This window comes from Tachyglossus aculeatus, chromosome 16, assembly GCF_015852505.1.
Source record: "Tachyglossus aculeatus isolate mTacAcu1 chromosome 16, mTacAcu1.pri, whole genome shotgun sequence".
Taxonomy (NCBI): domain Eukaryota; kingdom Metazoa; phylum Chordata; class Mammalia; order Monotremata; family Tachyglossidae; genus Tachyglossus; species Tachyglossus aculeatus.
The window spans coordinates 49,909,444-50,048,980 of record NC_052081.1 but is presented as its reverse complement, the minus strand read 5'-3'; the positions used below and the strand labels follow the sequence as shown (position 1 = coordinate 50,048,980).

The 139,537-nt window shown below is 55.6% G+C and overlaps 7 protein-coding genes across 7 annotated transcripts; 3 read left to right on the top strand and 4 right to left on the bottom strand.

Moving 5' to 3' along the window:
- The first annotated feature begins 19,814 nt into the window (after positions 1-19,814).
- THEMIS2 (thymocyte selection associated family member 2) lies at positions 19,815-30,438 on the top strand. The gene is made up of 7 exons (XM_038758173.1): positions 19,815-19,908; positions 22,066-22,206; positions 26,808-27,224; positions 27,747-28,792; positions 28,957-29,188; positions 29,598-29,706; positions 30,020-30,438. The coding sequence occupies exons 1-6, from the start codon at positions 19,815-19,817 to the stop codon at positions 29,687-29,689; spliced, it is 2,022 nt and encodes a 673-aa protein (XP_038614101.1). The 3' UTR covers positions 29,690-29,706; positions 30,020-30,438.
- A 1,320-nt stretch (positions 30,439-31,758) lies between these two features.
- RPA2 (replication protein A2) lies at positions 31,759-39,066 on the bottom strand. The gene is made up of 9 exons (XM_038758059.1): positions 39,001-39,066; positions 37,747-37,853; positions 35,470-35,571; positions 35,238-35,351; positions 34,123-34,197; positions 33,696-33,812; positions 33,301-33,405; positions 33,115-33,209; positions 31,759-32,205 (listed from the first exon to the last, which is right to left on the bottom strand). Exons 1-9 carry the CDS (start codon positions 39,014-39,016, stop codon positions 32,121-32,123), a joined length of 816 nt encoding a protein of 271 aa, XP_038613987.1. The 5' UTR covers positions 39,017-39,066; the 3' UTR covers positions 31,759-32,120.
- A 3,591-nt stretch (positions 39,067-42,657) lies between these two features.
- Positions 42,658-52,938, top strand: SMPDL3B (sphingomyelin phosphodiesterase acid like 3B). The gene is made up of 8 exons (XM_038757980.1): positions 42,658-42,776; positions 47,753-47,966; positions 48,736-48,833; positions 50,262-50,405; positions 51,109-51,281; positions 51,412-51,592; positions 52,122-52,255; positions 52,450-52,938. Exons 1-8 carry the CDS (start codon positions 42,716-42,718, stop codon positions 52,807-52,809), a joined length of 1,365 nt encoding a protein of 454 aa, XP_038613908.1. The 5' UTR covers positions 42,658-42,715; the 3' UTR covers positions 52,810-52,938.
- A 2,354-nt stretch (positions 52,939-55,292) lies between these two features.
- XKR8 (XK related 8) lies at positions 55,293-61,237 on the top strand. Its single transcript, XM_038758659.1, is given in 5 exon segments — positions 55,293-55,333; positions 56,308-56,584; positions 56,586-56,806; positions 58,668-58,864; positions 60,219-61,237. Coding segments are annotated over 5 exon segments (1,407 nt in total). The 3' UTR covers positions 60,890-61,237.
- On the bottom strand, positions 61,232-79,929 carry EYA3 (EYA transcriptional coactivator and phosphatase 3). Its single transcript, XM_038758004.1, has 17 exons — positions 79,825-79,929; positions 71,136-71,244; positions 70,521-70,564; positions 69,342-69,421; positions 68,865-68,931; positions 68,455-68,597; positions 67,669-67,757; positions 67,365-67,551; positions 67,090-67,229; positions 66,560-66,643; positions 66,267-66,356; positions 65,645-65,703; positions 65,358-65,518; positions 65,046-65,160; positions 63,685-63,806; positions 63,010-63,110; positions 61,232-62,559 (listed from the first exon to the last, which is right to left on the bottom strand). Exons 2-17 carry the CDS (start codon positions 71,172-71,174, stop codon positions 62,479-62,481), a joined length of 1,602 nt encoding a protein of 533 aa, XP_038613932.1. The 5' UTR covers positions 71,175-71,244; positions 79,825-79,929; the 3' UTR covers positions 61,232-62,478.
- A 4,375-nt stretch (positions 79,930-84,304) lies between these two features.
- Positions 84,305-86,728, bottom strand: LOC119937941 (zymogen granule membrane protein 16-like). The gene is made up of 3 exons (XM_038757531.1): positions 86,668-86,728; positions 85,734-85,869; positions 84,305-84,628 (listed from the first exon to the last, which is right to left on the bottom strand). Exons 1-3 carry the CDS (start codon positions 86,726-86,728, stop codon positions 84,319-84,321), a joined length of 507 nt encoding a protein of 168 aa, XP_038613459.1. The 3' UTR covers positions 84,305-84,318.
- Positions 86,729-93,701: 6,973 nt separating this feature from the next.
- Positions 93,702-107,067, bottom strand: CTPS1 (CTP synthase 1). The gene is made up of 19 exons (XM_038757800.1): positions 106,979-107,067; positions 103,368-103,547; positions 102,757-102,927; positions 102,278-102,378; positions 101,890-102,006; positions 100,984-101,067; positions 100,414-100,494; positions 100,034-100,185; positions 99,524-99,656; positions 98,585-98,673; positions 98,186-98,280; positions 97,733-97,795; positions 97,178-97,221; positions 96,790-96,886; positions 96,479-96,534; positions 96,286-96,382; positions 95,967-96,111; positions 95,069-95,159; positions 93,702-94,338 (listed from the first exon to the last, which is right to left on the bottom strand). Exons 2-18 carry the CDS (start codon positions 103,531-103,533, stop codon positions 95,075-95,077), a joined length of 1,776 nt encoding a protein of 591 aa, XP_038613728.1. The 5' UTR covers positions 103,534-103,547; positions 106,979-107,067; the 3' UTR covers positions 93,702-94,338; positions 95,069-95,074.
- Positions 107,068-139,537: the final 32,470 nt, after the last annotated feature.

Genomic DNA, 139,537 nt, shown 5'->3' with positions numbered 1-139,537 from the left:
AAGTGGCGGGGCCGGGATTAGAAGCCACGACATCCGACTCCCAAGCCCGGGCTCTCTCCACCAAGCCACGCTGCTTCACTTGCCCTCAGGGCCTCAGTGTCCCCATCTGCACAATGTGCGGAACAGTTAGGACCCACTGCACCGGGCCCCGGATGCAAGGAGGGCTCAAAGCGACTTTACCAGCCTTGTTGGAACTTAAGAAATAAGAACATAGCCACCCACAGTCAAACACAGAACCAAGAATGGATGTTCCAAGTTCCACCCCAACCTCCCTGCCCTCTGAACAGCTCCTCCTCCCGCCCCAATTCCCCCAGTAGCAGCAGCAGTCGGGTTGCTGAAGGGAGGGACCAGTTGAACAGGGTTCAGGAGGAGATCGAATGCAGAGCTAAGGGGTCAGAGAGATCCAGCTTCCCCACTGGAAAACTCTCTAATCTGGTGAGAATCTGGGGTAATCAAGTCTGGCCCAGACAACTGTGGGGGAGACCATGGCTTCACCCACTGCTGGAACCCAGGGAGGCACCAGCCTCCCACCTCCCCCCAAGGAGCTGGGACCTATGTCTGGTCGATGGGACTTGGGGAGATGAGCAGACCCCTTGCCTGCCCACTCCATCCCACCAGCCCCATCCCTTCGCTGGCTCCCGTTCGGGGTCGCAGTGCAGACTCACCCAGCCGGACTCTGGGGCAGATCCTAGAAAGGAAGAGGAAGAGGAGGAAGGAGGGAGGAGGAGGAGGAGGAGGAGGAGGAGGAGGAGGAGGAGGAGGTCACTGCCTACCAGCTGAGCCTCCTCTCCACAGGTCGACTGCTGGAGGGATGGGTGAGAGGGCTTACGAGAACCAGATTTAAAAAGAACGCTCACGTACTCTAGGCCCCATTCCAGCAAAAATGGACAGGGTACGGGGAGGGGACAGTCAGAACTGCCCACGGGAGAGGAGGGGGTGCGAGGGGAGAGTAGAGATTCAGAGGGAAAGGAGCGAGGGTGGGAGGAAGCACCAGATAAGGGCTGGGCAGGTTTCTGAAGCAGAACCACAGCCAGGAAATCTAGGTCACTCAAGGATTACTGCCCAGCTGCCCACAGCCCCTTCCTCCGGCTGTCAGGGCAGGAGGATGAGCAGAATCTGAGCTGCCAGGGGTGGGGGGAGGGATAAGAGGCATGAAAAGACCCCCATGGCCAAGGGGGCAGCATGGAGCCTGGGTGAGGAAAGGCCCAAAGGCACAGGCGATGATCTGCCCAGGAAATCCAAGCTTCTACCATTGGAGCTGGAGGGATGCCGATTCAGAACAAACGGCAGGAAACACTTCTCCTAGCTGAAGATGAACTCGGGGATCATGCCCATGGAGAGCTGGGGAGCTGGAAACACCAGCAGGTCCACAGGGATTTGGCGAGTACCGTGGATGGGCTGGGCAGATGGGCTGGGGGCAAGTCAGGGGTAATAATAATAATAATGTTGGTATTTAAGTGCTTACTATGTGTCAAGCACAGTTCAAAGCGCTGGGGGGGATACAAGGTAATCAAGGTTGTCCCACGTGGGACTCACAGTCTTAGTCCCCATTTTACAGAATGGTCTGTGCTGGGACACTGGGAGGAAAAACCAGGGATGGAGAGGGGAGAGTCAGGGATGTTGGCTGGTCGACCTGAAACTATTAGGTTGGCTGACTAGGAGGGAAACTGGTATATGGTTGTCCTCATTGTTGTGGCACTTCTAACAGAGGCAGAGTCCACGCTGCATGAGGTAGAAGAGTGAGACGAGGGCAGGTTGGGGAAGAGCCCCCAGCCAATCCCTCTCCAGTGGGAGGACCGGGGGAGCATCCAGTTGCCTATGCTCATCGGGACACTGCCGGGCCAGGGAGAGGGTGGGAGGACACCCCTCCTCTACTTGGTCCGCCCCCAGCCAATCCCTCTCCAGTGGGAGGACCGGGGGAGCATCCCGTTGCCTATGCTCATCGGGACACTGCCAGGCCAGGGAGAGGGCGGGAGGACACCCTTCCTCTACTTGGTCCCCCGCCAGCCTCCCCTGGCCCCTGCAACCCTGAACTCTCTTTGGGAGCTCAGCTTGGCATGCTGGAGGCAGACTCCTCCTCTGCCATCCCACACCAAGCAAACCCACAACCAAAAACACCCATTACAAGTAGACCCAGGCACCATGTGTGGTCTGCTGCCCTCACCAGCTCAGCCAATCCCTTCCTCCAGTTGCCTCTGCCTCAGTCCGGTCACGGCCTCCCTCCCCCTCCCCAAGTCCCTCTTGCCCCCAGGCTCTCTGCTGCCTTCCCACGGTTCAGGTCCCACCCCCAGCACTCAACCCTGCTGGCTATTCCCCTATGGAATGTCACCTCCACCTGTCCTGCCCCCTGTATTCCCGACCCACACCCAGCTCACACAGGGAATGTCTCCCTTCTTCACCAGCTCCCGCTCCGGCGGGGTCCCACTGAGACCGAACCACCCACTCGCCACCGTGGGCAGGATGGGGATATGTGCTCAGACACGTAGAGACCCTGCTGCTTGCCCTGCTTCTAGCCTGGCCGCATGGCTGCCCAGGGCAGTCACCTCCCCCTCTCCACCCTGGTGTCCACACTCAGAGGTGGCCTGGTCCAAGGGGTTCTGACCCGGGCTGGTCCACCGGGTAGCTGGGGGACCCAGGCTCCTCTCTGCCACCAAACAAAACAGGCCTTCTTGTAGAGGCCCCACCCATGGTGTTTCCGAGCTAATTATGGTAATGAGGTCATTAAGGTTTGGACACCCTCCCGGGGAACAGCCTGGACAGGAAATTCTGCATCTCTTGCTGGTGTTGGAGAAGACACACCAGAGAATCCCACCGGAGAAGACTCCCACCGGCCAGAGTGAGGTACCACTGAGGACCACCCCTGTGGGACAACTTGAGCCCCCACAACAGTGAGCCCCTGTGGGACAACTTGATCACCTTGTAACCTCCCCCAGCGCTTAGAACAGTGCTTTGCACATAGTAAGCACTTAACAAATGCCATCATCATCACCACCATCCCCTGCCACTCACTCCTGGGGCAAACCAAGGACGCGCCCCCTCCCCCCCACAACCCACCTACTATAGTGCAACAAGCTTGTTGGTTCCCCATGAAAGCAGGTCCTGGCCTGGAGAAGTGGGTGAGATGCCCGCCCGCATGCCAAATGAATCTCAGAGTGGGGGGTAGGCAGAGTAAACCCGGAGTTGCTGTTCCCCGAGTCCCCCTATGTAACGAGGGGTGGGAAACATCTTCCAACATTGGTGGGGGTGAGCATGGAAACTGCAGTCAGAAACACCACCAGTTTCAGGGGGGTTTGGGCAGATCCGTTGCTGTGCCGGGCCCCGGGGGAGAAGTCAGGGACAAAAGCCTGCCCAACCTGACCCCAGGCTGGAGTTCAGCCCATCCCCGGCAATGAGACAAAAACTGTCAGTCATCCCAAGACACAATCCCCAATAGCTCCAGGCTCCTTCTCACCCAGAGGGGTTGGGCTCTGGTCTTTCTGAGCACAACTGGGGTCTGTCTGCACTATCATCATTATTATTATTATTAATAATAATAATAATAGTAGTAGTAGTGGTATTTGTTAAGTGTTTACTTTGTGCCAGGCAGTGTCCTAAGCACTGGAATAGATACAAGGTAATCAGGTTGAACCCATTCCTTGTATCTCAAGGGACTCACAGTCTTAATCCCCATTTTACAGGTGAGGTAACTGAGGCATAGAGAAGTTACGTGACTTACCCAAGGTCACACAGCAGACAAGTGGTGGAGCCGGGAATAGAGCCCAGGACCCCTCCAGAGCTGCTCTGTGTAACCAAATCCCCCCTACCCTCCCTGCCCCGGCAGCACAATCCCTGCAGGAGCCCGGAAAAGCAGGGAGATGAGGGAGAGTCCCCAGGGGTGAGAGGTAGCAGAGGAAGCAGCCTCCTCTCAATTCAGCCCTAAACCACAGGCGATCCAGCCACAGAGAGGAGTCCTGAGGCTCAGGATACCAAGACGACGGGTCCAAAACTCCAAAGGCATGACCAGGCAGGGCTCCACCACCACCCCCCCCCCCCCAAGCCCTGGCTAAGGGTCCATTGCAGCCCCTGGCCTGTGTCCTCTGACTTTCCCATCCCTGCAGTGAGCACAGTCTATGAACAGCAGTCGGCCAGTCGGGGGGCAACAGGCGAACAACCCTCTCCAGCCCCCACCCTCACGCCCATCACCGGCCCAAGACAAACCCAGGGGCCCGGATGTCAGGCGGGCTCATAGAGCCAGCATCACCGCTTGGCTGGTTTCTGGGCTCCAGTCCCCAGCGGGGGTGTGAAGGGACGGACTGGCCCCGGGCCCTGGCCAGCTGGCACAGGGGGATCGGACCGGTTCAGAGCAGCCGAGTGCCGTTGGTACTCACCGGTGCAGAGCGGGAGCCGGCAGCCATGAGACGAGGAGGCCCGGGAGCCGGACAATTGCCACATGAAAGAGAAGAAGGCACTGGGTGAGGTAGAGAGACAGCCCAGGACCCGGTTCCCCCGTGCTGGGCCAGGAGCAAAGAGCCCATGACCGCAGGACCCCAGGCCTCACCCTGTGGGCGACAGCCTCCAGCTTCAGTCTGGAACCCACCCCCAGGCTCTGCCCTGGGGCAGGGGGAGGGAGGAGTTGGGGCCCCCACCCGGGAGCACCAGCTGGGCCTTGCTGAGTCAGAGACTGTCTGTTCCTAGTGATGGGGGTGGGGCAGGGGGCCGTGTTTACATGTCCCCTCCGAGGCCCGGGTCAGGGGTACCTCCAGCTGGCTCCCTCCCTGCCCACCCCACCATTGGCCAGCCTCAGGTCTCGCAGGGTGGCAAGCCCCAGCTTTCTCCAGATCCCCAGGTCAGTCAGCAGGGGAGGGGCAGGCCAGTGCTGCCAAGGAAGCCAGGGCAGTGGCAGTGCTGCCAACCCCGGGACGGTGAGGGAAGCTGAACCTCTGATCAGAAAGGGAACAGCAGGGTGCCTGTTTGGCCAACTCTCACAGGTGTGTGTGTGTGTGTGTGTACACAGGTACATAGGTACACACACACACATAAACCCCTCCTCCCACGGGCCTCCAGGCCACTGGGTGGGGGGCCCAGGGGACCCTCAGCCCCTGGAGAACCTTTCCCACAAACTCCCCCCTCCAACCGTCTCGACCCCTTCTAGTCTGAGCCCGTTGTTGGGGCAGGACCGTCTCTAAAGGTTGCCGATTTGTACTTCCCAACCGCTTGGTAGAGTGCTCTGCACACAGTAAGTTCTTAATAAATACGATCGAATGAATGAATGAACTGGGGCAGTGGAGTGAGTGTCCCCAATCCATGTCCCCTCCTGCCCCCTCTACCTCCACAGCCTCACTAAGCTGCTGGTCATAATAATAATAATAATTTTGGTATTTGTTAAGCGCTTACTACGTGAAAAGCACTGTTCTAAGCGCTGGGGAGGATACAAAGTGATCCGGTTGTCCCATGTGGGGCTCACAATCTTAATCCCCATTTTACAGATGAGGTAACTGAGGCACAGAGAGGTTAAGTGCCTTGCCCAAAGTCACACAGCTGACAAGCGGGGGGCTGGGATTTGAGCCCATGCTCTTTCCACTGGGCCACGCTGCCTCTCTACCATCTACCACCCTTCCCGGCCCCCATCTCAAAGCTCCAGCCCCCTCTCACCCGCCGCTTCACTCCCCAACCCCCTGGCCCGGGCTTCGGGACTAAAGCCGACCCTCCCCACACCCCTTCTCTCCCTGCTTCGTTCATCATCATCAATCGTATTTATTGAGCGCTTACTATGTGCAGAGCACTGTACTAAGCGCTTGGGAAGTACAAATTGGCAACATATAGAGACAGTCCCTACCCAACAGTGGGCTCACAGTCTAAAAGGGGGAGACAGAGAACAAAACCAAACATACTAACAAAATAAAATCAATCAATCAATCAATCGTATTTATTGAGCACTTACTATGTGCAGAGCACTGTACTAAGCGCTTGGGAAGTACAAATTGGCAACACATAGAGACAGTCCCTACCCAACAGTGGGCTCACAGTCTAAAAGACTGTAAAATAAAATTTACATATTTTATAAAATATTCTATAAAATAAATAGAATAGATATGTACAAATAAAATAAATAGAGTAATAAATATGTACAAACATATACACATATATACAGGTGCTGCGGGGAAGGGAAGGAGGTAAGATGGGGGGGATGGAGAGGGGGACGAGGGGGAGAGGAAGGAAGGGGCTCAGTCTGGGAAGGCCTCCTGGAGGAGGTGAGCTCTCAGCAGGGCCTTGCTTCGTTGCCTTCCTCACCAAATCTCCTCCTGACAGCTTCCTCAGATCCCTCCCACTTCACCTCTCAGTGGGCTGACCGCCCCCCCCCGCAATACTCTGCTCCCTCAGTGGCCTCCTTTACTGAGTTCCAGGGAGATGGGGGTACACGGCAACCCCAAGACCCCCACCCTACTTCCCTCTGGCAGCTGTTGGGGGGGGGAGGATCCCTGCTCGGACCAAGCCCCTGGGGCCTCTCGGCATCAATCAATCAATCAATCAATCGTATTTATTGAGCGCTTACTATGTGCAGAGCACTGTACTAAGCGCTTGAGAAGTACAAATTGGCATCACATAGAGACAGTCCCTACCCAACAGTGGGCTCACAGTCTAAAAGGGGGAGACAGAGAACAGAACCAAACATACCAACAAAATAAAATAAGTAGGATAGAAATGTACAAGTAAAATAAATAAATAAATAAATAAATAAATAGAGTAATAAATATGTACAACCATATATACATATATACAGGTGCTGTGGGGAAGGGAAGGAGGTAAGATGGGGGGATGGAGAGGGGGACGAGGGGGAGAGGAAAGAGGGGGCACAGTCAGAGGCATCCAGAGACAGCAGCTGGGGGCTCCACAGGCCTAGTCCCAGCTCTAGCTCCTGCCCCCCTCTACAGAACTTGGGGCTCACCAGGGCCAACTCCAGCCTCACTGACACCCCCAAACCAAGCTAGATGCAGGAGTCCCCGCTCTCTCCGAGGACTGCCGGGAAGGGGTCTTGGGCCAACTTGGACTTCCCAAGCGCTTAGTCCAGTGCTCTGCACACAGTAAGCGCTCAATAAATACGACTGATTGATTGATTGGGGGGGCCTGTCTCTCTCCCCTGGCCCAACTGCGGATCTATCCAATCGATCAATCAATCGTATTTATTGAGCGCTTACTGTGTGCAGAGCACTGGACTAAGCGCTTGGGAAGGACAAATTGGCAACACATAGAGACAGTCCCTACCCGACAGTGGGCTCACCGTCTAAAAGGGGGAGACAGAGAACAGAACCAAACATACCAACAAAATAAAATAAATAGGATAGAAATGTACAAGTAAAATAAATAGAGTAATAAATATGTATCCAGCGATCTGCACCCCCTCACACTGAGATGGGGGGTGGGGGTCCCGGGCTCGCTCACCTGGGTGGGCCGGAGAGGTCCGGCCGCCTCGCTCGCTCCGACCGGGCCCGGGGCCTCCACCTGCACTGACGGGGCAACTCTGAGCAGCCGGTCCCGCCCCGGGCCCGGGCCCACGGAGCCTCCTGATTGGCCCAGGCCGCTGTCCGTCAAGGGGGCGGGCCCTGCGGGGCGGGGGCCGGGCCGCCGCAGCGGGGAGGGACGGGCAGGGGAGGGGAGGGGAGGGAAAGAGGGGAAGGGGCTTCCCCACCTCCCCCAGCCCCAGGCCGGGGGTCTCTCCATTGGCTCTCCCGCTCTCTGACCTACCGACACGTCACCCTGTCGGTGGCATCGGCCACGTGGGGTTGGCACGCCGTCTGTGTTGTGGGGGGGGACAGGCTAGGATGATGATGATGATGGCATTTATTACCTCCTTCCCTTCCCCAAAGCACCTGTATATATGTATATATGGTTGTACATAGTTATTACTCTATTTATTTATTTATTTTACTTGTACATTTCTATCCTAGTTATTTTATTTTGTTGGTATGTTTGGTTCTGTTCTCTGTCTCCCCCTTTTAGACTGTGAGCCCACTGTTGGGTAGGGACTGTCTCTATGTGATGCCAATTTGTACTTCCCAAGCGCTTAGTACAGTGCTCTGCACATAGTAAGCGCTCAATAAATACGATTGATTGATTGATTGATTGATTGATTAAGCGCTGGGGAGGTTACAAGGTGATCAGGTGGTCCCACGGGGGGGGGGCTCACAGTCTTCATCCCCCTTGTACAGATGAGGGAGCTGAGGCACGGAGAAGTCAAGTGCCTCCCTTCTCCTCAATCATTCAATCAGTGGTATTTGTTGAGCACTTACTGTGTGCGGAGCACTATTCTAAGCACTGAGAAGAGCGCAATACAACAATAAACAGACACATTCCCTGCCCACAACGAGCTTAAAGTCTAGAGGGGTAGACAGACACTAAAATAAATTTTAGACGGTGAGCCCGCTGTTGAGTAGGGACTGCCTCTATGTGTTGCCGACTTGTACTTCCCGAGCGCTTAGTCCAGTGCTCTGCACACAGTAAGCGCTCAATCAATACGATTGATTGATTGATTAAGTGACTTGCCCAAAGTCACCCAGCTGACAAGTGGCGGAGCCGGGATTTGAACTCCTGACCTCTGACTCCAAAGCCCGTCTTCTTTCCACTGAGCCGCACTGCTTCCCCAGTGACCAGAGCTGTTGCAGGGAATGATGGGGGGGGGGGGGGGGGATTCCAATCCCACCCAGGGGTCCCAATCAATCAATCAATCGTATTTATTGAGCGCTTACTTTGTGCAGGGCACTGTACTAAGCGCTTGGGAAGTATAAGTTGGCAACATATAGAGACAGTCCCTGCCCAACAGGGTCCCACTGCCTCCTCCAGGGATCCTGTCCTCCTCTCACACACCATCCCCCCCCACCGTTTTCCAACCAGAGCCGGGACCCGGTGTCCAGCTGCGGCAGTGACCCTCTGCCATGCTGGGCCTGGGCAGGGACTACCGAGGTGACCAGCATGTTTGTTTTGTTGTCTGTCTCCCCCTTCTAGACTGTGAGCCCGTTGTTGGGTAGGGACCGACTCTATATGTTGCCGGTTTGTACTTCCCAAAGCGCTCAGTCCAGTGCTCTGCACACAGTAAGTGCTCAATAAATTGAAGCAATTGAATGAATGAATGAAGTTAGAAGCCCTGGGTTGACAGTGACGGGCTGGGCCAGAAAAACTGCAGCAAGGCAAGGAGGCAGTGATAATTGGCTGTAGATTGGGCGGAGAGGGGAGGACCCTGGACCCCCCAATGGAACTGCCTGAACCCCAACAGCAAAATCAGGCACCTAAGAGTCGGGGAACAGGAACTGTGCCCTAGTGAAAGAAGCACAGGGATGGGAGTCAGGAGACCTAGGTTCTAACCCCAGCTCTACCACTTGCCTGCTGTGTGACCTTGGGCTAGTCATTTAACTTCTCTATGCCTCAGTTTCCTCATCAGCAAAATGGAAATTCCCCCTCCCCTTTAGAGTTTGAGCTCAATCGGTGACAGGATTTGATCACATTGCACCTACCCCAGTGCTTAGACAGTGCTTGGCAGGTAGTAAACACTTAATATCATTATTATTGTTGTTGTTATTTTTATCCCAGACCAGGGGCTCTGAGCAGAGGGCTGTTTTTTTGGTTGTGACCCTGAGCAGAGGTGGCAGAAAAGGTCCTGCATCAGGGGTGATGGATGGCATGGGGCAGGAGCAGAGGAGTGGGGATGCCAATTCACAGAGCAGGGCCCAGTCTGCATGCTTGCCAGGCTGGGTTGTCTCTGCTCCTCTGTGCCTCACACCATCACTACCATCGGCGCCATCACCACCAGCATCACTGCCACCATCACCATGGCCACCAACATCACCACCGCCATCACGGCCACAATCACTACCGCCGCCAACACTGTTCCAATGCCACCGCCGGCCACCAACTCCATAACCACCCTCATCATCACACCCTTTCCCATCCATGATTTCATTTCACCACTCCCTTCCCAGGTTTCTCCCCATCAACCACCCCAACAACTCTTCCTGTGTCCCCACCACCACCGCATACCCCTTCCCCCAACCTTCCCTGTAGGATGAGCAGCTGCAGTGTGCGCTCTCTCTGCCCTGCCAGCCACACTGGCAGTGACTCAGCACAACAGTTCTGATAAGTCCCCCTGGCCCCGAGGAGTGGGTACTGGGATAAATGGGTTGGGGGTGATGGGAGGTAGACAGGGGAGACTGGATGTAGGAATGTGCACGCATGTGACTCTAAGAGAGTGTACAAACTGTCAGTGTATGAGTTTGTATATCTCTGCTTCTAAGGTGTGTGCATTTTGTGTTTGTAAGGGGTGTGTGTATCCGTGTATTTGTGAGGGATATGTTTGTATCTCTGTGATTGTGAGGTGTGTGGATCTGTGTGTTAGCAAGGGTTGTGAGCTGTGTGTGGTTGTGAGAGGTGTGTAGGTCTGTATGTTTGTTAGGGTTGTTCACATCTGTTTTTGAGATGTGTGGATCTGTTTGTGAGGTGTGTGGGTTTGTGTGTTCGTTAAAGTTGGGTGTCAGTGAACCAATCAGTAGTATGTATTGAGCACTGAGTGCTGGTTCATCCCCAAATCCCCCCTCCTGCAGTTTTAGTTCTGAGCTGTGAGGCTTCTCCTCCCAGAATGGGAAGAGATTAATCCAAGGAGGTTTGCTGGAGGAGGAAGCCCAAAGGCACTGTTCGAAGGGGGTGAGGGGGAAGTGGCAGGAAAAGGGGTAGAAACACACATGCACACAGGTGTGCACATGTGCCCCCCCCCCCCCCCCACACACACACACATACATACACTGTGTTGGGCCCTATGGGGGCTCAAGGGGCAGGGGACAGAATCAGGAGGAGCGGGAGACTCGGTCCCTGGAGGTTGGGGATGGAGCTGGGGCCTGAGCTAAGGAGTCAGTCATTAGGCAGAGCCCAGGAGCAGATGTGAATGGTGATTGTGGGGGCATCAGGTAGGGCCCACTGCCCAGAGAATCAGGGCTCTGCTGCCCTAGTTCTGCTCCCTGAAGCCTGTTGAGGTGTCCCTCAAGGGCTGGTCTCCACTGCTCCCCTTGAGCTGGGCCAGTAGGGACCAGAAGGGGACAGAAGGGCCCAAGGAGGGGCCAGGGAAGGCCAGAAGGGCCAGGAGGGGCTAAAGCAGTCCAGGGAGAGGGCCATCCCAGCTTGGTGGAATGCACTTGGTAACACTTTCCCCTTCCTACCCCACCTGGAGTGAGGGATTACCAGTCAAAGGTGAACTGTGAGGTCAAACACAGGGGTAGCTGGGCCCCCCCCCCAAAGCCAGGCCTGCAGTTGCTGATAGGCCCTAGGGTGCTGGATCTGCTCTCTGGACAGACAGGACTCTCCCCATTGCCCTTATCTGAGCCTCCACCTCTGACTCCTCAGACACACCCAACTCCTGGAGCAGCAGATAGAGTATGGGGGGCGGGGGGGGAGGGCCGGGGATGGGGGGGTGTCGGGAGGTATCTTAGAAAGAGAGGGGTGAGGCACAGAGGCTGGAGCCTGGGGTGGAAGGGTGCAGCAGTGTCTTGACATAGAACCCGGGGCATGGCGGGGCAGGGTTGGGGTAGACGGGGCATAGACAGGACAGGTGAAAAGGGCTGGGAATTCCTCGTGGGTCCAGGGAGGGGAAAGGTCCTCAGACAGTTTGGCCTACAGGCCCTGAGAGGGAGGGGAGAAGGGGTGAGGTGGGGGGTGGGAGGAGGGCAGAGAAGGGTGTAGTCAGAGCTCAGATACACATCTGGGAATCTGGCCCAGGTTCTGCCCACTGCCACCCCTGGCCTCCCTGTGGGATGGGGGGATGGAGAGGCCTTGTGGGTCAGATCCACTGTCCATGAGGAAACAACCCCATTCCTCCCCTTTGTCTGCCGCCAGATGACTGAGCCCCAGTCCCTGAGGACTCCCAAGATGAGATCAGCGTGGTCTTCTCTTCACTTCCCTGTGCCTCAGTTTCCTATCTGCACAATGAGGACTCAACCTGTTCTGCCTCCTACTTATAGCTCCTACTTAGAGAAGCAGCGTGGCCCAGTGGAAAGAGCCCGGGCATTGGAGTCAGAGGTCATGGGTTCAAATCCCGGCTCCGCCAATTGTCAGCTGTGTGATTTTGGGCAAGTCACTTAACTTCTCTGGGCCTCAGTTACCTCATCTGTAAAATGGGGATTAAGACTGTGAGCCTCCAGTGGGACACCCTGATTACCTTGTAACCTCCCCATTGCACATAGTAAGTGCTTAATAAATGACACTATTATTATTATTATAGCCCCATGAGGAAGAGGGACTTGTGTCCAACCTGATGATCTTGTATAATAATAATGACATTTATTAAGCGCTTACTATGTGCAAAGCACTGTTCTAAGTGCTGGGGAGGTTACGAAGTGATCAGGTTGTCCCATGGGGGGCTCACAGTCTTAATCCCCATTTTACAGACGAGGGAACTGAGGCCCAGAGAAGTTAAGTGACTTGTCCTTAGAACAGTGCTTTGCACATAGTAAGCGCTTAATAAATGACATTATTATTATTATTATTATTATTATTGCCCAAAGTCACACAGCTGACAAGTGGGGAGGCGGGATTTGAACCCATGACCTCTGACTCCAAAGCCCGTGCCCTTTCCACTGAGCCAAGCTGCTGCTGCTTCTGCTTCTGCTGCCTCTCTTGAATGTACCAGAGCGCTTAATACTGTGTTTGGCGTATAGTAGAAGATTAACAAATACTATTATGATTATTACTAGACGGGAAGGGAGAAAGGTGATGAACAGATATTATTATTATTATTATTATTATTATTATTATTATTATTATTATTATTATTATTACTATTTGATGGGCGAGGAGAAAGGAGCCGTGTGTTAGTGCTGCCACCTAGTGGCTGCGGGGCGGCAACGAGGAAAACCTGGGGAATGAGGAAAGAAAGGAAAGATGGATAGGACACCTTTCTTTAATAATAATATAATAATAATGGCATTTATTAAGCGCTTACTATGTGCAAAGCACTGTTCTAAGCACTGGGAAGTTTACAAGGTGATAAGGTTGTCCCACAGGGGGCTCACAGTCTTAATCCCTGTCTTACAGATGAGGGAACTGGGGCACAGAGAAGTTAAGTGACTTGCCCAAAGTCACACAGCTGACAATGGGTGGAGCCGGGATTTGAACCCATGACTTCTGACTCCAAAGCCCGGGCTCTCCTTTCCTCATTCCCCAGGTTTTGCTCATACATCCAACGAAAGATGGATGGGACACGTTGGGGCCAAGGAGGGCGGGAGACAGAAGAGGGTGGGCGGAGAGGAGGAGGGTGGGGGAGACAGAAGGGGAAAGGCAGGCCTGGCCCGAGGCCGGACACAGACACTGGTCTGGACAGCCAGGACCCGATTGACGCTGAGGCCGGCGGATGCCCCAAGCTGAGTTGAACCCCATGACCCATCCCCAACCCTGCCTCCTTCAAGTCCTTCATTCCTCCCCCTCAATCAATTAATTGAGCACTTTCCATGTGCACAGCACTGTACTAAGCGATTGGGATAGTACCATATAACAACTGTAACAGACACACTCCCTGTCCACAATGAGCTTATAATAATAATAGTGATGGCATAATGGCATACTATAATATTATTATAAATGCCATTATTTATATATGTATATATGTACATATTTCTTACTCTATTTATTTTACTTGTACATATCTATTCTATTTATTTTATTTTGTTAATATGTTTGGTTTTGTTCTCTGTCTCCCCCTTCTAGACTGTGAGCCCACTGTTGGGTAGGGACCATCTCTATATGTTGCCAACTTGTACTTCCCAAGCGCTTAGTACAGTGCTCTGCACACAGTAAGTGCTCAATAAATACGATTGATTGATTATTATTATTTATGAAGCGCTTACTATGTGCAAAGCACTGTTCTAAGCACTGGGGAGGTTACAAGGTGATCAGGTTGTCTCATAGAGGGCTCACACTTTTAATCCCCATTTTCCAGATGAGGTAACTGAGGCACAGAGGAGTTAAGTGACTTGCCCAAAGTCACACAGCTGACAATTGGCAGAGTCGGGATTTGAACGCATGACCTCTGACTCCAAAGCCCGTGCTCTTTCCACTGAGCCATGCTGCCTCTCAGTCTAGAGGGGCAACAGTCTAGAGGGGCAAACAGACATCACTATAATTAAATAAATTACGGATATGTACACAAGTATTGTGGGTCTGAGGTGGGGGGAGATGAATAAAGGGAGCAAGTCAGGGCGACATAGAAGGGAGTGGAAGAAAAGGAAAAGAGGGCTTAATCTTCCCCCTGGGGCGTTGCCCTATCCAGAACTAAAGGAAGGGAGGGATGTCTATATGTGGGGAAAGTGAGGCAAGACAACCTGGGCCACAGGTGCTCTTGGGTCCCATTGGTTGACCTCAAGTTCCTCCCCTAATGGTGCCTCACCTAGGTGCTCAGTACAGAGCTCTGCAGGGGTGTAGCCTTAAATGGATGCTCGTGTGAGTGTATGTGTATGTGTATATGCATGTGTTTTCAGGTGTGGATTATGGATATGTGGAAGTTGGAGTGTAAAGTGTGTGCAATGCTTAAAGAGTGTGAGGGAAGAGCTTGTGAATGTGTAGGGGGATTGTGGGTGCCATAGTTTCGCTTGAATGAATGAATGAACGAGGTGGCACGGCGCCGCTCAGGCCTCTCTTACGAACCGCGTGTATTGCCGATTTTGGGGGGCGGCGGATAGATCCCCTCCCCATCAGGACTGTTTTCACCTTGGAAATTAAATGATAAAACTGGTTCTTTAAAGATACGCAAAGGTATATTGAATGCAAGGGAAATTTTCTTGCACAAACCCAGTCCTGCTGGCTCTTTCTGTGAGCTATACAATTAATTACGGCAATATGTTTTAGTCGCATGCCCCTTCCCTGCTGACCCCATCTCTCTTGCCCCGCTCGCCCCTCCCACCTGGCTCTCCTACCCTACTGCCACTGCCCTGCCCCTGCCGTGCCCGCGCTTCCCTTAAAGCCCTGTCCCCATCCAGGACCTGCCCAGAGCCCCATAGGTTGACAGGGCTGGCCAGGCCGGGGTGGGGGACGCTTGGGAAAATGGGGAAGAGTCAACCAGACCGGGCCCAGGTCTTCTCAGACTCCCCCAGTCTAGGCTAGGTCAGCCGCTGCCCTCTGACCCCAAACCCTGCCCCCACTGTGGAGCAACCCTGTGGCCTGGGTTTGGTAACACCACCGGGCTGGGGGAAGGCACGGCCTGTTCTGCCCACAGACCAGCCTGATGCAACCGCTCAGCCTGGCCCAGGGCCAAGTGGGGACTCTGGTCTCAGAGTGATCGACCGGTCACTGACATCATCACTAGCCCCGACTCAACCCTGGAGGCTGAGTGCACCGCATTGGGCGTCAACTGTGTGCACGATACTGTACTGGGCACCTGCTGTCTGCACAGCATTGTACTGGGCATCTGCTGCGTGCAGAGCACGACCCCAGGTGTTGGTTGGGTGTAGACCACGCTACCAGGTGTTTGCTTTGCAGAGTGCTGTACCCGGTGGTCTGATGTATGCACTTGGCCGAACTGGGTGCCTTCTGTATGCACAGCACTGACTGGTTGCTTGGGAGAGTACAATAAATATAACAGGCACAAGTCTGAAAGGGGAGACAGGCACAAAACCCAAATATACAATTGATAAAAGAATCAGGGCACACATTCAAATGATAAAACAGAAAAAAAAAACAATTTAAAAAACCCAAATAACCAGAAAATGGGTACGCACATGAGCATTTAAGAGGAGTGACATGGCCAGGGGGCTGGAGATCACTCAGGAAGACTTACTGGAGGAGGCGGCTTTTAGGAGACTTTGTAGATGAGGAGGACAGGCTTGATGGGAAGGGGAATTGAGGCCTGGGGCAGTGGGGAGGAGGTAATCGATGGTTGGAGCCAGGTGAGACCTCTCCACTTTCCCCTCCACTACCCACAGCCCTCCCAAGTTCACTTTCTCATTGTCCCTCTGAACTAATAATAATAATGACTGTGGTATTTGTTAGCACTCACTATGTGCCAAGCACTGTACTAAGCACTGAGATTGGTACAAGATAATCAGGTCAAAGCCCTTATCCTAAATGGACCTCACAGTCTAAAGCAGGGGGAGAACAGCTATTTGATCCCCATTTTATAGATAAAGAATCTGAGGCGTAGTTCATTCAATTGTACTAATTGAGCAGAACACTGAACTAAGAGCCTGGGAGAATATGGTATAACAATGAACAGGCACATCCCCTGCCCACAGTGAGGTTACTGTCTAGAGGTAGAGACAGACATCAGTATAAATAAATTACAGCTATGTACATAAGCGCCATGGGGCTGGGAGTGGGAGTGCTATGGGGCTGGGAGGTCAAAAGATTTGCCCAAGGTGGCAAATGTCAGAGCCGGGATTAATTAATCAAAGGGTCTTTCCATTAGGCCACATGTGGGTGGAAGCTGGAGAGGGGAAGTGAGGAAACTTCACGGGCAGGGGAGGTGGAACCATAGAGAAATGCGGAATGGAAACTAGACACCTCTCCAGAGTCTGTGCCATCTGCCTTCAGGCCCAATTCCCCGTTCTCCTCCACCTGTCCACCTGCCCCCTGGCTTGTCCCCAGTCCCAGAAGCCTAAGGACACTGAGGCTTTCCCCTCCTTTTCTTTGTTCCAAACACTGACCCTTGACCCCTCCAAACTCCACTAACCCCGGGGCTTGGTCCTAAGGGAACCCCACAGGTTTGGGTGTGAGGGTGCGTGTTTTGTGTCTGCCCCTGTTCAGCAGGGCGAGAGGCAGGGAATTCCTCTCCCGGTTCCATCCTGCCCCAACCCCTAGATCCCCCACGCTGCCCATCGGAAGCTGAGGACCCTGACCTCGAAGGTCTGGGGGCTCCTTGTAGTCAGGGAATATGTCTATCAACTTGGTTATCGTATACTCACCCAAGTGCTTAGTACAGTGCTCTGCATGCAGCAAGTGCTCAATAAATGCCAATGATTGATTGGTTGGTTGATTGAGGTCGGAGGTTGGAGGTCGGACAGGCCTTCCACCCTTCTGAGGCCTTCAGACTCCTGAGACCTCAGCCTTCTCTTCCTGGGCTCCCCTGGCTCAGCAGAAAGAGCGCTGGTTTGGGAATCAGAGGTCGTGGTTTCTAATCCCACCTCCGCTACTTGTCTGCTGTGTGACTTTGGGCAAGTCGTTTAAGTTCTCTTTGTCCCAGTTACCCCATCTGTAAAATGGGGATTAAGACTGTGAGCCCCACGTGAGACAACCTGATTACCTTGTATCTATCCCAGCGCTTAGAACAATGCTTGGCACATTGTGCTTAACAAATACCATTATTATTATTATTATTATTATTATTATTATTATCATTATCATTATTATTATTATCCACACCTGCTGTTCTGGGCTGGGTCCTTGAACTCACAGTCCACAGTCTGGGTCCATTTACCCCAACTGAGGTTCCAGAAGACCGAGAGGAGCCCTTCTTCCATGTTCTTCCCCTAGCTCCTACTCCCCTGCCCTCCCCAGGGAGGCTCTCCCACCCTGCTCTGGGCTCCCCTCCTCCCCTTTGCCTCATTCAAACCTCACTGAGGCCCCAACTCCTCCAGAAAGCCAAGCCAGATTAAAAAATTGCATGGCCCAGAGGGTAGAGCATGGGCTTGGGAGCCAAAAGGACTCGTGTTCTAATTCCTGCTCCTTCACTTGCCTGCAGCATGTGACCTTGGTCTTACCTTTTCAGTGCCTCAGTGACCTCATCTGTAAAATGGAGATTAAAATTGTGAGCCCTACGTGGGACAGGGACTATGTCTACCCCAGTGCTTGGTACAGTGCCTGGCACTTAGTAAGTGCTTAACAAATACCATTCAAAAATAAAAAAAATAAATAAGCCAGCTTTTTTCCAGTGTTCCCTAGAGATACCTCCAGAGAAGGCTCAGCTCCAGGGGCCTTTCCGTCAAGTACAGAACTGGCTCATTCAGTTGATGTGGCTTGGGCAACTGGTGCTGGGTGCGGTGTGGGTGTGTGGGTGTGGGCTTGTGGACTCTCCCATGTGCCCGCGGCTCGGTGTGCCCACTGCCCCGTGTGCCTGCCTCGGGATTCTGAGCCAGTCGGGGTCTGACCCCTGTCCTCCGGGGCAGTTAGTTGCCCCCGTCCGGCCCAGGCCAGAGCCACCCCTGCCTCTCGGGCCTTGATCAGTCCCGGGCCGGGCGCCCCACATCCCCTGCCGCCTCCATAACGCAGCCCAGGCTGACCCTCCGAGAGGGCATTAGGACCAGGGGGCTGCTGATTTGGCCCTGCCACTTGCCCGGCCTGCCCTAGTCAGAGGCGAGCATCCTCGGGGTGTGCGATGGCGGTCAGTGTTCACTGGGGAGCATGGAGGGGGCGGGGGGTGGAGGGCTTTTTGGGGGGAGGGTCTCGGCACCCACCCCCTCCCCCGAGCAGAGATGGGGGTGAGGTGGGCCAGATGGGGTGGGGGGGCCTCGCCGCCCATTCCTCGCGACCATCCCTCTGCTGCTAACCTCCTCACTGGGCCTCGTTCACGCCTGTCCCGCCGTCGACCCCTGGCCCACGTCCTACCTCTGGCCTGGAATATCCTCCCTCCACACATCCGCCAAACTAGCTCTCTTCCTTCCTTCAAAGCTCTACTGACAGCTCACCTCCTCCAGGAGGCCTTCCCAGACTGAGCCCCCCTTTTTTCCTCTCCTCCTTCTCCTCCTCCTCCCCTCCCCATTGTCCCCCCCACCCTTCCCCCTTCCCCTCCCCACAGCACTGGTGTCTATTTGTACATATTTATTACTCTGTTTATTTTATTAATGATGTGTATATAGCTATAATTCTCTTTATTCTGTTGGTATTGACACCTGTCTACTTGTTTTGTTTTGTTGTCTGTCTCCCCCTTCTAGACTGTGAGCCCGTTGACGGGTAGGGACCGTCTTTATATGTGGCCGATTTGTACTTCCCACGCGCTTCGGACATTCATTCATTCAATCGTACTTGTTGCACTGTTCTAAGCGCTTGGGAAGTACAAGTTGGCCACATATAGAGACGGCCCCTACCCAACAGCGGGCTCACAGTCTAGAAGGGGGAGACAGACAATAAAACAAAACATATTGACAAAACAAAATAAGTAGAATAGCAAATATGTACAAGTAAAATAGAGTAATAAATCTGTACAAACGTATACACAGGTGCTGTGGGGAGGGGAAGGAGGTAGGGCATGGGGGATGGGGAGAGGGAGGAGGGGGAGAGGAAGGAGAAGCAGTGTGGCTCAATGGAAAGAGCCCGGGCTTGGGAGTCAGAGGTCATGGGTTCAAATCCCGGCTCCGCCACTTGCCAGCTGTGTGACTGTGGGCAAGTCACTTAACTTCTCTGTGCCTCAGTTCCCTCATCTGTAAAATGGGGATTAAGACTGTGAGCACCCTGTGGGACAACCTGATCACCTTGTAACCTCCCCAGCGCTTAGAACAGTGCTTTGCACGTAGTAAGTGCTTAATAAATGCCATTATTATTATTATTATTATTAAGGAGGGGGCTCAGTCTGGGAAGGCCTCCTGGAGGAGGTGAGCTCTCAGTAGGGCTTTGAAGGGAGGAAGAGAGCTACACACACAGTAAGCACTCAGTAAATATGATTGAATAAATGAATGACTCCCGCCCCTGGGCCCCAGCTGGAGGCAGGATGGGCGTGTGGTTGGAGCAGGAAGGAGGGCGGTGGGCGGGCGGGGTCAGGGCTGCGGACCGACAGGCGGCTGCGGCTCAGTCCGGAGGCGGCGGGGAGGCGGGGAGCCGGGGTCCGGGGGACCCCAGAGTGCGGGGGCAAAGAGACAGGGCCCGGCCCGGCCCGCCCCGTCATGGAGCCCCTCTCCTTCCACAACTACATCTGCTCCCTGGACCCCGCCACCCTGCCGCGGGTGCTGAAGATCTGCTCGGGGGTCTATTTCCAGGGTGAGTGGCCCCCGGGCTGGGCTTCAGGGAGGGGGGACCGGGCAGGTGGGAGACCGGGTTCTGCCGCCTGATTCGAGGGCACCGAGGATGCTGCAGGGGACCGGAGGAGGACCTGAGAAGGACCTGAGAGTTGGGGTCGGGATGGGGAGAGGGAAGGAAGAGGAGGAGGAAAAGGAGAAGGAGGAGGCCACTGGGCCTTGGGTGTGACATTGAGGCTGAATTGAGGGAGGGAGGGACGGGCGCTCAGGGGATGGCAGTGTTGGGGTCTAAATGCCAGGCCAATGGCCCAGCTCTGGGGAGCCTGAGGAGGGGACACTGGGGAGAAGGATGAGGACAGTGAGCCCATTGTCTTTTAGGCTGTGAGCCCACTGTTGGGTAGGGACTGTCTCTATATGTTGCCAACTTGTACTTCCCAAGTGCTTTGTACAGTGCTCTGCACACAGTAAGCACTCAATAAATACGATTGATTGATTGACAGGACTGAGCAGTGGGGGCTGCAAGGATAGGAATAACCACCCTCTCCCCGGGCAGGGCAGAGGATTTGGATGGGGCAGGGGAGGGGGGCTGGGGAGGGGCACAAAGAGGGACCGGAGGGGGGCAGGACAGGAGGAATGGGGGCGCAAGGCTGCGTAACTGCGGAGGCTCCCCATTTCCCAGAAGAGGAATTGAAATCCCCAAGAGTCAGCAAGTGCCTGGAGTTGCCCAGCACGGCCCAACCCAGGGCTCCGGGATGGTTTAAACTGTCCGGCCCAGCGGGTGCCTGGCGGAATCGGGGAGGGGGCTGGGGGGCTGTGACAGGGGAGAGGTCAGGGGGCGTGGGAGGAGGAGGGGCTGAGCAGGGAGGGCTGAAGGAGCAGCAGGAGAGGGAGACCCAGGGGCAGCAGGGGCAGGACAACAGGCAGGGAGAGTTGGGAGCTGGGAATCTGGTGGGGGATGAGCCACAAACAAGCAGTCTCTCTCACTCACACACACACACACACTCACTCACTCAGTTTCAGGAGCGGGAGGTGAGACAACAGTTAAGCAGGGCAGCCAGACACTGTGATGCCCAGTGAGGAGCCCAGAAAAGCACTGTGGCCTAGTGGAAATAGTCACTGGCCTGGAAGTTAGAGGACGCGGGTTCTAGTCCTGGCTCTGCCACATGTCTGCTGTGTGACCTTGGGCGAGTCACTTTACTTCTTTGTGCCTCAGTTCCCTCATCTGCAAAATGGGGATTGAGACTATGAGCCCCATGTGGGACAGGGACTTGTGTACGACCTGATTACCTTTTATGGATCCCAAAGCTTAGAGCAGTGCTTGGCACATAGTAAGTGCTTAACAAATACCACAATTATTATTATTATTATGGTTAGGAGCCTGGACTGATGCCTGGTGAGGCATCCATGGGCACAGCCTCTCGCCTTTCCCAAGACTGGCAGAGATGGGGACTTGGGTAACTGTGCTCAACTGCTCTGCCTGACACCTCCTGCTGCTGCTGTCCTGGTCATGGCCCCCTTTCCTATACCCCCTCCTTGACTCTCCTCAGCTGCCCCATGCTGGAAGCTGAGTTAGGCCTGTTTTCCAACCTCCTGGTGAGGGGTAGGACCAGGAGCAGAAATGGGAGCTTGAAGTGACTGCCCTGTGAGCACTGGGACTGGTCCCTTCCATGTTGGGGGTGTGAAGAGTCAGTCAAAAGGAGTGTGGGCAGACAGAAAAGGGGGTGTGCAGAGGACTGATGAGGGAGCTGTGGTCCTCCGGGACTGGTCAGCAGGAGGTGCGGACTGCATCTGGACCCTCCCACCCATCTTCCCTGCAAAGGAATTGGTGACTTGGGCAGGATTCAATTCAATTCAATTTGGTTATATCTACTGAGCGCTTACTTCGTGCAAAGCACCCAGAAGGGGAGGGCGGACAGTCCGAGGGAAGTGACCGGCAAAAAGGAACCAAAACTGACCACAAGTGGACAGTTCTGGTGTGAACTGGCTCCCTCGACCCCTAGGACTTCTGCTTTGCTGACCCCAGTGTATCACTGGTCCCCAGGGCTCAGATGGGAACCCACTTGAGATTGGAGGAGCAAAGATTGGGCCAGGAGCCCCCTGTGAGGGAGAAGGGGTGGGTACCAGGGCCACGGCGGCCCGGATGGTGATGTTGCCCTTCCTCCCCTTCCCTCCATCCCAGGCTCCGTGTATGAGGTGGACGGTAACGAGTGCTGTCTGTCCACCGGGGACTTGATGAAGATCACGCACATCCAGCTCCAGAAGGTCATCTGTAAGAACCCAGACACGGGCCAGACCAGGGAGCTGCCACCTGATTTCTCAGGTGAGGCTAACAGGTCTCCACCGGGGCCTTCCCACCTCCACAGTTACCTCCCGCAAGGGCTCTTGAATGAACACACGCACACACACGTACGTGCGGAATCAATAAATACGATTGATGATGATGATGATGGAACTACACAGAGTCCAGGTACCCCCAAACCACTAAGTGGCTTCTCAGCATGCTCTGCTCCCCTCTGCCACCTGCCTCCGCTCCGCTCCCTGCCACACACTCCCACCGTCTGGTTTCACACACACACACATACTGACACAAATGCCGACAGTCACACAGACACACTGACTGTACACAGACACACACTGATCCTGACTCACACAGACCACTCACAGACAGACACACAGACCAGACACGCACTTGCTAACATACGCACCTTTACACAAGCCTCCTCCGATCCCCCTCGCCCCATTTCCGCTGAGTAGGGTGGAGTTGTGAGATTGTCACCGCCTGGAAGAGGAGAAAACTTGTTTTCACACCAGAATTTTAGCCCAGCGGCAGATCAGCCGAAAGGCCTACCAAAGGTGACTTTGCATCCTGCAGTCCCTCAGGGGGTCCAGGATGGTCGGGGGAATGACCACAGACCCAGCCCTGCCACCATGTCCTCCCCACCCTTCCCCTTACCATTCCCTCCCTCCATTCCCTCTGTCCCCATATGCTATCCCCCGCCTCACCTCATCTCCCATTTCTCTCCCCACCCGCACCCCACCCTGTTTCTCCATCCCCTGGGGCCGGTGTGGTTAGTGTCAGTGCCCCAGTCATCACTGTTATCATGCAAAACTACTTTCCTGCCCCTCATCCTCCAGGGCATTCCCCTTCCAGTCACCTTCACCCAGCTGTACCCCAGGGCTGGGGGCGGGGGCTGAGGGGGCTGAGGAACGGGGTTGGGGGCTGAAACTGGGACTGGGGCTGAGGGATGGGGTTGGGGGCTGAGGAATGGGGTTAGGGGCTGAGAAATGGGGTTAGGGGCTGAGAAATGGGGTTAGGGGCTGGCATTGGGCTGCGGCTGGGGGCAAGGAGCCAGCAAGAAGTCAGCACACTGATCCACAGACACACACACTGACACTCATGAAGCAGAGAAGCAGCATGGCTCAGTGGAAAGAGCCGGGGCTTTGGAGTCAGAGGTCATGGGTTCGAATTCCAGCTCCGCCACAAGTCTGCTGGGTGACCTCGGGCAAGTCACTTAACTTCTCTGAGCCTGTTACCTCATCTGTAAAATGGGGATTGACTGTGAGCCCCCCGTGGGACAATCTGATCACAATGTATCCCCCCCAGCGCTTAGAACAGTGTTTTGCATGTAGTAAGCGCTTAACAAATGCCATCATTTTTATAGACTCACACTGACACATGCTGACAGTCACACAGACACATGCAGACACACACCCACACTGACACAAATGCTGACAGTCACACAGACACACAGATACACACTGACTGTACACAGACACACGCTGATCCTGACTCACACAGACCACTCACAGATACTGACACACAGACCAGACATGAACTTGCTCACATACACACATTTACACCAGCATTCATAATAATAATAATGATGAGAATAATTGTGGTTATTTATTAAAATTGCTTACCATGCGCCAGGCACTGTCTGAAGCGCTGGGGCAGGTACAAGATAATCGGGTTGGAATCAGTCCCTGTCCCAAATACTGTCCCACTGTCTTAATCCCCGTTTTACAGATGAGGGAATGGAGGCACCGAGAAGTTAAGTGATTTAGCCAAGGTCACACAGCAGACCCGTGGTGGAGCTGGGATTCGAACCCAGGTCTTTTTGATTCCCATGCCTTGCTCTATCCATTACGCCAAACTGCTTCTCGTAGACTCTGAAGCTTTTAACCTGAAGATAAACTTTGACATCTCTCTTTCTCTGTCTCTCTTTGCCTCTGCTTCTCTCTTTGTCTCTCTTTCACTTCTCTGTGTTTTCCCCCACCTAGCTCCTCAGTCCTGTACCTCCAACTCCAGGCCCTGTCTGGGACACAATCAATCAATCAGTCAATCAATCGTATTTATTGAGCGCTTACTGTGTGCAGAGCACTGTACTAAGTGCTTGGGAAGTCCAAGTTGGCAACATATAGAGACAGTCCCTACCCAACAGTGGGCTCACAGTCTAGAAGGCCTTCCCCGACTGAGCCCCTTCCTTCCTCTCCCCCTCATCCCTCTCTCCATCCCCCCCATCTTACCTCCTTCCCTTCCCCACAGCACCTGTATATATGTATATATGTTTGTACATATTTATTACTTTATTTATTTATTTATTTATTTTATTTGTACATATCTATTCTATTTATTTTGTTAGTATGTTTGGTTTTGTTCTCTGTCTCCCCCTTTTAGACCGTGAGCCCGCTGTTGGGTAGGGACTGTCTCTATGTTGCCAATTTGTACTTCCCAAGCCCTCAGTACAGTGCTCTGCACATAGTAAGCGCTCAATAAATACGATTGATGATGATGATGATGATAGAAGGGGGACACACAAGGCCATCAGGCCTTTTCTCGGCAGAGCAGGCAGGGTCTCAGGCCCCCAGGCCCCAGGGATTGGAGAGAGCCTGCCTGATGTAACAGCGGGCTGGGGCAAGGAGCAGGTGGAAGGCAATTCCTGCTCCCCCCTCCTTCCAACTTCCAACTTTTCCCCACACTCCTCCCCGACTGCAGGGAGACAGCAGGCAGCGGTGCGGCCCTGCCGGCTGAGGCAGTCGGCGAGGCCTCCGTCCTGGGAGCCCACTCTTTTAGACTGTGAGCCCACTGTTGGGTAGGGACTGTCCCTATATGTTGCCAACTTGTACTTCCCAAGCCCTTAGTACAGTGCTCTGCACACAGTAAGCGCTCAATAAATACGATTGATTGATTGGGAGCTGACACTTACCTGGGAGCTTACGTACTGACACTTACTTGGGAGCTGACAGGAGAAGCAGCGCGGCTCAATGGAAAGAGCGCGGGCTTGGGAGTCAGAGGTCAAGGGTTCAAATCCCGGCTCCGCCAATTGCCAGCTGTGTGACTTTGGGCAAGTCACTTCACTTCTCTGGGCCTCAGTTACCTCATCTGTAAAATGGGGATTAAGACTTTGAGCCCCTCATCGGACAACCTGATCACTTTGTAACCTTCCCAGCGCTTAGAACAGTGCTTTGCACATAGTAAGCGCTTAATCAATCAATCATATTTATTGAACGCTTACTGTGTGCAGAGCACTGTACTAAGCGCTTGGGAACTACAAGTTGGCAACATCTAGAGACAGTGCCTACCCAACAGTGGGCTCACAGTCTAAAAGGGGGAGACAGAGAACAAAACCAAACATACTAACAAAATAAAATAAATAGAATAGATATGTACAAGTAAAATAAATAAATAAATAAATAGAGTAATAAATAAATGCCATCGTTATTATTATTATTACCGAGGGCCGGTCTAGCAGGCAGGTGGGGTGGGCACCCTTGAAGCTGGTCCCCAGAAGCTCCGTGGCCTAGTGGATAAGAGCCCAGGCCTCGGAGTCAAGAGGACCTGGGTTCTAATCCCAGCTCTGCCACTTTGCTGTGTGACCTTGGGCAAGTCACTTTACTTCTCTGGGCCTCAGTTCCCTCATCTGTAAGATGAGGATTAAGACTGCGAGCCCCATGTGGGACATGGACTATGTCCAGCCTGATTACCTTGTATCTATCCTAGCGCTTTGAACGGTGCCTGACGCATAGTAAGTGCTTATCAAATGCCTGCATCATCACCATCATCATCATCACTCCTCACTCTCGGCTTCAAGGCTGTCCATCCCCTCGCCCCCTCCTACCTCACCTCCCTTCTCTCCTTCTCCAGCCCAGCCCACACCCTCTGCTCCTCTGCCGTGGCTAACCTCACTGTACCTCATTCTCGCCTGTCCCGCCGTCGACCGCCCGCCCATGTCCTTCCCCTGGCCTGGACTGCCCTCCCTCCACACATCCGCCAAGCTAGCTCTCTTCCTCCCTTCGAAGCCCTACTGAGAACTCACCTCCTCCAGGAGGCCTTCCCAGACTGAGCCCCCTTTTTCCTCTCCTCCTCCCCATCCCCCCCCCCCCCCAGCCCTACCTCCTTCCCGTACCCACAGCACTTGTATATATATTTGTACAGATTTATTACTCTATTTATTTTACTTGTACATATTTACTATTCTATTTATTTTGTTAATGATGTGCATATAGCTTTAATTCTATTCGTTCTGACGATTTTGACACCCGTCTACCTGTTTTGTTTTGTCGTCTGTCTTCCCCTTCTAGACTGTGAGCCCGTTGTTGGGTAGGGACTGTGAGCACACTGTTGGGTAGGGACTGTCTCTGTGTGATGCCAATTTGTACTTCCCAAGCGCTTAGTACAGTGCTCTGCACATAGTAAGCGCTCAATAAATACGATTGATTGATTGATTGATTGCCAACGTGTACTTCCCAAGCACTTAGTACAGTGCTCTGCACACATTAAGCGCTCAATAAATACGATTGAATGAATGAATCCGACGTCCTGCCTGGCAGGATCTGAGCCCAGTGGGGCACCGGATGGGGAGGGTCCGTTCCTCAGCCGGGCCTTGTCCTTCACTGGCGGCCGCCGCACTGTCCCCGCAGGTCACTTCTGCCCCATCCCCAGGAGCACGGCCGCCTACGCGTTCGCCAGCCTGGAGGACCTGTTAGCTGCCGCCACCCCCAGTGGGCTGCCCGTCTGCTTCACCTCGGCCTGGGATCTCCAGGTGGGGGGCCGCGTGCTCCCCGGGGGCCAGCCAGTCACGCTGACCTCCGTGGAGCTGCGCCACGGCCAGCGCCACGGCCGCTGCGAGATCAGGGAGGGGGCTGCCGGGTCCCCACCGCTCCTGCTGCCCCTGGCCCTGTCCGGCCAGTTTCAGCGGTGGGAGCCGAACTCAAGGCTGACACTGCTCCAGGCCCTGCGCTCCCAGGCCCTCGGCGCCCGCCGCTTCCACTGCGCCAACCTCCGCTGGGCCTCCGTCGTCCTAACGCCGCTCTACGAGGTCCAGGCTATCATGCAGAGTCAGTGCCCGGGATGCAGGGGGTGGGAGGTGGGGATGGGGACGGGTGGGATGGGGGGGAAGCGGTGTTCCCAAATGGGTCACTTGTCCTTTAACCAAAGAGCTGGTTATCCTCACCCCCGCCAGAGCCACGATCCCCTGCCCGATTTATCCAATCCCCGTAGTTCAGTCTGGGCTCCCCAGGCTGAAAGAAAGCAGGCTGGCCCCGAGAGAAACCAGGCCACGGGCAAGTAAGAGTGCAGCCCTCACTCTGGGCTCCTGGGGCGTTTGGCCCGAGAACCCCAGGTGGGGAGGGCTGGACCGAGGGGCGCAGCCAGGGAGCTGGGGAAGAGCTGAGGAGGGGGAGCAGTCCGGGTGTCCCCGTTAAGTGGGACGGTTTAGGGGTTATGGGCCTCAATGCTGGCCCCGCTCCAGGGCCCCGACCCAGACCCAAGGGAACCGGCCCGGGGAGGGGAGGAGAGGGGCACAGCAGCCCTCAACCCGGCCCAGCCCGGCCCCCACCCCTTCCCTCTCACCCACCCAGTGCGCAAGGACGTAGTGAAGATCCCGTCCAGCCTCGAGGTGGATGTGGAGGACGTGACGGCCGTGTCCGGCCACGTGCACTTCGTCAAGCCAGTACTGCTGAGCGAGGTCCTGGCCCGCGGGGGCCCGTTCCCCGTGGAGGCGGAGATCCTGGAGGGCCCGGCCGGGGGCCCTGTCTTCGAGAGCGCCTGGATGGGGGCCCTGCGCAAAGGCCGGCGGCTCCGGCTCCACGGCCGCGCCCCGGCCTGGCGCCTGCTGGCCACCGCCGGCCGCAAGGCCCCGCGGCGCTTCCTGGTGTCCAGCGAGTACCGGGGGCTGTTGCGTCGCAGGCCGCGCGAGTTCCCCACGGCCTTCGACCTGCTGGCGGGGCTGGGTCCGGGCGGGCCGCTGCGCGTGGTGGTCACGCGGGACTGCGAGGGCGAGGGGCTGGCCGTGGCACTGGGCGTAGGCGACCGGCTGGAGGTGCTGGGCCCGGCTCACGACGGCGGGCTGGGGGGGCTGGAGTGCGCCCGGCTGGGCGGGCCCGGCGAGCCCGGCGAGGACCGGGAGCTGCTGGTGCTGCCCCTGCCCCTGGCGGGCGGGTTCGTGGAGGAGCTCGGCGACGGTCGGCGCTACTCCCTGGACGAGGTCACCACCCGCTTCCCACTGCCCGTGGAGGTCAAGGTGGCCGCCGGGGACCCGACCCTGCCCTCCGACCCGCTGGGCGTCCTGCCGGCCGTGCGGCTGGAGGAGCGGGTGGCCGAGCCCTTCCTGGTGGCCAGCCTGGGTGAAACCCCTCCCGGTGCTGTATCCGCCGCCTTCGAGATTCCGCCCCGGTGGCTGGACCTTCTGGTGGTGCTGTCCGGGGGCCCGCCGGCCTGGGGTGGGGAGCACCCCCGCCCATCCCCTGTGGAGGAGCTCACGGAAGCCTTCTACTTCCGTCTGCGGAGGGAGCTGCCCAGCGATGCCCCCCCGCCTCCTCGGCCCCCCAAGGGCCCGGATGCCGCCCGGCAGTCCAAGGCTGGGGGCTCCGCCTGCCGGCGGCGCAGCCAGGAGACTCCAACGAAGGTGCCCCTGGGACCCCGGGCGGCGGGGGGCTCCCGCAGCACCCACCCCCAGTGTCCCTCAGACCTCCTGGCAACCCAGTACGGGGGTAGGGCACCCGATTTCCCACCATCTAGGTTCCTTTAGGCCTGGCATCTGATTTCTTCCGGGGCCCCTTCTATCTGCAGTCTCCGCCTGCAGTGGGGCCAAAGAGCCCGGGGCCAAGTCTGCAGTCACCCACCCCGGCCAAGATGCTGCCCACTCCAGCGACGACACTGCACACTCCGGCCAAGACGCTACCTGCTCCGGTCAAGGCACTGGGCTCCTCGGCAAATCCGAAGGTCTCCCCGAATGCCTACAGTGGGGTCCCCAAGAGAGTAAAACAGCCCCCAAAGAAACTGCCGCACAAAAAGTTGTCAGGTGAGGCGGGTCTGCTGGTGGATTGAGCCCTCTTCCCCACCATCCATCACCAGGCTGGAGAGCGGGTGGGAGGGTGGGGGTGGAGGGTCAGATGCTTGGTCCCAGTGAAGGAACAGTGGCCACCCCTGAGACCGGTGCTGGCCAGTGTCCACTCTGGCTCCGGCTGGGCGGCAGGCACTGCCGACCCTGGCAGCGAGGGCCAGTTAGAGGCCAGAATTGGTTCCCGGGATGGAGAGGGTGGAGGCTTGGGCAAAGCCTCGAGGCAGGGAGAGGGACAAGATGACTTCTCAAAGCTGCTTCCAACTCAGGCTGACCCTCCCCCGCCCCCCCCATGCTGGCTCTTTCCGGCTCCCTGCCCCAGCCCTCCCACCCACCCCCTCACTGGCCCGTGGCCACTGGTTACCCCCAGGTGACAGCGACTCGGACCACGACTACGAGATGGTGGATGAGGATCTGCAGGAGACCATCCGCCGGATGAAGGAAGCGGCGCTCCACTACTAAGAGGCGGCAGAGCATAGGTAGCTGTCACTTGGCCAGCAGGGCCCAGGGTGCTGACCCAATCCCCCTCGTCAGCCACGTGGGTGGCAAGGGATTCGGAACGGCAGGTGGTTTTGGTGGGGATAGGATGGGCCGGAAAAACAGCGGTCCCTACACCCCTCCAGCCCAGAAGACATTAGGTAGCCCTCCTAGAAAGCAGGCTGCCGGGCCACCCCTTAAGTCTCATCGATGTGTAGATTCCTGTGTTTCCCCAGGGGGCCGTGCCTTTGCCCCTTTATGGGATGGCCCCGGCAGGGCACGGGCCCTCAGCTGCCCCCCGGCATCTCCCGCCAGGCCCTGCGCAAGGAAGACCGACATCAAGTCGCCCGTCTGCTGCCACACCGGAGACCGGGTGCCCTGGGGCAGTCACCACCGTGGGCATGGGCAACCCAACCTCGGCTTCCACATTCCTGGCCGTGACCCATTCTGGCCCCACGGACCGTCCTCCCGAGCAACAGCCCGACCGCGTGCTAAGACCTCGAGGGCATCAGAACCAGGCGGGCACCCTCCTTCCCGATCTTGGGAGCTGCACCCCGGCACAAACACGGCTGGGTTTGTCTACCCCTGCTACAACCGGGTCGGGGGCACGTGGGCGAGGGGGTGGCTCTGAGCCCATGCTCTGCCGTATCTGGGGTCCAGCTCTCCTTAGCACATCTGTCCGGACCTGTACACCGCCTTCTGAGCACTCAAATCATTCAAGTAAAGTAACTCTTTGGCCCCCGAGTTCTGCCCTGGCATCGAATTCCCAGAAAGCAGAGGGTCAGGGAGCAGCAGCATAAGGCCCAAAGAGAGGCCCTGAGCCCCAGAGCCTATCCACTCCTACGTCCCTCTGACTTTAGCCACCCCCACAAGGGCTTAATTTTAGGCTCCTTCATTTTCACTTCCCGGTTTGCGGCCACTCTGGAGGCAAGAGGGTGGGGGCAGGGGGCCCGGGCAGGGCAGTGCAGGAGGACGTGGGAACGAGGAAGGAAACAGCCAGGGGAAATGATTCAGAAGGGAAGCAGGCCGAGGTCCAGCTGGTCTGGAGCATGGGTGGGGGCAACTGGGAGAGGCTGACACCTGGCCCGGGCTTCCACCTGCCAGCCGCCGGGCCCCTCCTTAAGCCTCTGACCCCAGCCCCGCTTGGCCGAAGCTGGGAGCGTTCCTCAGGGCCCACGTCCCAGCCTGTCAGGCAGTTTCTGGGGCTGTGGCTGGGAGGATCGGTCCTCACCATCTGTGCAGGAGGGAGACAAGACGCGGCGGCTACAAGCTAAGTGGGGTGGCTGCACCCACAGAGGGAGAAGCGTGGAGGGTGGGGAAGACGAGGTTCTGGTCAACCAAGCCCGGTCCGAGGCACGGGCAGGCTGCAGCGCCCCAGAGAAGGGGCAGACGAGGAGGGAAGGCAGGTTTGAACAAAGAGAGCTTGGAAATCGGTCGATAACCCACTCCATTCCCCTCCCCATCCGCCAGCCTGAGGTTCCCCTTGACAATGGCTTAGAACGAAAGCTGTGGTTTCTCTGGTTCTTCCTCTGCCCCACCCCCCAATCAAGGCGCAGAGCTTCTCCAGCCACACAGATGGGGCCGGGGGGAAGGGGGCAGGGTGCGCTTACTCCCCAGCTGAGGAGTTGAACCCCAGCCCCTTCTCCTACTTGCAGGGAACACGTGGGCCCGGAGCGGGCCAACGGGGAAGTAACACCGAGCAGAATGTGGCCAGGGCAGTGACCAGAGGCTGTAGGGTGAAAGGTCCCTCTGTGGGGAGGGTGGGAAGGGGGCCGAGAGGGACCTAGGCCTCCAGAACCCCGTAGTTAGGATGAAAGGGGAATGCCAACCTGACTTGAGCCAACAGGAAGCGGGGAAGCCAGGGAGTCAATAAGGTCAACCCTCTGTCTCTCACACCTCACACCAGCCCAGGGCTGGTGAGAAGATGCGAGGGAGACACTGGCAAGAGGGGTCCCAGGCCATGTGGTTTGGAGCCACAACCCCAGACCCCCCCCATCCCACAGCAGGAAAAGTGGGAAAGAAGGCCAGGGTGGCAATGGAGCACCAGGCAGGTCTGGAGTGAAAGCGTCGTTTTATTAAACGAGGGCTCCGGGCTACTCGAGCTTAGCTCCCCCAGCAGCAGTCCCCACCCAAGGCCTCACGGGGACCAACGCTCACCCGGCCTTAGGTGGAAAAAGGCCCCACATGTCCCCTTGCCCGTGGGCTAGCCCTCCCAGCTCCTGAGTTTCAGGGCCAGGCTCAGTCCAGTCATGGCACTGGGCTGCCACAGTGGCCAGTGATGCAGTTCAGGTTCAGAGATTCTGGGGATGCCAGGCCCGGGGTGGGGGTGACCGGTAAGGACCAACTTCTGCGGGCGGCCCTGAAAGGCCGGAGCCCGCGATCACAGATGGCCGAACAGTCGGGGTGGGGGAACGGGCTACTCCGCGTCGGTAGATTTGAAATGCTCGTCATCCACGGTGGAATAGATGTGACCCTCGTTGCTGAGGAAATCCACCGCCTGCCTGGTGGGTGGGAGGGAAGGGAGGGAGATAGGGTCATGGCCAAGCCCGGCTGGCAGGGGAAGTGGGGGTGCAATGGATGGAGGACCCAGCCCTCTGTCCCTGCCCCTCACAGCCCTGTGACCACCTCCTCTGTCTCCACAGCTCTGAGGTGGCGGCGGTGGCAGGGTCAATCTCAGTTCAGGCCCTTCGTGCCATCAGAGCCAATAATGTGGTGACCACAAAGTGGAGGATGGGGTGACTGGCGGGGTGGGGGCAGGATGGTGCGGCCACCTGACATCCCCTTCTGTCCAGGAAAGGGGGAATGAGCGGGGAGGGGCCCAGGAGTCCCAGAGCAGCCAAGGGGATGATCGCACAGAGTTGGAGCCAGGGGAAAATGCTGGAACCTCAATCTTTCTCCTCAACCCAGCAGCACTGCCCCAGGAGACCAGGGCAGGACCAGGTCGAGATCAGGGTGGGACCAGGACGGGATCAACACGGCCAGGTCACGGGCAGACCTATCCCAGCTAGGGGTGGGCCCAGGTCAGACCTCCCCACCCGAGCCAAGGGCTGAGGCTGCACCATCAGGGCGTGCGGATACCTCTCCTGACTCTTTGGTCAACTGGGACTGCTTAAGGGGAAGCCTCAGCCCAGTCCCTTCCAGACTGATCAGACACTGGACTCCCATATCCAAAGTACCCACCGCAGCATGCCTACCCCCAGTTTAAGTACCGCCCTGAGGAGGAACCCTCGGCCACCCTGCCCCTCCCCTACAGCTACTTTTAACTCCTGGCCCAGGCTGGGCCTGCCAGAACCTGGCAGAGCTGAGACTGCTGGGGCACCCCAGACCACATGGCCCAGCCCCACCCAGGACCAAGTGAGATAGGGGAGGCCGTCGGGCCACTGGACCGGTGGGGTGACTCGGACACTCACTTGATGACTGATGCGTTCAGGCTCGGTAGCTGAGACCTGAGTTCCTGGAAGCTGAGCCCCTCCGGTTTGGGGTAGGCTTTGATCAGATTCAGCACCTTGGAGCGAAGCAGAGTCTCAGCTGGCCAGCCGGGGCCCGCAGCGACCAACCGGGCACCGAGCTGGGCACGGGAGGGGGCGGGATCTTACCTGGCTCTGGTGCAGGGTGAGCCCGTTGGTCGGCCCGCTGGCGCTCCCGCCCAGGCTCCCCACATCGCCCATCCCCGAGGCACCGACGGAGTTGCCCGTGATGAGCTGAACGGCAGTAAGAACAGAGGGCTACCATCAGCGGGTGGCCGGATGGACAGACAGCTAAGATGGCTGGGGGCGCAGCCAGGACCACCTATGTCGGCCTGGGTCATCGGCTGGGGCTTGGAAGAGGGAGAGGAGGAGAGGCCCGGTACCCCGCATCCCCATCACTCGGCCCAGGGCCGGGAGCCGGGCGCAGGTGGAAGGACGGGAAGGTCGTGGACCGGCAGGATCCCACCACCCCAGCAGGCCGCTCCCGACGGGGGAAGCCCTGGGCCCGCTGACGAGGTTCTCACCGGGCCGCTGGACTTGTTGAGCGTTAGGTGGGCGTTGACGGTTTCCAGGATGTGAGTGGTGAGCTCGTTCATGTCCTCCAGAGGGATGATCTTGAACGCCACCAAGCTCTTTCTGTTCTGTGCCAACCGAGGCCAGGTGCCAGTGAGACACACCCGAGGCTTGAGCCCATCCCTCCACCTGCTGCACCGGCGCCACAGCCACAGAGAGGAGCCCAGTAACACCACCCCCACTAAGGGTGGGAGGAGGGGGTGTCTGCCCCTTCCCCCGGGAGGAGAGTTTCCAAACCCTGCCCTCCCAGCCCAGAGAAGTGTAAGTGGACTCCTGCTTCAGCACAGCCCGTATGACCATAAGGTCACAGGGGAAAGCCCCACCGCTCCCAGATAGCCCCCAGGGCCCCGACCTCCCTGACAGCCCTGGCCCCATTACCTGGAAGGAGCGGAGGTGACCAGCCACCTTGACATATGTTTCTGGGGGGATGACGATATTCTCGCTGCTGATCTCCTAAGGGAAGGGAGAGTAGGCGTCGAGTGTGAAAGGGGATACCGGGAAGCAGCCCACTGCCTTGCCCAGAGAGGCGAGCCAGAGGGCGGTTGCGTTGCAGCCCCCCTCTAGACTGCAAACTCGTTGTGGGCATGGAATGGGTCTGTTTACTGTTCCTCTGTACTCTCCCAAGTGCTTAGTACAGTGCTCTGCATACGAAAAGCACTCAATAAATAGGACTGAGTGAATGACAGGACTCCTGGAAGCCCCTCAGCTGAAACCCAGAGGCTTTGGGACCCCAAACCTCATACAAGCACTCCAGCTCTTTCAGAACTGTCCCCCAGGATCCCATCCTTGCCCTAACTCCACTCACCCCCTTCCCCCCGTCATGGGGGGGTGCTCTGCACACAGTAAGCGCTCAGTAAATACGATTGATGATGATTGATGATAGGGGGACGTTAAGGGGGTGAGCAAGGACAACGGCCTCCAAATGGGCCACCCGAACAGCCAGGTAGAACTGAGGCACAATGAAGTGACTTGCCCAAGGTCATACAGCAAGCATCTGGCAGAGCCGGGATTAGAACCCAGGTCCCCTGACTCCTGAGCCCATGCTCTTTCCACTAGGCCACGCTGCTTCTCCCACTCAGGCTCCTCATGTCGCCCATCCCCTGAGCAACAAGGAGGAGAGACAGCTACCGTTGGCAGCTGGGGCCAAGAGGCGAGAATGGGGGAGGTAAGTGCCCGGGAGCGCCAGTTGTGTGGGCAAGGTTGTTCCAGCCTATGCCAGCCAGCAGGGCACCCCAGGAAAGGGATCTGTTCCGAGAATTATTGACCCAGAAGGTCTGGACCTTCCAGGTGGTGGGGAACAGACAGACAGAGAAGGGTCCTGGCCTCCTTCTGGACTGGAGCCGGAATCAGAGAGGTTCCCCTCTCTCTCTCCCGGCTGGACAGCCTGCAGCCCGGGCCACAGGTGGGCTCCCAAGCCCCCCACGGGCCCCGGCTCAAACCATCCAACAGCGGTCATTCTCCAACCCCCCCTCACCCTCCGCCCCAGAGCTCACGTCCGTGTCCACCCACTGCCGGACGTCCATGGGGGCAGCGGTCATGTCATCCACCTTGTACACGATGTTGGTCGGGGCTTTCTCTGCGTGCCGAATGACTCCCACGATGGTGACCTGGGCCGGACGGAGAAGGCACAGATGACAGGTGCGAGTGTGGGCCGATACCCATGTCACCCGTGTGGTGCGGTCCAGTCACGCCATGCTGCCCCGAGCCCACCACCTCCTCTCCTACCTGGGAAATCTCAATGTTCCCGATCCTGAACATTTCTTCGACCTGGCTGGCGGCCAGCAGCTGGGAAACGGTGCACGGCACGATGTGCTGGGTTCGGGATCGCTGGAAGGATGGATCACCTGTGACTACCTTCACCTACTGCACTGGGGTACTCCTCACTCTCGGCTTCAAGGCTGTCCATCACCTCGCCCCCTTCTACCTCCCCTCCCTTCTCTCGTTCTCCAGCCCAGCCCAAACACTCCGCTCCTCTGCAGCTAACTTCCTCATTGTGCCTCGTTCTCACCTGTCCCGCCATCGACCCCTGAACCACATCCTTCCCCTGGCCCGGAATGCCCTCCCTCCACACATCCCCCAAACTAGCTCCCTTCCTCCGTTCAAAGCCCTACTGAGAGCTCACCTCCTCCAGGAGGCCTTCCCACACTGAGCCCCCCTTTTCCTCTCCTCCTCCCCATTCCCCCCTCTGCTCTACCTCCTTCCCCTCCCCACAGCACTTGTATATATTTGTACAGATTTATTACTCTATTTCACTTGTACATATTTATTACTCTATTAATGATGCGACCATAGCTATGATTCTATTTATTCTGATGGTATCAATAATAATAATAACGGCATTTGTTAAGCGCTTACTATGTGCAAAGCACTGTTCTATGCGCTGGCATTGTGATGCCTGTCTACTTGTTTCGTTTTGTTGTCTGTCTCCCTCTTCTAGATTTTGAGCCCGTAGTTGGGTAGGGACCGTCTCTAAATGTAGCTGATTGTACTTCCCAAGTGCTTAGTACAGTAAGCGCTCAATAAATATGAATGAATGAATGACTAGCCCTCATTTCCTCTACCTGTCCTTCCTTCTACGTAAGGCACTGTGCACTTGGATCCATATTCATTCATTCAATCATATTTATTGAGCGTTTACTGTGTGCAGAGCACTGTACTAAGCGCTTGGAAAGTACTATTCAGCAATAGAGACAATCCCTACCCAACAACGGGCTCACAGTCTAGATCACTAATCATCATCGCTAATTCATTCATTCAATCATATTTATTGGGCGCTTACTGTGTGCAGATCACTGCACTAAGTGCTTGGGAAGTACAAGTCGGCAACATATACTATGTGCAGAGCACTGAACTAAGCATTTAGGAGACTACAGCACTTATGTTGCCAATTTGTACTTCCCAAGCGCTTAGTACAGTGCTCTGCACATAGTAAGCGCTCAATAAATACGATTGATGATGATGATATAGAGACGGTCCCTACCCAACAACGGGCTCACAGTCTAGAAGGGGGAGACAGACAACAAAACATGTGGCCAGGTGTCAAGTCATCAGAATAAATAGAAATAAAGCTAGGGGAAGCAGCGTGGCTCAGTGGAAAAAGCGCAGGCTTTGGAGTCAGAGGACAGGGGTTCAAATCCAGGCTCCGCCAATTGTCAGCTGTGTGACTTTGGGCAAGTCACTTCACTTCTCTGGGCCTCAGTTACCTCATCTGTAAAATGGGGATGAAGACTGTGAGCCCCCTGCGGGACAACCTGATCACCTTGTCACCTCCCCAGCGCTTAGAACAGTGCTTTGCACATAGTAAGCGCTTAATAAATGTCACTATAAAAAAATAATTGTCAGCTGTGTGACTTTGGGCAAGTCACTTAACTTCTCTGTGTCTGTTACCTCATCTGTGAAATGGGGATTAAGACTGTGAGCCCCCTGTGGGACAACCTGATCACCTTGTAAGCTCCCCAGCGCTTAGAACAGTGCTTTGCACATAGTAAGCACCTAATGCCATCATTATTATTATTATTATTATTAAGAAAATAAAGAGAATAGTAAATATGTACAAGTAAAATAGAGTAATAAATCTGTACAAGCATATATACAGGTGCTGTGGGGCAGGGAAGGAGGTAGGGCAGGGGGGATGGGGAGGAGAGGAAAAAGGGGGCTCAGTCTGGGAAGGCCCAGATGGTATTTGTACCCCTGATAGCTGATTGGTATTAACAGATATTTGGTATTGATATCTGATATCAATCACACCCTTGATTGATCTGTTCCCTCTGAGCACTAATTATTCATAATATCCTAAGCTCCACAGCAGTCATGTACATATCCTTACACTCACCACCACCCCCGTCCGTAACATTTCATGTGTTTCTCCCCCTCTAGACTGCAAGCTCGTTGTGGGTAGGAATCGTATGTACCAACTCTACCGTGCTCTCCCGAGCGTTTAGCGCAACACTCTGTAAACAGTAAGCGCTCGATAAATACAGTGGATTGAGCGCTACTACTTACTGATTTCTTCTCGAACTGGGAGGCGGAAGGGGAGCCAAATCCGCCCGGGGACTGGGTGTAGCTGCCCCCCGCGAAGGAGCTACCGCCATAGTTGCTCTCAAACCCTCCTGCAAACAAGACAGTTAGGGACCGTTGGCATCAGTTCCACCTCCCCCGCCGCGCTCCTCCCGCCCCGCCTTCCATCAATCGTATGTTTTGAGCGCCTACTGTGTGCAGAGCTCTGTGCTAAGCGCTTGGCAGATTACAACGTAACAGAGCCGCAAAGTAGCAGCGTGGCTTAGTGGAAAGAGCACGGGCTTGGGAGTCAGAGGTCAATCAATCAATCAATCGTATTTATTGAGCGCTTACTGTGTACAGAGCACTGTACTAAGCGCTTGGGAAGTACAAGTCGGCAACACATACAGTCAATCAAACAATCGTATTTATTGAACGCTTACTGTGTGCAGAGCACTGTACTAAGCGCCTGGGAAGTCCAAGTCGGCAACACATAGAGACCGTCCCTACCCAACAGCGGGCTCACAGTCTAGAAGGGGGAGACAGAGAACAAAACCAAACATACTGACAAAATAAAATAAATAGAATAGATAGGTACAAGTAAAATAAATAGAGTAATAAATATGTACAAGCACATATACAGGTGCTGTGGGGAAGGGAAGGAGGTAAGATGGGGGGATGGACAGTGGGACGAGGGGGAGAGGAAGGAAGTGGCTCAGTCTGGGAAGGCCTCAATCAATCAATCGTATTTACTGAGCGCTTACTGTGTGCAGAGCACTGTAATAAGCGCTTGGGAAAGTACAAGTCGGCAACATACAGAGACAGTCCCTACCCAACAGTGGGCTCACAGTCTAGAAGGGGGAGACGGAGAACAAAACCAAACATACTAACAAAATAAAATAAATAGAATAGATACAAGATAAATAGAGTAATAAACCTGTACAAACATATATACAGGTGCTGTGGGGAAGGGAAGGAGGTAAGATGGGGGGATGGAGAGGGGGACGAGGGGGAGAGGAAGGAAGGGGCTCAGTCTGGGAAGGCCTCCTGGAGGAGGTGAGCTCTCAGGAGGGCTTTGAATGGAGGAACAAACATCATCATCATTATTATTAGTATTAATCAATCAATCAATCGTATTTATTGAGCGCTCACTGTGTGCAGAGCACTGGACTAGGCGCTTGGGAAGTACAAGTTGGCAACATATAGAGACAGTCCCGGTCACAGGAAGCCTCGCCCGCCCTCCCGCCGCCCCAGTCTCACCGTGGCTGTTCCACATGGTGGCGGAGGGAGGGAGGGAGGGAGGGAGGGAGAAAGAAACGGGTACCGGGGGTCCGCTCCGATGGCAACCGACGAAGCCCAAGCTCTGCGCTCCGTCCTCCAGGGCCGTCCCCGAGCGCGCCGCAAACAGCAGCCCGCGAACGTCAGCCCCAATCAGCTGTCAGGGCCGCCCGCCTCCGCCAATCAGCGCTCCCGATCCGCTGGCGGCGGCCAATCCCCTCCGTTCATGTAGCGGCGCGTGCGCTCCCTTTACGCCCGCCGCCATCTTTACTGCGGGTTCGGGCAGTCGCGTAGCGGGGAGCCGAGGAACCCGGATGAACCGCGCTAGAAAACCGCCCCCAAGCGGCGGCGGCGGCGGTCGGGCCTTGACGTCATCCCCCGCTCGGCGCATGCGTGGTGGCCGCCGCGAAGGGGCCGCTCCAGAGCGGGTGCGCTAGGGGGCGGCGTGTGCAGCCAAATAATAATAATAAAGATGGCATTTATTAATCAATCAATCAATCAGTCAATCGTATTTATTGAGCGCTTACTGTGTGCATTGATTGATTGATTGATTGGTAGTAAGCGCTTAATATTTTATTTTACTTTGTTAGTATGTTTGGTTTTGTTCTCCGTCTCCCCCCTTGTAGACTGTGAGCCCACTGTTGGGTAGGGACTGTCTCTATACGTTGCCGACTTGTACTTCCCAAGCGCTTAGTCGATCGAATGGACTGTTTCCTTACCGTATACATCATTATCAACAACACTGGGATTTACTGAGCATTTACTGTGTGCGGGGAATTGTACTAAGCCCTTGGGAAAGCACAGTACAACAGAATTGGTAGTCTCATCTGTGAAATGGGTATGGAGACAGTGAGCCCCGCGTGGGACAGGGACTGTGCCCAACCCGATTTGTTTGTATCTGCCCCAGCGCTTAGTATAGTGCCTGGCACATAGTAAGCGCTTAACAAATACCATAATTGTTCCCTGCCCACAACAAGTTTACAGGCTAGAGTTGGGAGACAGACATTAATATAAACAAATGATAATTTACACAGAGTACCGTACTAGTGATTTTTTTATTGTATTTGCTAAGCATTTACTATGTGGCAGATACTGTTCTAAGTGCTGGGATAGATAGAAGCTAATCAAGTTGGACACAGTCCCTGTCCCACTTGGGGCTCACAGTCCTAAATGCCATTTCACAGATTAAGTGAAATCTCCCCCCCCTCCCCCTCTCCTTCTCCCCACCTTACCTCCTTCCCCTCCCCACAGCACCTGTATATATGTATATATGTTTGTACGTATTTATTACTCTCTTTATTTTATTTGTACATATTTATTCTATTCATTTTATTTTGTTAATATGTTTTGTTTTGTTCTCTGTCTCCCCCTTCTAGACTGTGAGCCCACTGTTGGGTAGGGACTGTTTCAACTATTACTATTACTACTATTACTCTATTTATTTACTTATTTATTTATTTTACTTGTACATATCTATTCTATTTATTTTATTTTGTTAGTATGCTTGGTTTTGTTCTCTGTCTCCCCCTTTTAGACTGTGAGCCCACTGTTGGGTAGGGACTGTCTCTATATGTTGCCAACTTGTACTTCCCAAGCGCTTAGTACAGTGCTCTGCACACAGTAAGCGCTCAATAAATACGATTGATGATGATGATGATTAGTACAGTGCTCTGCACACAGTAAGCGCCCAATAAATACGATTGAATGAATGAATGAAGTAAATGAGGCACAGAAAAGTTAAGTGACTTGCCCAAGGTCAAATGGCAGAGTTAGGATTAGAATCCAGGTCCTTCTGATTTCCAGACCCACGCTGCTGTATCCACTAGGCCATGGTGCTTCCCCATCAATCAGGGAAGGCCTCACGGAAGAGGTGTGATTTCCAAAGAGGAGAGTCAGAGAAGCTGCATGGCTTAGTGGAAAGAACACAGGCTTGGGAGTCAGGGGTCCTGGGTTCTAACCCGGATTTGCCCCTTGTCAGCTGTGTGACAAGGCTTTACCCCCTTGTCATCATCATCATCATGTCGTATTTATTGAGCGCTTACTGTGTGCACAGCACTGTACTAAGCGCTTGGGAAGTACAAATTGGCAACATCTAGAGACAGTCCCTACCCAACAGTGGGCTCACAGTCTAAAAGGGGGAGACAGAGAACAAAACCAAACATACTAACAAAATAAAATAAATAGACTAGATAGGTACAAGTAAAATAAATAAATAAATAGAGTAATAAATATGTACAAACATATATACATATATACAGGGCCCCATCCCCCATCTGCCTGACTGGTAAATTGCCAAGTCAATCGAGCAAAAATAAAGGTAGGTGATTAGACTAGCAGAGAGCACACAGGTCTGGTTCTGGCTTCTGGTCCCACTTCTGCCCCTGATCTGCTGTGTGACCTTGGGCCAGTTACTTAACTTCTCCGGACCGCCCTTCCTCCTCTGTAAAATGGGGCTAATGACACTCGCCTCCATCTCTCATGAGTGAGGACAAATCAATCAATGCTATTTATAGAGCGCTTACTGTGGGCAGAACACTTTACTATGCACTTGGGACAGGCTCCCTGCCCACAACCTTAAAGTCTAGAGGGAAATTAGGTAAATGACATGAAGGAGCTTTAGAAAAATAACTGCACAACCCATTAACAATAATAATAACAATGGTATTTGTTAAGCACTGTAGACAGTGTTGAGGTAAAATACAAGATAAGCAGATGGGTCACATCCCCTGCCCCCTATGTGACTCACGGAGGGAGAACAGGTCGAGGGGTTATAGATCTAGCTGCCCTTTGTACCCCCCCCCCCACCGAGGGGCTTCTGACACTGAAGTTCAACGGTAGAAGTGTTTTGCTGTTCCTGCCTATTGTAGGCAAGTGCTAAATAACATTAATGACTAACATTTATTAAACATACAAAGTTCATGGCTGACTAGAAGGGGAGATACTTTGGTCTTTCCGTTGTTTCAGTCAACGTGAGAAGGTGTGCCTCTCAGGATCCTAGCGTTTCTGGCCAGCCCTCGCTCCCCATCTTCCCCAGCCCTAGGCCCCCCAGTTTGCCCGCTGTTGGGTAGGGACTGTCTCTATGTGTTGCCGACTTCTACTTCCCAAGCGCTTAGTACAGTGCTTTGCACACAGTAAGCGCTCAATAAATACGATTGATTGATTGATTGATTGATTCACCAGGCAGGGGCCGCGGCATAACTTGCTCCCCCAACTTCTCTGTCCCGCTCAGCACAGGGGAGACACCCCTGCTACCAGGGCCCTGGGAATTCCCTCGGCTTCATCGGCCTTCCAGGGTTGTTTTTTTTTTTTGTTGGGTGGGGAGACAGGGCAGGGGGATTAGATTGAGGATTCAGAGCAAAGGGCAACCAGGACGCTGGGGCCCCCTGGACCTTCCCGCCATCTCCATGCTGCCGGCTCTATCTATTTCCTGGAGTCCAATCGGTGCACCCTTTGTCGGGAAGAGGCAGAACAACCCCTGGGCAGGAGAGGGGCAGGGCAGAGAAATGGGCAGGGCAGGGGCAGGGGCAGATTTGGTAGTCCCACCTCTCTGGGTGCAGGCGGCGATTGGCCTGTTCCTGGAAGGCCCCAGGCATAAACGTGGAGGGAGGAGACACCGTTCTCTGCTCCTGGCTCCCGTCAGACTACCCAGGAATGCTGAAGAGCAGCTGCAGTGGGGGGAGGCTTGGCGGGGCGAGTCATGGATCTCCCGACCTTTCTGCTTTGGCTACTCGCCAGTGGGGCCTCCGGGGCCAGTCCAGGTAGGCCGGCGTCTGGCCAGGGTGGCTTCCCGCTGCCCCCGTGGCCCCCTGCGGCCCCGTGACCGATGGCGGGGCCGCTGCTAGCTGGGGGACCCCCTGTGTGGGGGCAGGGGGGAAGAGGGAGGAAGGCTTGGGAGATGAGGATTCCAGTCTTACTGGGAAATGGGAACGCGGTTCAGTTTCTCACTGCAAGGCCAGAGGAGGAAGCCGCCATCCTGCAGGCCGGGAGGCGCTCGGGGCTCCCGACCTCGGCACATTGTCGGTGAATCGGAGTACTTCGGGAAGGCGGACTGCAACGCAGGGTGGAAACACAGCCCTCTGCCCCGTGGTCCAATCAATCAATCGTATTTATTGAGCGCTTACTGTGTGCAGAGCACTGTACTAAGCGCTTGGGTTGTACAACCTGGCAACATATAGAGACAGTCCCTACCCAACAGTGGGTCCAGGCTCGAGGGCCTAGCCCCTCGCCTCAGGCCCCAGCCTCCAGCCCCCAGGCTTAATACCCAGCACCTGGACACCCGGCCGGGCTCCCGGCCCAGTCCTGCTGCAGCCTGTTCACAGCACGAGAAACAACGTGGCTTAGAGGAAAGAACGCAGGCTTGGGAGTCAGAGGTCGTGGGTTCTAATCCCGGCTCCGCCACTTGTCAGCTGTGTGACTTCGGGCAACTCCCTTCAATCAATCAATCGTATTTATTGAGCGCTTACTGTGTGCAGAGCACTGTACTAAGCGCTTGGGAAGTCCAAGTTGGCAACATATAGAGACGGTCCCTACCCAACAGTGGGCTCACAGTCTAGAAAGGGGAGACTTAACTTCCCTATGCCTCAGTTACCTCATCTGTAAAACGGGGATTAAGGCTGTGAGACCCAGGTGGGACAACCTGATTACCTTGTATCTACTCTAGCGCTTAGAATACTGCCTGGCACATAGAAAGCGCTTAACAAATACCATCGTCATCATCATAATAATAAGCAGGGAGCAGTTCCTAGGTGGAGTCCATAATATTTCCACATCTCCGGGGCCCGCAGGTCCACAGGCCCGTTCCTCCCCAGCACCTCACCTCCCTCCCCAGTGGCAGCGCGACCTGGGGAAGGGGCTGAGGCGGGGTCAGGGCAGGAGCTCTGGGGCAGACAAGAGGGGATGGGGACCCGGGGGCATCTTAGGGCAAAGTCAATTCGACCAATGGCCGCTGCCAAACCCAAAATAATAAGCACTTTCCCTGATGGATTTAACTCTTGGGGCTGCTAAAGAGAGGGGGTTAGAGTGTGAGGAGCAGGGAGAGCCAGAAGAGGAAGGGGAAGCTAGAGAAGGCAGGAGAGACACCTTGATTCTCCCAGAGCACGGCAGGGCCCCAGCTCGTGTAGGAAGAGGCCAAGGGGAAGTTAGGAACGGAAACCGAAAACACTTCTCATTGTTTCTCTTTGAGATGGGCTTTCTTAGAAACCACGGGCCCCACAGCTGCCCCACCTTCAGACCCCGCAGCTGTCCTACCTTCAGGCCCTTGCAGGCCAGCAGCTGCAACATCCCCAGCTGAATTTGTCACCTTTCTGGCCAGGAAGAGGGCAAGCACTGTGGGAACCTCAGACCCCATTGGGGTTACCCCAACCCCACCTGTGTGTTCCCAAGCCCTGCTCCGGCAGACCCTCAGTAAACACAGATAATAATAATAATAATGATGGCATTAGTGAAGCGCTTACTATGTGCACAGCACTGTTCTAAGCGCTGGGGGGGAATACAAGGTGATCAAGTTGTCCCACGGGGGGCTCACAGTCTTAAACCCCATTTTACAGATGAGGTAATCACAAGGACTCTGAAGAGAGAGCGGGCACCTATTATGGGCAGAGCCTGGTGTCCACACTGGGCACTTGCTGTGGGCAGATTGTGGGGCACCGACCTTGTAGCTCTGAATGTTCAACTGAGGCCAGACACTGGGCTGGTGGAGAAAAACAGACAAAAGACAGTTATCGCCTAAGACAGGAAGGACAAAATTATCAGTTATACTGTTGATGCCCATCTACTTTTTTTGTTTTGTTGTCTGTCTCCCCCCTTCTAGACTGTGAGTCCGTTGTTGGATAGGGATTGTCTCTATCTGTTGCTGAACTGCACTTTCCAAGCTCTTAGTACAGTGCTCTGCACTCAGTAAGCGCTCAATAAATACGATTGAATGAATGAATGAATGAAAAGGGCAGCAGCAGGTGTGAGGAATACAGACATTCATGACAACTGACTGGTTGGGGTTGGGTTGACGCTAAGCGAGGGGTTGGAAGTTAACCAAGTTAAACCAGAGAAGCAGCGTGGCTCAGTGGAAAACAGCACGGGCTTTGGACTCAGAGGTCATGGGTTCAAATCCCGGCTCTGGCACTTGTCAGCTGTGTGACTTTGGGCAAGTCATTTAACTCCTCTGTGCCTCAGTTCCCTCATCTGTAAAATGGGCATGAAGACTGTGAGTCCCACGTGGGACAACCTGATCACCTTGTAACCTCCCCAGCGCTTAGAACAGCGCTCGGCACATAGTAAGCGCTTAATAAATGCCATCGTTATTATTATTATTAACTTAGGAACGCGTCCCAGAGGAGGTGATATTTCAGAAGGGTTTTGTAGATAGGGAGAGCTGGGGATCTGGTGGATTTGGGAAGGGAGGGAGTTTCAGGCAGGGGAAACAGTATGAGTGAGGGAATGGAGGTGGGAAAATGGAGAGAGGGACAGAAGTTTGGGAGGGAGAGCAGTCAATAAATAACCTTGGACCCTCCCACCTCACCTACTACAACCCAGCCTGCACACTTTGCTCCTCTAATTCTAACTTTCTCACTGTAACTCCATCTCGCCTATTTTGCTGCCGACCTCTTGCCCACATCCTGCCTCTGTCCTGTAACGCCCTCCTTCTTCATATCCTACAGGCAATTACTTTCCCCACCTTAAAGGCCCTACTGAAGGCAAATCTCCACCAAGAGACCTTCCCTAAGTCCTCATTTCCTCTTCTCCCACTCCCTTTTCTGTCACCCCTGAGTTACTCTCTTTGGTCACCCTCCATTCCAGCTCCACAGCACTCATGTCCATATCTGTAATAGTATTTATTGATTTAATGTCTGCCTTCCCCTCTAGACTGTAAGCTCGTTGTGGGCAGGGAATGTGTCTGTTATATTATTCTAGTGTAAGCTCCCAAGTGCTTCATTCAGTGCTCTAAGCACTCAATAAATACTACTGACTGACTGACAGAGTGTGAGCTGTGGAGCAGGTGAGGAGAGCCAATATGTAAAATGGAGGGAATTAGCCTCGATGCCCCTGGTCAGAAGTTCTGTTTGATGCGGAGGGAGGTGGGCAACTTCAATGGAGGTTTTTGGGGAAGGGGGAGACGGGTACAGGGTGATGTTTTGGAAAGATGAGCCAGATGGTAGCATGGAGTACAGACTGGTAGGGGGAGGGGGCTTGTTGCACTACGATCAGAGCCTGGGTTGTGGGGAAGGGGTGGACCCGGGAGATGTGGAAGAAGACTGAACTCCTTGTCTTCCCTCCCAAACCTTGCCCTCTCCCTGACTTTCCCATCTCTGTTGACGGCACTACCATCCTTCCCGTCTCACAAGCCCGCAACCTTGGTGTCATCCTCGACTCCGCTCTCTCATTCACCCCTCACATCCAAGCCGTCACCAAAACCCGCCGGTCTCAGCTCCACAACATTGCCAAGATCCGCCCTTTCCTCTCCATCCCAACCGCTACCCTGCTCATTCAAGCTCTCATCCTATCCCATCTGGACTACTGCATCAGCCTTCTCTCTGATCTCCCATCCTCGTGTCTCTCTCCACTTCAATCCATACTTCATGCTGCTGTCTGGATTATCTTTGTCCAGAAACGCTCTGGGCATGTTACTCCCCTCCTCAAAAATCTCCAGTGGCTACCAATCAATCTGCGCATCAGGCAGAAACTCCTCACCCTGGGTTTCAAGGCTCTCCATCACCTCGCCCCCTCCTACCTCACCTCCCTTCTCTCCTTCTACAGCCCAGTCTGCACCCTCCGTTCCTCCACCGCTGACCTCCTCACTGTACCTCGCTCTCGCCTGTCCCGCCATCGACCCCCGGCCCACGTCATCCCCCGGGCCTAGAGTGCCCTCCCTCTGCCCATCCGCCAAGCTAGCTCTCTTCCTCCCTTCAAGGCCCCGCTGAGAGCTCACCTCCTCCAGGAGGCCTTCCCAGACTGAGCCCCTTCCTTCCTCTCCCCCTCGTCCCCCTCTCCATCCCCCCCATCTTACCTCCTTCCCTTCCCCACAGCACCTGTATATATGTATATATGTTTGTACATATTTTTTTTTACTCTATTTATTTTATTTGTACATATCTATTCTATTTATTTTATTTTGTTAGTATGTTTGGTTTTGTTCTCTGTCTCCCCCTTTTAGACTGTGAGCCCACTGTTGGGTAGGGACTGTCTCTATATGTTGCCAATTTGTACTTCCCAAGCGCTTAGTACAGTGCTCTGCACATAGTAAGCGCTCAATAAATACGATTGATGATGATGATGATGATGATCTGGCAGTAGATCGCACTCGAGAGCTGAAAGGCAGAGAGGAACTGAGAGTAACACCTGAAGCCGCAGGCTCCTGGGATGGTGGTGACGGAGGATGGTGGAAGTGGCGATGGAGCTGGACAGTTGGGAGGAGGGAAGTGAGCATCTGGCCTTCCTTACCCCTTGGGCCACGGGGAGCGGCACCAGGAGCGGCAGGACCGTACTGTCGGGCGCTTACAGCTCCAACCCGGAGGTCTGGGACCAAGCCTGAGCCCACTGACCTGAGAGCTGGGGGTGTGGGGGCATCCAACACCCTGGCCTCCTGCCACTGAGCTGCCTCCTGCCCTGAGCCTAATTGGTTGAGCCCAGCCTGATGCCCTGGGTTCCTCCCCAAGTGACACATCCCGGACCCTGCGTTGGGTGGGGGGAAGGAGGGGTGGGCGGGTCAATTCCTGACAGGCAACGGTTATGTCATGGCCAGGTCGGTTCTGGCACATCTCTGACTTGCACCTGGACCCGGACTACCAAGTCTCCCAGGACCCACTCCAGGTGTGCCCGTCTGCGGGCTCCCAGCCGGTCCCCAACGCGGGCAAGTGGGGGAACTACCTGTGCGATGCCCCCTGGGCCCTGCTCAACTCCTCCATCCACGCCATGCGGGACATCCTGCCCCAGCCGGACTTCATCCTCTGGACGGGGTGAGCCACCGGGGACACGGCCCGGAGACCCTCCCGGAAAGACGGGTGCTGACTAAATTGTGCAGGCTCAGTGGGGGAGGGTGGGCGGACAGGGAGCCTGGCTGGAGGGGAGCCGACTGTCCTGAAACAAAAGTGTCAGCCTCTAGCCTCCAGCCCCCGGGGCCTTGGCCCTGTCTCATTGATGGCAGGATCTGGCACCCAGCTCTTCCCAAAATTGCATCCGATCAAAACCCCCAAATCATTAATTGAGGGAATGAGATAGGGGACCGCCCCCCGTCCCCAAAGGACCTTCTGGCTCTGGATCCAACTGGGGCCCGGGCCGCAGGTCTCTGGGAGCCGGGTTTGGGGATCGGCAGGAACCACGGTAGCGGATCCAAACGCTGGGGAGTGGGTGGCTCCTGGGTCCCTCATCATCATCATCATCATCAATCGTATTTATTGAGCGCTTACTATGTGCAGAGCACTGTACGTCCCTGGAGGGCTAGGCCCACGAGGGAGAAAGCTAGGGCTGACCAGAAGCCCTAACTGAGCCGGACCCTCGAGGACCGGGCCGGGACTCTCCTGGTCGCTCCAGTGAAGCTCTGGCACCTGTTCCATCTGGGAAACGAGGGCTGGGAAGAGCCGCTCCATGATGGCAGGTTGGGGGCAGTTAGGCAGTGGAGTAGTGGGGCAGTGGGTCACCTGCCCTCCCGCCCCTACTCCGGCCAGCCCCCTCACTCTGCGCCTTTTGCCCCCCTCCCTGGTCCCCGCTGGATCTGTGGTGGTACAGCGATGACACCCCTCACGTTCCTGACGAGAAACTGGGGGAAGAAGCCGTGCTGAAGATAGTGGAAAACTTAACCAATCTCATCCGGGAGGTATTTCCAGGTACAGCCTGGGGCCGGGGGCCGGGGGAGAAGGGGGGACCCAACTCTGGCCGGTGCGACCCTAGTTGCCCCTTTTCGAGCCCCCGGCGGGACGGACAGGGAAGCAGGCTATGCTGCTGCCAGGGTTGTCCACGCTTGGCTAGGCAGAGTGGGGCGGTCTCGGTTTGACAGTGGTGGAATCTGTTAAATGTTTACTACGTGTCAAGCACTGTACTAAGCCCTGGGGTGGTTGCAAGATAATTAGGTCGGGCAAAATCCGTGTCCCACATCGGGCTCAGCCTTCTGGGAAGGAGGACAGGTATGGGGATTAAGACTGTGAGCCCCACGTGGGACAACTTAATCACCTTGTATCCTCCCCAGCGCTTAGAACAGTGCTTTGCACATAGTAAGGGCTTAACAAATGCCATCATCATCATCATCATCATCGAATCCCCATTTTACAGATGAGGAAAGAGGCACAGATGGTTCTGGCCGTTTTCGGCTGCCTGTCCAGATTTTGGAGGGAGGGAGTAGAAACAATATGCTCCCCCAGGCCAGAGATGATGGTCAGGCTGCTCATCCACCCTCCCGCCAAACGGTCAATCTCTTGTCCGTCCTCCCACCTCATGAGGGAAAAGCAGGAATGATGATTCTTACCTCAGGGGAGGGAGAAAACGAGGCCTAGAGCACATGGCATTGATTCAGCAGCCTGGCACAGTGGATAGAGCCTGCGCCTGGGAGTCAGAAGGTCAGGGATTCTAAACCTGGCTCCCTCACTTGTCTGCTGGGTGACCTCAGGCAAGTCACTTCACTTCTCTGGGCCTCAGTTACCTCATCTTTAAAATGGGGAATAAGACTGTGAGCCCTGTGCGGGACAGGGACTGTGTCCAATCTGACTTGCTTGTAGCCACTCCAGCTCTTAGTACAGTGCCTGACGCAGAGCAAGTGCTTAAAAATACCATAATTATTATTCAAGACCCCACAGGGGGTGTTGCAGAGCTGACTCTTGAATCACAATAATGGCATTTGTTAAGAGCTTACTATGTGCAAAGCACTGTTCTAAGCGCTGGGGGGGAATCCAGGTCCTCTGATCGCCTCCCCACAAAGCCCACCCACCCACTCCGAGAAACTGACAACCCTCCTTGCCACCACTTCCCCCGTTTCCTCCCCAGTCCCCCGGGGCCAGAGGTCAAACCCAGAAGTGGGTTAACTGTACCCCGGGCTTGGTACCGTACTCCTGCTACCCAGGCTGTAGCCCTTTCTGTGTCCACCAGAAAGTAGCGGGCAGCAGCCAGATCTGCCACCCGGGGTGGCACCTTAAAGGTCCTGGTAGGGCTCAGCAGCGAGGAGGGAACTCAATGGAGCAGGTTGGTGTCCCAATCCAGGGTCTCGCCCTCTCCGTACTGCCACCTCCTGCTGATCACCCACCCTCTCTCGGATTCTTCCGCAGGGACCAAGGTCTACCCAGCTATGGGAAACCACGACTTCCACCCAAAGAACCAGTTGCCCGCGGGCCCGAGCCGCATCTACGACCGTGTGGCCGACCTGTGGCAGCCATGGCTGCTGAATGAATCCATCCCTTCATTCAGAGCCGGTACCAGACAGACAGGGGCAATGTGGGGGCACCTCCCCTCGCTGGTCCTGAGAGAGGAACGGGGGCAAATCACCTCACCTGCCATGCAAGCATGCGTACACGGCCACACACCTGTGGCATGGGGAAACTGAGGCTGGCCGATGCTCTGGGATGTGTTCTGAGAGGAGAGCCTCACCCCCAGGGCATCTGAGCACAAGCCCCCACGGTCGGCATGGAGGCCCAGTGCCCGACAGGCCCCCTGCCATAGCAGACAGCCCTCCAATGGCTCTGCCCAGCACTGCCCTTCCGCTGCTTTGAAATGGGCAGGACTCGTTCTGGTAGTAGTGGGCAAGAAAGGAGGCAGGGTGGTTTGGGGCAGGGGGTGATGGAGGCAAGGCAGGAGGGCGGGCTCAGCTTTGGAGGGTCGGGAGCCAGGGCCAGGCAGAAGTAAGCGAGGGGCGAGTTGTGGAGGAGGAGATGGAGGGGGCGGGCAAGGGGCGAGGAGGGGGTCCGTAGGGGCAGGAGCAGAGGATGCGAGCTGAGTGGCCTGCAGCCCGGGAGAGGGCATAACTGGGAACTGGGAAAGGACAGACTATTGACCTGAGTCCTTTGTCCTCCAAGGCCCCGCGCCAGAGTGAGGGGGCAGGAGGGTGAGGGCTGGGACTCATAGCTGCACACTCCAGAGGTGGGTGCGTGTGAGCATGTGCCACCCCGCGCCCCTCAGGTGCGTTCTACTCCGAGCGGCTGACTGGGCCGGGAGCCGCGGGGCGGATGGTGGTCCTCAACACCAACCTGTACTACAACAAGAACCAGCAGACGGAGGGTCTGGGGGATCCGGGGGACCAGTTCCGGTGGCTGGACGAGTTGCTGACCAACGCGTCGCGCCGCGGGGAGAAGGTAAACTGCCGCCTCTTTTCCCGGTGGCGGAAGAAAGTACCCCCCGGCGGTGGGTAGAGGCGGGAGAGGGGGATGGGGAGGTGGCACAGTCTCAGGGAAGTCTCCACCCTCCCCATCTCAACCCCCACAGGTGTTCATTGCCGGTCACGTCCCCCCCGGTTACTTTGAGAAGAAGCGGAGCCAGGCCTGGTTCCGGGAGCCCTTCAGCCAGCGCTACGTGGAACTGGTCCGGAAGCACCACGGTGTCATCGCCGGCCAGTTCTTTGGCCACCACCACACCGACAGCTTCCGGATGTTTTACGACCTTGAAGGTACCCTCCTCTGGTGCTCCGGCCCCACCGCCGGACATTCCCTCGGCCGGCTCCCCGCCTGGTCCTCCTCCTTAACCCCGGGCTTCTGGGAGGAGGGGGCAGCGGGGGCAGCCCGGCTCTCGATGGGAACTCTGAGGCTATCTGCCCGTGGTCAGGCCACGGGGCCGGGCAGCAGGGTGCCCTCCTGCTCAGCCTGGGCCGGGAGCTTCCCCGGGGGACCCGAGAGCCCTCTGCTTCCCTGCAGGTCCGGCTCTCCGAGATGTGGGGTAGCCACGAGTGCCCCCCCAAATCTCCTCCCCTCCCCACGATGATGCTGGCCCCCAGTGGTGCAGCTGCTGGCCTAGGTGACCCCTGGGGCTGGCAGGTCCAGCCAACATTAATAATGGTGTTTGATGCGCATCTTTTTTTCTGAACCTTATGAAAAGCCCCCTCTCACCCTCCTCCGTGTCCCCTCCACCCCTGAAAGCCTTCTCCCCCGCCAGGCTTGAGGGGAGGGATTTTCATACGTTGGGATGGTCTCCGCGGGCAGGGGTCCCTATCGGCGTGATGTTTCTGACGCCTGGAGTCACTCCCTGGAAAACCACGCTGCCGGGCGTGGATAACGGTGCCAACAATCCCGCGATCCGTGTGTGGGAATACGACCGTGCCACCCTGCAGCTGCAGGTAATGGGGAGTCCCGCTTCCCCGAGGGTCCCCTGCCACGCGTCTTCGGGCCGCCGCTCCCCTATGCGCTGGGCCGGGGGGGAGGGGGACGTCCCCGGGTGACCCCACCGGCCTCCGGCACGTGGGGCCGGGAAGGAGCGGCACCCAGCTGGGGCCCACTGACCACTCGGCCTTCCTCCCCCGCCATCCCCCAGGACACAGTGACCTACTACTTCAACCTGACGCAGTCGGCCGCGGGGTCGCCGCCACGGTGGGAGGAGGAGTACCGTCTGACGCGGGCCTACCGGGTGCGGGACGCCTCTCCGCCCTCCATGCAGACCGTGCTCGAGCGGATCACCGACGACGACCAGCACCTGCAGTGCTACTACAGGTTCAACTCGGTCAGCTACGCTATGACGCCCTGCGACGCCGGCTGCCGCGTTGACCACATCTGTGCCATCCGCGAGGTGGACCCTGCCCGCTACGAGGACTGCGTGGGGGTGGCCGGCGCGGCCTTCTCCCCGCCGGACTGGGCCCTGCTTCCCCTAGCCCTCCTGGTCAGCCTGCTGGTCTGAGCCCCGGCACCACCCTGGCCGCTCCACACCGACGGGCTACGGGTAGGCGAGACTGAAGGGCAGGGACCCGGGGTGCCAGGGAAGTCCTCGGGATGGGACGCCCCTCAATAAACAGATGAGGAAAACGGGTAGGTAGAGTCGGTTTGACGTGTAATAACAATGATGATGGTATTTGCCAACTTGTTGCCAAATGGTATATGTTGCCAATTTGTACTTCCCAAGCGCTTAGTACAGTGCTCTGTACACAGTAAGCGCTCAATAAATATGATTGATTGATTTGCCAACAATGATGATGGTATTTGCCAACTTGTTGCCAAATGGTATATGTTGCCAACTTGTACTTCCCAAGCGCTTAGTACAGTGCTCTGCACACAGTAAGCGCTCAATAAATATGATTGATTGATTGATTTGCCAACAATGATGATGGTATTTGCCAACTTGTTGCCAAATGGTATATGTTGCCAACTTGTACTTCCCAAGCGCTTAGTACAGTGCTCTGCACACAGTAAGTGCTCAATAAATATGATTGATTGATTGATTTGCCAATGATTGGCCAAGCACTTACTATGTGTGTGGTGCTGGGGGGGGGGAATACAAGGTCCCCTTGCCCCCTTTTAGACTGTGAGCCCACTGTTGGGTAGGGACTGTCTCTATATGTTGCCAATTTGTACTTCCCAAGCGCTTAGTACAGTGCTCTGCACATAGCAAGCGCTCAATAAATACGATTGATGATGATACAAAGTGATTAGGTTGTCCCACGTGGGGCTCACAGTCTTAATCCCCATTTTCCAGATGAGGTCACTGAGGCCCAGAGAAGTGAAGTGACTTGCCCAAAGTCACACAGCAGACAAGCGGCGGAGTCGGGATTGGAACCCATGACCTCTGACTCCCAAGCCCGTACTCTTTCCACTGAGCTACGCTGCCTCCTTGTATCTACCCCAGTGCTCTTGGCACATAGTAAGCGCTTAACAAATACCACAATCATTATTGTTTTTAAAATGAGACTGAGGCGGATCCTACCCAGCCCACTGGGCTTCGAGTCCTCCTGGGGCAGACCCAGCCCAAGCGCTTTCGGCGAGTCCTGAACAGGACTCTTTTTGACTGTGAGCCCACTGTTGGGTAGGGACTGTCTCTATAGGCTGCCAATTTGTACTTCCCAAGCGCTTAGTACAGTGCTCTGCACATAGTAAGCGCCCAATAAATACGATTGATGAGGAAGCCAAGAGGGAGCCCACTGCAGGCCCATCACCCTTCCCCCTCCCCACTTTGGCTGCATGCACAACCCCTCTCCCCTTCTTAGTGGATAGCGCACGTGCCTGGGGGTCAGAAGGTCATGGGTTCAAATCCCACTCTGCCACCTGTCAGCTGGGTGACCTTGGGCAAGTCACTTCACCTCTCTGGGCCTCAGTTCCCTCATCTGGAAAATGGGGATTCATTCATTCATTCACTCAATCGTATTTATTGAGCGCTTACTGTGTGCAGAGCACTGGACTAAGCGCTTGGGAAGTACAAGTTGGCAACATATAGAGACAGTCAATCAATCAACCAATCGCATTTATCATCATCATCATTAATCGTATTTATTGAGTGCTTACTGTGTGCAGAGCACTGTACTAAGCGCTTGGGAAGTCCAAGTTGGCAACATATAGAGACAGTCCCTACCCAACAGCGGGCTCACAGTCTAGAAGGGGGAGCTTGTTTACCTTGTGGGTTCCCCAGCGCTTAGTACAGTGCCTAGCACAAAGTAAGGGCTTAATACCACAATTATAATTGTTATTAGTATTATTACTACTACTATTATTATTATTATTACTGAGAGAAGCAGCGTGGCTCAGTGGAAAGAGAACGGGCTTTGGAGCCAGAGGTCACGGGTTCAAATCCCGGCTCCGCCGCTTGTCAGCTGGGTGACCTTGGGCAAGTCACCTCACTTCTCTGGGCCTCAGTTCCCTCATCTGGGAAATGGGGATTGAGACCGTGAGCCCCCCGTGGGACAGGGACTGTGTCCAGCCCGTTTAGGTCGCGTGAACCCCAGCGCTCAGCACAGTGCCTGGCACACAGGAAGGGCTTAAGAAACCCCGTAATTACTCTAGTTCCGGCCCCGCTGTCCCCAGAAGATGGCACGGAGGCGTCGCTCCCGGCCCCGCCCCCTTGGCCCTCTCCTTCCGCTCGTCCCGCTCTCGCCAGCACGTCCCTCTAACGTCGCTTTGACGCCTCCCCGCCTGTTTAGTGTTAGACTGTACCCTCCCGAGCGCTTAGCACAGGGCTTCGCACACCGTTCGGCGCTCCATAAGCACCACGGCCTCACAGACTTTCCCCTCGCGCCCCTCTAGCCCCGCCCCCTCGCGCTTGCGTCCACCTGACCCCGCCCCTCTGGCCGCGCCCCTCTGACCCCCGCCCCCTCGCACTTGCGTCTATCTGGCCCCGCTCCTCGCGCCCCTCTGGTCCCGCCCCCTTGCGCAGGCGCCCCTCTGACCCCCGCCCCTATGGCCCCTCCCCCTATGGCCCCGCCCATCGCGCCCCTCTGGCCCCGCCCCCTCGCGCTTGCGTCCCTCTGTCCCCCCCTCGCGCCCCTCTGGCCCCCCCACCCTTGCGCTTGCGCCCATCTGGCCCCGCCCCTGGCGCTCCTCTGACCTCCGCCCCTCGCGCTCCTTCCCACTTGGCCCCTCCCCTCGCGCCCCTCTAGCCCCGCCCCTCTGCCCCCCTCGCGCCCCCTGGTCCCGCCCCGCCCCTCTGGCCCCTCCCCTCGCGCCCCTCAGGCCCTCCACCCTTGCACTTGGGCCCATCTGGCCCCGCCCCTGGCGCTCCTCTGACCTCCGCCCCTCGCGCTTCTTCCCACTTGGCCCCTCCCCTCTAGCCCCGCCCCTCTGCCCCCCTCGCGCCCCCTGGTCCCGCCCCGCCCCTCTGGCCCCTCCCCTCGCGCCCCTCTGGCCCCCCCCTTGCGCTTGCGCCCATCTGGTCCCGCTCCTCGCGCCCCTCTGGCCCCGCCCCTCGCGCTGCCGCCCATCTGGCCCCGCCCCTGGCGCTCCTGTGACCCCGCCCCTCGCGCTCGCTCCCACCTGCCCCCCTCGCGCCCCTCTGGCCCCGCCCCCTCGCGCTTGCGTCCCTCTGCCCACCCCCCCCCTCGCGCCCCTCTGGCCCCCCCCTTGCGCTCGCGCCCCTCTGGCCCCGCCCCTGACGCTCCTCTGACCCCCGCCCCTCGCGCTCTTGCCCCTCTGGCCCCTCCCCTCGCGCAGGCGCCCCTCTGGCCCCGCCCCTCGCGCTCCTCTGACCCCCCCGCGCCCCTCTGAGGCCCCGCCCCTCGCGCACGCGCCCCCCTGGCCCCTCCCCTCGCGCCCCTCTAGCCCCGCCCCCTAACGCTCGCACCCCTCTGGCCCCGCCCCTCGCGCTTGCGCCCCTCTGACCCCCCCGCCCCCCGCGCCCCTCCGAGGCCCCGCCCCTCCGAGGCCCCGCCCCCTGGCGCTCGCGCCCCCTTGGCCCCTCCCGCCCCGCCCCCTGTAGCCCCGCCCCCCCCCGGTCCCCGCCCCCCGGTCCCCGCCCCGCCGGTCCCCGGCCCTCCGCCCCCCCCCCCCCGCCCCGAGCCCGGGGGCCCGAGAGCCCGCCCGTGTCCCGTCCGGTCCCGCGGGGTCCCGCGGGGTCCCGTCGGGCCATGGGTTGCGCGCCCGTCCGTTGCGGGTGGTGCCGCCGCGGCCGTTGGGAGCCGCTGCTGCCGGCGCTGGGCCCGGCGGCGGGCACGGCGGCCTTCGTGGCGGACTTGGCGGCGGACGCGTGGGCCGCCGGGGGGCTACGCGCGTCAGGGCCGGCCCGGCCGGGGGCTGCTGCTGCTGGCGCCGCTGGCGCTGGGCTCGCTGGGCGGCCAGCTGCTCAGCTGGGCCTGGCACCGGGCCGGGGCCCCCGGGGGCTGCCCCCCGCCCCGGGCCCCCGGGGGCTGCCCCCCGCCTCCGCCGACCACCCGCCTCCTCGCCCTGCTCCACCTCCTGCAGCTCGGCTACCTGGCCAGGTGAGACACACCCCCACTCCTCCGCTAACGCTTCTCACCGAGGCCTGCCCACCGCACAGTGGCCCGGGACTCAGAGGACGTGGGTTCTAATCAATCAATCAATCGTATTTATTGAGCGCTTACTGTGCGCGGAGCACTGGACTAAGCGCTTGGGAAGTCCAAGTCGGCAACCTATAGAGACGGGCCCTACCCAACAGCGGGCTCACAGTCTAGAAGGGGGAGACGGAGAACAAAACCAAACAGACTGACAAAATAAAATAAATAGAATCATCATCAGCATCAACAATCGTGTTTGTTAAGCGCTTACTGTGCGCAGAGCACTGGACTAAGCGCTTGGGAAGTCCAAGTCGGCAGCACATAGAGACGGCCCCTACCCAACAGCGGGCTCACAGTCTAGAAGGGGGAGACGGAGAACAAAACCAAACAGACTGACAAAATAAAATAAATAGAATCATCATCAGCATCAACAATCGTATTTATTGAGCGCTTACTGTGCGCAGAGCACTGGACTAAGCGCTTGGGAAGTACAAGTCGGCAACACATAGAGACGGGCCCTACCCAACAGCGGGCTCACAGTCTAGAAGGGGAAGACGGAGACCAAAACCAGACTGACAAAATAAAATAAATAGAATCATCATCATCATCAATCGTATTTATTGAGTGCTTACTGTGCGCGGAGCACTGGACTAAGCGCTTGGGAAGCACAAGTCGGCAACACATAGAGACGGTCCCTACCCAACAGCGGGCTCACAGTCTAGAAGGGGGAGACGGAGAACAAAACCAAACAGACTGACAAAGTAAAATAAATAGAATCGATAGGTACAAGTAAAATAAATAGAGTAATAAATATGTACAAACATATATACGGGTGCTGTGGGGAAGGGAAGGAGGTAAGATGGGGGATGGAGAGGGGGACGAGGGGGAGAGGAAGGAAGGGGCTCAGTCTGGGAAGGCCTCCTGGAGGAGGCGAGCTCTCAGTAGGGCTTTGAAGGGAGGAAGAGAGCTAGCTTGGCGGTTGGGCAGAAGGATTGGGGGCATTCCAGGCCCGGGGGATGACGTAGGCTGGGGGTCGATGGCGGGACAGGCAAGAACGAGGCCTAACGGTGAGGAGATTAGCGGCAGAGGAGCAGAGGGTGCGAGCTGGGCTGGAGAAGGACAGAAGGGAGGGGAGGGAGGAGGGGGCGAGGGGATGGAGACCCAGCATGGACAGGGCAGGCTATTGGGAAGCATCTGCTCCCAGCCCAGGGTCGTGCCTGCCCAGGTACCCGGAAGTTCTCTCCAGGGCATCGAGTTGGAAGGCACTCTCTGAAAGGTCGAGGGTCGGCAACGTCACACAATTTGTCTTTGTATCGCCGCGATCTATCTCCCGCATGGTGAAAGCCCTGAGCCACAGTCCCTCACTCAGGTCCGGAAGATGGGAGTTAGTTGGGAGTGGTGATCTGCCCCGTTCAGCCCCCCCCGTTCCCGCTGAGTCTCTTGGGCTGCAGGAAGAGCTCAGATCCCTCTGCACTTTCCTCCTGTCTAGTCGAGTGTGGGAATGTTTTCCCAAACAAGTCCAGTCCCTGGGAGCTTCAGCTTCCTTCGTCCCTCCCCGACTTCAACCGCCAGCCCTCGGGTCTGACCCACCATTCCTTCGTTAACAGGCCTTGAGTGGAGTCTTGTCTATGCCACCTCACACCTCCTGAGGGTGGGGAACGTGTGAACGGATGCCGCAGCGCTCGCCCCGGCGCCCGGGACGAGCTCTGCCCGTGGTCGACTTGTTAGTTTCCCGAGGGCAGGGATCGTACGGACTGTCGCCGGGGCGGCACTGTACGCCCAGTAGCGCTCAGTGGGTGCCCCGGGTCGGTCGGTTGGTTAGCAGGTGTGTCTACGCCCTCCGGGTGGGAGTGTACCTGTGGAGGAAGGAGAAGCCGTCGGAAGTGGAGCTGGCGTATTTCGCTTTCCTCTCCCTGGACATCAGCCTGCTGCGACTGTTCGAGACCTTCCTGGAGACGGCCCCCCAGCTCACGCTGGTCCTCATCTTCTGCCTGCAAGCGCACACGGCCGAGTACTTCCAGTGTGAGCGGGACGAGGGGGTGAGGGGCGGGGGGCCTGGAGGCCTGCTCCAGTCTTCCTGTCAGTGGCCACGGCAGCGGGAGCCACAGGGGTGGGGGGCTAGAGGACTGGAAGCCGCAGCCCCGGCCTCGCCCGCCGTGGGGGCTTCTGTGTACGGTGGGCCGGGGTCGAGGGTGGGGAAACGCGGTTGTTCTGGGTTCCTACCTGCTCCTGGATCTCTCCCGCCTCCAGAATTGGTGGGGAGGGGACGGCAAGGGGAATCAATCAATCAATCATATTTATTGAGCGCTTACTATGTGCAGAGAACTGTACTAAGCGCTTGGGAAGTACAAATTGGCAACATATAGAGACACAGAGAAGGGGAAGGGCTGAGGTGTCAGGGGACCCTGGAGTAAGGCGTCGGGATGGCCGTGGCAGGAAGATCGGGGTTCTTCAGGGGGATCATCATCATCATCATCATCATCAATCGTATTTATTGAGCGCTTACTATGTGCAGAGCACTGTACTAAGCGCTTGGGAAGTACAAATTGGCAACATATAGAGACAGAGAGAAGGGGAAGGGCTGAGGTGTCAGGGGACCCTGGAGTAAGGCGTCGGGATGGCCGTGGCAGGAAGATCAGGGTTCTTCAGGGGGATCATCATCATCATCATCATCATCATCAATCGTATTTATTGAGCGCTTACTATGTGCAGAGCACTGTACTAAGCGCTTGGGAAGTACAAATTGGCAACATATAGAGACAGTCCCTACCCAACAGCGGGCTCACAGTCTAAAAGGGGGAGACAGAGAACAAAACCAAACATACTAACAAAATAAAATAAGTAGAATAGATATCATCATCATCATCATCAATCGTATTTATTGAGCGCTTACCATGTGCAGAGCACTGTACTAAGCGCTTGGGAAGTACAAATTGGCAACATATAGAGACAGTCCCTACCCAACAGTGGGCTCACAGTCTGAAAGGGGGAGACAGAGAACAAAACCAAACATACTAACAAAATAAAATAAATAGAATGGATATGTACAAGTAAAATAAATAGAGTAATAAATATGTACAAACATATATACATATATACAGGTGCTGTGGGGAAGGGAAGGAGGTAAGATGGGGGGTTGGAGAGGGGGACGAGGGGGAGAGGAAGGAAGGGGGATGGGGCTACCGGACTGGACCGCGAGCAGCGGTCCACCTGGCTCGGGGTGGGGGCGGGGAAGGGGCCGCTCCCCCTCGAGGCCTCCGCATGAGCGTGAGCCCCCCGTAGTCTCCTGCCACCCATGGCGGTAGACGGGGGCAGCGGGAGCGGGGAAGCCCCCGAGCCTGGACCGAGCCGGCCGCCCTCCCCGCTCACTCCACAGGGGCCGGGATCTGCACCTCGCTGCTCTGCACCTCCTGGGCGCTGCTCGACTACCACAGGAGCCTGCGCAGCTGCCTGGAAGACAAGCACCCGCTGGACGCCCCCTTGGCCGTCGTCGCCTACTTCCTGTGGAACGTGCTGCTGCTGGCCCCCCGCCTGCTGGCGCTGGCCCTACTTGGGGCGCTGGCCCCGGGCCTGCTGGCACTGCACTTTGTGGCCGTGTGGCTGGCCATGTTGCTGTGGGTGTGCCTGCAGGGCACGGCCTTCATGGGCACCGGCGGCTGGGAGGGGCTGTATCGTGCCGTCGTGGCCGTGATCCTCTACTTCTCCTGGTTCAACGTGGCCGAGGGCAGGACGGCGGGCCGCAGCACCATCTACTACACCTTCGTGCTCTGCGACAGCACCCTCCTCGCTGGCTGCTGGCTCTGGACCCACTGGCCCCTCCCGGCCGGCTCCCTGCTGGCCTGGGCGCTGCCCTCGGCCGCCGTCTCCTTCGTCGGGGGGCTGGGCCTGAGGGGGGCCTACTACTGGTGGCTGCACCCGCGGGCCAGCTGGGACGAGGTGGACTTTGGGAGGGCGGGAGCCCAGCCGCCGCCCCCGGGCCTAGCCAACCCCCGCGTGGCCACACTGGCCCGCAGTTTCTATTCCACGGCGGTGGTGGGCCCGGCCTGAGATGCCCCGGCCCTGACCCATCTCTAGCCACGGCCCCGGGCTGAGGACCGTGACGGCTGGCTTTTGTGGGCCCAGGTGGAGACGTTGGGCCGGCCGCGGCCCTCGCCCCATCCACTCCTGGTCAGGGGCCCGGTGGGACTGCAGCTTTCCCATTTGGAGAGAGGAAAAAATGACTCTCCCCGACTCCATCACCTCCTAGCTGGAGCAAGTTGCAGAGGGGGGCAAGGCACCGCCAGCCCAGGAGTCCTCTCGGCCCCGGGCTTTGTGCTCATTGACTCCACGGTGGTCTGCCACTGCCCAAGGCAGGAGAAGTTTTATAGAAAATAAAAACTTTATTTTTCAAGTGAAGACAGTTCCCGTTACATAGAACATCGCGGTTCTGTTCTCAACTGCCACAAATGCCCGGGTCACATAAATACACCCACCACCGCCCCGCCTGGCGCGCTGCCCGCCCCCGCATCGCACCTCAGGCCAGGGGAATCCAGTTTCTAGCCATGGACCGGGGCCCAGCCCTAGGGCTGGCAGCAAATGGGAAGAGGTGGAGTCAGCCAGGGACGGGGTGGCAGGTAGTTCCCCCACCTCCGGCCCAGGGGAGGACCAGCAAGCCAAGCGAGAGGACGGCAGAGGCCGAGCGCCGGGTTGGGGGTCCCTGCGTACTCACAAGTGTTCCGGGGAGGAGGCCCCTGCCCCGCCTCTCACGGTGGTCAAGGGAGCAGGGTGGAAACAGTCGCCGGCACAGAGCCGACAAGGTAGGATGGAGGGCTAAGGCACAGTTGCACAACTGGAAGTCAAGCAGCCTGCAGGCTGCGGCTCACGGGAGCGGCCGGGGGCCCGTCAGCGTGTGTGGCGGTGGGCAGCTCCTGGGAGGAGTGGGAACGGGCAGGAACGGGGCAGGGTTACCTGGAGAGTAGCTCCCCAACCCTCTGCCACCAAACTCCCCCGCAGGGAGAGTCAGCCCCATCTGTCGCAGGACGGAATCTAGAGCAGGTCCGGGGCACTGTCCGCTGCAGGCCCCCGGAGCCCACCCCGCAAGCACGGCCTGCCCGGGAGTGGAAGCAGATCACAGGGGATTACGGGGGGATGCTCGAGCAGGTTCGGGAGAGCGGGGCCGACCCCCAGCCAAGCTTCCACGGCCAGGACCGCACTGAGCAGAACCAGGGTAGGGAGGGGGATGGAGGCGGGTGAGGCCAGCCCTTCCCCAGCCACATACAGCCCCCACCCTTCACACACACATTGCCCCTGCCCCGTAGGACGGTGGCCACGGCTGTGGCCGGTGGGGTGGCAAGTGTGGCCCGAAGGGTTGCCAGGCCCGGCCTGAGAGCGCCCGAGGCCTCTATCAGTGTGAAAGCGGCAGGACGAGCTGGAGAAGACCAGTGATTGGCACTCTGCCGACAGCTGGACTGTGGTCATTAGAGAGGATGGCGGCTGCTCCGGGCCCCAGCGGCCCTCCCCCGTACATGGAGGCACACCAACCCCGTGCCCCCAGCCAATCTGCAGGCACCAGCCACCGGCCAGACGCCGGGGAAGGACCGGATCCTGGCGGAAGGTGGACTGGTAACGGAGGGGCTGGGGGACCGGGTGTGCCTGTCCTACAGGAAGTCAAGCTCCAGGGCCTGGTGGAGGGAGACGAGGTCGCTGTGGTTCGTGACCCGCCAGAAAGGCATGTTGTGCTGTGAAGGACAGAGAAAGGCAATGCAGCGAGAGTGGGGGGCAGCGGGGGGGAGGTTGGAGGGGAGGAGTCAGGGGGTTCCTTCACTGTGTTCTGGCCCCGGCCTCATCCGGCAGCTAGCCGGCCAAACGTCCCGGGAGGCCGGGTCCTCTGCGGAGGCTTCCACCGGGCTCCGGGGCGGCCCTAGAGCTCCCACACCACTTCACTTCTCCCACACCGCCGGTTCTGGGTGTTCCTGGGTCCAGGCCGCAGGGAAGTCTCCCCCCAGGGCCCAGATGAAAGAGTTGCCAACACATCCCCTGCTACTTCCTCAATGACCGGGGTGGAGAAGTTGGCAAATCACGACCCAGGAAGCAGCCCAGGTAGAGCCTGAATGGGGAAGCGCGTAGGAGGGGGAAGCCCGGAAGGGGGTGGGCCCCTGTCCATCCGTCCTTCCCTCGACCCCCGATACCTGTTTGGCAGCAATTTCCTCATCACGGCCATCCCCGATGACCACGTAGGTCACCTTTTTCCCGAAGCGTGACACAATCCTCTCAAAGCAGCTCTCCTTCCCTGAGGGAGAGGGGAAAGAGGGAACGGGATTGGGATAAGGGTCCCTGTGCCCGGCAGACCAAGAGCTGGTCAGGGGTGTTGGGAGGGGAAGGAGTGACTCCCAGGGTGACCCCACAGCTGTGCCCTGGGATGACGCTGGGCCAACAGACCAGGAAACCGGGATCCTGGGGCGGGCCTGGGTACGCCTGGCCTCTGGCACGTGCACAAACCTTTTGTGTGCACGTGTGTATGTGCATGGACCAAGGGGCGGTCCACACAGCTATCCTGCTGCCACAGTCTTAGGAGAATCAAAAAGCCCAGGCTACTGTCCGCATCCTAAAACTAGACCCCCACAAGGAAGGGCCCATCCTCAACCAGCAGCCTCTGCACGCATGTATGTGTGAACGGACATGCGCCAGGCTACCAGCTGGTAGTGGGGCCCGTGTGTGTGAGCCAGGTGGCACCCCCCCCAAACCCTGCTCTCTGGGGTGTGTGTTGGGGGTGTCTCCCACAGCTTGGAGTCTGTTCGAGCCACTGGGGGATGGGAGCTGGGGGTCAGGGGAAGGAGGTCAGAGGTCAGAGCTCGGCACCGTACCAATCTTGGTGGCGCTGTAGATGTTCTCGATGGGGAACACCTCACCCAGGCCGTACAGTAGGACCTTGGCAAGGGCGGGTACCAGCTGGGTGGTGGTGATGAGAATGTTCACGCAGTTTTTCCTGGGGAGAGAGAGAGAGAGAGAGAGACGAGGGCTGGTGGGTTGGCAGAATGGAGCAACCCGGGTGAACAGAAAGGGGAAGTGGCTGGGCAGAGGGGCGAGCAATTTTTCACGTGGGGACTCCCACCAGGCACGGCCAGCTCTGCACTTCCACCCCCACCTCCGGGCCATTTTCAATCAATCAACGGTATTTACTAATAGCTTACTATGTGCAGAGCACTGTACTATGTGCTTGAGAAGAGTACAACCCGAGAGATTTAGTGAACACGTTCCCTGCCCGTAATGAACATAGAGTCTAGCGGGCCCTTTCTGTGAAAAGTTCCGAGCCTCAAAGACGCCCCAGGTCTTGGCCTCAGCCTCCCCCCCTGCCAACACAGTCTTAGAACACAGGGGCGGGGGGGAGAGCCGGTGCCACCGTGGAACCACGCTGGGCGGCCTCCCAGCAGCAAACCTAGCTTTCCGAGGCTTGGTCCCATCCTCGGCCCCTGCAGCCCTCCCTCCCCTCGTGCTGTGCCATGGACAGGAGAGGCAGCAAAGCCTGTCACACATTTCCAAAGCTACACGTTTGTGCTTGTGGGTGGGTGAGTGAGTGAGTGAGTGAGTGAGGGTATGTGAGATGAGATGGCTGGGCTGGGAAAAGCTGTAAAGAAGTCCACTAGGGAAATTCAATCACAAGCAATCTGTACGTGCTGATCGGGGGTGCCCCCGGACACCCCCAGCCTGGCATCGTCCCAGAAGAGGCGGCGGTATCTGCAGGCTAGTCAAGCACGCGCTCATCAACTCCACAGAAAGATAAGGGACAAGAAGGATGTCTGCTGCGTCGGCACCTTGGACTTCCGCGGGCCAGTAGGGTCAGTAGAAAGAGAAATCGGACTGAGATCTTGGGAACCGGGCCCCAAAATGGAAGTCCCAGGCACAATGCGGTTTCCCGCCTTTCGATCCACATCTGGCCCTTTGCCTGGCTTGGGGATAGGGTGTGTATGTGGATTGGGGAGGCGGGGGGAGGAGGGGAGCGTGTGCACGTGCGAATGCGTGCGCCTGCACACGTGCCTGGGCACGCGTGGGTTTAGGAAGCATATGCCGGCAGGTGGAGAATCAATAAATCGGGATTTGCTTGCAGAAACGCAAGCGCGTTCCTTGATTCTACTGGACTGATGGAACTGACTTTGGACAAATCTCTGAGGTCCGTACGATCCAAAGCCCAGTACAGGGGAGACTGTGACGAGCCCAGCAGCCCTACCTGGACTGGATGAGCAACAAGGACTTGAGGGCCGTTCCCAGCCAGGAATCCGTTAAAACCTCGATTTCAGCTCGAAGTCGCTGCAGGGCTTCCTTGCGCTGGGGACTCAGGAGGCCTGTGGAGTGGCACCACACCGGCTGGTTACACGCTCCCCGCCAAGACCGCGGGCACGGGGGGATGTCGGCAACGGCAGCCCGGCTGGCTGGGGAGGGGAGGAGCGAGTGGAGAGGGGGGTTGTCGAGCAGGTAAGGGTAGTGGAAGAAGAGGAGGAGGAGGAGGAGGAGGGTCAGGCCCTGCAAGGGTCTCACCCACCGCCCACGTTGCTCTTGTGCTTGTCGTAGGTCTCCCTGACTCTGCGGTAGCGGAAAGCCAGCTTCCTCATCCAGTCGACCCCGCCCTGTACGCCCACCGCGCCCCCGGGGCCCGGGCCCCCCGCGCCGCCGCTGAAGCCGTCCGTGGAGAAGCTGTAGTTGCTGCAAGGGAGCGGGCGAGAACCGTCAGCGCCCCAGGCCGGCCCCCCTCCCCACCCCGGCAGCTCCCCCGGGGCCGGGCCAGGGGATGGGGAGATGGCCCCGGTTCCCTGCTCGGCAAACGCTCACCTCAAGTCCTGTCCGTTGTCGTCCGAGGCCACGTCCTCCACATGTACCTGGTCACACTCCTACAGACGGACGGACAGGCGGAGTAGGGGGGCGCATCCCGGGCCTCTCACGAGAGAAGGATCTGAGATCCTTCCCCCTTTTAGACTGTGAGCCCACTGTTGGGTAGGGACTGTCTCTATGTGTTGCCAATTTGTACTTCCCAAGCGCTTAGTACAGTGCTCTGCACATAGTAAGCGCTCAATAAATACGATTGATGATGATGATGATGATGATGATGATCTGCCCCCTTCCTGCCCCACCTGCAGCTGCCTCCACAACTTCTCCCCACCCCTGGAGCTCAGCCTACATGGGCCAGGGCCGTGCCGTCCTCCCGCAGACCAGAGATGCGGAAAATGGGGTTTGCTGGGACCCGGGGCAGGGAGCAGAATGACAGGGATGACGTGGAAGGCAATTCCCCCCAAGTCACAGCCCCTCGGTCGGTGCCCGGGTAGAGAGCCGTGGCCGGAAGACGGCCACCCATCCAGACCCCGGTTGACCACACAGAGCCCCCAGATGGCCATGGGGCCCCATCTGTGGCAGGCTTGGACCGCAGGGGTCCAAAGACCCCCGAGTCCAGACTCACCTCCAGGTCGTTGAAGAACAGGTGCGTGTCGGCCACCTCAAAGATCATCTCCTCCATGGTCAGGCCCGAGCCGATGACGACCGTCGGGTCCTGGCCGGGGACAGACTCGCTCAGCGCCGAGGCCCACGGTGAGGTCGCGGGTCACTACGTGCCGGACCGGCCCCACCCCAGCAGCCGCTCGAACCGACCCCGAGCGGGCAGGGCAATCTGCTCCTGGGCTGGGAGTGGGCTAGTAGCATTTGACACCTTGCCAGTCTGTCGGGCCAACAGGGCGACCCAGGGGTCACTGTTACCTTCCCGTACTTCTGGGCGTAGGAGCCGGTGAGCAGGGAGTGGAAGATGATGATGGTCTCATCCAGATCCCACAGGAACACCCGCTAGGGGAGGAAGGAGGGCAAGGTCCATCAGTCTGACCTCAGGACAAGGGCCTTACAGACTAGCATTTGAGCACCCATACTGCGCGTTCTGCTTCAGGGTAGACTCTGTATTGGGGTCCCACCGGGAGGGCATTCCCCAGCCCAACAGGGTTCGGTCCCCGCCTCTGGAACATGCTGCCGCCCACTGCCCCCCGGCCCAGGGGGAGGCCAGCCGCATGCCTGGGACAAAGCTTCTGTGTCTTAGCCTCTTTTGTGGGCGGACTAGGCCTGCAGAGAGCCATTCCAGCCTCCAGCAGCTCCCTGCACCGCAGCCCACAGCCGGGGACTGTGGCTCCCACCCTTGCGAGGACGGTCAAGGCCTGCGGCAAGCGACCGTGCGGCGGGAGTGGAGGGAAGGAACAGAACAAAGAACGGGGTGTGAGATGCCCCAGCCCGCGTCCTCGTACTTCCAGCTCGCTGTCCTGGGAGGCTGTGGCGTCGGCTTTCCTCTTGCCCCGGTTCTTCCCGGCCACGTTTTTCCTGGCCTGCTCATCTGCTTCCTTGCTGGGGGCGGCCCTAGCCAAGGACGGGCTGGCTGCAGGGTCCCCTGTGGGAGACCGTGAGGTGCTCAGCCCCTGCCCACGACGCCAGAGTCCTACAAGGACGGTGCCCATCCCATTCCCATCCCCATCCCATCGGGTCCGGCCCCAGCCCCGGCCCCGGCCCCGGGGGCTGGCTGTACCTGAGGAGAGCCGCTGGTTCGTGGGTGCGGGAGCAATGCCGCCGGGTTTCCCAGCCTGGTAGATGGGGGCAGCAAGTGGCGCCGTCTCAGCGCTGCTGCTGCTCGTCTGTGCCGGGAGGCTGAAGCTAGGGCTGGGATAGCAGGTTTGGTACTGGTTCTGACCCAGGATGGTATACGTGGGGTAGTCCTGAGGGCACAGACAGGGTCAGGGAAGGGAGAGGGAGAGGCAGTGCTCCCCTTTCTCCAGGGCTTCCCGCCGGTCCCCAAACCAGGCACAGGGCTGGAAAACGAGGCGCTCGTCTACCTGACTGGAGATGCTGGCGACAGCGGACACGTTGGCAGCAGCGGTGGCGGTGGAAGAGGCAGAGACTAGGCTGGCGTTGGGGCTCGGAGCTGCAACGTGCCCGGGGATGCAGAGTCAGCGGGATGGGCACACAGTTGGGGTGGGGGGCAGGATCCCCCCCGGGGAGAGGCTGAATCTGGCCCCCCAATTCCCCGATCAGCCTCACCACAGTCCCCCCAGCAAGGCTATGTCTCTACCTACACGGGCTGCGGGCAACAGCAGCACCAGAGGGCCCCCGCAGGACTGCAGGAACGGTGGGATCTCAGACAAGATCAACCCAGCTTGCTGGCGGCCTTTCGGGCACCCCGGGGGCCCTGAAGGACCACTGCGGGGGTAGGGGGTGTCTGCGCCTGCCCCGGTCTCTGGAGCCGGCTGAGGCAGGCCCCTGGAAGGGTGGGCAGGCATTCGGGGAAGCCCCCTCCCCGAATTTATTGCCCACGGCAGCAGCCCCACCCAAATTCGGGAGCGCACGGGCTGAATCGAACCCCACAAGCTGCCAGGAGCCCCGCAGGAGCTCTGCGTGGCTAAGGCCAACTTCCTGCGCGGTCTCCACCTTGAGCCCAGCACTGTGGATTCTTGGCACACATGCATGAGCACCCATGAACATATACACATGCACTTCTGCATACACGGCTTATCGGGCCCTCCCCAGCTGGAGATGGGAGGGACAGAGCACCACGGTGAACCCACGCTCGGCCTTGGACAAGCCCAAAGGTCCCGAGGCTGGAGCGGGAGGGGCCTTCTTACCGAAAGGAGGTAGTCCGTAGCTCTGGGTGGCCTGCGGATACACCGTATAGGGCTGGGACTGTGGCAGGGCTTGATACTGGGTTTGGCCGGAGTAGGCGGTCAGCGTCTCGGACACGGGGACGGAAAGGATATGCGTGTACGGTCTGGAGGGAGGCGAGGCGGCAACCTCTGACTGCGGCCGGCGAAGGTCCGGGACCGCCCCAACCGAGAACCGACCCCCCCGGCCGGGCTGCTTGCCCCTGGCACTGGGCAGGGAAGCAGAGACTGGGCGCACAGGCCGCTCCCTCCCCTTCGCCCCCTCAGAGACACCCAGGTTCCCGACGGCCTGAGGAGGCTCGCCCCCAGGGTCATCTGGGTCGGAGGAGCCCCCGCAAGGATCTCGGCCGAGAGGGCCGAGCACCCCCACTCACTTGGCAGAGTAGAGCTGCGAGGAGTAGTCGCTGGCCGGGCGCGGGAGGTAGTCGGTGCAGGTCAGAACTGAGAGAGAGACGGAGACGGGCAATGTGGGTGCGGTCAACCCTGGGGGACCCCCGGAGGGAGGGGCGTTCCGCTGCACAGCTGCCGGGACCCCGCTCTGCCGATGGCTACAATCGGGCCCAGCGATGGGGGGAAACCAGACTCTCTGGGACCTGGGCAGCTCCTACAATGGGAGCCAGGTGGTAGCGGGGCCCGGTCTCAGTGTCCCGACAGCTGAGAGGGGGCAGGGAAGAGATGGATGGGCAGGACAGGCGCACTTTTAGCCCTACGTGCCCCTTTCGGCATTGGGGGGCACAAAAGAAGTGTGATTCAGGTGGCAAATGCCCTCCCCACAGCTGGAGCTGACACTGCTCCCACGGCTGTCTGCGGATACGATGGAGTCCCACGGGCCCACGGGGAGGCAGGCTTACTTCCGTCCGCCATGGTGACATCCGAGCCGAGGCCGGGGCCCTCCACTTTCTGCTCGTTGGCGTCGGGGAGGGTCCCCTGGCTGAGGACCAAAACACGTGGGAATTAGCCACCACCAGCGCACAAACCGGACACCACGGAGCCAGGGGCAGGGGGAGAGGGGCCGCTGCCACCCCCTCGCCGGCAGCCACTTCTACCCCAGGCCCCTGAGCTTGACCCGTGACTCTCACCACCTCTGCATGCCAAACACCTAGATTTCCCCAGCCTGGACGCCCCACTGACCGGCCGGCTGGCCGCAGGCAGGGCGGGTGGCCAAACGGAGGTTCCCCTGGCAGGAGTCCCCGACACTAGAGGAGCCCGGGTGATCCGCCGAGGGGGAAAACCGGCCTGGCAACACCTCCATCGTGCAGGGGGGGTGGGGCCCAGTCGGGTCCTTCGTTTCCCATGATGGATCAGGGCCAGAGCCCGGGGCACATTCTGATTGAACCGAAAGGGCCGCCGGCAGCCCCGAGACACCCAGACAGTCACCTGTGAGGGCTTACGCCCTTCTCCACGGGACAGCGGGTTTGAAAGGAGCGCCTCAGGCTAGGTGTTATCTTTGCAAAACGGAGGCCATGACCCTTTCCAAAAAGGAGAGGCCCAGATGCCCGAACGGCCTACGGGCCCAAGTCCGCAGCCAGGCCAGCCACGGGCCAACCCACAGTCCGGCGCCAGGCGGCCCGGGATGACTCAGCCTCGCAGTGACCTCTGCGAGCAAATCAAGTCGGGGTGCGTCCATTGCTCTCCCCAAGCGGGACTGACACCCAGACCCCAAGGAAAGGGCTCCAAACCAGTGACACACGCCATGCCGGGATGCCCGCTGGGCAGCACCTGTTGGGTCTGCCCACAAGACCGGGAATTGGGAAGCCCGGGATGTAGTGCCAGGGGCTCCGGCCGCTCCCACAGGAGCAGCGCACAAACCAGAGAGCCATCACCAATATCACCCCTCCACCTGGTTCCGGAGAGGGGAACGCCGGCTGGTCAGAAGGGAGACGGAGGCTGGCAAAGTAAGCTTCCCCCTCCAACACAGCGCACGGGCCAAGCAGTCCCCCCAGCCTCCGGGAGCAGGAATGGGCAGTGCCGACTAGCACCACATGATGGACCAGGAACCCCAGCAAAGCCACCGGGCTCCCGCTGCGCACCTTAATGCCGGCTCCCCCGACTCCTGCATCTTGGCCTTCTTCACCTGCAATGACAAAGGTTCCAGTGTTCACCAGGACCCAGCGCCCCGGCCTCCAGGATGGGAGCGGGCCTGGGCGGATGCAACCTGGGAAAACGGGTGGCCGGGAGGGTGGGTGGGAGGCTTCTGGAAGAAGCGAACCCTTAACCACATTTCACCAGCCCTAGTGTCTGTCTGTCTTCTCCAGCTAGCCGGAGACAGGCAGTCATCCAGGGAGTCGCCCGAGGCAGGGAGAGATTAGGGGAGGCTTGGCTTTGGGACTGGCCCCTGGGCCACGCCTCCCAACAGGCACGTCAGAGAGCGGGGGCTGTGCGGGGGTCCTGACCACCAAGCCCCTTCCCCCCCAACCTGACCTCCAGGCCCGGCCAAGCAGAGCAGGCTGGGGGCCCTCCCTGCAGGGCACCAGTGACCAGTGACCCTTGGATGGGGGCCACCCTCACCCCCACCCCGGCCCGGCCCCAAACAGAACGCCATCCCCTCCTCAGAATAACCGTGGCAGGGGCGCAGTAACGGTCAAGACTCACCCGCCCTCCTTTCGACCTTGGCAATGGCCGTGATCCCGGCCCTGGCCACTCACCGTAGGCTGCTGCTCGGTGAGATCTCGGTCCTCCTCCATGGGGGCGGCTGCGGCGGTGCTCCCACGCTGCCCGGGCCCGTCCCCACGCCTGGTGCTCAGCCCTCACGGCCTGTCGAGACGGGGGTCAACGGCTTTATGTACTCTTTCAAGGGGCTTATCATCGAGGCCATCGACTCGGCCCCACTCCTCGGCCCCGGCTTCCCGGGGGCCGGCCCCACACGTGGTTTGGCGAAGCGGAGAGGTGGCGGCGAGCCCGAGGGAGCGGCCACGAGAGCGCCCGATGCCCTGCCGAAGCCGGCACGTGGCACTCCACCCCCACCCCCGCAGCTCTCGGAGCCCCGTCGCCAGGGAGCCGGACAGCCCGGCTGCCCCGGCGACGGCCATGTGCCGGTCACTAAAACAACTCTCTGGAGCTTAGCGGAGTCCCGCTGGAAACGGGCCGGGGGGGACGAGCGTGTCAGCCGGCCGGCCGGCCCCGATAGCATCTAACCTGCTTTAATGTGGAACGTTTACATAACGGTGACACCCGACGGCAGCAAGTAGGCCACCCACCAAAGGCAATTAGGCGCTTCCTCCTCCACACAGCACTGTCTGGGGCCACCCCAGCGCCACCTCAGAACCCGCCTGCAGCTGATTTTTGATCATTTCTTAAGGAAGAAGTCGACGCCGGGGGAGCCGAGTCCAGGCTGCACAATTCACTGGCGGGACCCTGACCCAGTCGGCAATGTGTCCTGGCCCCGAAGACAGCGAGAGAGCGGATGTGAGAATAGCCATTTCGAACGAAGCAGCTCCCGACCGTTCCCCCAGGCTTGCCGCGCTCTGCCTGGGCCGCGGCTGGACAGGCCGGACTTGAGCAGAGGGAGACCGCCACTCAGATGCTGAGCAGATGCTTCGCCCCCAGGGACCCGTGAGGTGGCTTCTTGACCGCCTACCGGCTGGGGGACCCCGATTTTGATGGCCCATGGCCTTGATTCACTCAGAGCCAAAGGCCACCTGTCCTCCCATCCATGGGCTCCCCCCTCCAGCAGACACGAGACCCTGGGAGGCCTTTCCTCTGCCCCAGGCTTCGAGCAGCGATTCCAGCGAATGCAGCCAAGAAGCACTGGTCCTGGCCTCGGGGATCGCTCTCGCTGCCATTCCCCAGAACCCAGGCTTCGCCAGGTACCCACAAGAAGCCTCTGGTGGCTGAGGTGTCCCAGCTCCACGTTCCTACAGTGCAACCTACCTCGCCGCTTTTCTCTGCCGGGTTCCTAAGCCAATTGGGCACCACCAGAAATGGAAAGGGTGAAGGCCAAACAATAGGCAGGCGGTTTGCCTGAGGCATTGAGCAGGGAGACCCCAGGGAAGGCAGAACTTCCCACGAGGTGATGACTCAAATGGGATGGGACTACGACAGTCACCAGTGATGAGGCCCTCTGCCTGGGTGATACCAGGGGTGGATGCCCCTATAGGCTGGCATCTCTGGGGCCACCTCCTCCCGGCCATGGCTAGCGCCATCGCTGCCGCTCATGCAGAGCGGTCCCGGATCTCCCCTAGCTGGGCACGATGGGCCCAACAGCTGGCAGAAACGCAGGCTGCGCCCCACAGCGCATTACCATACCCTCCTGACCCAGGGGCGGGCAGCTCGGCAGGGGGCCCACGGGTGCTGGAGAGAAACCACGCTCCCGGGAAGCCTGGCCAGTGGGCCCCTCCCCAGACCACGAACGCTGTGGTGAACCGCTCCCGGTGCTGATGCCAGCCGGACCTGGAGGGCACGGGCAGTTGTAAAAACAGTGGCTTTTGTTAACCACTTGCTATGTGCTGAACACTGGGGAAGATATAATGCAATCAAATCAAGACTGTCCCCGTCCTACTTGGGGCTCAGTCTAAGGGGCCGGAGGCATTTCACCCCCGTATTACAGATGACTAAACAGAGGCACCGAAAAGTCAAATCAATCACCTAAGCTCTCACGGCAGGCAAGCGATGGAGCCAGGATTAGAACCCACAGACTCAGTCCTGTGTTCTTTCCATCAGGCCGCCCTGCTTCTATAGGCCGGTGCCATAAGTTTGCCCCCCGACTCCCTGCCGTCTCTCCTAGTGCGTCCCCGGGGATTACCAGCGGGGTGGTGGCGGCTCCCAAAGAAAGGAAGCGGAGCAGGAGAACCCATACCTATGCCTCATAACAAGTTGACGGGGGCTTCTGGGTCCCACTCGCCTGACCCACACGGCCAAGGCTCGCCCACAAGGCCAGGGCAGCTGGGGTCGTAGGCGCTGACGGAGACGTTACCCAGGGTGGAGGCTTCTAAATGGTCCCTCGGAAGGAAAGGACCACGATGTCCAAGGGAGCTGGAAAGCGCTGGGACCCAACCAGACGGTGAACTGCGTTCCTGGCCTGACGCTCTTTGACTCTAAATCATCACCACCTGCCGTCCCTGCACAGAGCGTGGACACTTTCAACTCCCCGAGCCACCAGGGCACTGGAGCCGGGGCTAGGTAGGCCCCCCACCCCCCGGCCCCACGCCGAGTAGCATGGCCCAGAACATAAAACCCCTTGGACGGGAGGCCCGAATGCAGGCACAGCTTCTGGTCTCGCAGCCACCCATCGGGAAGGATGGACATGCCCCAGACCTGAGCCCTCAAAATCAGGACAACGATGGCCCCGGTGGCTTGGGTAGCTTCGTTGGCACCCCCCGGCCCCTGCCTGTGTGTTTCTGCGGGGCTGGGGTGCAACGGGTGAGTTGGGGAGGAAGGCCTAGAGAGGTCTCCAGGCTAAAATGAGTAAGGGGGAATGGGCTGTAGCAGGAAAAAAATACTGTGACTATGCAAACAGTGAGGCTTTTCTCCAACTCTTCACCTTGCACTTCCTTGGAGCAAGCAGAAAACTTCCAACTTAACTCCTGTTCCTTTTGGGCAACCTGAGATTGCTAGCCCTGGGCTTTGGTCCAAAGTAAAAGCTTAATAAATGCCACAGTGCAGAACACAGTTCTACGCGCTTGGGAGAGTATGAGTTGTTAGTTTGCCAGTGCTGAGATAAACTCAAATAAATGCCATTGATTGACTGACTCAAGGTGCATACAGAGAGGCAGGGAGCATCTGCAACTTCGCCAAAATCCACCCTTTCCTCTCCATCTGGGAGGGCTTCCCAGACTGAGCCCCCTTTTTCCTCTCCCCCCCATCCCCCCCACCCTCCCTCCTTCCCCTCCCCACAGCACCTGTATATATATTTGCACAGATTTATTACTCTATTTTACTTGTACATATTTACTATTCTATTTATTTTGTCAATGATGTGCATCTAGCTTTACTTGTATTTATTCTGATGACTTGACACCTGACCACATGTTTTGTTTTGTTGTCTGTCTCCCCCTTCTAGACTGTGAGCCCGTTGTTGGGTAGGGACCATCTCTATATGCTGCCAACTTGTACTTCCCAAGCGCTTAGTACAGTGCTCTGCACATAGTAAGTGCTCAATAAATACGATTAAATGAATGAATGAATGCGATCCAGGTTCCAGGGTGCGCTCCACCACTTGCCTGTTGTGTGGCTTAGACAAGTCACTTCATTTCTCTGGGCCTCACCTTCCTCAACTGTATAACAGGGATTAAAATTCCCCCTTCTTGGTCCTGTGTGAGACAGGGACAGTGTCTGACCTGATTATCCTATTGGAATGTAGGCTCCTTAAAGACAGGGATCATGTCTACTATATTGTACTTTCCTGAGCGCCTCAAACGCTCAATAAATACGGTTGATCCTAAGCTACCCCAGTGCTGAGCACAGTGAGTGGCTCATAGTGTATACTTAGTAAAGATCATCATTAATACTACAAACCGGGCTCTGCAAGAGTGGGCATTTGGGAGCTGAGAACTGTGGGTTCAGGGTTCATGAAATCATTAACAGAGATCATACGTGACAATTAGAACACGAAAGTTGCAGGGAAGAGATTCCAGAGAAACAGAATGGCTCAGTATGAAGAGCAAGGGCTTGGGAGTCAGAGGATGCGTGTTCTAATCACACGTCCACCATCTGTCTGCCGGGTGACCTTGGGCAAGCTACTTAACTTTTCTGTGCCTCAGTTACCTCATCTGCAAAACGGGGATTAAGAATGTGAAGCCACGTGGGACAACCTGATTACCTTGTATCTACCCCAGTGTTTAGATCAGTGCTTGGCGCATAGTAAGCGCTTAATCAATCAATCAATCAATCAATCGTATTTATTGAGCGCTTACTATGTGCAGAGCACTGTACTAAGCGCTTGGGAAGTACAAATTGGCAACATATAGAGACAGTCCCTACCCAACAGTGGGCTCACAGTCTAAAAGGGGGAGACAGAGAACAAAACCAAACATACTAACAAAATAAAATAAATAGAATAGATATGTACAAATAAAATAGAGTAAAAAATATGTACAAACATATATACATATATACAGGTGCTGTGGGGAAGGGAAGGAGGTAAGATGGGGGGGATGGAGAGGGGGACGAGGGGGAGAGGAATATCATCATCATCATAGACCTAAGTCTTAGGGGAAATGGCTGGTGACCGTCCAACCTCTGACTTGCTGCTCCCCACCCAACTCGGGTGGGGTGTTCAAGACCAAGAACTTGAAGCCAAAGTGGGCAGAGTCGAGGCAAGGGACACAGGTGAAGGGGGGTGGGCGAAGGGAGGGGATGGATCCGTCCCGGAGGCCGCTGCCCGCCCGCCGGAGCTCCCGCCTGCAACTTGGGCAGATCGAGAGCCGAAGCCCGCAGGGCCCGGCCTGGCCCGCTCGTCGTGGGAGGGGATCTTGTCTACCACCTCTGCTGGGCTACATTCTCCCAAGAGCGTATTCCAGTGCTCCAGAATCGCTGAATAAATAGGGTTGACTAGCTGATGGACCCGGACCGAACGCGGGTCTCGGGGCAGCGGGCGGAAGGCCGCAGGGGAGCCCAGCATGGCGCGGGTAGCCCGTCCTTCTCGTCCCGGGGCCTGCGGGACCCACGGGGAGGGATGGTCCAGGAAGGCGGGTCACCACGCCCCCACCGCGGGACACCAGAGGTTGGCACAAACCGGGCCGGGGTCATGAGTTAAAAATCTCGGCTCCGCCGCTTGTCGGCTGTGTGACTTTGGGCAAGTCACTTAACTTCTCTGTGTCTCAGTCGCCTCATCTGTAAAACGGGGATTAAGACTGTGAGCCCCGCATGGGACAACTTGATCACCTCGTATCCCCCCCCAGCGCTTAGAACGGTGCTTTGCACATAGTAGGCGCTTAACAAACACCAAAATTATTATTATTACCTAAACCCTTCGGGTGGGAGCCCCACAACAGGGGTCGGATACCGTGTCTACCTGGGTGCTCTCTCCCGGAATTTACTACAGTGCTCCTGACCCAGGAAGCAGCGTGACTCGGTGGAAAGAGTAAGGACTTGGGAGCCAGAGGTTATGGGTTTTGATCCCGGCTCCACCACTTCTCAGCTGTGTGACCTTGGGCCAGTCACTTAACTTCTCTGGGCCTCAGTTACCTCACCTGTAAAATGGGGAGTAAGACTGTGAGCCCCTCGTGGGACAACTTGATCACCTTGTATTCCCCCCGCAGTGCTTAGAACAGTGCTTCGCACATAGCGCTTAACAAATGCCGTCATTATTTGTTCTACTCCCGCTACGGGCCCCGGGGGTGGAGAGAGTAACAACAACAACAACAATGTTGGCATTTGTTAAGCGCTTACTATGTGCAAAGCACTGTTCTAAGCGCTGGGGGGGATACAAAGTGATCAGGTGGGGCTCACAGTCTTAATCCCCATTTTACAGATGAGGGAACTGAGGCTCAGAGAAGTGAAGTGACTTGCCCAAGGTCACACAGCAGACATGTGGGGGAGCCGGGATTCGAACCCATGACCTCTGACTCCAAAGCCCGGGCTCTTTCCACTGAACCACGCTGCTTCTCTAATGGTTTGCACACCGTAAGCGTTCGACACATAAAACCGAATGAGTGAGGAGACCGTGTCTACTTTCCACCTGGGCGTTCTCCCAGTTCACTACAGGGAAGCAGCGTGGCTCAGTGGAAAGAGCCCGGGCTTTGGAGTCAGAGGTCTTGGGTTCAAATCCGGGCTCCGCCAATTGTCAGCTGTGTGACTTTAGGCAAGTCACTTCACTTCTCTGTGCCTCAGTGACCTCATCTGTAAAATAGGGATTAAGACTGTGAGCCCCAGGTGAGCCAACCTGATCACCTTGTATCCCCGCAGTGCCTAGAACGGTGCTTTGCACATCGTAAGCGCTTAACAAATACCATCATTATTATTATTACAGTGCTCTGCACCCAAGAAGCGCTTAGTACAGTGCTCTGCACACAGTAAGCGCTCAATAAATACAATTGATTGATTAGTAAGCTCTATTCCTGCTAGGGGCCCCGGGGGCGGAGAGAGTACAGTACAGTGCTTAGAGTGCTAGAGAAGCAGCGTGGCTCAGTGGAAAGAGCATGGGCTTGGGAGTCAGAGGTCATGGGTTCAAATCCCGGCTCCACCAATTGTCAGCTGTGTGACTTTGGGCAGGTCACTTAATTTCTCTGTGCCTCAGTTCCCTCATCTGTAAAATGGGGATGAAGACTGTGAGCCCCACATGGGACAACCTGATCACCTTGTATCCCCCCAGCGCTTAGAACGGTGCTTTGCACATAGTAAGCGCTTAACAAATACCATCATCAATTAATTAATTACTGCTTCGCGTGGCTCACTGGAAAGAGCACGGGCTTTGGAGTCAGAGGTCATGGGTTCAAATCCCGGCTCCACCACTTGTCAGCTGTGTGACTTGGGCAAGTCACTTCACTTCTCTGGGCCTCAGTTACCTCATCTAGAAAATGGGGATTAGGACTATAAGCCCCCCCGGGGGTCAACCTGATCACCTTGTAACCTCCCCAGTGCTTAGAACAGGGCTTTGCACATAGTAAGCGCTGAATAAATGCTATCATTATTATTATAAGATTGAATGAGGGAGGGAGGGCAGAAGGAGGCTGAGGTGTGGCAGGCCGGGGCTGGTGGCGTTAGTGTCGTCCATCAGGGGTGGGCCGTAATAATAATAATAATAATAATAGTAATAATGGCATCGTGGCTCAGTGGAAAAGAGCCGGGCTTTGGAATCAGAGGTCATGGGTTCAAATCCCCGCCCTGCCAACTGTCAGCTGTGTGACTTTGGGCAAGTCACTTCACTTCTCTGGGCCTCAGTTACCTCATCTGTAAAATGGGGATTAAGACTGTGAGCCCCCCGTGGGGCAACCTGATCACCTTGTAACCTTCCCAGCTCTTACAGCAGTGCTTTGCACAGAGTAAGCGCTTAATAAATGCTATCATTTTTATTATTATAAGACTGAATGAGGGAGGGAGGGCAGAAGGAGGCTGAGGCGCGGCGGGCCGGCGGCGTTAGTGTCGTCCATCAGGCCCTAATAATAATAATAGTAATAATGGCATCTTTTAGACTGTGAGCCCCCTGTTGGGTAGGGACCGTCTCTATGTGTTGCCGACTTGTACTTCCCAAGCGCTTAGTACAGTGCTCTACACACAGTAAGCGCTCAATAAATACGATTGACTGATTGATTGACTGTCTCTATATGTTGCCAACTTGTACTTCCCAAGCGCTTAGTACAGTGCTCTGCACACAGTAAGTGCTCAATAAATACGATTGATTGATTGATTGATCGTGGCTCAGTGGAAAAGAGCCCGGGCTTTGGAATCAGAGGTCATGGGTTCAAATCCCCGCTCTGCCAATTGTCAGCTGTGTGACCCACTGTCGGGTGGGGACTGTCTCTATATGTTGTCAGCTTGTACTTCCCAAGCGCTTAGTACAGTGCTCTGCACACAGTAAGCGCTCAATAAATACGACTGATTGACTGATTGTGACTTTGGGCAAGTCACTTCACTTCTCTGGGCCTCAGCTGCCTCATCTGTATTAAGACTGTGAGCTCCCCGTGGGGCAACCTGATCACCTTGTAACCTTCCCAGCGCTTAGAGCAGTGCTCACCGTACCTCGTTCTCGCCTGTCCCGCCATCGACCCCCGGCCCACGTCCTCCCCCGGGCCTGGAATGCCCCCAATCCCTCTGCCCACCCGCCAAGCTCGCTCTCTTCCTCCCTTCAAGGCCCTACTGAGAGCTCACCTCCTCCAGGAGGCCTTCCCACACTCAGCCCCTTCCTTCCTCTCCCCCTCGTCCCCCTCTCCATCCCCCCGTCTTACCTCCTTCCCTTCCCCACAGCACCTGTATATATGTATTACTCTATTTATTTTACCTGTACATATCTACTCTATTTATTTTGTTAGTATGTTTGGTTTTGTTCTCTGTCTCCCCCTTTTAGACTGTGAGCCCACTGTTGGGTAGGGACTGTCTCTATATGTTGCCCACTTGGACTTCCCAAGCGCTTAGTACAGTGCCCTGCACACAGTAAGCGCTCAATAAATACGATTGATGATGATGATGACTGTCTCTATATGTTGCCCACTTGGACTTCCCAAGCGCTTAGTACAGTGCCCTGCACACAGTAAGCGCTCAATAAATACAATTGATGATGATGATGACTGTCTCTATATGTTGCCAACTTGGACTTTCCAAGCGCTTAGTCCGGTGCTCTGCACACAGTAAGCGCTCAATAAATACGATTGATTGATTGATTGATTTGCACATAGTAAGCGCTTAGTAAATGCCACTATTATTGTTATTATTATTGTTATCTAAGCGGGCTACACTCACCCGAAGGTGGCGACGGTTTCGAGGGGCAACATGGGGGCTGGGCGGCTCCTAACGACGGACGAACGGACGACGAATGGAGAAACTGAGGCAGGAGCGGTGGCGACGGCGTCACCCGGCCGCGCGCCCCCGGCCACCGGAAGTGAGGCGCAGAAAGCGCGCACGCTCACCGCGCATGCGCGCCGGGAGGAGCCGAGCGGCATTCGTTCGTTCGGTCATTTTCGTTCGTTCGTTCGGGCATGTTCGTTCGTTCGTTCGTTCGTTCGTTCGTTCGTTCGTTCGTTCGTTCGTTCGTTCGTTCGTTCGTTCGTTCGTTCGTTCGTTCGTTCGTTCGTTCGTTCGTTCGTTCGTTCGTTCGTTCGTTCGTTCGTTCGTTCGTTCGTTCGTTCGTTCGTTCGTTCGTTCGTTCGTTCGTTCGTTCGTTCGTTCGTTCGTTCGTTCGTTCGTTCGTTCGTTCGTTCGTTCGTTCGTTCGTTCGTTCGTTCGTTCGTTCGTTCGTTCGTTCGTTCGTTCGTTCGTTCGTTCGTTCGTTCGTTCGTTCGTTCGTTCGTTCGTTCGTTCGTTCGTTCGTTCGTTCGTTCGTATCAAGCGCTTACTGTGTACGGACCCCACAGCGGGCTCACAATCAATCAATCAATCAATCGTATTTACTGAGCGCTTACTGTGTGCAGAGCACTGTACTAAGCGCTTGGGAAGTCCAAGTTGGCAACATATAGAGACAGTCCCTACCCAACAGTGGGCTCACAGTCTGAAAGGGGGAGACAGAGAACAAAACCAAACATACTAACAAAATAAAATAAATAGAATAGATATGTACAGGCAAAATAAATAAATAGAGTAATAACCCTATAACAATAATAATAATAATAATAAATAATAGAGTACACTATGTTATAGTGTACCCCCCCAAGTGCTTAGTACAATGTTCTGCACCCAATAAATGCTTAATAAATATAATTGATTGATTGGTACACCCCCACATGTGGCTGCCACTGTGGAGGCAGATATAAAAGAAACACAGCCACAGCCCGAAGGAGGTGCCAGTGACACAAGGGGAGGCTGTATCATCTACAGCCAGGCCCCTTTATTAATAATAATAATAATTATGATGGTATTGAATTGCTTACTATGTGCTAACCACTGTTCTAAGCACCGGGGTAGACACAAGATAGTCAGGTTCTCCCACACGGGGCTCACGGTCTTTACCACCATTTTACAGGTGAGATAACTGAGGCGCAGAGAAGTGAAGCGGTTTGCCCAAGGTCACACAACAGACAAATGGTGGAGCCTGGATTAGAACCCAGGTCCTCCAACTCCCAGGCCCGTGCTCTATCCACTAGGCCATGCTGCTTCTCTGGGGGAATGTGTGTGCCTGCTGGGGAGACTGTACATGTGGCAGAATGTGTATGTGTGCGCGCACATTCATTCATTCATTCAATCGTATTTATTGAGCGCTTACTGTGTACAGAGCACTGTACTAAGCGCTTGGGAAGTACAAGTTGCCAATGCCAGGGGATGTGACTAGGGGACCCTGCACTGAAAAATGGTACAGCAAAGACACCATCACAGTGCTCTCTGGACCTGGGCAGAGAACTTTAATCAATACGCCAGGCCATCGCAGGCTCCACTCCATCTCCCGGGAGTCTGCTCCTGCCCCGCGACTCCACCCAGGGCTGGGGACTTCAGGACCACTCATTTATCTCCCAGTGGAAGCCGATGTTGGTGAGACCGGCGCCGTTGTGCTAGCCGCTGATGTAGCGGAGAGTGGGGCAGGGCACTGAAGGAAGTCCTGGACGGCTGGCTCACGTAATAATAATAATAATGGCATTTATTAAGCGCTTACTATGTGCAAAGCACTGTTCTAAGCGCTGGGGAGGTTACAAGGTGATCAGGTGAAACTGGCATCCCTTGCTGGTGATGAAGATCCGCTGCTGGATGTAGACCGGGTACTTTCCCGATACCTGGGTGATGTTCTCTCCGGGGAGGAACAGAAACTCGTGGTTGACTTCAATCTCAGCACCATAATACTGGCTCCAGGTGCCCCCAAACTGCAGCTGGGGGAGAGGGGCCGAGTCGCCGGTTAGCGATCGGGCTTTCCGAGGCAGGACGGGCAACGTGGTCTGGTGGGAGGTCTGAGACCCGACCGGCGGTCCACTTACTATGTGCCAGGCACTGTTCTAAGCGCTGGGGTGGATTCAAGCAAATCGAGTTGGACACAATCCCTATCCCAGTTGGGGCTCCCTGCTTCTCTATTTACTAAGTGCTATTATGTGCAGAACACTACTCACTTCTGAGAGAATATACAGAGGTGGGAAGGGGACGTGATCCCTGGCCCTCAAAGGGCTCATGACCTAAGAATATAAGGGAAGAGAGGCCAGGCGGTAGGCGTATAAGGAGCGATGAAACTATAAAAGACTAAGGCAGCAAATAGGGCAAGGACAAGTACGGGTATCAGCAGGGTGCTGTGGCTAGAGGAGCAGAATTTCAGGCTCCTCATGGCTCAGAGTCTAAAGCTCACTTATAGCCACAGCAACCTTCTGCAGCAGTCTCCAATCTTCCCAATAGGAGCTCAGCACAGCACTCTGCACGCACTAGGCGCTCAGTACTGCATCGCGCACGGTCTCAGTGGGGAGACACCTGCCACGGACAGACAGGCCCGGCCCTCGGCGTTGCAGAAGGGATCGGCTCCTTGCCAGCAGCGGCTTCGATGGGATCACGAGACAAGGAGGCAGAAGTGGAAACAGGGCCGGGCCCCGTGGGCAGCAAACGTGGCAACACAAGGTACGGTCTGTGTGTGCCCATGGTAGATTCGGAACACTGGGTCCCGCCCTCACCTTTCCAGACCCACTCACCCCACTGGGAAATTTCATGGCAGAGGCACTGCCTTCCGATACAGAGGACCCGGAGGGGTGGGAGGACTCGGGGCAGAGTGGGAACAGGGTGAGCCAAATTGGGGCAGAACCCAGTGACCTCCCGGGTGTGGGGTGGAGATGCTCCACGTGAAGTGACAGCCAAAGGAGAGGTTGAAGGCAAGGAGACTGATGGGGAGGCCAGTCTACTCGCAAACAGTTCTAGGAGCCCGTAGTTGGGTAGGGACCGTCTCTATATGTTGCCAACTTGTACTTCCCAAGCGCTTAGTACAGTGCTGTGCACACAGTAAGTGCTCAATAAATACAATTGAATGAATGAATGAATGAATTCTGCCCATCTGCCCTCTGCCCATTCGCCAAGCTAGATCTCTTCCTCCCTTCGAGGCCCTACTGAGAGCTCACTTCCTCCAGGAGGCCTTCCCACACTCAGCCCCCTCCTTCCTCTCCCCCTTGTCCCCCTCTCCATCTCCCCCATCTTACCTCCTTCCCTTCCCCACAGCACCTGTATATATGTATATATGTTTGTACATATTTATTACTCTATTTATTTATTTATTTATTTTGCTTGTACATATCTATTCTATTTATTTCATTTTGTTAGTATGTTTGGTTTTGTTCTCTGTCTCCCCTTTCTAGACTGTGAGCCCACTAGACTGTGAGCCCACTGTTGGGTAGGGACTGTCTCTATATGTTGCCAACTTGTACTTCCCAAGCGCTTAGTACAGTGCTCTGCACACAGTAGGCGCTCAACAACTACGATTGATTGATTGATTGATTGATTGAGGGAATGAATGAATGAATGAATGAATGAATGAATGAATGAATGAATGGGCGGTGGCCGGGGACGGCCATTCCAGGCGGTCACAGTGGAGCCAGGTCCAGGCTGCCCTACATACCTGAGGCCACGAGAGGGCAACAGAGAGCCAGGTGTAGACTGTCCTACACCACTGTAGCCACCAGAGGGCAACATGGAGTCAAGTCCAGGCTGTCCTACACCTCTGTAGCCACTAGAGGGCAACAGAGAGTCAGGTCGAGGCGGTCCTGCCTCGCTGAAAACTCCTTGGAGGGCAGATGGAGTCTCCCGATCCTGTTATATTGTTCTTTCCCAAGCGCTTAGTACACTGCTCTGCACACAGTAATCGCCCAGTAAATATCATTGATTGATTGATCGATTGACCTCACACTACGCTTATTTCTGCCTCGGTGCACCCCGCCCCCCGGGCCCGGAGCAGGCGGGATGCATCAGGGTTGCTACCAGCCCAGTCCTGCCCTGTCCAGTTTGGGCCCGTGCAGCCCCTCCCCTTCCCAGATCTGCCCAAACTTGACCCCCGGAACGGGAAGGGAAAAGGTATGGAGGGACTGGGGCTGTTTTTGACCTGTTCGAGCTAAAACTCGTGGGTCGAAGTCAGGACGTCTCATTATCTGGACGCCCGACGTGACCTCAAGCTGTCAAAAGTCCTGGCTGGCAGGCCCTGTAACGACCCCCCGGCCAAGAAACTCGCTAACAAAGACTCCATCACAGAGCTCTGTGTGATAACCCTTTAATCAGCATGCAGATCGCAGCCCCCCCAACACACACGCGATCCCTCCCATGCACCACGGCCCTGCCTGTCTCGGGGCCCGGCTCTCAGGCCTTCTTGGGCATCTCCCAGTGGAAGCCGACATTGGTGAGGCCGACGCTGTTGTACTGGCCGCTGATGTAGCGGAGAGTGGCCGTGGGCCGGTGGGGCAGGGCATTGAAAGAGGTCCCGGCCGGCTGGCCCACGTGAAACTGGTGCCCTTTGTTGGTGATGAAGATCAGCTGCTGGATGTAGCTTTGGTACTTCCCCGACACCTGCGTGATGTTCTCTCCCGGGAGGAGGAGAAACTCGTGGATGACATCAGTCCCAGGGCCATAGTACCTGCTCCAGGTGCTCCCACCATACTGCAGCTGGATCCTGGGAGGGAATCAATCAATCAATCGTATTTATTGAGCACTTACTGTGTGCAGAGCACTGTACTAAGCAGTTGGGAAGTACAAGTTGGCAACATATAGAGACGGTCCCTAGCCAATAGTGGGCTCGCAGTCTAGAAGGGGGAGACAGAGAACAAAACAAAACATATTAACAAAATAAAATAAATAGAATAGATATGTACAACAATAATAATAATGATGGCATTTATTAAGCGCTTAAGTAAAATAAATAAATAAATAGAGTAATAAATACGTACAAACATATATACATATATACAGGTGCTGTGGGGAAGGGAAGGAGGTAAGGCGGGGGGGATGGAGAGAGGAAGGAGGGGGAGAGGAAGGAGGGGACTCAGTCTGGGAAGGCCTCCTGGAGGAGGTGAGCTCTCAGTAGGGCCTTGAAGGGAGGAAGAGAGCTAGCATGGCGGATGTGGGGAAGGAGGGCACAGGCTAGGGGGATGATGTGGGCCAGGGGTCGACAGCGGGACAGGTGAGAACGAGGCACGGTGAGGAGATTAGCGGCTGAGGAGCGGAGGGTGTGGGCTGGGCTGGAGAAGGGGAGAAGGGAGGTGAGGTAGGAGGGGGCGAGGTGATGGACAGCCTTGAAGCCCAGGGTGAGGAGTTTCTGCCTGATGCGTAGGTTGATTGGTAGCCACTGGAGATTTTTGAGGAGGGGAGTAACATGCCCAGAGCGTTTCTGGACAAAGACGATCCAGGCAGCGGCGTGAAGTATGGGTTGAAGTGGGGAGAGACAAGAGGATGGGAGATCAGAGAGGAGGCTGATACAGTAGGCCCCAGGCAGGACCAGCGTTAGCCTGGGAGGTCAGCCTTCAGCTTGCCCTTGGCCCGGCTCCCATCCAACTCCCCAAGGCTGAAAACAGCAAAACCCACGGGGTGGGGGGACAGGTCCCCCCAGTCGTCTGGTGTGGTGAGCCCCGACACCGGGACCGGTCCTTCCAGCCGTCTGGGATCCTGAGCCCTGAACCCAGCAGGAGCGCGGGCTTCACGTGGGCAAGGGGAGGGAAGCCAAGGGGGGGGTTGGGCAGGGAAAGGGCGGATGGTGGCGATAGGCGTGGGGCCCCGCTCACCCACGAATGATGCCTCCTGGCTGCTCCCAGACCCGCAGGCCTGTGATGCGCCCCTGGAGATGGTCCCCGGAGAAGGAGAAGGGGGTCCCTCCTGTTGTCCCATAAGGCCCAGAAAACGAGGAGAGTCGGACTTGTCCTGGAAGAGATGAGGGGGAACAGGTGAGGCTGCCACGTATATATGTGCATATATGAACATATGTATCATTCTATTTATTTTATTAATGATGTATATTTACCTATGATTCTATTTACATTGATGCTATTGCTGCCTATTTACTTGTTTTGATATCGGTCTTCCCCTTCTAGACTGTGAGCCCATTGTTGGTTAAGGATTGCCTCTATTGGATGCTGACTTGTACTTTCCAAGCGCTTAGTGGGAGAAGCAGCGTGGCTCAGTGGAAAGAGCCCGGGCTTTGGAGTCAGAGGACATGGGTTCAAATCCCCACTCCGCCCACTGTCAGCTATGTGACTTTGGGTAAGTCACTTAACTTCTCTGTGCCTCAGTTACCTCATCTGTAAAATGGGGATTAAGACTGTGAGCACCCCCGTGGGACAACGTGATCACCTTGTAACCTCCCCAGCGCTTAGAACGGTGCTTTGCACATAGTAAGGGCTTAACAAATGCCATTATTATTAGTAGTAGTAGTAGTATGGAGTCAGATGTCATGGGTTCAAATCCCAGCTCCGCCCACTGTCAGCTGTGTGACTGGGCAAGTCACTTAGCTTCTCTGGGCCCCAGTTACCTCATCTGTAAAATGGGGATGAAGACTGTGAGCCCCCCGAGGGACAACCTGATGACCTTGTATCCTCCCCAGCACTTAGAACAGTGCTTTGCACAGAGTAAGCGCTTAATAAAATGCCATTATTATTATTATTAAGGGGTGGGGGGTGGCACTGCGGAGAGGTTTGGGATCGGGGAAGCAGTGTGACGTACCCAGCACCTCGTTGCCCCATGGCCCCAGGAGGGCCAGCGTCACCAGCAGCAGCTTCATCATCTGGAAGAGAGATGGGGCCGTGAGGTCTGGCCCCTGGGCCCCCCTGGGTCCCTCCGGCACCGTCATTCTCTCCAAAGGGGCCCCGGGACTCCGGGATGGGCTCAATGGAAAGAACACGGGCTTTGGAGTCAGAGGTCGTGGGTTCAAACCCCGGATCTGCCAGTTGTCAGCTGTGTGAGTTTGGGCAAGTCACTTCACTTCCCTGGGCCTCAATTTCCTCATCTGTAAAATGGGCATTAAGACTGTGAACCCCCTGTGGGGCAACCTGATCACTTTATAACCTCCCCAGCACTTAGAACAATGCTTAGGAGAAGCAGCGTGGCTCAGTGGAAAGGGCCCAGGCTTTGGAGTCAGAGGTCACGGGTTCAAATCCCGGCTCCGCCAGCTGTCAGCTGTGTGACTTTGGGCAAGTCACTTCACTTCTCCGGGCCTCGGTTGCCTCATCTGTAAAATGGGGATTAAAACTGGGAGCCCCATGTGGGACAATCTGGTCACCTTGTGTCCCCCCCAGCGCTCAGAACAGTGCTTTGCACATAGTAAGTGCTTAATAAATGCCATTATTATTATTATTATTATAGGCCCCGGCTGCCTGACCGGACCCTGACCCCTGACCTCCAACACCCGGCCTCACCCCCGGCAGCACGATGGATGAAGCTGGAAACCATCCCGTCCACGGACCCAGGGGGTGAGCGCGGGTGACTGGAAAGAGAAAGCAGCAGGGGTGGGCCGGGGGGTCGTCCCCCTGAGAGAGCAGCCGGACGATTCATCCCCGTTCTGGGGGTTTGAGCTGGGCCCGACCCTCAGCATCGCCTGCCTCACCCCGGCAGACGGCGGCCGGCCGGGAATCGGTTCACTTCTCTCGTCTCCCCCAACTCTCTCGCAGTCCCGTGGGCTCTGGGGTCTGCGGGTGCCCATCCCCTTTCCCCCCCAGCCCTCGATGCCCCTCACCCGTGAGTTGGTGTCCCTTGGAGGCCGGAGCTCTCGTTGGCGGGCTCCAGCTGCGTGTCCGGCCTCTTTATACCGTGCCCGCGCGGTCCAGGGGCTGACTGCCACCTGCCATACTGGCGTTCGGCCAGCACCAGTAACCCACCCCCAGTTCGGCCCCACCCAGAGCCGGGACCCATTTCCTTCTCCTCAGGCCCATCTTCTCTCAATCAATCAATCAATCGATCGTATTTATTGAGCACTTACTGTGTGCAGAGCACTGGACTAAGCGCTTGGGAAGTCCAAGTCGGCAACACGTAGAGACGGTCCCTACCCAACAGCGGGCTCACAGTCTAGAAGGGGGAGACAGAGAACAAAACCAAACATACTAACAAAATTAAATAGAATAGATATGTACAAGTAAGATAAATAAATAGAGTAATAAATATGTACAAACATATATACATATATACAGGTGCTGTGGGGAAGAGAAGGAGGTAAGATGGGGGGATGGAGAGGGGGACGAGGGGGAGAGGAAGGAAGGGGCTCAGTCTGGGTAGGCCTCCTGGAGGAGGTGAGCTCTCAGCAGGGCCTTGAAGGGAGGAAGAGAGCTAGCTTGGCGGATGGGCAGAGGGATTGGGGGCATTCCAGGCCCGGGGGATGACGTGGGCCGGGGGTCGATGGCGGGACAGGCGAGAACGAGGTACGGTGAGGAGATTAGCGGCAGAGGAGCGGAGGGTGCGGGCTGGGCTGGAGAAGGAGAGAAGGGAGGTGAGGTAGGAGGGGGCGAGGGGATGGACAGCCTGGAAGCCCAGGGTGAGGAGTTTCTGCCCGATGCGCTTACTATGCGCAAAGCACTGTCCTAAGTGCTGGGGGGGATACAAGGTGATCAGGTTGTCCCATTTTACAGATAACTGAGGCACAGAGAAGTTAAATGGCTTGCTCAAGGTCCCACAGCTAAGTGGTGGAGTCGGAATTCAAACCCATGACCCCTGACTCCAAAGCCCATGCTCTTTCTACTGAGCCACGCTGCTCAGAGAGCGCTGCCATCCAATCGAGCTAGATAAGATCTATAGAAAAATATGATTAGGGAAGACAAATAGAGCTGGGACGCAGATGGTGTTATCTCTTTCACTTTAGAGAATTTATTTTGAGTGAGTTTTGCCCAGGACACAAGTTTTATGAAGCCCTTGCACAGCAGGGTACTAAAGGGACTACAATAGGTGCGTTGTCGGGGCTGAGTGGGGGCCAGCACGGGCAGGTGGCAGATGGCCCCCGGCCCACGCAGGGACGGTATAAGAGGCCGGACACGCAACGGGAGGCTGTCGGTGAGAGCTCCAGCCTCCACTGTTGGCATACACATGGGTGAGGGGCCACGAGGGTGGGCGAACACCCCCAGATCCAGCTCAGAGGGCTTGGGGCTGCTAAGGAATGGGGGGTTTCTATCCCCAAGACGGAAGCAGGGGCAGCGGGCTGACCCCCGTGGCTGTTGGCGGCGGGTGGGGACGGACAAGCAAAGTGAACCAATTCCTGTCCGGCCGGCGAGGTCGGCATCTGTTTGGATGAGACAGGCGATGGTGAGGGTCTGGCCCAGCTCTCAAACCCCCAGGGTGGGGTCCCGCCGGCTGGCTGCTCTCTCAGGGGGGCGGACCCCAGGCGCTGCTCGTTTCAGTAGCCCACGCTCACTCCCTGGATTCAGGAGCGGGGTCGACAGGCCTGTGGGGTTAGCCTCGGGCCGCTTTTCGGGCCCGACCCCCGTCAATCAATCGATTGTATTTATCAGTGTATTTGCCACGGGCCTCCCGCTTGTGTTGCTCCGGGTCCGGAAGCCTGGTGGGCAGCTGGCAGCATCCAGCTGCAGGTTGGTGGCTGTTGGAGCACCTTCTCCGGCCCCAACTCTGACATCTTGCACGAGTTCCTCCTCCTCCATCATCGTCATCATCATCAATCGTATTTATTGAGCGCTTACTATGTGCAGAGCACTGTACTAAGCGCTTGGGAAGCACAAATTGGCAACACATAGAGACAGTCCCTACCCAACAGTGGGCTCACAGTCTAAAAGGGGGAGACAGAGGACAAAACCAAACATACTAACAAAATAAAATAGAATAGATATGTACAAATAAAATAAATAGAGTAATAAATATGTACAAACATATATACATATATACAGGTGCTGTGGGGAAGGGAAGGAGGTAAGATGGGGGTGGGGGGGGAAGAGACCATCACCCAGGTCTCAGGGGAGTCCCTGGTTTACATCCAGGCAGGAGGCCTTTCCAGACTGAGCCCCCTCCTTCCTCTCCCTTCCCATCCCCCCCGCCTTACCTCCTTCCCCTCCTCACAGCATCTGTATATATGTGTATATGTTTGTACATATTTATTACTCTATTTCACTTGTACATATTCTATTTTATTTTGTTAATGTTTTGTTTTGTTGTCCGTCTCCCTTCTAGACTGTGAGCCCGCTGTTGGGTAGGGACCGTCTCTATATGTTGCCAACTTGTACTTCCCAAGCGTTTAGTACAGTGCTGTGCACACAGTAAGCGCTCAATAAATACAATTGAATGAATGAATGAATTCAGCAGCTGATCTTCATGACCAGCAAAGGGGCAGCAGTTTCACTTGGGCCTGACAAGCACTTAGCGCAGTGCTTTGCACATAGTAAGCACTCAATAAATATGGCTGAATTAAATCAATCAGGTTGGACACAGTCCATGTCCCACACAGGGCTCATAGTCTTCATCCCTGTTTTACAGATAAGGGAATTGAGGCCCATAGAAGTTGTGACTTGCCCAAGGTCACACAGCAGACAAGTGACAGAGCCAGGTCCTGCGATCTGGGTGCTGATTAAAGTCTTATCACACAGAACTCTGTGATGGCATCTTGGTGGGTTTCTTGGGCTGGGCAGACCCACGTGGGCCAACTGGAGTGTGGCAGCTATGTGGTTGGGAGACCAACGAGACACTTCGTAGCTGTTTTCTACTTACACACCCATGAGGGGGAAACAGAGGCATTCTTAGAGTCTCACATGGTCCCAAGGACCGTGGAGTGAACTCCTCACCCTGGGCTTCAAGGCTGTCCATCACCTCACCCCCTCCTACCTCACCTCCCTTCTCTCCTTCTCCAGCCCAGCCCACATCCTCCGCTCCTCTGCCACTAATCTCCTCACCGTACCTCGCTCTCGCCTGTCCCGCCATCGACCCCCGGCCCACGTCCTCCCCCTGGCCCGGAATGCCCTCCCTCCGCCCATCTGCCAAGCTAGCTCTCTTCCTCCCTTCAAGGCTCTACTGAGAGCTCACCTCCTCCAGGAGGCCTTCCCAGACTGAGCCCCCGCCTTCCTCTCCCCCACCCCGCCTTACCTCCTTCCCTTCCCCACAGCACCTGTACATATGTATATGTTTGTATGTATTTATTACTCTATTTTACTTGTACATATCTATTCTATTTATTTTATTCTGTTAATATGTTTTGTTCTCTGTCTCCCCCTTCTAGACTGTGAGCCCACTGTTGGGTAGGGACCGTCTCTATATGTTGCCAACTTGGACTTCCCAAGCGCTTAGTACAGTGCTCTGCACACAGTAAGTACTCAATAAATACAACTGATTGACTCAAGACCCTACTGAGAGCTCACCTCCTCCAGGCCTTCCCAGACTGATCCCCCGCCTTCCTCTGCCCCTCCTCCCCCTACCCCCCTGCCTTACCTCCTTCCCTTCCCCACAGCACCTGTATATATATTTGTACATATTTATTAGTCTTTATTTTACTTGTACATATCTGTTCTATTTATTTTATTCTGTTAATATGTTTTGTTGTCTGTCTCCCTTCTAGACTGTGAGCCCACTGTTGGGTAAGGACCGTCTTTATATGTTGCCAACTTGGACTTCCCAAGCGCTTAGTACAGTGCTCTGCACACAGTAAGCGCTCAATAAATACGACTGATTGATTGATTGAGTGGTCGACAGATGGTTCATCCCGCCACCACTACTTGAGTCGCCTACAGGGTGACAATTTTCGGGTGTCGTAGAGCCCTCAAAGCCACAGAGCAGTGGCGGCCGAGAGACACGTGCTGCCCAAGTGAGTTCCAGGTTTGTCATGGAATTGGAAATCAATCAATCAATCGTATTTATTGAGCGCTTACTGTGTGCAGAGCACTGTACTAAGCGCTTGGGAAGTACAAGTTGGCAACATAAACCCAGCAGGGGGCGGGGACAATAAAAATAATAATAATGATGGCATTTGTTAGGCGCTCACTATGTGCCAAGCGCTGGGGTGAGCCCACTGTTGGGTAGGGACCGTCTCTCTATGTTGCCAACTTGTACTTCCCAAGCGCTTAGTACAGTGCTCTGCACACAGTAAGCGCTCAATACAATTGAATGAATGAATGAAAGATAACCAAGCTGTCCCACGTGGGGCTCACAGTCATCATCCTGTGGCTCAGTGGAAAGAGCCTGGGCTTTGGAGTCAGAGGTCATGGGTTCGAATCCCAGCTCCGCCACATGTCTTTTGTGTGACCTTGGGCACATCACTTAACTTCTCTGAGCCTCAGTTACCTCATCTGTAAAATGGGGATTAAGACTGTGAGCCCCACGTGGGACAACCTGATCACTTTGTATCCCCCCAAGCGCTTAGAACAGTGCTTTGCACATAATTAGCGCTTAACAAATGCCATTATTATTATTATTATTATCCCCATTTGACAGATGAGGGAACTGAGGCACAGAGAAGTGACTTTCCCAGTCACACAACTGACAAGTGGCAGAGGCGGGATGAGAACCCACGACCTCCGACTCCCAAGCCCGGGCTCTTTCCACTAGGTCACGCTGCTTCTCCGTTCACGCTGAGCGCCGGGGCGGTGACCGCTCAAACCACAAAACTCCGCAGGGAGACCACCAGTCTGCAAGCCACAAGAAGCAGCGTGGCTCAGTGGAAAGGGGCCGGGCTTTGGAGTCACAGGTCATGGGTTCAAATCCCAGCTCCGCCAATTGTCAGCTGTGTGACTTTGGGCAAGTCACTGACTTCTCTGGGCCTCAGTTCCCTCATCTGTAAAATGGGGATGGAGACTGTGAGCCCCCCGTGGGACAACCTGATCACCTTGTAACCTCCCCAGCGCTTAGAACAGTGCTTTGCACATAGTAAGCGCCTAATAAATGCCATAAAAAAAAAAAGGTGATAGACAGGGCAGGGGGGCTGGGGACCCTGCTTTGGGAGGGGACCCACTGGGGTGGGACTGGGGAGGGAGGGGGGGGGTGCCACTTCATGACAGGGGGGCAGGAGGTCCAGGGGCTGAGTCCGGGCAGTGACTCCCCTCCGGCAACCCTCCCAATTCCAGTAGTGCCAGGCTGCGGTCGGGGAGACGAGGCTTTTCGGCAGGGCGCACTTTCCCGTTCCTGCAACTGCCCCGAGGAGGGAGGGGCTGGGTGGTGACTGAGAACCCCCGCTGAGGGAAGCAGCATGGCTCAGTGGAAAGAGCATGGGCTTTGGAGTCAGAGGTCATGGGTTCAAATCCCAGCTCTGCCAACTGTCAGCTGTGTGACTTTGGGCAGGGTCACTTAACTTCTCTGGGCCCTCATCTGTGAAATGGGGATGAAGACTGTGAGCCCCCAGTGGGACAACCTGATCACCTTGTAACCTCCCCAGCGCTTAGAAAAGTGCTTTGCACATAGTAAGCGCTTAATAAATGCCATCATTATTATTATTATTACAGGCTTTAGAGGAGGAAAGACAGCTCTCCCTCCCCAATATACACCCACACTCTCTCTCTCTCTCCCCCACCCCTCCATAGTGACTAAAGGGGAGGGAGAAACAGGACAGACATTGCTGCCCGGGCAGAGGCAGAAACCCCCTGGGCAGAACAGCCAGGGCAGGCCCAAACACCGAACCAGCAACCCTTGCTCCTGTGATGGACCTTCGGGGGACAATTTCTCTCGAGGAGCCCCCTAAACACGGCCCAGTGATGTCTGCCAACCTTGGGGGGGCAAAGACAGGGACGCTCCCCACCCAGCCAGGGGAGAGGAGGAGGCGGCGAGAGAGAGGGAGCAGGTGCACGTGGCCCAGCCATGCTTTTTATTTGGTCCATTACCAGGACCTATGTCCCGTGAGCAGGGATACAGAGGCCAGCTGCCTGACGCCGTCCCCGGGACTCACTAGGAAGGCCGCCTTTCCTCTGTCTCTGTGCAGGTGCCCGGCCGGGAACGTGGGGGGCGAGGGGGGACGTGGGCGGGCAGGTGGCCGGCAGATCTGGGAGACAGGTTCTCACCCGTGAAGTGCCCATGATGCAAGGAGTCTGTGTCACCTCGCAGCCAGGCCAGCCCTCGCGGGCATGGCACTGCGGCCCGGCAAGCCCAGCAAACCCCACAATTGACAGCTACCGTGCCTGCCCGCTAGCACCAGAGAGCCATAAATACTGCGTGACTGGGGGCTGGCCCCTGCAGCCCTCCACCACCACCACCACCACCACCACTGCCACCACCTCTTGGGAATCGGGGCCCCAAAACCCGGGCAGAAGCAGCGCTTGAGCAGTGTCCGAGGGCGGTGCAGGCAGCGGGCACGGAAGACGTCAGAGCGGCGGGGAGGTCATGGGATAAAAACATCATTTCGGGGGAGAAACATCCAGGTTGAAGGAAGCATCGACATGAACTCCCGGTGCTGCCAGAGCATCTGGAGGGCGCGGGCCCTGGGCATGGACACTGGCACAGACACGGGCACAAAAGCACAGACACACACAGAAACACGGCTGTGAGCTGCTGCTCTGCCCTGGGCCCGTTTAGGCAGAGCTCATTTGCAGTCTTCCACACCACTGCCCCCAGGCTGGGCCACTTTCCGGGGTAGCAAGGAGAGCCTGGCCCAATAAACAGTCGATAAATACCTCTGACGGATTAATTGATTAATCCCCAGCCCTCGGGTTAAGGAAGCAGAATCTGCTTTCTTCCTTCTTTTTAGTGGTATTCCTTAAGGGCTGACTATGTGCCGGGCACCGTTTTAGGTGCTAGGGTAGATATAAGGGGGGACACAGTCGACGTCCCACAAGTGGCTCACAGTTTTAATCCCATTTTACAGATGAGGTAACTATGGCCCAGAGAAATGAAGTGACTAGCCCACACTCACAAAGCAGCCAAGTGGAGGAGCCAGGATTGGAACTCGGGTTCTCTGACTCCCAGCTCTGCCCACTAAGCCACACTGCTTCCCAATCCTGCATTACTAGGCCCAAGGCCTTTCCCTGGAGACAGGTGGACGGGATCCAGCCTCCACAGTAGGAGGGACGCCCACCCAGTCCTCGGGAAGAGTCAGGCTGTCAGGGATTGGCACGGAACCCAGGAAGGGGAAGGGTCTGGGACGGCTGTTCCATCGGGACGCCTGCCCTCCCCTCCCGGGCCCTGGTCCCCGTGGCCGCGGCCCCCTGGGGGATCCCCGCCTTACCTGGCTCTAGTCCTGACTGACTGATGGAAACTTCAGCTCGGTGATTTCAGAGTCGGGGGAGCTGCTCCCGCTTCTGTCGCTGTAGGTGTCCCTGCGGGGAAGGACCCTCCGTCACAGCCCCAAGCTGCGCTGTGCCCCCGGCGCCTGACATCCCAGGCCCCTCTGGCCCATCATCAGGGTCTTACCGCCCTCCTCAAGCCACCCAGATCACAGGGGACGCAGAATGACGGCCCGAGGAACCCGGGGATGTGAGCACAAGCCGGGGGGGAGCAGGCCCGAGGGGGCTGGCCGGTCCCCTCTCTACTCAGCCCAGTGCCCGGCTCTGACCCTGGTCCACAGCCTAGTGACCACGACAAGGGAGCTGAAGTCAGCGGAGCAGCCCCAGAGATGAGATAAACGAAGGCAGTTTAGCCTGCCCACCCTGGGCTGGTGCTGTGCTCTGCACACAGTAAGCGCTCAATAAATACGACTGAATGAATGAATGAATGAATGCTGACCATTGGCTCAGGCCCCAGCTGGCTTCGGACTGATCTGCCAAGAATGGGCCCTAGGGGCAAGGGAGCCAGCAGGCCATAGGGTGATCGTGGATTGGAGCTTGGGGACGGAGTGGTGGGAAAAAAAATCAATCCACCACCAGGGAAGCCGGCTGAGCACATGCTGCATGCTGAGCACTGGGAAACCAGAGAGCATGGGGAGCAAGCAGCTCGGTCTGTGCCCTCAGGGGCCTGATCACTCCCGGGATTTGGCCCAAACCAGAGCGTGAGCCGGCCGAGGACGGAGGCCTGGGCTATCGGGGCTAGGTCACTGAGGCGGGAACTGGCACGTCTGCAGATTCCCGCACGTGCCAGGGCAGGGGCCCGCCCTCCGTGTGCTGCGCCCGGCTGAGGGGGCCTTTTACCTGGGAGAGAGCCTGCAGCCCTTCTGGAGGAAGTGGGAGAGCCGCCCGGCGGAGGCTAGCAGGAGGCCAAAGTAAGGCGGGGAGGGCTTGATGGGCCTGGACAGGAACTCAGGGTGGTACTGGACGCCGACGAAGAATGGGTGGTCTGAAACGGGCGCCCGGGGAGTTGAGGGGCAGCTCCTTCCAGGGCCCCCCGGCACCTTCAACGTCAGAGGCCCCAGCCCAAGCCTCAGCCCACCCGGCAGCGGGGAGGGTGGCAGTCCCGGGGACTCTCGTCACGCTCAGCACCCCCGGTGCCGTCCGTCGGCCCCGGGCTCACCATCCAGCTCCACAATCTCCATCCGCTCGCCCTCCTCGTCTTGGCCAACGAACTTCAAGCCCTGCTCCTCCAGGCAGTTCTTCAAGACCGGATTCACCTGGGAAGGGTGGGGAGGGAGCCATGTGGCTGTCCTTCCCAGGCCGGGCTGGGGGCTGGAAGGGGGCGCGTGGAGGTCGGGGGGCTGTGGGACTACCTCAAAGCGGTGCCGGTGTCGCTCCTCCAGAAAGTCATGGTCGCCGTACAGCTTCCCTGCGAGAGACGGCCCCGAGTCCCAGCCTGCCCTATGTCCTTCGTCTCTGCCCCCTCATCCCCTGGGTCCTAACCGCGTGCCACTGGTCCAGCCCCAATCCGATCAGCGTCCCTTTTCCCACTGGTCCTCCCGAAGTCACCCCGGGCCCAGCCAGGAACAGTTGGCCGACACAAGCCGAGGGACCCGCGAGGCAGGCAGTCGGCAGGGAGGGGACCTTGGCCCACAGCCCTGGGGGGAGGGGGAGGGAGCCGTACTCATGATGGAGGTCTTGGTCTGGAACAGGGTTCTGCGTTTGCCGAGCCTCATGGTCCCCCCCATGTGACCGGGGTTGTGCTCCGGCATATCCACCACCTGCGCGCGGAGCAGAGCGTGGTTGACCTGCGGCCCCCAGATGGGCCCGGTGGGGCCCCAGAGTCGAGCCGAGCCTGCGGGGCGGGTCAGCGCTGGCCCCCTGGTTCCGGAGCCCGGAGGCTGCCACCGCCGCTGGGCAGGCCACTGCCTCCCGACTCAGGCCGGTCAGACTGACCCAAGGCCACCCAGCTGCGTGGAAGTAGAAGCGCTCCTCCAAATGGGGCCGGCCCCGCTCCCCCACCCGTAACCCAACCTCCGAGGTCACACCCAACAGCGGCACCGGCCTCTTACCACTGGATGACTTGTTTTAGGGTCAAATTCTGTTGAATTTGCATCTGCAAAACCCCAAAATCTTGGCGTTACAAATGTGTGATGTAGTCCGGGCGCCCTCGACCCTTTCAGCCTCCAGCCGTGCCGCTCACCCACACGGATGTCCCTCCCCAGAGGCCGGGCCTCCCTTAGCCATGTGATGCTTCGACGGCATATAGGAGGCTGGCCATCCAAAGAACAGAGGACCGAGGTTGTTGAGCTGGGGGTAATCAGGCCCTGCCCCAGCTGTGGACCCGGGGGCTAAGGAGGGAGGGATGGAACTCAAGCAGTCACAAGGACCTGGGTTCTAATCCCGGCTCTGTCATTTTTCTGCTGTGGGACCTTAAGCAAGTGACTTAACTTCCAAGTTTCCTCATCTGTAAAATGGGGATTAAGACTGTGAGTCCCCTGTGGGACATGTACTGGGTCCAACCTAACTTGTATCTACTCAAGCGCTAAGCACTGTGTCTGGCACAAAGTGCCTAACAAATACCATTTTTAAAAAAAGCCAAAAACCCCGAAAAATCCAACTCTTACCGTGCCATCCTAAAACGTTGCGAGAAAACTCGACGACGGCCAGCTGCATCCCTAAGCAAACGCCTTCCGAGGCAGTGGCAGAAACGCAAGTGTCACGTGGCCGGAGGACGGTGCTGGAAGCTGGGTGGGGGTCCCCGGCCGGGCCACGGCCAACTGGACCTCACCCGTCTCCCAGCACCGTTGATGGCCCCGTACCCAGCAGACACCCCTGCCCTCCAAGGGACCACAGGTCTGCCCAGTGCCAACCACCCTGCACCCACCTGCCCACTGGCCCGAAAACGGCCGCGCTGACAGCCGGAACCACGGGACCCCTCCTCCCATCGCAGTCGATGCCTAGACCAGACCAGGCCAACTGCGTCCTCCCCACGCCCACCCCCGGGGCCCAGAACAGCCTGCTTGAGGCCCATCCCCGTCCCCTGCGCTCTCCCGGCCGACCATCCCCGCTCCCCTCACCCAGGAAGGGCTTCTTCTGCTTCCGGGCCCAGGAGATGGCTTGGATCTTCCCTTCGGTCCCACGAACACCAAACCCTCCTGGCACCAGGACGCCGCTGCAGAGCCAAACGGTTCCCCTGACGCCGGACGTCGCCCAGACCCAACTCCTGCCGACCCTCCGGGGGGCTGCCCACCACCATGCCAGCCTGGTGCCCAGGTGAAGCCTGGGTTGGCCTTGACCGCCACTGGCAGGTACAGGTGGTGTCCTGTCTACATGGCCAGGTGGTTCCCAGCTCTAGGGGCTCCCACCATCGCCCACCTCCCCTTAGTACAGTGCTAAGCGCTTAGTACAGTGCTCTGCACATAGTAAGCGCTCAATAAATACGATTGATGATGGTACCCCAGGCCCGCAGGTCTTACTTGGCACTGCAGAGTCTCTGCCAGGCCTCGTGATAGCGCACGGGCTCCTCCTGCAGCGTGCCGGGCTCCAGGTCGGCAGAATCGATGTACTGGGGTCGTGTGACAGGCAGCGGGAAAGAGAGGGCCCATTTCCCCGTCATGGACCAGCCGGGTCCCCCACGCACACCCCGTAGGGTCACCAGATTCCCTTTCCCAACCTCCCATTCTCGGGGCTGGCACCTGCCTTTCTGTGGGTATTCTGGCCCCCACCATCAGGAAGCAGTGGCAGAGGCAGCAGAAGGGCAGCCTGAAGGCCAAGCAAGCAGCGGCTGTGGCTTTGGGGCCCAACATACCCTCTGACCTTGCTCCCTGGATACTTCGGGTCCCAAATCATCACCATCATCATCATCAATCGTATTTATTGAGCGCTTACTGTGTGCAGAGCACTGTACTAAGCGCTTGGGAAGTACAAATTGGCAACATATAGAGACAGTCCCTACCCAACAGTGGGCTCACAGTCTAAAAGGGGGAGACAAAACCAAACATACTAACAAAATAAAATAAATAGAATAGGTATGTACAAGTAAAATAAATAAATAAATAAATAAATAGAGTAATAAATCCGCTACAAGTTCCCAGGGTCCAAAGTATCTGTCACCCCCCTTAGACTTTGAGCTCACTGTGGGCAGGGAATGGTTCTATATTGTGCTCTCCCACACACTTAGTACAGTGCTTTGCACACAGTAAGCATTCAGCAAATATAGCTGAATGACTGAATGAACTGGCTACCCATCCAGACACGAGGGTAATACCAGCTTTGATCCTTCAGCTTCCCCGTCCCTGGTGCGGACGGAGGGGGAGGTGGCAGGCACGCACGGGCGTGGGCAGGGTGGCAAATGGAGGAGGAAAGCCCCGGCCGCCCCAGCAATCTTCCTCTCTGATCTGGTCCAGCCAGGGTACCTTAATTTCCAGTTTGTGGTTGATGGCCAGGGCAGAGTGCTCCAGGGCCTTGATGACTGAGGCGTACGAGTCCGAGAACTTGGTGTATTTGCCGACGAGGGCGATGGAACAGGTCTCCAGCAGCCGGTCGTACCTGGAGCAATGGCACCGATCGGACGCTGCCCCGGGGAGCCCCCGGTCGACCAGAGGCCCGAGGCGGGGGATGCCGGCGGCAGAGGAGGAAAGCAGACCTAGTGTTCTGGATGGGTGGCTGTGTGTCCCCATTAGGCGACCCAGAAATGGAGGCTGCCAGGCTGGCCCCGCCTTTATGAGAGTCTTTCTGCAGACGCTCCTGGCACAATCAGGATGGGGAGGGGTCCAGGGTTTGTGGGGGAGACCGAGCCGCCTTCACTCCTTCCGGCTGGCGCACGGGGTCAGGGCGATTCGGGGGTCCCTTGGGCTGGGCTGACTGCCAGGCTTGGGCTGAGGACCCCCACAGTCCCTAGGAGAACCAGGCTGGGCCCCACCCACCTGTCGGTCATCTCCTTCCACTTGATGAGCATCCTTCTGGACTGCCTCTCCACAGGGAGGTCCAGCCGGTGCAGGAAATAGTCCAGCACGCCCTGCTCCTCAAGTAGCAGGGGCACACGGTAGATGGAGGAGACGTCATGGACGCAGATCACCTGCCGGGGACGGCGGGCACAGAGGCTCACCGTCAAGCCATGGACACCAAGGCCACCCATATGCACTCTGCTTACCAGGCCCCTTGTGGGCTACGCTGACCAGAGGCGCAATGGGGAGGGACTGGCAGGCAGGGAAGATGGGAAGATGGGCACGGACAGGTGGGCAGGGAAGGTGGACGGGGAGGGCAGACTGTGAAAGGATCAAGGAGAGACCTCAACCTCACCTACCTGCTCAGGCTCAACATGACAAAACATGGAAATCTTTTCCTTGACGGACGTGTCGAGAGGGTTCGAGCACCTGCACACAACCTGACAGAGGCAGAAACGGAGCACATTTTCAGACCCCAAATCGGCCCATCGGCCAAACTGAGTGCAGCTCAGTACTCCGTACGAGCGACAGGCCCATGGAAGCCTACCACGGGGTCCCTGGCCTCGCTGGGCCGACAGTCTAACAGGGGGAGATATGGGGATCCTAACTGCCTACACGGAGCAGGAACAGAAGGAAGAACAAGGAGAGACCAAGAAGGAGGGTGATGTAGCAGAAGGAAATCTCTGAATAAAGAACTAACCGTACAATCCTGGATCGGGAGGGATTCTAGGAATGCTTGGAACAGGGGTTAGCCGTGGCCCAGTGGACGGGGGAGGGTAGGATGAGACCATGGACCCCCGAGGAACTCTCACAAGGCCGCGGAGCTGCCCGAGCTGTCTGTGGTGGCGGTCCCCCCAGCCTGCAGGCCCGCCCAGACTGGCCACCTGCCCAGACCATCGGGAGTGACGGGGGTGGGTGGGGGGACTCACCAGGTCCGGGGACAGGCCGAGGCCTCTGAGCTCCCGTACGCTGTTCTGGGTCGGCTTTGTCTTCTGCTCGCCCGTGGAGCTCGGCTATCTCGGTGGGAAAGGTCTCTCGGTGAGAGGGACGCACTAGCCCAGGCGGCCGGCAACCTCACAACCCTCTCTCCCCACTTCCCCGAGTCTCCCGGCCCCCAGCGATGCCTTAGCCCCACAGAATCCCAGCTCCATGTGGCCCGTCTTTCCCTGCCATCCCCACATTCCCTGGGAGCGGCCTCAGGGACGCAACTTCACCCCGGGGAGAGAGGGGAGGGCGGGGCAGGAGGCACCACATCCCTGGTTATTACTATTATGGTACTCGTTATGTGCTTACTACAAGCCAAGCGCTGTTCGAAGCACTGGGGTAGATACAAGTTAGGCAGGTTGGACACGGTCCCTGTCTCACATGGCGCTCACACTCTTAATCCCTATTTTGCAGACAAGGTAATCGAGGCCCAGAGAAGTGAAGTGACTTGCCCAAGGTCACAGAGCTGACACGTGGCGGGGTCAGGATTAGAACCCAGGTCCTCCTGACTCCACTAAGCCACGCTGCTACTCCAGGGTGGACAGTGTAGAATCAGACCCTCCCCGCAGAAGAGAAGGAGGCCCAGGGGGGCGAGAACACAGGCTAAATGCTCTTGGAGGGCAGCGGTCAGTGCTCCTAACAAGTGATCAGCACTGTGCCCTGTGCTCACACTAGGTACTCTCTCACTGATGAGGGAGAGAGCCAGGGCCGGGGGCCAGGGGCTCAAAGGGCTAGAGTCTGCGGGGAGGAGCGGCCTTCTGTCAACCCCCACAACCTCGCTTACATCCTCGGATGCTTTTCCGGGGACAGGGAAAACCCAAACTCTCTTAACTGGACCGGCGGGGGCTCACCTGGGGGACCAGACTAACGTGGATGTTGCAGAAGTTTTCCCTCTTGGCTTTGAACTGGAACTGGCGGAAGGCCTCGATGAACGGCATGCTCTCGATGTCCCCCACCGTCCCCCCAAGCTGGAGGAGCAGAGTCGCGCCATAACTAAGCACGGCCCAGAGGAGGGAAGGGCGCGGGGAGGACAGGAATTGGTAGGAGGGAAGGAAGAAGGGAGGGAGGAGGACAAGGAGCGGAAGAACAGGATATAGAAGGGAAGGAGGGGAAGGTGAGAAAGGAAGGGCCAAACCAGGAATCCCCTAGGGCAGAGGAGCCCCTGCCCATCCCTCCATGTCGCGAGGCTGAAGCCGGGCAGAAGCCGCAGCAGTAGCAGGGTGCGGCGGGGGCACTGACCTCAATGACGCACACTTGTGGCTCCACGCCATCCTCGTCTACGGGAATGAGCGCCTGCCGCATCACCCACTCCTGGATGGCATCCGTGATGTGGGGCACCACTGCAGAGGGGACACGGATCGGGGGCTCACGACCTCCCCACAAACATGGCAATACTAGAGGGAGCTGGATGCTTCGTAGGCATGGGACACCTGGGGTTGGGGAATGGGGGGAGTGCCAGAGCTGGCCAGTGGCCAGGATTGAGCCAACGGCTCCCTCAGTGATCACAGCCAGTGGACACTAAACCAGGAGGGTTTTGCCCCAGGGGGTAGGAGGATGAATCCTGAGACCCCGTGGCACGATCCTGACCCTGAACCCCAGAGCCCTGAGATACTGACCACGGTCAACGGCCCCCGGGGTCAGGACTCAGGCCACAGAAGACAAAGGAGACGGGACAGGGCCCCCACCCCCGGTTCCCCGGCTCCCCCCGGCCGCCTCACCTTGTACCGTCTTCCCCAGGTAGTCGCCCTTGCGCTCCTTGTTGATGACGTATTGGTAGATCTTCCCGGTGGTCAGGTTGTTGTCCTTCGTGAGGCGGATGTCCAGGAAACGTTCATAGTTCCCCAGGTCCAGGTCCACCTCCCCACCGTCGTCCAGCACAAACACCTCCCCTGGAGCGGGGGCAGGAGGGCAGGAAGGAGAGTTGACGCAAGCAGGGGAATTTAGTTCGACAGGATGCTGGACATTTCTCCAACAAAGCCACAGTTCTCAGGGGATCGGAATACGATAGCACTTGACACCTAGTAAGCGCTTACCAGATGCCAGAAAAAATTAGCAGTTTAGCAACTCAGTCACCCGCATCCCAAGTTCCAGGCCTGCCCGGGCCCAGACCGGGGCAGAACGCTTAACCTGGGGAAGGGGACACATGCAAGGGCCGAGCTGGCGGCGAGCAGGGATCCAAGCGCAAAAGACGCGCAGCTCCGCTCCCCGTCCCGTGCCCGCAGAGAGGGAAGCCAACGGGGCCTCGCCAGCACAGAGCTCTCCCTCCATTCGGGGGCCGAGGGCCAAGGTCTCCCTCCCCACGACTCCCAGCGCAAATCGCCGCGCTCACCGTGCTCGTAGGGAGAGAAAGTCCCGGCGTCGATGTTGATGTACGGATCGATCTTAATCGAGGTAACGTGCAGGCCGCAGGCCTTGAGGATCGTGCCCACGCTGCTGGCGATGATCCCCTTCCCGATCCCCGAGATCACCCCGCCGGTCACCAGGATGTACTTCATCCTGCTCCCTGGACCTAGAGGACACAAACAGCTTTACTTCAGAGGGGTCAACCGGATGCCCCCCAAAAGCGCTGCAGCAAGGGAACGGGGGCCAGCGGATGCACGGGAACCCTGTAGCTCTGAGCCCTGGTCCTCGGAGACTCCCAGCCCCGGCCCACCCCGGGATGGCATCGTGCCCGGTGACCTGCCTTATGCCAGCCACGATTTTCAAGGAGCCTGGCCAGGTATTTAAGTACCGCTCACTCCCGCCCATAAGATGGGAATCAGAACCCTGCACTGGCTCCAGCCTCCCCCGGCCAGGGAGGGCCCACCGAGGGGCAATGAACACTCCAGGAAGGGAGCCCTGGGCAACACACACATACCACTGCCAGCTTGTCACTCCTCTTCCCCGACTCCCTTCTGCGTCACCCTTGCCCTAGGTTTTGTACCCTTTATTTACCCCTCCGTCAGCCCCCACAGCAATTAAATTCATTTATTTATATTAACGTCTGTCTCCCCGCTCTGGACCGCAAACTTGTTGTGGACAGGAAACGTGTCTACCAACTCTGTTATGCTGTACCTCTCAAGCACTCAGGCCAGTGCTCCGCACACAGTCAGCGCTCGATAAATACGATCAACTGATTGACTGGCATAGTGAATGCACCCAGTATTTCACCTGCCCCAGGGAACTGGGGCTGATGGGTTTGAAACCTGCCAAGGTGGAGAGGGGAGCGCCTGAAGGGGAGGGAAGGGTGGTGGCCACCTAGCCAACCTCCCCTCGCCCCAGCCGGAGCTCCAGCGACTGAGAGAGACAAATGCCGGGGACAGGGCTGAGACCGCCTGGCCCGAAGAGTGAGACTCCAGTTTAGCTGACCACGACTCCTGGCTGCAGGATGGACCACCTGGACTCACACAGCAAGGGCCATCTCCCCCTCCTCCCCCTCCCTCAAGCCCCCGCCACCTCCTTGAGGGTACCAGTGGGCCGTGACACCCCCCACTCCAGGAGAGAACATTCCAGAGCAAGATAAGGGCAGGGCATGGGATGCAAAATTTTCCCAATTACCTCCGCTTGGGCCCCACTGGCCTGCCAAAGCCCAGGTGGCTGTAAGCAAAGTGCCCTGCTCCCTCCCTGCCACCCGGCTCACACGGGGCAAGGCCACTGAAAAGGGCTACCGGGCTGGTTAAGGATGGGAGGCAATGGTTAAGCCATTCTGACCGGGGCGTACCTTGTGGAAAACCTGTCATCATTTGCCAGGCAGTAGCATCTCCCAGGGCGGAGAGGGAAGAGACATCCCCCTCTCCATCCCCCCCTTCTTACCTCCTTCCCTTCCCCACAGCACCTGTATATATGTATATATGTTTGTACATATTTATTACTCTATTTATTTATTTTACTTGTACATATCTATTCTATTTATTTTATTTTGTTAGTATGTTTGGTTTTGTTCTCTGTCTCCCCCTTTTAGACTGTGAGCCCGCTGTTGGGTAGGGACTGTCTCTATATGTTGCCAATTTGTACTTCCCAAGCGCTTAGTACAGTGCTCTGCACATAGTAAGCGCTCAATAAATATGATTGACGATGATGATGATGATTCTGACCGGGGCAGACCTTGTGGAAAACCTGCCATCATTTGCCAGGCAGTAGCATCTCCCAGGGCAGAGAGGGAAGAGACAGAAATGACCCCTTGGGTTGCTCAAACCCAAACCCTGTGGTTACGGGTTTGATGTGGAAGAAGTTGAGGAAAGGAATTAAGAATGAGGTTTCGGGGATCCCCTTTGGATTTCACACTAGCCTTTGCCCCTAGTGACCAGAGAATCGATGTCGGACTTAACAGGGCAGACTGGGAGCCTACTGTAGGCAGGGCACCGCACTGGGAATGTGCTGCATGTAGGGCACCATGCCGGGCACAGATCTGAGTCCTTGGGGAGGAAGCCCGGCCCGGCGGAAAGAGCATCGGGATTGAGAGGCAGAAGCTCCAGGTTCTCATCATCAATCGTATTTATCGAGCGCTTACTGTGTGCAGAGCACTGTACTAAGCGCTTGCGGAGTACAAATTGGCAACACATAGAGACAGTCCCTGCCCAACAGTGGGCTCACAGTCATCCCAGCCTCTGTCCCTGTCTGTTGTGAGACCCTGGACAAGTCACTGAACCTCTTTGTGCCATTTCCCTGTATATATGTTTGTACATATTTATTACTCTGTTTATTTTACTTGTACATATCTATTCTATTTATTTTATTTTGTTAGTATGTTTGGTTTTGTTCTCTGTCTCCCCCTTTTAGACTGTGAGCCCACTGTTGGGTAGGGACTGTCTCTAGATGTTGCCAACTTGGACTTCCCAAGCGCTTAGTACAGGGCTCTGCACACAATAAGCGCTCAATAAATACGATTGATGATGATGATGATTTCCTCCTCTGCAAAGGGAGCTATGGAAGGTGCAGGACAGGTACACCTTCCTGTGTACAGGAGGAAAAGACACCTTCCCCTCCCCACAGCGCTTATATATATTCGAACATATTTATTACTCTATTTTACTTGTACATATTTACTACTCTATTTTATTAATGACGTGCACATAGCTATAATTCTATTTATTCTAACGGTTTTGACACCTGTCTACATGTTTTGTTTTGTTATCTGTCTCCCTCTTCTAGACTGTGAGCCCGCTGTTGGGTAGGGACCGTCTCTCTATGTTGCCAACTTGGACTTCCCAAGCGCTTAGTACAGTGCTCTGCACACAGTAAGCGCTCAATATCATCATCATCAATCGTATTTATTGAGCGCTTACTATGTGCAGAGCACTGGACTAAGCGCTTGGGAAGTACAAATTGGCAACATATAGAAGCAGCGTGGCTCAGTGGAAAGAGCCCGGGCTTTGGAGTTAGAGGTCATGGGTTCAAACGCCGGCTCCGCCAATTGTCAGCTGTGTGACTTTGGGCAAGTCACTTAACTTCTCTGGGCCTCAGTTACCTCATCTGTAAAATGGGGATTAAGACTGTGAGTCCCCCAAGGGACAACCTGATCACCGTGTAACCTCCCCAGCACTTAGTACAGTGCTTTGCACATAGTAAACGCATAATAAATGCCATTATTATTATTATTATTATTATAGAGACAGTCCCTACCCAACATTGGGCTCACAGTCTAAAAGGGGGAGACAGAGAACAAAGCCAAACATACTAACAAAATAAAATAAATAGAATTTATAAATTTATAAATAGAATCAATAAATAAGGATTGATTGATTGATTTCCACTGAGCCACGCGGCTTCTCCTCAGGGTTGGGGGATGGCCACGCGGTGGGGCGCGCGCGCGCGCGCGGGAGCCGGCTCGCTAACTCCTCGCTGATTGGGCGAGACGCGCCGCCGGCCCCGACTCGGATTGGCCGAGGCCGCTGTCCGTCATCACCGCGGAGGCTCGGGGAGAAAGGGGTCAGGGGTCGTTGGGGGGGAGGGGCGGCTTACCTGACCCGTCCGGCCGCCGATCCGCTCGGGAGACCCTGACCCTCCGGCCCGAGAGGAGCCGGCCCAGCTCGCGCCGGGAGCATGGGAGGCAGTGCGCGCATGCGCGCATAAAGCCCGGGGGCGGGGCCCCGGGAGGGGCCGGGCGGCAGTGACTGCGCAGGCGCGAGGCCGGCGGGAGGCAGCGGGCGCGTGCGCATAAAGCCGGGAGCGGCGCTGATTGCGCAGGCGCGAGGCCAGCGGGAGGCAGCGCGCGCGTGTGCGCCTAAAGCCAGGGTGGGGGGGGCAGGGCCGGGAGAGTTGCTGATTGCGCAGGCGCGAGGCGGACGGGAAGAAGCGCGCGCGTGCGCATAAAGCCGGGGTGGGAGGGGGCGGCAGGGCCGGGAGAGGCGCTGATTGCGCAGGCGCGAGGCGGACGGGAGGCAGCGCGCGCGTGCGCATAAAGCCGGGGTGGGAGGGGGCGGCAGGGCCGGGAGAGGCGCTGATTGCGCAGGCGCGAGGCGGGCGGGAGGTGGCGCGCTCGTGCGCATAAAGCCAGGGTGGGGCGGCGGGGCCGGGGGAGGCGCTGATTGCGCAGGCGCGAGGCGGGCGGGAGGCGGTGCGCGCGTGCGCATAAAGCCGGGGTGAGGGGGGCGGCAGGGCCGGGAGCGGCGCTGATTGCGCAGGCGCGAGGCGGGCGGGTGGCAGCGCGTGCGTGCGCATAAAGCCGGGGTGGGAGGGGCCAGCAGTGCCGGGAGAGGCGCTGAATGCGCAGGCGCGAGGCGGACGGGAGGCAGCGCGCGCGTGCGCATAAAGCCGGGGTGGGAGGGGGCGGCAGGGCCGGGAGAGGCGCTGATTGCGCAGGCGCGAGGCGGGCAGGAGGCGGCGCGCGCGTGCGCATAAAGCCGGGGTGGGGGGGCTGCGCTGAATGCGCAGGCGCGGGTAACGCCCTGTCAATCAATCAATCAATCAATCGTATTTATTGAGCGCTTACTATGTGCAGAGCACTGTACTAAGCGCTTGGGAAGTACAAATTGGCATCACATAGAGACAGTCCCTACCCAACATTGGGCTCACAGTCTAAAAGGGGGAGACAGAGAACAGAACCAAACATACCAACAAAATAAAATAAGTAGGGTAGAAATGTACAAGTAAAATAAATAAATAAATAAATAAATAGAGTAATAAATATGTACAACCATATATACATATATACAGGTGCTGTGGGGAAGGGAAGGAGGTAAGATGGGGGGATGGAGAGGGGGACGAGGGGGAGAGGAAAGAAGGGGCTCAGTCTGGGAAGGCCTCCTGGAGGAGGTGAGCTCTCAGCAGGGCCTTGAAGGGAGGAAGAGAGCTAGCTTGGCGGATGGGTAGAGGGAGGGCATTCCAGGCCCGGGGGATGACGTGAGCCGGGGGTCGATGGCGGGACAGGCGAGAGCGAGGTACAGTGAGGAGATTAGTGGTGGAGGAGCGGAGGGTGCGGGCTGGGCAGTAGAAGGAGAGAAGGGAGGTGAGGTAGGAGGGGGCGAGGTGATGGACAGCCTGGAAGCCCAGGGTGAGGAGTTTCTGCCTGATGCGCAGATTGATCAGTAGGCATTGGAGGTTTTTGAGGAGGGGAGTAATATGTCCAGAGCGTTTCTGGACAAAGATAATCCGGGCAGCAGCATGAAGTATGGATTGAAGTGGAGAGAGACACGAGGATGGGAGATCAGAGAGAAGGCTAGTGCAGTAGTCCAGACGGGATAGGATGAGAGCTTGAATGAGCAGGGTAGCGGTTTGGATGGAGAGGAAAGGGCGGATCTTGGCAATGTTGCGGAGCTGAGACCGGCAGGTTTTGGTGACGGCTTGGATGTGAGGGGTGAATGAGAGAGCGGAGTCGAGGATGACACCAAGGTTGCGGGCTTGTGAGATGGGAAGGATGGTAGTGCCGTCAACAGAGAGCTGTCGCTCCGGAGCTGGTTGGGCCAAAGAGCGGCATCTCTCCCCATCAATCAATCAATAATGATGGCATTTGTTAAGCGCTTACGATGTGCTGAGCACTGTTCTAAGCGCTGGGGGGAATACAAGGTGATCAGGTTGTCCCACGTGGGGCTCACAGTCTTCATCCCCGTTTGACAGATGAGGTCACTGAGGCCCAGAGAAGTGAAGTGACTTCATTCATTCATTCATTAATTCATTCAGTTGTCTGTATTGAGCAGTTACTGTGTGCAGAGCACTGTACTAAGCGCTTGGGAAGTACAAATTGGCAACATATAGAGACGGCCCCTACCCAACAACGGGCTCCCGGTCTAGAAGGGGGAAGCAGACAACAAAACAAAACATGTGGACAGGTGTCAAGTCTTCAGAATAAATAGAAATAAAGCTAGATGCACATCATTAACAAAATGAATAGAAGAGTAAATTTGTACAAGTAAAATAGAGTAATAAATCTGTACAAACATATATACAGGTGACTTGCCCAAAGTCACCCAGCTGACAAGTGCCGGAGCCGGGATTAGAACCCACAACCTCTGACTCCCAAGCCCGGACTGTTGCCACTGAGCCACGCTGCTTCTATTAATCAATCAATCAATCAATCTCAACCTACGCATCAAGCAAAAACTCCTCACCCTGGGTTTCAAGGCTGTCCATCCCCTTGCCCCCTCCTACCTCACCTCCCTTCTGTCCTTCTCCAGCCCAGCCCGCACCCTCCACTCCTCTGCCACTAACTTCCTCACGGTGCCTCGTGTCCCACCGTCGACTTGTACATATCTATTCTATTTATTTTATTTTGTTAGAATGTTTGGTTTTATTCTCTGTCTCCCCCTTTTAGACTGTGAGCCCACTGTTGGGTAGGGACTGTATATGTTGCCAACTTGTACTTCCCAAGTGCTTAGTACAGCGCTCTGCACACAGTAAGTGCTCAATAAATACGACTGATTGATTGATTAGTAGGAAATCAGTGAGTTTAGATAGGAGGGGGTGAGCTGATTGAGTCCTTTGAAGCCAATGGTAAGGGACTCGGGGGCCACTGCACTCTCCACACCTTCGGGGAGGGATCAACGATCCCCACACATGGCTGAGTCAAGTTTCTGGACTCAATCACAGGGCTGCTGAGGCCCAAGATCCTGCCCCGGGCCTGGGCGGGGAGGACTGTGTCATCAGTGATCCCGATCCGATCAGCGCTGCAGCCAGACACCCTGGGCCCTGCTTTATCTCCCCTGCAGCTTCCATTTCCCCGTGAACCCCAGGAGCCAGACAGAGGAATCCAAGGTGGATCTGAAAGACAGGTTCCAGCCCCATCCAAGAGATGGATCTCAGAGATAGTTCCCCACCCCATCAATGATGGAGCGCAGAAATAGGGCCCAGCCCCATTCGCGATGGAGCTCAGAGATTGCCTATCCAAGATGGAGTGAAGAGATAGGTTCCAGCCCCCCAAGCCTAGGAGCCTGCCCCATCATTATGACCACCAACAGCAGCCATAGCAATCATTTCAAAGCTTCTCTCCCAATAATTTCTAATCTCCCCACTTAGAGCCTCATAATGTCACTTCAACACTTCTGCAGTACCTAAGCATTTTACTACACGCACTCTTCCATAGCACTAATGAACACACGGCCTATACCCCATTACTGAAGCACTACCTCACAGACTTTTCCCCCTTTTCTTCTTCCCCCTACCTGCAAATTATTATTATGTTATTATTAATAATCATCATCATCTTGATAATTGTGGCTTTTGCGAAGCATCTGCTCTGTGCCAGGCACTGGACTAAGCACTGAGGCAAGTACAAGCTGCTCAGGCTGGACATAGACCTAATCCCTCATAGGGCTCGAAGTCTTAATCCCCATTTTACGAAAGCTCCTCACTCTCGGCTTCAAGGCTGTCCATCACCTCGCCCCCTCCTACCTCCCCTCCCTTCTCTCCTTCTCCAGCCCAGCCTGCACCTTCCACTCCTCTGCCGCTAATCTCCTCACCGTTAGGCCTCGTTCTCGCCTGTCCCGCCGTCGACCCCCGGCCCACATCCTCCCCCTGGCCTGGAATGCCCTCCCTCCGTACATCCGCCAAACTAGCTCTCTTCGTCCCTTCAAAGCCCTACTGACAGCTCACCTCCTCCAGGAGGCCTTCCCAGACTGAGCCCTGTTTTTCCTCTCCCCCTCCCCATCCCCCCGCCCTACCTCCTTCCCCTCCCCACAGCGCCTGTATATATGTTTGTACAGATTTATTACTCTATTTATCTTACTTGTACATATTTACTATTTATTTTGTCAACGATGCGCTTCTAGCTTTACTTCTATTTATTCTGATGACTTGACACCTGACCACATGTTCTGTTTTGTTGTCTGTCTCCCCCTTCTAGACTGTGAGCCCACTGTTGGGTAGGGACCGCCTCTATATGTTGCCAACTTGGACTTCCCAAGCGCTTAGTACTGTGCTCTGCACGCACTAAGCGCTCAATAAATACGATTGAATGAATGAATGAATGAATTTTACAGATGCGGTAACTGAGGCACCGTGAAGTTAAGTAATTTTACCAAAGTCTCACAGCAGACAAGTGGCAGAGTGGGGATTAGAACCCAGGTCCTCCTGGCTCCCAGGCTCTTGCTCTATCCACAAATAAGTACTTACTATGTGCCAAACACTGTGCTAAGTGCTGAGGCAGGTGCAAGATAATCAGGTGCCATATGGGACTCACAGTCTAAGTAGGAAGGAGAACAAGAATTGAATCCCCATTTTGCAGGTGAGGGAACTGAGGCACAGAGAAATTGTGACTTGCCCAAGGTTCTCTGTCTCCCAGACCTGTGCTCTTTCCACTAGGCCATGCTGCTTCTCACTAACATTTAGCGCAATGCTTAGCACAGTGCCCTGCACACTGAGGGTACTGAAAAACTACTGATTGAATGGGGAAGGGATCCAAGTCTCTGGATAATCCACAATGGTTGAAGGTTTGAAGAAAAACAGCATGGCTTAGTGGAAAGAGCACGGGTTTCTAATCCCGCTCCTCCACTTGTCTGCTCTGTGACCTTGGGCAAGCCACTTAACTTCTCTGTCCCTCAGTCACTTCGTCTGTAAAATGAGGATTAAGACTGTGAGCCCCATGTGGAACAACCTGATTACCTTGTATCTACCCCAGCACTTAGAACAGCGTTTGGCCATAGTAAATGCTTAAGAAATACCATTATTATTATTATTAAGGTTATAGTATCCCAATGCCATGCTGCGAACGCTTTCCCAGAATCAGGAGGGGAAGAAGTACCGTCGGAGAAGGGTTATCGGGAACAAAGCCAGGCCGGGGCCACGCTCTGGAGAGAAGCCAAGAGTGCAGAGAGATCAGCTCAGTTTCCAACACAGTAAGCGCTCAATAAATACGATTGATTGATTGATTGATATGTTTTGCTTTGTTGTCCGTCTCCCCCTTCTAGACTGTGAGCCCGCTGTTGGGTAGGGACCGTCCCTAGATGTTGCCAACTTGTACTTCCCAAGCGCTTAGTACAGTGCTCTGCACATAGTAAGCGCTCAATAAATACAATTGATGATGATGAAGCAGCGTGGCTCAGTGGAAAGAGCACGGGTTTGGGAGTTAGAGGTCATGGGCTCTAATCCCAGCTCTGCCACTTAGCTGTGTGACTTTGGGCAAGTCACTTAACTTCTCTGGGCCTCAGTTACCTCCCCTGTAAAATGGGGATTAACACTGTGAGCGCCACATGGGACAACCTGATGACCTTGTATCTACCCTAGTGCTTAGAACCGTGCTTGGCACATAGTAAGTGCTTAACAAATACCATCATTATTATTATTATTATTCTCTGGGCCTCAGTTAACTCATCTGTAAAATGGGGATTAAGACTGTGAGGCCCATGTGGGACAGCCTTGTAACCCCCCCAGTGCTTAGAATAATAATAATGATGATGATGATGGCATATTACTCTATTTATTTATTTATTTATTTATTTTACTTGTACATAGCTATTCTATTTATTTTATTTTGTCAGTATGTTTGGTTTTGTTCTCTGTCTCCCCCTTTTAGACTGTGAGCCCACTGTTGGGTAGGGACTGTATATGTTGCCAATTTGTACTTCCCAAGCGCTTAGTACAGTGCTCTGCACATAGTAAGCGCTCAATAAATACGATTGATTATGATGATTTGTTAAGCGCTTGCTATGTGCCAAGCACTGTTCTAAGTGCTGGGGGGATACAAGGTAATCAGGTTGTCCCACATGGGGCTCACAGTCGTAATCCCCATTTTCCAGATAAGGGAACTGAGGCACAGAGAAGTGAAGTGACTTGCCCAAAGTCACACGGCTGACAGTTGGCAGAGCCGGGATTAGAACCCATGACCTCTGCCTCCCAAGCCCGTGCTCTGTCCTCTGAGCCCCGCTGCTTCTCTAATACTGATGGTATTTGTTAAGCGCTTACTATGTGCCAAGCACTGTTCTTAGCGCTGGGGAGGTTACAGGGTGATCAGGTCGGGGCTCACAGTCTTAAGCCCCATTTTACAGATGAGGTAACTGAGGCCTAGAGAAGTTAAGTGATTGCTCAAAGTCACACTGCTGACTAGTGTTTGGCACATAGTAAGCGCTTAACAAATGCTATTATTATTATTATTATTATTATTATTATTATTATTATTATATTAAAGAACGAATGGAAGGGGGTGGGCCCCGGCTCCGGCGCCACCTCCGCCGCTAGGTGGCAGCATCGTCCAGCCGGAATCCCGCCCTGCCGCCGAGCGGACCGGACTTGGGAGTCAATCAATCAATCAATCAATCAATCAATCGTATTTATTGAGCGCTTACTGTGTGCAGAGCACTGTACTAAGCGCTTGGGAAGTGCAAGTTGGCAACATAGAGAGACAGTTCCTACCCAACAGTGGGCTCACAGTCTAAAAGGGGGAGACAGAGAACAAAACCAAACATACTAACAAAATGAAATAAATAGAATAGATATGTACAAGTAAAATAAATAAATAAATAGAGTAATAAATATGTACAAACATATATACAGGTGCTGTGGGGAAGGGAAGGAGGTAAGATGGGGGGATGGAGAGGGGGGACGAGGGGGAGAGGAAGGAAGGGGCTCAGTGTGGGAAGGCCTCCTGGAGGAGGTGAGCTCTCAGTAGGGCCTTGAAGGGAGGAAGAGAGCGAGCTTGGCGGATGGGCAGAGGGATTGGGGGCATTCCAGGCCCGGGGGATGACGTGGGCTGGGGGTCGATGGCGGGACAGGCGAGAACGAGGCCTAACGGTGAGGAGATTAGCGGCGGAGGAGCGGAGGGTGCGGGCTGGGCTGGAGAAGGACAGAAGGGAGGTGAGGTAGGAGGGGGCGAGGGGATGGATGGACAGCCTGGAAGCCCAGGGGGAGGAGTTTTTGCCTGATGCGAAGGTTGACTGGTAGCCACTGGAGATTTTTGAGGAGGGGAGTAACATGCCCAGAGCGTTTCTGGACAAAGACGATCCGGGCAGTGGCGTGAAGTATGGATTGAAGTGGGGAGAGACACGAGGATGGGAGATCAGAGAGGAGGCCAATGCAGTAGTCCAGACGGGATAGGAAGAGAGCTTGAACGAGCAGGGTAGCAGTTTGGATGGAGAGGAAAGGGCGGATCGCGGCAATGTTGCGGAGCTGAGACCGGCAGGTTTTGGTGATGGCTTGGATGTGAGGGGTGAATGAGAGAGCGGAGTCGAGGATGACACCAAGGTTGCGGGCTTGTGAGACGGGAAGGATGGTAGTGCCGTCAACAGAGATGGGAAAGTCAGGCGGAGGGCCTGGGTTCGAATCCGACCTCTGGGACCTTGGACAAGTCACTTAACTTCTCTGGGCCTCAGTTTCCTCACCTGTAAAATGGGGATTACGTGTATGTTCTCGTATGGCCTCCTTGGAGAAGCGGCATGGCTCAGAGGAAAGAGCACAGGCTTTGGAGTCAGAAGTCAGGGGTTCAAATCCCGGCTCCACCAATTGTCAGCTGTGTGACTTTGGGCAAGTCACTTCACTTCTCTGGGCCTCAGTTCCCTCATCTGTAAAATGGGGATGAAGACTGTGAGCCCCCAGAGGGACAACCAGATCACCTTGTATCCCCCCAGTGCTTAGAACAGTGCTTTGCACACAGTAAGTGCTTAACAAATACCACTATTATTATTATTATTATTATTATTGGGAGTCAGAGGTTATGGATTCTAATCCCAGCTCCACCTCTTGTCAGCTGTGTGACTTCAGGCAAGTCACTTAACTTCTCTGGGCCTCAGTTCCCTCATCTGTAAAATGGGGATTAAGACTGTGAGCCCCCCGTGGGACAACCTCATCACCTTGGAACCCTCCCAGCGCTTAGAACGGTGCTTTGCACATAGTAAGCGCTTAACAAATGACATCATTATTATTATTGTTATTATTATTATTCCCCCTTACACTGCCAGCCTGGTGTAGGATAGGGACTGTGCCCAACCGGATTACCTTGCATCGACCCCAGGGCTTAGTATAGCGCTTGGCACATAGTATGCGCTTAATTAATAACACACTTATCATTATAATTATTACTAGCTTGGTGCTGGAGGGGTTTCCAGGGGAAGCTTTTCCAAGGGAACCCAGCCACGGCCAGATCATCATCATCATCATCAATCGTATTTATTGAGCGCTTACTATGTGCAGAGCACTGTACTAAGCGCTTGGGAAGTACAAATTGGCAACATATAGAGACAGTCCCTACCCAACCTGTGCTTGATGCTCTGACTGGCCCTCCGCCTGCTCTCCCCTGGCCCTGGGCCCAGCCCTGGACCCACCCTGTATTCTCAGTAAAAAATCAACCTTCACAGCGCCGTGCAGGCCCTCTACCTGGCTTTGTGTCGGGTCCTTTTTTTTTTCTGATAGCATTTGTTAAATAATCACAATTATTATTATTATTATTATGGTATTTGTTAAGTGCTTACAATGGGCCAGGCACTGTACTGGGCACTGGAGTGGTTATAAGCAAATCAAGTTGGACACAATCCCTGTCCCTCATGGGGCTCACAGTCTTCAAGCACTTACTATGTTCCAGGCAATCAATGGTATTTATTGAGCATTTATTCATTCATTCATTCAATGGTATTTATTGAGCGCTTACTGTGTGCAGAGCACTGTGCTAAGCGCTTTACTACGTGTAGAGCACTGTACTAAGCACTTGGTAGATGCAGATGCAGTCCCTGCCCATAACAAGCTTACAGTCTAGAGGGCAATCAATCAATCAATCAATCAATCGTATTTATTGAGCGCTTACTGTGTGCAGAGCACTGTACTAAGCGCTTGGTAGACGCAGACACAGTCCCTGCCCAAAACAAGCTTACAGTCTAGAGGGCAATCAATCAATCGTATTTATTGAGCGCTTACTGTGCGCAGAGCACTGTACTAAGCACTTGGGAAGTACAAGTTGGCAATATATAGAGGCATTCCCTACCCAACAGTGGGTTCACAGTCTAAAAGGACACTGTACAGGGCACTGTACTAAGCACTGGGGTAGATACAAGCTAATCAGGTTGGACATAGTCCGTGTCTAGCATGGGGCCTGCAGTCTTAATCCCCATTTTACCGATAAGACTATTGAGGCATAGAGAAATTAAGTGACAAATTAAATGACAGGGCATAGATAAATTGTGGGGCCAGGACAAGAACTCTTGTCCTTTGGACTCCCGGGCCCGTGCTCTATCTACTAGGCAACACTGCTTCTCTCCGCATCTGGTATTCTGCCCAACTCTGTGCCCAGTCTTCTGTCCAGTCAATCAATCAATCGTATTTATTGAGCGCTTACTGTGTGCAGAGCACTGTGCCAACTGTACTAACAGTCCTGCAGCTGTTCTCCGCTGGCCCTGTGCCCGGTCCTCTGTCCAGCTCTGCACCTGTTTCCTGCTGGCCCTCTGCCCTGCCTGGCATCTGGTCCTCTATCCAACTCTTTCCCTGCTGCCTGCTCAACGTGTCCAGCCCTCTGTCCAGCTCTGTGCCTGCTCTCTGCTGGCACTGTGCCCAGCCCTCTGCCTGGCCCGGTGCCTGGTCTTTTGCCTTGCCCTGTGCCCAGCTCTCTGCCTGGTCCTCTGTCCAGCCCTATGCCTGCTCTTTGCTGGCCCTGTGCCCGGGCATCTGCTCAGTACTGTTCCTGCTCTCTGTTGCCCTTGTGCCCAGCCCTCTGCCTGGCACAGTGCCCGGTCCTCTGCTTTGCCCTGTGCCCAGCCCTGTGCCTGGACCTCTGACCGGTCATGCACCTGCTCTCCACTGGCACTGTGCCCAGCCTTCTGCCTGGTCTTCTGTCCAGCCCTATGCCTGCTCTTTTCTGGCCCTGTGCCCGGGCGTCTGCTCAGTACTGTTCCTGCTCTCTGTTGCCCTTGTGCCCAGCCCTCTGCCTGGCCCAATGCCCGGTCCTCTGCTTTGCCCTGTGCCCAGCCCTGTGCCTGGACCTCTGACCGGTCATTCACCTGCTCTCCACTGGCACTGTGCCCAGCCTTCTGCCTGGTCCTCTGTCCAGCCCTATGCCTGCTCTTTGCTGGCCCTGTGCCCGGGCGTCTGCTCAATACTGTTCCTGCTCTCTGTTGCCCTTGTGCCCAGCCCTCTGCCTGGCCCAGTGTCCAGTCCTCTGCTTTGCCCTGTGCCCAGCCCTGTGCCTGGACCTCTGACCGGTCATTCACCTGCTCTCCACTGGCACTGTGCCCAGCCTTCTGCCTGGTCCTCTGTCCAGCCCTATGCCTGCTCTTTGCTGGCCCTGTGCCCGGGCGTCTGCTCAATACTGTTCCTGCTCTCTGTTGCCCTTGTGCCCAGCCCTCTGCCTGGCCCAGTGTCCAGTCCTCTGCTTTTCCCTGTGCCCAGCCCTGTGCCTGGACCTCTGACCGGTCGTGCACTTGCTCTCTGCTGGCACTGTGTCCAGCCTTCTGCCTGGCCAATGCCCAGCCCGGTGCCTTTTCCCCTGCCCTGTGCCCAGTCCTCTCTCTAGTCCTGCACCTGCTCTCCAATAATAATAATAATAATAATATTTATTAAGCACTTACTAAGTGCAAAGCACTGTTCTAAGCGCTGGGGAGGTTACAAGGTGATCAGCTTGTCCCACGGGGGGCTCACAGTCTTCATCCCCATTTTACAGATGAGGGAACTGAGGCACAGAGAAGTTAAGTGACTTGCCCAAAGTCTCAGAGCTGACAGTTGGCAGAGCTGGGATTTGAACCCCTGACCTCTGACTCCAAAGCCCATGCTCTTTCCACTGAGCCATGCTGCTTCTCCAATGGCTCTTTCTGCCCGGCCCAGGGCCCAGCTCGGCGCCCGATCCTCTGCTCGGTACCATGCCTACCCTCTGTTGCCCTTGCGTGTCCAGCCCAGTGAATGGTCCTCGGTCAATCAACCAATCAATTAATCAGTGATATTTATTGTGCACCTACTATGCACTAAGCACTTGGGAGAGTACAGTAGTTTCTAAAACGCAGTTTTAGACTGTGAGCCCACTGTTGGGTAGGGACTGTCTCTATATGTTGCCAACTTGTACTTCCCAAGCGCTTAGTACAGTGCTCTGCACACAGTAAGCGCTCAATAAATACGATTGATGATGATGATGATGATGACTGTCTCTATATGTTGCCAACTTGTACTTCCCAAGCGCTTAGTACAGTGCTCTGCACACAGTAAGCGCTCAATAAATATGATTGATGATGATGATGATGACTGTCTCTATATGTTGCCAACTTGTACTTCCCAAGCGCTTAGTACAGTGCTCTGCACACAGTAAGCGCTCAATAAATACGATTGATTGATTCCAGTATGACAGAGTTGACTGACGCATTCCCTGTCCACAACAAGCTTACAGTCTAGAGGGGGAGGCAGACAGTCCTCTGCCTGTTCTCTGTTGGTCTTGGGCCCACTCTGTACCCAGCCCTGGGGCCCTGAATTAAAACAGGGAAGGGTTAGAAACAGTCCCAATTGGGGAAAAGTGGTAAACACAATCCTCGCTCTCCCATTCCCTGCCTGGAGCCCCGTCCAACCTTCAGGTGGAAAACGACATGAAACAGAGCTGTGTTCTCAGACTGAGCCCCTCTGGATGGATTGCCATTCTGATCTGTTAAAAAAATGACTCTGCACAAAAGGAGACAGAACGCTTTTGTGTGTGGGCACAATGGATAATGAACTTCCCCCGTCGGTACGCAAAACATGTTCAGGTTCGGTATTGTTTTTCCCTGCAACCTGGGGATTTTGCCTAATTATCGTGTTTTTCCTGGCACCGACTGGGTAACGAGCGACACCTCTCCCTTTCTCGTCCTGCTGGACCCGGGGCCGGTTGCATCGCTGACATTTCCTCCTGCGAATGCCGCACAATAGGCCTTTGTGGCCTCCGTTTAATTAAAGCCGAGATGGGCAGGACGGAGCGGGGGCCCCCGGGCCGTGGCCAGATGGGATCCAGGCAAACCTGGTCAGCTGCAGACACGGGCCAGGCCAAGTTGGGAAATGGCCCGGGACTGGCCATCACGTCCTGCCACCCTGTACCAGCTCCTGTCCCACCCTCCTTTCCCTCCAAGGACGGGGGGCCGGGGGGACCGTGCCCCAGCCAGCTGGCCGCCTGGTGATGCCAAGCAAGACCATACTGGATCTGTGGTTATCCGAGTGTGAGACTCACCAGACCAGAAGCTAGTCAGGACTGGAAGCTTGCTGTGGGCAGGGAACTTATCTACCGATTCTGCTGTATTGTCTTCTCCCAAGCAGTGAGCGTGCGGTAAATGTCATCGATTAAATGATCGACCAGGGAACTTGGGACCGTTGACTCCGCCATTCTTGCCCTCCCCCACAGCTCGCAGAGGAGACCAGGAGACTTTGGCTAAGACCAGCCCAGCCAGGCTTTTTTCCAGTTATGAACTGAATGGAATCTTCTTCCGCCGGTGGCCAGGAAAGCGGGGAATGGAGCTGATGGTGATGGTGGTAAAGGTAGAGTGATTGTGATGATGGTGATGGTGAAAAGCCCTCTCTTCCTTTTCTTCAACTTGCTTCTGCGTTGCCCTGACTTGCTCCCTTTATCGGCCCTCCCCGCCACCCCACCAGCCCCGTGGCACAAAGTCCCATATCTGTCATTTATTTATTTATTTATAGTACTGTCTGGCTCCCCCTCTACACCATAAGCTTGTTGTGGGCAGGGAATGTGTCTGTTAAATTGTTATATTGTATTCTCCGAAGCGCTCAGTACAGTACAGAAGCAGCGTGGCTCAGTGGAAAGAGCACGGGCTTTGGAGTAGGAGATCATGGGTTCAAATCCCAGCTCTGCCAATTGTCAGCTGTGTGATTGTGGGCAAGTCACTTAACTTCTCTGTGCCTCAGTTACCTCATCTGTAAAAATGGGGATTAAGACTGTGAGCCCCCAGAGGGACAACCTGATCACCTTGTAACCACCCCAGTGCTTAGAACAGTGCTTTGCACATAGTAAGTGCTTAATAAATGCCAGCATCATTATTATTATTACTCTGCATACAGTAAGCGCTAAATAAATACGATTGACTGACTGACATGGTGACAGTGACACTAGTAGGTGAGAGGGGGAATAGTGGTGACTGTGACAGTGGTGATGGGGACTTCGTGCTGCCTGTTCCAGAGGCTAGAGCACAGGCCTGAGAGCCCGAAGGACCTGGGTTCTAATCCCAGCTCCGCCACTTGTCTGCTGTGTGATTTTGGGCAGGTCACTTAACTTCTCTGTGCCTCAGTTACCTCATCCATAAAATGGGGATTTAAGATTGGACAGGGACTGTGTCCAACCCAATTCGGTAAATACGATTGAATGAATTATTATTACTATGCTCTGGATGCCTCCCTTCTTTTGTCCTGCACATCATCACATCACAAGGGCCACCTCCACATCAAATGGAAATTCCTGCCCATCAGCTTCCAGGCACTCAAGTCAGGTCTCCCCCGCCTATATATCGTCCTCCTTACTGGCCTCCTGGCCTCCAGGCTTACCTCCTCCAGGCTACTCATTTTTCCATGTGGCTGCCCAGAATTTTTTTCTGAAAATATCAGCCAGGACACCTCTCCCCACTCCAAAAGCCACTAGAGGAGACCCATTTCTGTAGTCAGCAGGCAGAAACTCCTGAACGTTGACTTCCAGACTTTCCAACAGCTCTCTCTAAACTGTCTGCGGGCAGGCACAAAGCCGGACCAACTAAAACCGGGCCACCTCCTCAGACTGTGAGCCCACTGTTGGGTAGGGACTGTCTCTATAGGTTGCCAACTTGTACTTCCCAAGCGTTTAATACAGTGCTCTGCACACAGTAAGCGCTCAATAAATACAATTGATGATGATAATGAGGGGGTGCCCGGCACCTGCCCCTTCCAGGCTGCGGGTGGTGAGGCCTGAAGCCCAAGTCAGGGCCCTGAGGATTGGAGCAGGGATGAGAAGCAGCATGGCGTAGGGGATAGAGCACAGGCTTGGGAATCAGAAGGTCATGTGTTCTAATCTGTGTGACCTTGGACAGGCCACTTCACTTCTCTGTGCCTCAGTGATCTCATCTGTAAAAATGGGGATCGAGCCTGTGAGCCCCATAGGGGACAGGGACCGTGTTCACCCCGATTTACTTGTAGCACTTAGTACAGTGGCTGGCACATAGTAAGGGCTTAACAGATACCAGTATTATTATTGTTAGGGGTCTCGAGCCTCTCTCGCAGGAGGCAGGGGGTTCCCAAAGTGCTGACGGGGAAAAGGATGGCCAGACCTCCAGGGTTGCGGACGGACTGGAAGTCGGGAGAGGGGGTTGTAGGGCAGTGCATCTGTTCTGGAGCGGATGGCTCCACTGGCAGAAAGGAGGGCAGGATGGATGACTACGGAGACCCTGAGGGGTCAGGCAGGGAGAACACAGCACTGTGGTTCATTAAATCCCCACACACACACCAGGCATCGGGCCCCCGCTGGAGCTCCAGGGCGGCAGGTTCAGGACAAACAGCAGAAAACATGTCTTCCCCAAGCCAGGGGCGAACACCGGAGTCCATCCCCAGCGGGCACTGAGGAGCCAGAAACACCACCACGTCCAAGGGGGTTTGGACAGACCCGGGGTCGAGGGTCCGTGCTGGGTCACTCGGGGAGAGTCAGGGATGGAGAGGGGAGAGTCCAAGTTTGGATGGTCCATCCTTAATGGGTTTCTGGATGGTCTAACCTTAATCACGAGGGGGATGTCCAGGAAAGCAACCAGCATCCTGTTGCTCCTGTTGCAGTCCCAAGTTGGACAGGCTGGGATCTGACCCTGGGCGTCACTCAGGGTCTGGGTTTCCCCCATTTCTGTATAATAGCTTCCTTCTGATGAACAAGGAAAGATGTCTGGGCCACCCAGACGCTGACCTTCCTGTGTCCAGCACGGTTCAGTCTGGGGCCGTGCTGACTCTATCCCGGCACCGGACAGTGGGTAGTGTTGACTCTACCGCTGGCCCAGGGCCATGGGCAGTGTTGACTCTAGCCCTGGGCCGTGGGCAGTGCTGACTCTTTCCCCAGCCCAGACCCAGACAGGGGTCCAGACCCAATGTGGGAGGGTGGAGGGAGTCATTCATTTATTCATTCTTATTTACTGAGCACTTACTGAGCGCACAGCACTGTACTGAGCACTTGGGAGAGGATGGTATAACAATAAACAGACACATTCCCCGCCCACAGTGAGCTTATGATACAGAGAGGGAGACAGACACTAATATAAATGAATGAATGACAGATCCGTACATAAGTGCTGTGGGCCTGGGGGTGTGTGTGAATTTATTTATTTTACTTGTACATATTTATTCTATCTATTTTATTCTGTTAATATGTTTTGTTTTAATAATAATAATAATGCTGGCATTTATTAAGCGCTTACTATGTGCAAAGCACCGTTCTAAGCGCTGGGGGGATACAAGGTGATCAGGTTGTCCCATGTGGGGCTCACAGTCTTCATCCCCATTTTACAGATGAGGGAACTGAGGCCCAGAGAAGTAAAGTGACCTGCCCAAAGTCACACAGCTGACAAGTTTGTTCTCTGTCTCCCCCTTCTAGACTGTGAGCCCACTGTTGGGTAGGGACCGTCTCTATATGTGGCCAAATTGTACTTCCCAAGCGCTTAGTACAGTGCTCTGCACACAGTAAGCGCTCAATAAATACGACTGAATGAATGAATGAATAAAGGGAGCAAGTAGGGTGACACAGAAGGGAGTGGGAGAAGAGGAATGGAGTCAGGGAAGGCCTCTTGGAAGAGATGTAACTTAAGTAAGGCTTTGAAGGTGGGGAGAGTAACTGTCCGTCGGACACAAATAGCTTTGGCTCGCCCTTATCCCCGGCCCCCAAGAACCTAAGGCAGCTGCTTGGCTCTGGCAAGGTGTGACTCTCCCCTGACCCATGCTGCCCTAGGTGCCCGTGGGCTGCCCGGCCTCCTGCCCTGTAATAATAATAACATTTATTAAGCGCTTACTGTTCTAAGCGCTGGGGAGGTTACAAGGTGATCCCCCCCCTTCTTTCCCCCCCTTCTTACCTCCTTCCCTTCCCCACAGCACCTGTATATATATATATATATATATATATATATATATATGACCTGTATATATATATATATATATATATATGTTTGTCCATATTTATTACTCTATTTATTTTACTTGTACATAGGTATTCTATTTATTTTATTTTGTTAGTACGTTCGGTTTTGTTCTCTGTCTCCCCCCTTTCAGACTGTGAGCCCACTGCTGGGCAGGGACCGTCTCTAGATGTTGCCAGTTTGTACTTCCCAAGCGCTTAGTACAGTGCTCTGCACATAGTAAGCGCTCAATAAATAGGATTGATGATGATGATGGACCCGTGGGAGGCTGGGCAACACGGGCTGATTCAGAGGGGCTAGTGGGAGCTCGGGGAGGAAGGGAGGCAGAGGCGCAGGGAGTGTCAAGGACGGACTGGGGTAGAGCAAGGTGGGTAAAGGGCGGGCAGAGGGGCAACGACAGGTAGGAGGGAATGTATTTGTTATATTGGTATATTGTACTCTCCCAAGTGCTTAGCACAGTGCTCTGCACACAGTAGGGGCTCGGTAAATACGACTGACTGACTCGTGGTGACTGTTCTGGCTTTTCCATCTATTTTCCACATATACTTAATCAATCAATCAATCAATCGTATTTATTGAGCGCTTACTATGTGCAGAGCACTGTACTAAGTGCTTGGGAAGTACAAGTTGGCAACATATAGAGACAGTCTCTACCCAACAGTGGGCTCACAGTCTAAAAGGGGGAGACAGAGGACAAAACCAAACATACTAACAAAATAAAGTAAATAGAATAGATATGTACAGGTAAAATAAATAAATAAATAAATACAGTAATAAATATGTACAAACATATATACATATATACAGGTGCTGTGGGGAAGGGAAGGAGGTAAGATGGGGGGATGGAGAGGGGGACGAGGCGGTCACTTCACTTCTCTGGGCCTCAGTTCCCTCATCTGTAAAATGGGGATGAAGACTGTGAGCCCCCCACATGGGACAACCTGATCACCTTGTAACCTCCCCAGCGCTTAAGCCTATGTGCAAGTTCTCTGTAAGCCCGTTTCTAGGCTGCGACCCCTTTGTCGGGTAGGGATCGTCTCTGTTGCCGAATTGAACTTTCCGAGAGCCTAGTACAGTGCTTTGCACACAGTAAGCGCTCAGTAAATACGATTGAATGAATGAATGAGTGGATAGAGAGGCAGAGAGACTCCCACACGGCAGGAAGACAGCTGGGCAGGCCGACACCCTTCCTGCCACACTGGCTGCTGCCACGGGGAATCCCGGCAATGACCCGCCATCATCATCATCATCATCAATCGTATTTATTGAGCGCTTACTGTGTGCAGAGCACTGTACTAAGCGCTTGGGAAGTCCAAGTTGGCAACATATAGAGACAGTCCCTACCCAACAGTGGGCTCACAGTCTAAAAGGGGGAGACAGAACAAAACCAAACATACTAACAAAATAAAATAAATAGAATAGATATGTACAAGTAAAATAAATAAATAGAGTCATAAATATGTACAAACATATATACATATATACAGGTGCTGTGGGGAAGGGAAGGAGGTAAGATGGGGGGATGGAGAGGGGGACGAGGGGGAGAGGAAGGAAGGGGCTCAGTCTGGGAAGGCCTCCTGGAGTAGGTGAGCTCTCAGTAGGGCCTTGAATGGAGGCCCTACTGCCTCCCTCGCTGCGGCTGCTGCCGCCCTGGGACATGGTTCGCTTCCCTCCTGGGGTGACTGGACCCCGTACTCGATCTCTGCATTTCAGACCAAACCCAGCCAGCGGGTTGGATCCCCACGTCCAGGCCTGAAAGAGGTGAGGTTGAGCCAAAAAAGGAATCAGGCCGAGGAAAGAAGGACTCTTCCTGGTCAAGGTCGTAGCATCGTGGATGGAGCATATGGGCCTTGAAGTCAGAAGGCCATGGTTACGTCGTCTATAAAATGGGGATTGAGACTGTGAGCCCCACGTGGGAGAGGGACTGTGTCTTGCTTGCTTGTATCCATTCTGGCACTTAGTACAGTGCCAGGCACGCAGTAAGCACTTAACAAATACCATAATAAAGTAGTTATTATTATTACAATGCAATAGAGTTGGTAGACACAATCCCTGCCCATAAGGAGCTTCCAGTATAATGGAATTGAGAAGCTCTGGAAAGGTCTGCGGGTGTGGGCAGGGGTGTGGGCACAGGCATAAGTCAACAGGACAGCCAAGAGCCCCATCAGAGTCCCTGGTGACCACATCCCCCATGCCTCAGCTCTTGGGTTCTGGGGTGCTGGAGTTCACTCTGAGCAGCAGCCAGAACACCGGCTGCCAGGGCAAAGGGTGACACGTGGGGCACTTGCCTCTGGGGGTTGGAACTACTGGTCCCACCCTGCCCTGGCCACTCCTCATTTGCACATTATGCCTCAGTTTCACTCCCAAAGACTGGGCAAGATCAGGGCTGCCAATGCCGGGTGAACATCCCAGGGGCCTCCATATGGCCCGCTGCCCTCTACCCCGCTGTGTCCCTGTCGAAGCCCCCAAAGCCACCCGACATTTCAGCCCCATCAGCCACACTCAAACCAAGCTGCTGCTTCCCTTAAAGGGCCCTCCAGCCCACTGCCCGACTGGAGACCACTGGACCCAGTGGTCTCGCCCCCTCCTACCTCACCTCCCTTCTGTCCTTCTCCAGCCCAGCCCTCACCCTCGCTCCTCCGCCGCTAATCTCCTCACCGTACCTCGTTCTCGCCTGTCCCGCCATCGACCCCCGGCCCACGTCATCCCCCGGGCCTGGAATGCCCTCCCTCTGCCCATCTGCCAAGCTAGCTCTCTTCTTCCCTTCAAGGCCCTACTGAGAGCTCACCTCCTCTAGGAGGCCTTCCCAGACTGAGCCCCTTCCTTCCTCTCCCCCTCATCCCCTTCTCCATCCCCCCCATCTTACCTCCTTCCCTTCCCCACAGCACCTGTGTATATGTATATATGTTTGTACTTATTTATTACTCTATTTATTTATTTATTTATTTTACCTGTACATATCTATTCTATTTATTTTATTTTGTTAGTATGTTTGGTTTTGTTCTCTGTCTCCCCCTTTTAGACTGTGAGCCCACTGTTGGGTAGGGACTGTCTCTATATGGTGCCAACTTGTACTTCCCAAGCGCTTAGTACAGTGCTCTGCACACAGTAAGCGCTCAATAAATAGGATTGATTGATTGATTGATTGACCCAGGTGGTCTGCCTACCTCCAGGACAGGGAGACCCGGCTCCCTGGATTTGGGAGGCAGAAATACCCTCAGACCCTCCTGGCTGTAAGGTTCAAAAGCTCAGCCCGGCCTTTGACTATGGACCGGGCCCTGGGTGCCCACAGGGGCAGACCTCAGGGCAGCGACAACTAATCAATCGATCAATCAACCAATCGATAGTATTTATTGAGCATCTGCTGAGGGTCAAGCACTTTATTAATAATAATAATGACGGCATTTCTTAAGCGCTTACTATGTGCAAAGCACTGTTTTAAGCACTGGGGGGGATACAGGGTGATCAGGTTGTCCCACGTGGGGCTCACAGTCTTAATCCCCATTTTACAGATGGGGTAACTGAGGCACAGAGAAGGTAAGTGATTTGCCCAAAGTCAAACAGCAGACAAACAGCAGAGCCGGGATTGGAACCCATGACCTCTGACTCCCGAGCCCATGCTCTTTGCAGTGAGCCACGCTGCTCCTCAAGCACTTGGGGGAGAACAACAGAAGTGAGACAAGCAGTCCCTGTCCTCAATCATTCAATCAATGGTATTTAATGAGCACTTACTGTATGCGGAGCATTATTCTAAGCACTGGGGAGAGAACAATACAACAATAAACAGACACATTCCCTGCCCACAACAAGCTTAAAGTCTGGAGGGGTAGACAGACACTAAAATAAATTTTAGACTGTGAGCCCACTGTTGGGTAGGGACTGTCTCTAGATGTTGCCAACTTGTACTTCCCAAGCGCTTAGTACAGTGCTCTGCACACAGTAAGCGCTCAATAAATACGATTGATTGATAAATAAATTACAAATTTGTGCACAAGCACTGTGGGGCTGGTAGAGGGGAGATGAATACGAACCTTTAGGCTAGTGCTTAGAAAAGGGATAAAATCAAATCTCTAAGTGCCAAGTACTGCTATAGGGGTGCTGGGGAGTACTTGAAGAAGGCTTCCTGGAGAAACACAAAAATAAATGATGTTACAAGAACCGTTTCCCCCAAGAACCAGGAGTTGGGTGGGGTTGGGGCTGAGGTCAAGGATGTGGCGGGGGGAGAGGATGGGAAAGTTGGGATTAGGCCAGGGCTGGGGCTGGGGTCAGGTCAGGGGTGGGGCTGGGCTGGAGTTGGGGAGAGGGTAGAAGTAGAGTGCACAGGTGCTAAAATGTCACAAAAGTTCCGAAATAGTGAGAGTATATCCTGGACAGAAGAAAATTTCATGGCGGAGGCTTCTATTTCTTTTTCTATTGCTGTGTATCACTGCCTAGGAGGCCTTCCCAGACTGAGCCCCCTTTTTCCTCTCCTCCTCTACCTCCTTCCCCTCCCCACAGCACCTGTATATATGTTTGTTCAGATTTATTACTCTATTTTACTTGTACATATTTACTATTCTATTTATTTTTTATTTATGAGAAGCAGCGTGGCTCAGTGGAAAGAACGCGGGCTTTGGGGTCAGAGGTCACGGGTTCAAATCCCGGCTCCGCCAATTGTCAACTGTGTGACTTTGGGCAAGTCACTTAACTTCTCTGGGCCTCAGTTCCCTCATCTGTAAAATGGGGATGAAGACTGTGAGCCCCCCGTGGGACAACCTGATCACCTTGTAACCTCCCCGGCACTTAGGACAGTGCTTTGCACATAGTAAGCGCTTAATAAATGCCATTATTATTATTATTATTTTGTTAACGATGTGCACCTAGCTTTATTTCTATTTATTCTGATGATACCTGTCCACACGTTTTGTTTTTTTGTCTGTCTCCCCCTTCTAGACTGTGAGCCCGTTGTTGGGTAGGGGCCGTCTCTGTATGTTGCCAACTTGTATTTCCCAATCGCTCTGCGCGCAGTAAGTGCTCAATAAATACGATCGAATGAAACTATGAATGAATGGTTGGGTTGCGGGGGGGGCTGCAGCTGGGGTCGGGAGGGGGCTGGGCCAGGACCAAGTTTGTGGGTGGGGGAGAGGGTGGGAAAGTTGGGTCTGGGAGGAGCCAAATTAATGTGATACCTGCAACCTTGTAAAGAAGGAGGGGATAGATGGGCAGATAAGGCAGCTGTCTTCCAGGGTCTATCTGTCTGTCTCTTTCTCCCTCTTTCATATCATCATCATCAATCGTGTTTATTGAGCGCTTACTATGTGCAGAGCACTGTACTAAGCGCTTGGGAAGTACAAATTGGCAACACATAGAGACAGTCCCTACCCAACAGTGGGCTCACAGTCTAGAAGGGGGAGACAGAGAACAAAACCAAACATACTAACAAAATAAAATAGACACACACACACGCGCAAACACATAGGCCTAAACCCACAATACAAAGACACACAATAATTATAATAATAATGATGGTATTCGTTAAGCGCTTACTGTGTGCAAAGCACTGTTCTAAGCGCCGGGGAGGTTACAAGGTGATCAGGTTGTCCCATGGGGGGGCTCGCAGTTTTAATATCCATTTTACAGATGAGGTCACTGAGGCCCAGAGAATCAATCAATCAATCGTATTTATTGAGCGCTTACTGTGCGCAGAGCACTGGACTAAGCGCTTGGGAAGTCCAAGTTGGCAACATATAGAGACAGTCCCTACCCAACAGTGGGCTCACAGTCTAGAAGGGGGAGACAGAGAACAAAACCAAACATACTAACAAAATAAAATAAATAGACACACGCACACGCGCAAACACATAGGCCTAAACCCACAATACAAAGACACACAATAATTATAATAATAATGGTGGTATTCGTTAAGCGCTTACTATGTGCAAAGCACTGTTCTAAGCACCGGGGAGGTTACAAGGTGATCAGGTTGTCCCACGGGGGGGCTCACAGTTTTAATATCCATTTTACAGATGAGGTCACTGAGGCCCAGAGAATCAATCAATCAATCAATCGTATTTATTGAGCGCGTACTGTGTGCAGAGCACTGGACTAAGCGCTTGGGAAGTACAAGTTGGCAACATAAAGAGACAGTCCCTACCCAACAGTGGGCTCACAGTCTAAAAGTTACATACTATAGAAATGATCCCTGAAGTGGAGTGACTTGCCCAAAGTCACACAGCTGACAGTTGGCGGGACAGGGATTTGGACCCACGACCTCTGACTCCCAAGCCCGGGCTCTTTCCACTGAGCCACGCTGCTTCTCTATGCGCAAACACACTCGCACAAAAACAAACTCACAAGCGTGCACACCTTGTAACCCCCCCAGCGCTTAGAACAGTGCTTTGCACATAGTAAGCGCTTAATAAATGCCATCATCATCATCACACACATAAACATACACACACATGCGCACATGCTTTGACCAATCAATCAATCAATCAATCATATTTATTGAGCGCTTACTGTGTGCAGAGCACTGGACTAAGCGCTTGGGAAGTACAAGTTGGCAACATATAGAGACAGTCCCTACCCAACAGTGGGCTCACAGTCTAGAAGGGGGAGACAGACAACAAAACCAAGCATATTAACAAAATAAAATTCTTCAAGGGCAGGGATTGTACCTATTATAATAATAATATTATATTAGAATAATAATTGTGGTATTTGTTAAGCACTTACTATGTGCTAGGCACTGTACTAAGTGCTGGGGTGGATACAAGCAAATCGTGTTGGACATAGCCCCTGTCCTGCATCGGGATCACCGTTTTAATCATCATCAATCGTATTTATTGAGCGCTTACTGTGTGCAGAGCACCGTACTAAGCGCTTGGGAAGTACAAATTGGCAACGTATAGAGACAGTCCCTCCCCAACAGTGGGCTCACAGTCTAAAAGGGGGGGGACAGAAAACAAAACCAAACATACTAACAAAATAAAATAAATAGAATAGATATGTACAAGTAAAATAAATAAATAGAGTAATAAATATGTACAAACATATAAACATATATCCAGGTGCTGTGGGGAAGGGAAGGAGGTAAGATGGGGGGGATGGAGAGGGGGACAGGACTAATTACAATAAGAGTCCCGGGGTACACGCGTGCGACACACACAGACGCACACACACAAACACACACCCACTCACCGCCCCTTTCATCTGGCGATCTCCAAGCACCCAGCTCCCATTAACTCGTTGAGCGCCGCCCGGCTGGGCAGCCGGCTGCAGGCCATTAGCCCATTTTATGGCTGGGAAAACTGTCTCCCTGCCGCTTTGGGCAGGTTCCCACGGCCCCGGCTGGGGCGGGAACCCAGGCGTCCCAGCGCCCAGCCCCTGCACAAAGCCGGGAGCCCATTTCTGTGTGAACACTGAGGAAACTTCCCTCCCTTCCGCCCCAATCTCCTTCGAGCCCCCAAACTGGTCTGAGAGCAAGGAGTGAAACGGTTTGCTGCCCTTCTCCCCACAGCTGCCCCTCTCCATCACCTGTGACCATCATCATCAATCGTATTTATTGAGCGCTTACTGTGTGCAGAGCACTGTACTAAGCGCTTGGGAAGTCCAAGTTGGCAACATATAGAGACAGTCCCTACCCAACGGTGGGCTCACAGTCGCCACGGCCCAACAGGGCGAAATGCAGACCACCCTGTCTAGGCCAGAGGTTGCAGCCACGGGTGGCTCCAATTCTCCCTGACCTTGGGGTCTTGAGGGGAGGGGAGCAGACTGCCTTCGGGTAATAATAACAATAATTGGCATTTGTTAAGCGCTTACTATGTGCAAAGCACTGTTCTAAGCACTGGGGAGGATACAGGGTGATCAGGTTGTCCCACGTGGGGCTCACAGTCTTAATCCCCATTTTACAGATGAGGTATCTGGGGCCCAGAGAAGTTAAGTGACTTAATAATAATAATAATGATAATAATGGTATTTGTTAAGCGCTTACTATGTACAAAGCACTGTTCTAAGCACTGGGGAGGATACAGGGTGATCAGGTTGTCCCACGTGGGGCTCACAGTCTTAATCCCCATTTTACAGGTGAGGTAACTGGGGCCCAGAGAAGTTAAGTGACTTAATAATAATAATGGCATTTGTTAAGCGCTTACTATGTGCAAAGCACTGTTCTAAGCACTGGGGGAGGATGCAGGGTGATCAGGTTGTCCCACGTGGGGCTCACAGTCTTAATCCCCATTTTACAGATGAGGTAACTGAGGCCCAGAGAAGTTGTGACAATAACAATAATAATAATAATAATGGCATTTGTTAAGCGCTTACTATGTGCAAAGCACTGTTCTAAGCGCTGGGGAGGATACACAGTGATCAGGTTGTCCCACTTGGGGCTCAGAGTCTTAATCCCCATTTTACAGATGAGGTAACTGAGGCCCAGAGAAGTGAAGTGACTTGCCCAAGATCACACAGCAGACATGTGGTGGAGTGGGGATTCGAACCCATGCCCTCTGACTCCAAAGCCCGCGCTTTTTTCCCTGAGCCATGCTGCTGGCAGGAGGCAGGGTGAGGAGGTGGACTCCGATTCCTGGGGGCCGTGGCTGTGGCTGGGGGTGGCAAATGTGGCTGGAGGCTGGCGGTGGCGGGGGCCGAGCCTGGGATTGGGACTGGAATGCCCTCCCTCTGCCCATCCGCCAAGCTCGCTCTCTTCCTCCCTTCAAGGCCCTGCTGAGAGCTCACCTCCTCCAGGAGGCCTTCCCACACTGAGCCCCTTCCTTCCTCTCCCCCTCGTCCCCCTCTCCATCCCCCCCATCTTACCTCCTTCCCTTCCCCACAGCACCTGTATATACGTATATATGTTTGTACATATTTATTACTCTATTTATTCGTTTATTTATTTTATTTGTACATATCTATTCTATTGATTTTATTTTGTTAGTATGTTTGGTTTTGTTCTCTGTCTCCCCCTTTTAGACTGTGAGCCCACTGTTGGGTAGGGACTGTCTCTATATGTTGCCAATTTGTACTTCCCAAGCGCTTAGTCCAGTGCTCTGCACACAGTAAGCGCTCAATAAATACGATTGATGATGATGATGTTGATGGAGGCCGTGGCTGTGTGTTGTGGCGGCAGGGGATGGCCGAGCTGGATCCGATCCGAGCAACAGCGGCCAAGCCCTAACCAGAGACAGGGTGTACTAGGGACGGGGTGCCACTCTATTCCCTCGCCCTTTCCGGGGTTGCACGCCAACTGGCCAGGCTCTTCCGCACCCAGCTGGATCACCAGGGTCTGTTTGAGCGGTCGGAGTCACCGGGCCTCCCTTTTAGACTTTTAGACTTTTAGACTGTGAGCCCACTGTTGGGTAGGGACTGTCTCTATGTGTTGCCAATTTGTACTTCCCAAGCGCTTAGTCCAGTGCTCTGCACACAGTAAGCGCTCAATAAATACGATTGATGATGATGATGATGATGATGATGATGATGGGCCTGGCCAGCGGGTCGAGGGCAGGGAGGGGTGCCGGCCCGCAGAGGAATGACGGCGCGGGGCCGCGGCCGGGGAACAGAGAGGCTGAAAGCAGGGTCGATCCCCAGACTTGGGTGGGCGAAGGGTTTTAAGGGGAAGATGCGGCCCCCAGGAAATGGGTTTGGAATGGGCTGGGGAGGATCCTAGGTGGGGAAGGAAAGGGACCGTCTCTATATGTTGCCAACTTGTACTTCCCAAAGGCTTAGTACAGTGCTCTGCACACAGTAAGCGCTCAATAAATACGATTGATTGATTGATTGATTGAAGGAAGACCCGTGGAGGGCCGATGGTGAGAGCAGGGCCGGGATGGGCTGGAGCGTGAGGGCGGTGATGGACTCTGGGCTTAATTCACTCCAACGGGAACATTCCGGGGCTCCCGTCCTGGGCTGACCTGCCTGGGAGCTGTGTGGGGCCAGACGGTCATCCCCCTCACACCGCCTTTGCTCTTGCAGCCTTTTGCTCAAAGTCCAAAGTTTCAGCCCCACAGGAGCCAGGAAGGACGGGGCTAAGGAACCCTCCGCTGCCGCTGGGGAGCCAGGGACCGACTCAACTGGGGGCTCAGCCTGGGGACCTTAGACAAGCAGCATGGCTCAGTGGAAAGAGCCCGGGTTTGGAAGTCAGAGGTTGTGGGTTCTAATCCCGGCTCCGCCACTTATCGGCTATGTGACCTTGGGCAAGGCACTTAACTTCTCTGGGCCTCAGTTACCTCATCTGGAAAATGGGGATTAAGATTGTGAGCCCCACGTGGGACAACCTGATCATCTTGTATTGAGAAGCAGCATGGCTCAGTGGAAAGATCACGGGCTTTGGAGTCAGAGGTCATGGGTTCGAATCCCGGCTCCGCCACATGTCTGCTGTGTGACCTTGGGCAAGTCACTTAACTTCTCTGAGCCTCAGTTACCTCATCTGTAAAATGGGGATTAAGACTGTAAGCCCCACGTGGGACAACCTGATCACTTTGTACACCCCCAGCGCTTAGAACAGTGCTTTGCACATAGTAAGCGCTTAACAAATGCCAACATTATTATTATTATTATTATTGTATCTCCCCAGCGCTTAGAACAGTGCTTTGCACATAGTAAGCGCTTAACAAATACCATTATTATTATTGGGGGGGTTGGGGGGGTCGCCGTGCTGCACACAGTGCTTGAGTGCCTTCAGAAGAGGTTCAGGCCTCCCTCCCCCAGGGACTCAGAGAGGAAGCCCACCAATGCTGAGGGACCTTTCATTCATTCATTCATTCATTCATTCAATCGTATTGATTGAGCGCTTACTGTGTGCAGATCACTGTACTAAGCGCTTGGGAAGTACAAGTTGGCAACATATAGAGGCAGTCCCTACCCAACAATGGGCTCACAGTCTAGAAGGGGGAGACAGAGAACAAAACAAAACATATTAACAAAATAAAATAAATAGAATAATATGGGACCTGGGACAGGGGCTTGGGGAGCTCAGTGAGATGGGGCTGTATCACCCAGATGGACGCACCTCTCTACTACTAACCCCTCGCCCCCAATGATGCTGGACCTGGCATCTCCCAGCCTATCCAGAAGCCTCTCTGGTTCCTGCCCAAGTGGGTGAAAGGTCGGATCAGGGTTCAAAAACTATAAAAACCTGCCCATTTGCCAGGCCCCGCTGGTCAGGAGGGCGTTGGTCTGTGGGTGAGGCTAAGAGGAAGAGAGCCAGGATGGCGTGCAAGTTTGTTCGGGGCGGTTGTGTGTGCATGCGTGTATCCAAGGGCGGATAACCAACAAGTCGGCGGTGCCAACTTGTACTTCCCAAGCGCTTAGTACAGTGCTCTGCACACAGTAAGCGCTCAATAGATACGATTGATTGATTGATTGATTGATGTGTGCAATTTCAGCCCGAAAGGAGAATGGGACCAGATCGGGGCCACTGAACTCTTTGGGCCTCGCGTGCACGGCTGTGCCAGTTCCAAACGTTGTCCTACACGACACGGTATCTTCTTCCAACACGAAGGACAACTCTGTCTGTCTCTGTCTCTCACCAGAGAGCAAACCACTGAAGCCCACCGGGTCAGCCCGCGGTCCAGCCATTCCAGAATTCTGTCTCCGACGGAGACATATACATATCTATTCTATTTATTTTATTTTGTTAGTATGTTTGGTTTTGTTCTCTGTCTCCCCTTTCTAGACTGTGGGCCCGCTGTTGGGTAGGGACTGTCTCTATGTGTTGCCGACTTGTACTTCCCAAGCGCATAGTCCAGTGCTCTGCACACAGTAAGCGCTCAATAAATACGATTAGATTGATTGATTGATTGAGTGACCCAGGAAGAACCATGCAGCACTCCCGTCTCTCCTCTCACCACCCTTGACCCCAGTGACAAGCCCCATTCAGAAGGGGCGTTGCCTGGGCGATTCATTCATGGGGGTTGGGGGACTGGGCACGGGCTAGCTGACCGAGAACATGGTGGGGACTGTCTCTATATGTTGCCAACTTGTACTTCCCAAGCGCTTAGTACAGTGCTCTGCACACAGTAAGCGCTCAATAAATACAATTGATGATGATGATGGGGCAGAGCCAAAAACTAGTGGGCCCCCTCCTACCTCACCTCCCTTCTCTCCTTCTACAGCCCACCCAGCACCCTCCGCTCCTCTGCCGCTAATCTTCTCACCGTACCTCGTCCTCGCCTGTCCCACCATCGACCCCCGGCCCATGTCATCCCCCTGGGCCCGGAATGCCCTCCCTCTGCCCATCCGCCAAGCTCGCTCTCTTCCTCCCTTCAAGGCCCTACTGAGAGCTCACCTCCTCCAGGAGGCCTTCCCAGACTGAGCCCCTTCCTTCCTCTCCCCCTCGTCCCCCTCTCCATCCCCCCATCTTACCTCCTTCCCTTCCCCACAGCACCTGTATATCTGTATAGATGTTTGTACATATTTATTACTCTATTTATTTATTTTACCTGTACATATCTATTCTATTTATTTTATTTTGTTAGTCTGTTTGGTTTTGTTCTCTGTCTCCCCCTTTTAGACTGTGAGCCCACTGTTGGGTAGGGACTGTCTCTATATGTTGCCAACTTGGACTTTCCAAGCGCTTAGTACGGTGCTCTGCACACAGTAAGCGCTCAATAAATACGATTGATGATGATGACTTTTTGAGCGATGAACCAGAGGGGCGTGGCTTGGATCCGGGTGGTGGGGGCGGAGTGAAAAGGGACTACAATTAGGATCGGCTAATGAGGGAAGGGGGTGGGGTCCCAGGGGCCCGTCGGCTCCCGGGATAAAAGGTCGGGGGAGGGATGCTCCCAGTCCTCCCAGTGGTTCGGGTCGTGGAGCTCGGGTAGGTCCCAGTGGGCTTCCCCTTCGGGGCTGTGGGTGGGCGGTTTGGGGAGCCCACCTCCCTCCTGGCTCTAGCTCTGTCTTGGCCCCAGCTGGGGCTCTGGGGCTGAAAAAAAAAAGGTATTTGTCGAGCACTTACTATGTGCAAAGCACTGTTCTAAGCGCTGGGGCATACAGGGTGATCAGGTTGTCCCACGTGGGGCTCACACTCTTAATCCCCATTTTACAGATGAGGGAACTGAGGCCCAGAGAAGTAAAGTGACTTGCCTAAAGTCACACAGCTAATTGGCGGAGGCGGGATTTGAACCCATGACCTCTGACTCCAAAGCCCGGGCTCTTTCCCGGGCTTAATATTACCCTATTTATTCATTTATTTTACTTGTACATATCTATTCTATTTATTTTATTTTGTTAGTATGTTTGGTTTTTTTTTCTCTGTCTCCCCCTTTAAGACTGTGAGCCCAATGTTGGGTAGGGACTGTCTCTATATGTTGCCAATTTGTACTTCCCAAGCGCTTAGTACAGTGCTCTGCACATAGTAAGCGCTCAATAAATATGATTGATTGATTGATTGATTTTCCCTGAGCCACGCTGCTTCCCCTATATCATCCTCGTCCCCTGGAGGAGCCGGATCCGGGCTGGTCCTCTCCGGGAACGGCCCCCCGTCCCCTGGCCTGGGGGGCGGTCCCCCCCCCCCCCCAAAACTCCCACGCCCCCGGGCCGGGTTGCAGAGACGGGGAGGAGGGAGCGGAACCGTCCGGGGCCCGGCGGGTTCATTCACCCATTCATCATCATCATCAATCGTATTTATTGAGCGCTTACTGTGTGCAAAGCACTGTACTAAGCGCTCAATAAATACGATTGATGATCAGTCGTATTTATTGAGCGCTTACTGTGTGCCGAACACTCGTCCCCCTCTCCATCCCCCCATCTTGCCTCCTTCCCTTCCCCACAGCACCTGTATATATGTATATATGTTTGTACAGATTTATTACTCTATTTATTTATTTTACTTGTACCTATCTATTCTATTTATTTTATTTTGTTAGTCTGTTTGGTTTTGTTCTCCGTCTCCCCCTTTTAGACTGTGAGCCCACTGTTGGGTAGGGACTGTCTCTAGATCATCATCAATCGTATTTATTGAGCGCTTACTGTGTGCGGAGCACTGGACTAAGCGCTTGGGAAGTCCAAGTTGGCAACATCTAGAGACAGTCCCTACCCAACAGTGGGCTCACAGTCTAAAAGATGTTGCCAACTTGGACTTCCCAAGCGCTTAGTCCAGTGCTCCACACACAGTAAGCGCTCAATAAATACGATTGATTGATGATTGATTCTCTGTCTCCCCCTTTCAGACTGTGAGCCCACTGTTGGGTAGGGACTGTGTCTAGATGTTGCCAACTTGGACTTCCCAAGCGCTTAGTCCAGTGCTCTGCATCATCATCATCATCATCATCAATCGTATTTATTGAGCGCTCACTATGTGCAGAGTATTTGCTTATTTATTTACTTATTTATTTACTTGTTTATTTACTTTATTTACTTATTTATTTATTTGCAGAGTACTTATTGAGCGCTTACTCTGCATACAGTAAGAGCTCAATAAATGTGATTGATTGATTGATTCTCTGTCTCCCCCTTTTAGACTGTGAGCCCACTGTTGGGTAGGGACCGTCTCTAGATGTTGCCAACTTGGACTTCCCAAGCGCTTAGTCCAGTGCTCCGCACACAGTAAGCGCTCAGTAAATATGATTGATGGATTGATTGATTCTCTGTCTCCCCCTTTTAGACTGTGAGCCCACTGTTGGGTAGGCACCGTCTCTAGATATTGCCAACTTGGACTTCCCAAGTGCTTAGTCCAGTGCTCTGCACACAGTAAGCGCTCAATAAATACGATGGATGGATTGATTGATTCTCTGTCTCCCCCTTTTAGACTGTGAGCCCACTGTTGGGTAGGGACCGTCACTAGATGTTGCCAACTTGGACTTCCCAAGCGCTTAGTCCAGTGCTCCGCACACAGTAAGCGCTCAATAAATACGATGGATGGATTGATTGATTCTCTGTCTCCCCCTTTTAGACTGTGAGCCCACTGTTGGGTAGGGACTGTCTGTAGATGTTGCCAACTTGGACTTCCCAAGTGCTTAGTCCGGTGCTCCGCACACAGTAAGGGCTCAATAAATACGATCGATTGATTGATTGATTGATTGACAAGTTCACCCGGTCTGTGTCTTCCTCCCACGCAGGAGCCGGGAGGTCATGGCCGAGCATTTGCTGGGGCTGCCGAACTACCGACTGGGGCCTGGGGTGCCAACCGGCCCCGCTTTGGCCGGGCAGCATCCGCTCCTGCTCCCCACGGCCTACGGCCCGGCCGTCCAGCAGCTGCCCCCGTCCCGCCCCCAGGGCCCGGGGGTCGGGGGCTACGGGGTGGCAGGGCCGGTGCAGGTGCCCTTCCTGGGGCCACCACCGTCCAGGACCAGCCCGCACCCGCAGAAATGCCCGGGCCCGGTGTACCGCGGCCCGTTCCACCCGCAGCAGCCCCTGCCCGCGCAGCCCCTGAACCTCATGGACACGGAGCTGGTGGACGAGGAGGCGCTCACCACCCTGGCCTTGGAGCTGGGCCTGGACCGCCAGCGGGAACTGCCCGAGCTCTTCCTGGGACAGAACGAGTTCGACCTGGTGGTGGATTTGGCCAGCAAACAGCAGGCCGGAGCCGTCAGCTGCTGAGCGGGGAAGGGGGCGGCCGCACCGACCCCTATAATAAGAATAATAACATTTATTAAGCGCTTACTATGTGCAAAACATTGTTCTGAGCGCCGGGGAGGTTACAACGTGATCAGGTTGGCTCACCCCATTTTCCAGCTGAGGTCACTGAGGCCCAGAGAAGTGAAGTGACTTGCGCAAAGTCACACAGCTGACAACTGGCAGAGCCGGGATTTGAACCCATGGCCTCTAACTCCAAAGCCCCGGCTCTTTCTACTGAGCCACGCTGCTTCCCTATGCCCGGCTGACCCCTTCCTCCCTTCCTTCCTCCCTCCCCGCCAACCCCCGTCCGCAAGAATGAATAATAGGGATGGTATTGCCGGCGCTCAGAACAGTGCTTCGCACAGAGTAAGCGCTTAAGAAGCACCGTGGCCTATGGAAAGAGCCTGGGCTTGGGAGTCGGGGGTCATGGGTTCTAATCCCGGCTCCGCCGCTTGTCAGCTGGGTGACTTGGAGTAAGTCACTTCTCTGGGCCTCAGTTCCCTCATCCGGAAAATGGGGATGAAGACTGGGATCCCCACGTGGGACAACCTGA

Excerpts from the sequence above, each read along its gene's own strand:
- THEMIS2 (XM_038758173.1), top strand. The coding sequence starts at position 19,815 with ATGGAGCCCCTCTCCTTCCACAACTACATCTGCTCCCTGGACCCCGCC. Across the intron at positions 19,909-22,065 it reads CTCGGGGGTCTATTTCCAGG|GCTCCGTGTATGAGGTGGAC; the intron begins GTGAGTGGCCCC and ends CCTCCATCCCAG. Across the intron at positions 22,207-26,807 it reads GCTGCCACCTGATTTCTCAG|GTCACTTCTGCCCCATCCCC; the intron begins GTGAGGCTAACA and ends CTGTCCCCGCAG.
- RPA2 (XM_038758059.1), bottom strand. Across the intron at positions 33,210-33,300 it reads TCACCCTGCACCAGAGCCAG|GTGCTGAATCTGATCAAAGC; the intron begins GTAAGATCCCGC and ends CTTCGCTCCAAG. Across the intron at positions 32,206-33,114 it reads CTGAACGCATCAGTCATCAA|GCAGGCGGTGGATTTCCTCA; the intron begins GTGAGTGTCCGA and ends CCCACCCACCAG.
- SMPDL3B (XM_038757980.1), top strand. The coding sequence starts at position 42,716 with ATGGATCTCCCGACCTTTCTGCTTTGGCTACTCGCCAGTGGGGCCTCC. Across the intron at positions 50,406-51,108 it reads CATCCCTTCATTCAGAGCCG|GTGCGTTCTACTCCGAGCGG; the intron begins GTACCAGACAGA and ends CGCGCCCCTCAG. Across the intron at positions 51,282-51,411 it reads CGTCGCGCCGCGGGGAGAAG|GTGTTCATTGCCGGTCACGT; the intron begins GTAAACTGCCGC and ends CAACCCCCACAG.
- EYA3 (XM_038758004.1), bottom strand. The coding sequence starts at position 71,174 with ATGGAGGAGGACCGAGATCTCACCGAGCAGCAGCCTACG. Across the intron at positions 66,644-67,089 it reads CCCAGGACAGCGAGCTGGAA|CGGGTGTTCCTGTGGGATCT; the intron begins GTACGAGGACGC and ends TTCCTCCCCTAG. Across the intron at positions 65,704-66,266 it reads TGTTCTTCAACGACCTGGAG|GAGTGTGACCAGGTACATGT; the intron begins GTGAGTCTGGAC and ends GTCCGTCTGTAG.
- LOC119937941 (XM_038757531.1), bottom strand. The coding sequence starts at position 86,728 with ATGATGAAGCTGCTGCTGGTGACGCTGGCCCTCCTGGGGCCATGGGGC. Across the intron at positions 85,870-86,667 it reads ATGGGGCAACGAGGTGCTGG|GACAAGTCCGACTCTCCTCG; the intron begins GTACGTCACACT and ends CATCTCTTCCAG. Across the intron at positions 84,629-85,733 it reads CCAGGAGGCATCATTCGTGG|GATCCAGCTGCAGTATGGTG; the intron begins GTGAGCGGGGCC and ends ATTCCCTCCCAG.
- CTPS1 (XM_038757800.1), bottom strand. The coding sequence starts at position 103,533 with ATGAAGTACATCCTGGTGACCGGCGGGGTGATCTCGGGGATCGGGAAG. Across the intron at positions 100,495-100,983 it reads TCGGCCTGTCCCCGGACCTG|GTTGTGTGCAGGTGCTCGAA; the intron begins GTGAGTCCCCCC and ends TGCCTCTGTCAG. Across the intron at positions 98,674-99,523 it reads ACCACAAACTGGAAATTAAG|TACATCGATTCTGCCGACCT; the intron begins GTACCCTGGCTG and ends ACACGACCCCAG.